At 36.9% G+C, this 144,179-nt stretch overlaps 8 protein-coding genes across 12 annotated transcripts in view; 4 read left to right on the forward strand and 4 right to left on the reverse strand.

The window, feature by feature from the left end:
• Positions 1-18,731: 18,731 nt before the first annotated feature.
• On the reverse strand, positions 18,732-30,467 carry LOC132132287 (docking protein 3-like). The gene is made up of 5 exons (XM_059544663.1): positions 30,257-30,467; positions 26,059-26,355; positions 25,820-25,934; positions 20,568-20,740; positions 18,732-19,789 (listed from the first exon to the last, which is right to left on the reverse strand). Exons 1-5 carry the CDS (start codon positions 30,314-30,316, stop codon positions 18,884-18,886), a joined length of 1,551 nt encoding a protein of 516 aa, XP_059400646.1. The 5' UTR covers positions 30,317-30,467; the 3' UTR covers positions 18,732-18,883.
• A 2,515-nt stretch (positions 30,468-32,982) lies between these two features.
• On the forward strand, positions 32,983-52,698 carry xpo7 (exportin 7). Of its 2 annotated transcripts, none has more exons than XM_059545333.1 (28): positions 32,983-33,135; positions 37,658-37,804; positions 37,944-38,037; positions 38,112-38,278; positions 39,386-39,451; positions 39,525-39,650; positions 39,774-39,939; positions 40,554-40,627; positions 40,755-40,874; positions 41,084-41,230; positions 41,388-41,560; positions 41,639-41,832; positions 41,919-42,024; positions 42,942-43,077; positions 46,655-46,728; positions 46,839-46,919; positions 47,076-47,139; positions 47,304-47,412; positions 47,504-47,610; positions 47,704-47,792; positions 48,401-48,508; positions 48,621-48,703; positions 48,838-49,052; positions 49,140-49,278; positions 49,430-49,590; positions 49,834-49,932; positions 50,185-50,312; positions 51,485-52,698. In XM_059545333.1, exons 1-28 carry the CDS (start codon positions 33,118-33,120, stop codon positions 51,576-51,578), a joined length of 3,285 nt encoding a protein of 1,094 aa, XP_059401316.1. In that variant the 5' UTR covers positions 32,983-33,117; the 3' UTR covers positions 51,579-52,698. The 2 variants fall into 2 exon arrangements, with proteins under 2 accessions (XP_059401316.1, XP_059401317.1); XM_059545334.1 differs by having other exon boundaries at positions 39,546-39,650.
• A 720-nt stretch (positions 52,699-53,418) lies between these two features.
• On the reverse strand, positions 53,419-55,336 carry LOC132132805 (protein PBDC1-like). The gene is made up of 6 exons (XM_059545335.1): positions 55,246-55,336; positions 54,758-54,823; positions 54,577-54,636; positions 54,362-54,502; positions 54,137-54,248; positions 53,419-54,034 (listed from the first exon to the last, which is right to left on the reverse strand). The coding sequence occupies exons 1-6, from the start codon at positions 55,273-55,275 to the stop codon at positions 53,922-53,924; spliced, it is 522 nt and encodes a 173-aa protein (XP_059401318.1). The 5' UTR covers positions 55,276-55,336; the 3' UTR covers positions 53,419-53,921.
• A 3,576-nt stretch (positions 55,337-58,912) lies between these two features.
• On the forward strand, positions 58,913-75,972 carry LOC132132623 (dematin-like). 2 transcript variants are annotated; one of them, XM_059545066.1, is made up of 16 exons: positions 58,913-59,117; positions 67,669-67,724; positions 68,076-68,138; positions 68,320-68,475; positions 68,772-68,816; positions 70,279-70,411; positions 70,489-70,533; positions 70,679-70,822; positions 71,137-71,246; positions 71,462-71,567; positions 72,038-72,102; positions 72,954-73,002; positions 73,207-73,214; positions 73,496-73,561; positions 73,872-73,952; positions 74,833-75,972. In XM_059545066.1, the coding sequence occupies exons 2-16, from the start codon at positions 67,716-67,718 to the stop codon at positions 74,944-74,946; spliced, it is 1,194 nt and encodes a 397-aa protein (XP_059401049.1). In that variant the 5' UTR covers positions 58,913-59,117; positions 67,669-67,715; the 3' UTR covers positions 74,947-75,972. The 2 variants fall into 2 exon arrangements, 1 of the variants encoding a protein (XP_059401049.1); XR_009429057.1 differs by lacking the exon at positions 58,913-59,117 and adding an exon at positions 63,411-63,711 and having other exon boundaries at positions 73,207-73,952; positions 74,833-74,901.
• Positions 75,973-80,215: 4,243 nt separating this feature from the next.
• LOC132132162 (5-hydroxytryptamine receptor 7-like) lies at positions 80,216-88,640 on the reverse strand. Its single transcript, XM_059544464.1, has 2 exons — positions 87,961-88,640; positions 80,216-80,999 (listed from the first exon to the last, which is right to left on the reverse strand). Exons 1-2 carry the CDS (start codon positions 88,419-88,421, stop codon positions 80,249-80,251), a joined length of 1,212 nt encoding a protein of 403 aa, XP_059400447.1. The 5' UTR covers positions 88,422-88,640; the 3' UTR covers positions 80,216-80,248.
• Positions 88,641-92,174: 3,534 nt separating this feature from the next.
• Positions 92,175-119,256, forward strand: ppp3ccb (protein phosphatase 3, catalytic subunit, gamma isozyme, b). 2 transcript variants are annotated; one of them, XM_059544457.1, is made up of 14 exons: positions 92,196-92,579; positions 98,310-98,507; positions 102,150-102,274; positions 105,052-105,163; positions 106,294-106,439; positions 109,933-110,072; positions 110,222-110,299; positions 110,412-110,506; positions 110,715-110,840; positions 111,022-111,099; positions 112,672-112,756; positions 113,104-113,201; positions 115,631-115,657; positions 116,820-119,254. In XM_059544457.1, the coding sequence occupies exons 1-14, from the start codon at positions 92,528-92,530 to the stop codon at positions 116,993-116,995; spliced, it is 1,536 nt and encodes a 511-aa protein (XP_059400440.1). In that variant the 5' UTR covers positions 92,196-92,527; the 3' UTR covers positions 116,996-119,254. The 2 variants fall into 2 exon arrangements, with proteins under 2 accessions (XP_059400441.1, XP_059400440.1); XM_059544458.1 differs by lacking the exon at positions 115,631-115,657 and having other exon boundaries at positions 92,175-92,579; positions 116,820-119,256.
• A 9,936-nt stretch (positions 119,257-129,192) lies between these two features.
• On the forward strand, positions 129,193-130,051 carry LOC132132273 (transcriptional and immune response regulator-like). The gene is made up of 2 exons (XM_059544647.1): positions 129,193-129,733; positions 129,821-130,051. Exon 1 carries the CDS (start codon positions 129,401-129,403, stop codon positions 129,701-129,703), a length of 303 nt encoding a protein of 100 aa, XP_059400630.1. The 5' UTR covers positions 129,193-129,400; the 3' UTR covers positions 129,704-129,733; positions 129,821-130,051.
• Positions 130,052-137,972: 7,921 nt separating this feature from the next.
• Positions 137,973-144,179, reverse strand: part of LOC132132284 (zinc finger matrin-type protein 4-like) — a 21,466-nt gene continuing 15,259 nt past the window's right edge. For both annotated transcript variants that reach the window (XM_059544660.1, XM_059544659.1), the window contains 2 exons: positions 140,839-140,935; positions 137,973-138,269 (listed from right to left, as the gene is read on the reverse strand). In XM_059544660.1, the coding sequence (XP_059400643.1) occupies positions 138,254-138,269; positions 140,839-140,935 (113 nt within the window). In that variant the 3' untranslated portion in view covers positions 137,973-138,253. The remainder of the gene's footprint in view (positions 138,270-140,838; positions 140,936-144,179) is intronic.

Here is a 144,179-nt window from a genome sequence, read left to right on the forward strand (position 1 = left end):
GAGTAATTCAGTTACTAACTCAGTTACGTTTTTGAACAAGTAGTGAGTAACTATAACTAATAACTTTTGTAAAGTAACGTTCCCAACAGTGCCAGTGTGTCACCGGCCTAAGGTTTTCAAAAGGCATCACGCGAGTGTGAACATCACTACAACTAGGAAAAAAACGATTGTAATTCAAGCGCATCTCCCGTCGGCATTTAAACAGACCTTTGCTCTTAATTCCGATCGGCCCAACGCAATAACGAAATCTGAGCAGGTCTAAAAACTGAAACTGTTGATGCTGCACTTTACACTTTGGAAAAGTTATATATATTTTTTTTTAAATATGAGCAGGCCTACAAGCTGGGATTGGTAATGCTGCACTGTAATCATAGTTATTTATTTATATTTTTCATTATATTATTTATTATATGATATTGGTTTGATACTGAGAGTATTTTATTTAGTGGAGAACTTTGCAGCAATATTTTATTATTCTTATTTTATTTTATATATATTTTATTAAAAAGTATTTTAAAAAAAAAGTGTAAACAAATTGTTAAAAAAGTTTATAGTAATAAACAACCTGCAGTTTAATGTTTGCATTTCTTTCGCTTACTGTACCGAAAATGAACCGAACCATGACTTTAAAACCGAGGTACGTACCGAACCGTGATTTTTGCGTACCGTTACACCCCTAATATATATATAAAGAGACTTACTCATGTTTATGATCTCTGCTGAATAAAGTGCTTCATTCTTTTTTTTCTGAGGAAATCCAAATCCTGAGGTCCAAATCTCATCTTTTTGGGGTGAATTATGTCTTATTCCTCTCATCGCGAAGCAAACAGTAAAATAAAAAGAACTTGAAGAACAGTTTCGCTGCGTTGTCCTCTGTTGTATGGGCGTATTCAAGGCGCGTGGTTCAGAGAAACATTAGAATGTGAATAGCACGCTCAGCGCGGGGGCGTGGTCGCATTAGAAGATAATGAAGGGAGAAATGGACATCACGTTGTATTCATATGGATTACTTTACCACAGAATATTTGTTTTTGGCAGCACTTTTTAGTTTAAAAGTAGACATGTGAAGCTTTCTATAGATAGATCTCTCATGTCTCTTCGTTGAGTATTCACTGAGTTACAGTTAATTTTAATGATGCGTTTGTAAATGAAGATCAGCGCAGACAAAGGCTGCAGACAGCACACCTTGTTTGTTATCTTTATTTTATAAATACACAAAGTTTTGTTGTTATTATGTCTGTATACAAAAAAAGGACCCGGCAGGACATCCATGAAATTCCTTGCAGTGCCGGGCCTGATGATCAAGAAGGCTCCCACAGAAACCTGTGATCTTGGCTGCCTGATGCCGGAAACAAGAAGCCGGAATAAGGGCTATCATACCGGCTGGACATAATGCAGACGAGTGTTTAGTAAACACTGTAAATGAGCACTGCAAAGAAAACTCATAGAGGATTAGCACACACATAATTTGATACATATAGAATAGAGAATAGAGATACATATATATAGAATGGGTTTTATACTCACCCACCCTGGTTCCTGCGCTGGAGTCCCACTCCCTTTTACGTAGTCCAGACCATCAGTAAGGTGGTTACTATGAACATAAAACCAACCAAAACATCATAGGTCCAGCATAGCAGACTGTTATGCATGAAGTTCCCAATTAACCTCAGTCAGGTGGAGAGCTGGTTTTTATAGGGGAATTAGGGAGGGGAGGATAAGGGCCGATGTAAAAACCCCCAAAGGGAATGAGTAGATACCTAAGTATCACTCTGATTTGGACGAGAATGCTGCCTCATCAGGATCACATCCCTTAGGTCTTGCCTACCACCCCGTGACTCACGATTCCTCTTACCCCTACCCGCAGGTGGGGGAGGAGCACGAGTCACGACACTAGCCTTCTGTGCCCGTCACTGATCCTCAGATCGAGACGGACCAGGACCCCTATATTGTTCGGGCTCAGACCTGGACCTTTGTTGAATGAAGGATTTGAAGGTAACTGAGCGGGCCTTCGCCTCCCTGAACTTCTCGACTACCATCTCAACGGAGGTACCGAAAAGTTCGGAAGGCGAAACGGGAGCATCGAGAAGAAAGACCCTTTCTTTGTTTCCTATGTCTGCCAGGTTCGCCCACAGATGTCTCTCCGTTACCCCCATGGCCGCCATTCATTTGGTTGATATACAGCTGGAGCAAAAAGTATTTGAACCTTTAGATTTATATCTATATTGATCACAAAAATAGATTTAATAAATGACACAGAAATAATGAAGCATTTTCAAGTCTTGAACAGACCATCCAAACATTCACAGTGCAGAGCAGAAAAAAGAATCATTTAAAGAAGATTATCAGGATATTTTTTCAGTCCATTTGTCCACAAATTGAAGTTCAGCAGAAGTTTTGGTGATGCAACTGGACAACAGCCCAAAGCACTGAAGTAAATAAACAACAAAATATCTTCAACAGAAGAAAATTTGCTTTCTGGAGTGTCCCAGTCAGAGTCTTGACCTCAATCTGATTGAGATGTTTTGGCACGACCTCAAGAGGGCAATTCACAGCATCAATCCCAAGAATTTGCAGTTTTATATCCAAATCCAACAGTTCACATCATGATAAATCAGCATCAGTCAACACTGTAGTGGCAGCACTGTGTTAAAACTATTTTGTCATTGTTTGTTGTCAGCCTGTGGAATAAGTCTTCAAATGAAGTACTAATTGTAAATGATCCTTTGGTTAACCTTTTATTTATTTTTAAGTCATTTTTTTAGAGGTTTAGATTAATTCTAAGATGTCTTGTTTTAAACAAGGACAGAATTCTATTTAGGCTGTGCTGTTTATCCCTAGCGCCCCGCTCCACAAGTCCCTGTCAGGAACGATTCAGCGGGTCATCAGTTTCGGGCCTGCCACTGTCATGTGGCCCTCAATGAAGTCGTCAGTTTGTCTCAGTGTCAGCTCTACCCTGGCCTGGCCACATGTGATAAAGCCTGCGCGGATCCTAGTCCTCACAAGTTGACACAGAACAGAGTTGACATGCCGTTCAGTAGCATCTCTGCAAAGCACATTAAGCAATTCACACTCCTCACCACCCATCCTCTAGATGTGCAGGTCAGATCATGACCAATCAAAGCATTAAATGCCTGTCTTCAAATGGACAAGAAAATATTTGAAGTGGAATGGAATGCTAACTCTGTATACATCAAAGCATTCTATGGAATTCTTTGAAAATGTAATGTACATGAATAATTTAATTTGTATCAGATCTACTCCTGAATATTTGAGACATCAAAGAATCCAGTTGCTTTTAAATTGAATGTACATCAAAGCATCCTATAGAATTATTTTATAAATTACATCAATTTGTTCTGTTTTATTGTTTTTGAATTCTAAATGCATCAAAGGATCCTATGAAATTCTTTTAATTGAGTATATTTTAATTGATGTATCTGCACGTTTACTCCACTATATTTGTTTGTGGTCATTACATGCTTGTTTTAATTTTATTTTTATCCATCAGCATGATTGGGTTGGGAGATAGTAATTGGTCTTGTGACGTTCTTCAAATCTATATTTGCTTAGAAAACTTTAACCGCCAACTGCTGTTAATCATGGCTGCTGGAAGCGCATTATTCAAGATATCCATTCAGTCGAGTTATTGGATTTCTGCTTACTAAATAATCTTTACATAGGCTAGCCTATCTACAGGAGCTGAAATTAGTTTAGTTTTTTTGACATTTTTGGTCAATTCTACATACATCAATGGATTCTATATGATTGTTTTTCAATTCTAAGTACACCAAAGAATCTTGTTAAATTGTTTTTAACCCTCTGAGGTCTAAAGGTATTTTTGGGGCCTGGAGAAGTTTTGTCATGCCCTGACATTTGTGCTTTTTTCAGTTGCTTATAAACATCTAAATGGCTAAAGTCTAATATCACTGTAATCAGCACAAATTGGGCTATAATAATTTTAGAGCAGCATGTATGTACATGATTGTGTTGTATGAGAAAACAATGTTTATGCGTGGTTAGTGAAAAACTAAAAATTTTAAATCTCTTGAATAATCATAAAACACATACAGAACGTTGGTTCCCGGGACTTTTGAGAACTTGTAGCCTAGAATTTTTCTTTCTAAATTATGTGAAAATCAACTTGTTTACTCACACACAGAAAACAATATATTGATTTAAATTTTCTAAGACACTTTTTGTGTAGAAAGGGTCTATGCGAGAGGGTGTGAACTATCAGCATTATATTGTGATTTACACCTGAGAAGACAAAGGTTTTCAGGTTTTCAGTGTTTTCAGTGTTGAGAAGACAGTGTTTTCTCTACTTCCTGTTGGCCTTCTGTATCAAATTGTAGCTCCGTGTAGCTGTTTTTATTTTATTTTTTCTCTAGAATCTTTATCTTACTATCACTCTCTGTTTTTTAAAGTGTTTTTCACAAGTTCATCAAACAACCGCAGTAAGAATATTTCATCAAGCACGGTGAGTAATGGCTTCTCCCGTCATTGTTACTTGCACCTCTTGCCACATGTACAGTTTATCTATCCCTGTCGCTGATGAGGGATTCACATGTGATAAATGCAGGGAAATAGTTAGGCTGACAGAGAAGATTTCAGAATTAGAGACACGGATCCAAACTTTAATTGAGGACAGTAAGAATGTTAGGGCTCTAGATACGGCTTTGGATGCGTCTAGCTCAGGGATTCCTGTACATTGTTCGGTTCCGGAAACAGAGCCCCAGCAGCAGGGCAACTGGGTGACAGTGAGGCAGCGTAGTCGTGGGTCAAAACACCGCTCTTCTGTTCCGATCAAAACATTAAACAGGTTCTCCTCACTCAGTGATGCACCCACTGAGAAACCTGATGAAAGTGCTCTAGTTATTGGTGATTCTATTGTACGGAACTTGAATATAGAGACACCAGCCACCATAGTCAAATGTTTACCGGGAGCCAGAGCGCCTGACATCTTGGCAAATTTAAAAGTGCTGGCTAATGCTAAACGTAAATACAGTAAGATTGTTATTCATGCCGGCGCTAATGATGTTCGACTTCGCCAGTCGGAGATCACTAAAAATAACATTAAAGAAGTGTGTGAACTTGCAAGCACGATGTCAGACACTGTAATATGCTCTGGTCCCATCCCTGCTTACCGTGGTGATGAGATGCATAGCAGATTGTCATCACTCAATGGCTGGATGTCTAAGTGGTGCCCACAGAATAACATAGGTTTCATAGACAATTGGACGAGCTTTTGGGGCAGACCTGACCTGTTTAAAAGAGATGGTCTTCATCCCTCCTGGGGTGGCGCCACTCTTCTCTCTAGAAATATGGCAAATAGTCTTAGTGTTTATACTTGACTAACTGGGGCCCAGGTCAGGAAGCAGACAGACTGGCTAAACCGACTGTCTGCTAGCTGCCTCCCGTCACAGAGGTCAGTTAATTCTCAGCACATAGAGACTTTTTCACCTAGATATCACACTATAGAGACTGTGTCTGTTCCCCGAACTAGAAAAAACAAAAAAACGTCCAAACCAAGTTAAGATTAACAATTTAATTGAGGTTCAACAAATAAAAAACAGAAGCAATATGGATAAACAAATAATAAAGCTTGGCTTATTGAATATCAGATCCCTTTCTACGAAAACACTTTTTGTAAATAATATGATCACTGATCATAATATAGATGTACTCTGTTTGACAGAAACCTGGCTAAAACCTGATGATTACATTATTTTAAATGAGTCCACCCCCCAAGATCACTGTTATAAACATGAGCCACGTCTAAAAGGCAAAGGTGGAGGTGTTGCTTCAATTTATAACAACGTTTTCAGGATTTCTCAGAGGACAGGCTACAAGTATAACTCGTTTGAAGTAATGGTGCTTCATATAACATTATCCAGAGAAACAAATGTTAATGATAAATCCCCTGTTATGTTTGTACTGGCTACTGTATACAGGCCACCAGGGCACCATACAGACTTTATTAAAGAGTTTGGTGATTTTACATCCGAGTTAGTTCTGGCTGCAGATAAAGTTTTAATAGTTGGTGATTTTAATATCCATGTTGATAATGAAAACGATGCATTGGGATCAGCATTTATAGACATTCTGAACTCTATTGGTGTTAGACAACACGTTTCAGGACCTACTCATTGTCGAAATCATACTCTAGATTTAATACTGTCACATGGAATTGATGTTGATGGTGTTGAAATTATTCAGTCAAGTGATGATATCTCAGATCATTATTTAGTTCTTTGCAAAATTCATATAGCCAAAATTGTAAATTCTACTTCTTGTTACAAGTATGGAAGAACCATCACTTCTAACACAAAAGACTGCTTTTTAAGTTATCTTCCTGATGTATCCAAATTCCTTAGCATATCCAAAACCTCAGAACAACTTGATGATGTAACAGAAACTATGGACTCTCTCTTTTCTAGCACTTTAAATAAAGTTGCTCCTTTACGCTTAAGGAAGGTTAAGGAAAACAGTTTGACACCACGGTATAATGAGCATACTCGCACCCTAAAGAGAGCAGCCCGAAAAATGGAGCGCAGCTGGAGGAAAACAAAACTAGAGGTATTTCGTATTGCTTGGCGGGAAAGTAACATATCCTACAGAAAAGCATTAAAAACTGCTAGATCAGATTACTTTTCTTCTCTTTTAGAAGAAAACAAACATAACCCCAGGTATTTATTCAATACAGTGGCTAAATTAACGAAAAATAAAGCCTCAACAAGTGTTGACATTTCCCAACACCACAGCAGTAATGACTTTATGAACTACTTTACTTCTAAAATCGATACTATTAGAGATAAAATTGCAACCATTCAGCCGTCAGCTACAGTATCACATCAGACAGTGCACTATAGACCCCGTGAGGAACAGTTCCACTCATTCTCTACTATAGGAGAGGAAGAATTGTATAAACTTGTTAAATCATCTAAACCAACAACATGTATGTTAGACCCTATACCATCTAAGCTCCTAAAAGAGGTGCTTCCAGAAGTCATAGATCCTCTTATGACTATTATTAATTCCTCATTGTCATTAGGATATGTCCCCAAAACCTTCAAACTGGCTGTTATTAAGCCTCTCATCAAAAAACCACAACTTGACCCCAAAGAACTAGTTAATTATAGACCAATCTCGAATCTCCCTTTTCTGTCCAAGATACTAGAAAAGGTGGTATCCACACAATTATATTCCTTCTTAGAGAAAAATGGTATATGTGAGGATTTCCAGTCAGGATTTAGACCGTATCATAGTACTGAGACTGCTCTCCTTAGAGTTACAAATGATCTGCTCTTATCATCTGATCGTGGGTGTATCTCTCTATTAGTTTTATTGGATCTTAGTTCTGTGTTTGACACAATTGACCACAACATTCTTTTGCATAGACTTGAACACTTTGTTGGCATCAGTGGAAGTGCATTAGCATGGTTTAAATCGTACTTATATGACCGCCATCAGTTCGTAGCAGTGAATGAAGATGTATCCTATCGATCACAAGTGCAGTATGGAGTACCTCAAGGCTCAGTACTAGGGTCGCTACTCTTCACGCTTTATATGTTACCCTTGGGAGATATCATCAGGAAACATGGTGTTAGCTTTCACTGTTATGCTGATGATACTCAGCTCTATATTTCTTCGCAGCCCGGTGAAACACACCAATTTCAAAAACTAATGGATTGCATAGTCGATATAAAAAACTGGATGACGAGTAATTTCTTACTGCTAAATTCTGAAAAAACAGAGTTGTTAATTATAGGACCTAAAAACTCAGCTTGTAATAACCTAGAACACTGTCTAAGACTTGATGGTTGCTCTGTCAATTCTTCGTCATCAGTTAGGAACCTAGGTGTGCTATTTGATCGCAATCTTTCCTTAGAAAGCCACATTTCTAGCATTTGTAAAACTCCATTCTTCCATCTCAACAATATATCTAAATTACGGCCTATGCTCTCAATGTCAAATGCAGAAATGTTAATCCATGCATTTATGACCTCAAGGTTAGATTATTGTAATGCTTTATTGGGTGGTTGTTCTGCACGCTTAGTAAACAAACTACAGCTATTCCAAAATGCAGCAGCAAGAGTTCTTACTAGAACCAGGAAGTATGACCATATTAGCCCGGTCCTGTCAACACTGCACTGGCTCCCTATCAAGCATCGCATAGATTTTAAAATATTGCTTATTACTTATAAAGCCCTGAATGGTTTAGCACCTCAGTATTTGAATGAGCTCCTTTTACATTATAATCCTCTACGTCCGCTACGTTCTCAAAACTCAAGCAATTTGATAATACCTAGAATATCCTTTTCCTATTTGGCGCCCAAACTCTGACACACTCTTGCAGTTTAAATCTAGATTAAAGACCCATCTCTTTAACCTGGCATACACATAACATACTAATATGCTTTTATTATCCAAATCCGTTAAAGGATTTTTAGGCTGCATTAATTAGGTAAACCGGAACCGGAAACACTTCCCATAACACCCTATGTACTTGCTACATCATTAGAAGAATGGCATCTACGCTAATATTTGTCTGTTTCTCTCTTGTTCCGAGGTCACCGTGGCCACCAGATCCAGTCTGTGTCCAGATCAGAGGGTCACTGCAGTCACCCGGATCCAGTACGTATCCAGACCAGATGCTGGATCAGCACCTAGAAAGGACCTCTACATCCCTGAAAGACAGTGGAGACCAGGACAACTAGAGCCCCAGATACAGATCCCCTGTAAAGACCTTGTCTCAGAGGAGCACCAGGACAAGACCACAAGAAACAGATGATTCTTCTGCACAATCTGACTTTGCTGCAGCCTGGAATTGAACTACTGGTTTCGTCTGGTCAGAGGAGAACTGGCCCCCCAACTGAGCCTGGTTTCTCCCAAGGTTTTTTTCTCCATTCTGTCACCGATGGAGTTTCGGTTCCTTGCCGCTGTCGCCTCTGGCTTGCTTAGTTGGGGACACTTCATCTACAGCGATATCGTTGACTTGATTGCAAATAAATGCACAGACACTATTTAACTGAACAGAGATGACATAACTGAATCCAATGATGAACTGCCTTTAACTATCATTTTTGCATTATTGACACTGTTTTCCTAATGAATGTTGTTCAGATGCTTTGACGCAATGTATTTTGTTTAAAGCGCTATATAAATAAAGGTGACTTTGACTTTGACTTTGACAAAGGCCCGCATAATGAGCTGCATAATGAGCCTTTCAGTCAGCTGTGACTGAGAGGGAAGAGTTACAAGAAAGAATATGAGGACAAAATAAATGTATATAATTTTATGTTTGTAGTTTATTTAGAATATATTTAATTATCCCACAAAATAATTTAATATTCACTTGCGAGTGCAGATAAACAGTTTATTGGAACAATCAAAGCTGACTTTCAAAGCTGATTTTTTTGCATCATTAGAAATCCTTTTAATAATCTGATTTTCAACAAAAAAATAAATAAATAACCTTTATTGTTATTATTATCATATGCATCAAAGGATACAATTGCTATTTTAATTATTCATACATCAAATGATCCTATAGAATTCTTTTTTTAATTCTACATCAAGTGATCCTATAGAATTATTTCTAAACTATTTCAACATCAAAGGATCCTATAGAACTATTTCTAAATCCAACACATATCAAAGGAACCTATAGCTGCTTTTAACTTGTGCATACATCAAAGGATCCTATGCAATTGTTTGTAAATTTTACATTCATCAAAAGATCATTTGGACCTCTTTTGAAATTATGCAACAATCGATCTTATATTACTCTCTCTAAATTGCACATATTTCAAATAACCCTATGCACATAACACTTTTCAAAGCATACAAATAATTTCAAATAATAATTAATAATTTCTAATTAATCAAAAGATTCTATGCAGTTGCTTTTGCATTCTGCAAATATCAAAGGATCCTTTGAAAATGTATCTACATATTTTCTTTACCTTTGTTATATTTCACTCTACCATCACTGAGTATAACATATTATGCTAACATATGCTACAGAGCAGCAAGTATGGGTGAAGGTTCTTTTCTGTTTCATGGGCCACCTGCTAAACTCAGCATCCATTGTCCCTTATGACCTCTCTTTAAATCACGTGGCTGCGGTTTTGTGTCCTCTCCCACTTACTGAAGGTTAAACTGTCAACATTCCTCTGGAGGTGTAAAGTTGGCAGAGTTATTTCAGACAGAGGGTGGAAGACAAGAAACATTAAGTTCAAACAACAGATTTTGTGGTGCTCTTACAGACACACATTCACCATTCGATTCACTTAACACAGCTCTGCGATAAACCCTTGGCTTTGTTGTCAAATGTACACAGTTTATCTGAAACGATCATTATCATCTGTAAATTTTTGTAGGCACATTCAAATGAAAAAAAGTGAAACAACCTAGAATGCATAAAACATGAATTTATTCACCAGACAATGTCATTCATTTTGAATTCTATGTGTTGATTCAACGCAATCATCTGTATCTTATGTCTATCCTGCAGTGAAAATCAATGCATGTCAGAAGAGAATATGTTATTTGGTTTATCTTCGATTTTCACACCTTTAAATATATTTCACACCTTAATTTGTAAACTAGCTCTAAGGAAATTGAAATCAGATTCCATCTAAGCAGCAAAGAAGAAGTTATGTATGTGAAGCAAGGCCTAGATCCAGTAGTTTAAATGTTGCTTGTAATAGTTTGATATTAAAGGGTGTTTGTTAAAGATGATGGGATTGGATTTCTGGAAATAAATGACTGCACACGATTTGTGCAGCTAACAGAGAAAATTTACCCACAGCATTAATGCTGAACACAGTTGCACAGTGCAGTTTTCCATGTTGCTGGTTTGTTTAGACTGCCAAATTATCAAGGATGCAGCAAACTACATCAATCTGGTATGCTTAACATTAAAAGGATAGTTCATATTATTAATATTATATTATTATTTATAAGCCTAATTTGCATTAAAAAAGTCACTTTGTCAAATAATGCCAATGACTGAATTTACAATAATATTTATCAATTACTCCCAATGAAGTATCCCACATTTAGTGCTGAAAATACTCCCAATGATGTAATTTTACCTGTTCAAACCTAAATAATATAAATAATAAATAATACCTAAATCTAAATAATATGCAGAGACATATAATATATATGCATGCTTTATTTCCACTCTGAATTAGATGTAAATGATAATCAAAAAAAAAAAATAACAGCTTCGGATCATACTAAAATCATGTATTGAAAAATATATACTTTAAATGTCAGTTGACCCTTAGCTAAAAGAAACCCACCCCCACCCCCAGTTGCTACATACGCTCTCATGTTTTAAGAAATTCCAACAATAAATTTCAAGCAGCACATGATCCAATCATGTCTTCCTCTTTACTACTTGTAGCATGAAATAAACAGGAATGAACATCAGAAGGTATCTGTTTCAACCATGGAAAACCGTAAATACACATTTTTCAATTCCACCTACATTAATCTAACTATCCTGTTTTTTGTTTTAAGTTCGTTGGCAGATTTGGCATTATGATTGGTTAGATCGCCTGTCAGTCAAACTCCATGTTAAGGGTCAATTACAACATTGGTTTTAAAAAGTAGTGAAAGCCATTTAATTTCATATATAAATTTGTCATTTTAAACAATCTTGAAAGAAAAAGTAGACATGAAATGAGTACATCACAATACGGAATTATAATAGTAAATAATATTGAGTGCACACCTCAAAAACAGCTATTAACTATTCACCCTTCTGTATGTGGACAGTTTTCTTGATTATTGGATTACTGATTAACAAAGTGATTTTGGCATTATGCATCAATGTAAATCTGAGATTAAGTCATGATTATTTAATTTGTAGTTCATTTGCATATCCGTTTAAGTAGTCCCATTCACTCTTACAGAGTAAATACATTGTGTGTGTGCACGTTTATGCTCTTGACTGTCCTCTAGTATGCTTCCACGAAACGATAAAAAACATCCATCATCTCTTGTCCCCCTGGTGTAAAGGAATAGGAGGAGGGTGAACACATAGGATAATCAGATTACCAACTACCCACAGGCTACAGCAGTGTAAGAACACTACCTGGACACCTTAGCACTTTCCCCCCCAAAACTTGAGCGAGGGAAGGAGGGTTACACATGCTTTTAGCAAGTGCTGTGAAAGCCTGTGTGGAGTCTCAGTGTGACATTCACATCCAGGGAAAGTGAGAGAAAAGGCTCATTAAACTTCCAGCTGGTTTTATCGGTGAGATCCCTCTGAAGCTGTCGGATGACAAGCATGGAAGAGCTCCTATAGATCTGACTTCTAATTATGACCACATCCGAGCAGGAACTAGGACATTTTTGGAAGACTTTAAAGGGATAAATCACCCAAACCCTGACCACTCTTTTGCATATAATGAAAATAAATCAAGCTGTCAAGCTCCAAAATGACAAAAAGCATAATAAAAGTGATTCATAGTACAGTGCCAACCACTGATATTGGCACCCTTGGTAAATATGAGCAAAGGTGGCTGAGAAAATACATCTGCATCGTATATCTTTTTGATGTTTCATTCAAATAATACACAAAATTCTAACCTATCACTGAAGTAAAACAATTGAAATAGGGGGGGAAACTCACATTATTAAATAAATGTTTTTCTCCAATTGTTGGCCACGATTATTGGCACCCCTAGAAATTCTTATGAGTAAAATAAAGTATATTCCCATTCATATTTACAATTTTTTTAGCACACCAAGGTAAATAGAAGCCTAATGGTTAGAGAGTCAGACTTGTAACCCGAAGGTTGTGGGTTCGAGTCTCAGGTCCAACAGAATTTGTTGGTGGTGGGAGTAAATGTAGGGCGCTCTCTTCCACCTTCAATACTACGATTGAGGTGAGACCCTGGAGCAAGACACTGAACCCCCAACTGCATAAATGGCTGCTCACTGCTCCGGGTGTGTGTTCACGGTGTGTGTATGAGTTCACTGCTGTGTGTGTGCACTTTGGATGGGTTAAATGCAGAGCTCAAATTCTGAGTATAGGTCACCATACTTGGTCACATGTCACTTTTTTTCATTTTCAAATTCCCTTAATAATCCATCACAAAGAGTAAAACCAAAGAATATAGTTCAGATGTGCAGAAAAGATTGTTGAGCTTCACAAAACAGAAAGTGGCTGTCAGAAAATAGCAAAAGCATTTCAAATCCTCATTTCCAACAGCAGGGCAATAATGAAGAAGTTCCAATCAACTGAAGATATTATTAATCTGCCTGGAAGAGGATGAGTGTTTATATCATCCTAATGCACTGTCAGGAGGAGAGTTTGAGTGGCCAAAGACTCTCCAATGATCACAGCTGGAGAATCACAGAGATTAGTTGAGTCTTGGGGTCAGATAGCCTAAAAACAGCCTCTACATCACCAAATGTTGTTCGGGTAGGTTTCAAGAAAAATCCTCTTCAAAAACTCCAGCATATTCATTTGTCAAACATGATTGGAACGTTGAACAGGACTGACTTCTATGGTCAGAAGAAACATAAAAAAGAGCTTTTTGTCAGCAAACCCATCAGATGCGTTAGGTGCAAACAGGGATAAAAAGAACCCTATGTCCACAGTTAAATATACTGCTGCTGCAAAAAGTAGCTCCTAGTGACAAAATTCTAAGAAGAAAAACCTTAGAAATGTGGGCGTTTACTCTTAAAATTAAAGAAAAAATCCTAGTAAAGACAAAAGTAATTCAGAAAGCATCTTAACCCTTAAAAGAGGTCTTAAGATCAAACTTCTTAGGAGCAAAGACGATGACTTTTAAGAGGCTTAAGAGTTTCTTTAGCAGAGGAGAAAATGGCAGAAAGACGAAGAGGCAGAAGAAATGTGTTGCAGACAATGGATGACATTGAGTTAATAAGACGCTATAGATTAGATCGTGGAGGGATCATGTTTGTGACTGATCTTATTAGAGACGTGCTAACATCTCCAACACAGCGCAGAAATGCCATAGCGCCAGAAATTAAAGTAATCACTACATTACAATATTTGGCAACTGGGAAAATGCAACAATGCAATAGTGATGATTTGGGTCTGTCACAACCTTCTGTAAGCAGAGTGATCACACAAACAATTACAGCACTTTCAGAACATCTTATTGTGTCGCAGTTCATTTCATTTCCACTGGACATTCCCACCTTGCAGGCTCAAAAAACTGCATTTATGAATATGGCAGGCTTATAGGTGCACACAAGCAGGGGGAATGAACCGTTAATAGTTTGTGCTATACGCTCCCATGTCTGCTTCTTGTCCCTTGCTGTGACACCCAGCCCCAAATTTTTTGTATGATACATTAAAACCAACATTCAAACCGCGCGTTAAATAGGACAGCAATCACTGCAATTGGAGTGGAACAATTTTTATCATTCTAAGCCAATCAAATACCTTAAAGGAAATTAAAAGCATGGTAAATAAAAAAAATGATTTATATACACACATATAATGTGTGTGTGTGTGTGTGTGTGTGTGTGTGTGTGTGTGTGTGTGTGTGTGTGTGTGTGTGTGTGTGTGTGTGTGTGTGTGAGAGAGAGAGAGAATGGTCGAATAGGAAAAATTACGCATGTAAATTCAAAGTGAGAATTAGAATAGACCCTATACTTAAAATCACTCTTTTTTTCCTTCTTGGACAACCAACCAATCACAGTCTTGAAAAGATTGTGTCATACATAGCAACGGGGTCAACCCCGCCTCCTCACTAAGATGAAAGTTTTTGTCTTTTCCTTACTCAGAGTTGCTCTCAGATCAGTCCCGAATCGCTCTTAAGCTAAGACTCCTACGTAAAAGTTTTTAAGCTAAATTAAGAGTTTTCTGAGAGGATTCTTAGAATCTTTATGAATACGGGCCCTGGGGCTTGTTCAGTTATTGGCATCATGGATCCTATCAAAAACCAACACATAAAAAAATCTAAACCTGACTGCCTCTGTTAGAAATTTTATAATAGGCCGTGGTTGGATCTTCCATCAGGACAATAATCCAAAGCAAACATCAAAATCAAAATCAATCAATCTATCTATCTATCTATCTATCTATCTATCTATCTATCTATCTATCCATCCATCCATCCATCCATCCATCTATCGATATTATTCTCAAGATTCAAGAGCTTTATTGTCATATGTCCTAGTACAATGAAATTCTTACTTTGTTTATGTTTCGTGAGAATGACAGGGTAGAAGGGGAACAACCATAACACTAGGACAATACAATACAACATAATATAGAATATGATGATGCTCCATCAGGTAAAGTGCAGAGTGCCATTGAACAGGCTGATTGTCCTGGTGATACAGGTGGAAGTGGCAGTGGGTTTTAACTATTTATCAGTCTAATGGCCTAGGGATATAAACTGTTCTGGAGTCTGGATCTTCTGGCCACAGTGCTTCAGTACTCTCTGTCTGTCTGTCTGATTGTGTCTGTCCATCCATCATAAGAGCAGTACATATGACTCATGCATTATATTCCAAGTCTTTTGAAGTCATATAGTAGTTTTGTGCAATAAATAGACTTAAGTTGAAATTCTTGTACTTAATTAGAAAAGTGGCTATGATTCATGCACTAATTGTTCTTTTGTGTCAAATCTCCACTTGTAGAATGATTTGTTGAAAATATTCTAAGGATATTCTTGTGTTCTACAAAGGAAAGAGGTTCACATGGTTTGAAAATGATGTGGGGGTGCGTAAATGAAAGAAATGTCTTTTTTGGGGGGTGAACTGCTCCTTTAAAGTGGAGATGAATGTTTAGTGTGAGAACACATGGTGAATTGTACTGACAGACGCTGAGGTTCGTAGGACATGCCACATTTGTCCCTAAATGGGGAGAGAGTATGAAGAGAGAGCAAAAAGCACACAGCACATGCTCTAGGAAATGGCAAGTAAAAAAAAGACACCAGATTCCCGGTATAGAGCTCATTATCAGGCAATCTTATGATTACAATGTATTTCATCACCTTGTGTTATAATAAGATATTTTAAGATGTGTATTCACATTCTTCTGTGTTTGAATATGACACAACAGCACTGAATGCAGATCATTTATGTGCCACTATAATCAATCCAAACTGCTGTTTAAAAACTTGGGGTGAAAAATGTGTTTGACAGAAGTCTCTTGTGCTCACAGAGGGTGCCTGTATTTAATCAAAACATTCTGTAAAACCGTAATATTGTGAAATATTATTACAACTTAAAATCACTGTTTGTTTTCCTGTTGAATATGTATTTAAAACATAATTTATTCCTGTGACGCAAAGCTGAATTTTCAGCATCATTGCTCCAGTTTTCAGGGTAACCCTTCAGAAATCATTCTAATATGTTTCTTATTATTATCAATGTTCAAAAAAAACAGCTGTGCTGTGTAATAATTTTGTGATTTATTTGAAAGAACTGTCTTTAATGTCACTCTTCAGCAGGTCAGATGAGTGTTAGGAGTGTTTGTCAGCAGGAGACCTTTGATGGCCTGATGGCTCAACCTCAGAGGTCAACTGCTGAAGCAAACAGAGTCACTGAACAACCTCTGGCCCGTGAACGCACTCCTCCTTAAAGATTGTGTGTCACATTTTCCAATTTCTCCTTTACACTTATGGTTTTGCCATTCATCTTATTGAGGTACTGGAATTCAGTAGTTTTAATCAAAGTACACAAAACAGTTCCATCATGAATCATGTAATCATTTACAGGCAGATTTAAATGATACATTATTCAAATTTTGGCTTTTCATTTGTGAGGATTTCACAGATGCAGAACAACCACACGTGATTTTATTTTATTTTTCCTACTGACCCAACCCTCTCAAGAAAAAATATAATATCAATCTTCGAGAAGATTAGTTCTCATTGCAATGTCTCTGAATGCAGAATCACATCAGAGCAACAGATCTCATGGGTTTCTCTGGAGACTCATATCAAATTGATCATTTCATATTTTACATCTGCAAAACAGTTTTCCGTATTCAGAAGGACTCTCACAAGCATCACAATCTGTCATTATGAGTTGGGAGAGAGAGATACACTGCCCCCTAGTGTCAGACCATCAAAGTGGACATTAAAAGGTGGGGTAAAAATTGCTCTTCATGATCATTTCTACATAAAAATTCAGGAATATGACACTCATCTAAAGTAATATTGCAGATTAGTTTATATTGCATGTGCAAGTAATCTTTGCTTAGTGGTCCATCTATCTATCTATCTATCTATCTATCTATCTATCTATCTATACTTTGTTCCAAATGAGCATGCAAATAAAATAAACATTCAGATTTTGTTTTTTCTTATAAAGTGTTTATTTGTTTTATTTCTCATATCTTTGTAGAAAACTGGTATCAGTCTCAGACAGGATTGTTAAATAGTTTGCAAAGTCTTCTTAGGTAAATGGAAATCTTACTTAGCGATTGATAACTGACAAAAGATTTGTGAGTGATTTACACCACAGAAGAACTCGGATAAAAGTTTCTGGCAAACAGATTAATTGTATTAAAAAGGCAAGTATAGAAAGTCACTGTTAAGCAGGAAACACACCTAACCAAAGCGCACAAACAGAACCCTTTACAGTGGGTGCAGGAATATGTGAAGTCTATTTTCAAATAGTTTAATTCTCTAACTAATGCATATAAGTACATATAAATGACCCCTATCAGAGAAGGTGATTGTTTCTGAATGACTTTAACTCTTATTTAATTACATTACTGGATAATTACATTAATGGATTATTACTACTTTTTACAATTCCTTTTATTGACCATCCGTTGATTAACTGAACGCACACTCTTTTTCTGTAGAGTATAAAATGAATTCAGTTAAGGTGGTTTCAGTTAAACCGCACCCTCGTTCTGCACAGAATTGGTCCGTTACAGCAGACATCCATCTTAGCGGAGAGAGTGACAGACAGCACTAGATGAATGGGGCGCTGTTACATCTTCATTCTCAGGCAGGTCGGGATCCCAATCAGCTTCAAGCCGCAGGTCCCTTCGCACAGTTAATTAAATCAGTCTGAAAGAGAAAGAGCCCCTCCAGTCCAAACCGCCACCAATGCGTGCACCACCAACTGTAATTATTACTGTTCCATTACAGTCAAGCAGATTTCATGAACATTTCTCCAGCTAGCAATCAAAGATTTCCTGGAAGAGGCGCTGGAGTGGAAAACACCATGCGTGAAATGGCAGGAGAGGTTTTGTTGTTTTCCATCAAGTTAAGGACATGGCGAATTCACTAAACCATGGGTGCTCAGCTGTTCCAGACCCAGGGACCCCCATCCAGACTCTTAGCCAACCAAAGGACACAGTGTATAAAAAGATCGATTTTCTCATTAAAACTTAATAATCATTTTCCTTAAGAATGTTAACTAGCTTTGCTACATTGTACAGTGCCTAAAAATCACTAGTTAGAAAGTATGAAATGAATTAATAGTCTAACTGCAAAAGAAGATCATATTATATCATATTATATGTATGTGTATATGTACCCACACAGAACTATATTTTATTGCACTGTATTATAAAATATAAATAATAATATAAAATTTATGTATAGTATATTAATATTTTAAAATAGTTCTAAACTTTATATTTTAATTGATAATTCTTTTGTAATTATTATTATAATTTAAATGTAAATTTGTTTAGTTATTATTTATTTATTTTATTACAGTGTAATACAGTACAGTGTGTGTCCAACTATCCGTATATATATATATATATATATATATATGTTTGTGTGTGTGTGTGTGTGTGTGTGTGTTAATGACAGACATTAGCGTATACAAATAAATGTTGCTTTTAACTGACACAATTATTAGTAATTTCCCCACTTGATTTTGACTGTGGAATGAACATGTTATGTTACATTCGCCGTCCCTTCAACCTGAAATTGTCATAAGTTGAGAACAAATCATCTGAACTTTGGGCAGGGTCGGAGGGGGCAGCCATGGCCTGTGTAGCACCCATGTCAGGGATGTAGAAGAAGTCATGCTCAGCTAGGTGCTCTGCCTCATCATAAGCTCTTTGATTAGCCTTGATGACCTCCTCCGGTTCTTCATACATGGCACCGACAATCCACTCAGCTCTGGCTTGGAAGTCCTCTGGATCTGCATAAATAGCTTCTGCACTGATGTCCTGTAACGTGTCATTAATTGCTAATTGCTGAATGGAATCACCCAAAAAGTCACTCAGATCTTCCTCAGCTGTCGTCTCTTCATGCGCACCCTCTTCCCAGTGGATCTCGAAATCAGACAACTGCGAAATGTCAGCATCCGTCTTGAAATAGTCTTGGAAAGACGCAGACTGCTTGAGAGCTGTTCTCAAGTTTTGCCAGTGCATTTTAGGGTCTGTAGGGGAAGTGGTTTTCAGCTGAGCCTTTGACACTGTGGCATAAACGGGTTCCTGATTCTCAGGGTCTGTGTCGATGTTCACCACTTGACTTTCACTTTGTGGCTCAATTGCATTCAGAGAAAAGCTCCTCCGAAAGGGGTTGAACATTTTTGATGAATGCTTAGGCGCTCTCTGCATTTTACCTTCAGGTAAAAATTCAGATGCTTGACTAGCGTACGGGTCATCTGTGGCCGTGGTTTCTTGCACTATACTTTGTTCTACATAGTCAGGGCTGATTGGTTTTGCTGAGGAGGGTTTGGGTAGATTCTGGATGGCTGCACTGACAACATTGAACAGTCTTTCAGCCTGATGGGTTGCAAACTCGAAATCCCCCTCGCCAGACTCACATCTGCGACCAGCCTCAAAGGAAAACGACAGCTAATGGAGAGAAAAGAGAAGGGGAAGTTCTGAAATCTATTTTCAGGGCAGAGATGTTTGTCCACAATCACTCAAGCAATAAAAAAGACAGGCTGTTTATTTCCCACGAGAAAAGGCATGCAAATGAAATTCAGTCTATTCAAAAGAGGAAACCTCACATGTGCTTCACTAACAAGTGGCGAAAGATGACATGAATACTTAACCTACAAAGAATTAAGGTCAAGATGAAGAAAAAGGACAAATCTTAACAGAATCTTTATTCAAGGTGGTTTTAGATGGTTTTGAAATTAGTTTTTCAATAAACATTTATTTGAATAAACTTATAATGTCATTTGGTGTAAAGTAATTTACAAACACAACCTAACCTATCCTTGTCATAAAAAGGCCAAATTATCTGATAGTTTAAGTGCTCAACAAAACTTATTTTTCTGTTATATATGAGATAAAACAGTAAAATTGTGACATGTTGTTATTACTTCAAATAACTGTTTCGTTTGAAAAAAAAAGAAAAGTAATTTATTCCTGTGATGGCAATCTGAATGATCAGCAGCCTTCACACTTCTTCATACGATCACGTATCACATGAACTTTCAGAAGTCATTCTAATATGATGACTATGCTGATTCATTTACAAAACATTATTTGAAATAGAAATCTTTTGTAACTTTGTTTGCATGTCTTTACATTTTGATCATTTTAATGCTCACTTGGTTATTAATTAATGTATTTTTGGATAAAAATATATATATATATTAGGACAAAAAAGGCCCCAGCTTACCATGTCTTGTCCAAACTTCCTTACATAACAGTATGGCCATTTGAATAGCACTTTCTTAGTTTTAACGTGCTTCAGGAACAAGCAGTCCGGCAGGGGAGTGAGGATATATTCCCCATACAGACTGCACCGAACAGCAGCCTCTGTGGCCACTGCCATTACCAGAAAATCTCGAACTGCAAGACAAAAAAAAAAGCACAAAATGAAATCAGAAAAAAGTGAACACCTTGTGCTGTGTGAACAATATATACGAGTTTGGAAAATCATAAAGGGTGAGTAAATTCCTTTAGGACAAGCTATTTCTTTAAATATTTGCATCCACTCCCACAATTTCAAATTCTGAACTTTCTGTAAGTGTGCAAGAACAATGTAGCTGAATCAAATTTTTATTTTATTTTTTCACTGAAACTTAGACTTGCATCTAAAGTCAGCAGGGAACACAACCTATTGCTTTTCCTCTGAAATAGCTTTGAAATTCAAAATTGGATGTCCACAGAAGCAGGAAGAAGCCAGAGAAGGCAGCCCTGTCTAAGTTTTGTTGTTCCTTCGGTTGATGTTCACGCCTGTCATTTTCTGAGCCTCTTCCTCCTCGCTCTACATCTTCCAGGATGAAACAAGCTCTCAGACTGCTGGCTTGTTGCCCTGTGAGGCCTCACCCACGACCGTGAATGTCAAATGTACTTGTTTTTCCTGTTCGCTCTCGTTTGCAGCGCTGCTCAGGGAGAACGTTGCACGCAGACATGTGCAGTTCTCATGCTGTCTGAAGATACAGAAGACACAAGTGTGAAGCACAACCCTGTTAACCTGGATGACTCACCAGACATATGCTGTAGTTAGTGTCGGACTTAAAGCTTCTGATTTACCTGGATGATGAATAAGATTCCTTTGATTTTGCACTTTTGTATGTCTCTTTCATTTGATATTTTAGTAACACTTCTCTGTTAAATTAAGATAAATTATCATTCACTTATAGCTGTGCTTAAGTATTCATATCTGTGCAAGCAATAATCTTCCTTTGAATAAATAATCATTCAGGTACTTATGCACATGAGTTTGCTTTTACCCATGTTATAATGCTATTGAATTATATGTAATGATTTGAGTTAGTAGGAGTTTTTTTTATGGAATACTCATGTTTTAAAACAGGTTTAAGCAAACATTATAAACACATATGCATGCAAAAAGATGGTATTTATGGCTTAAATGCATATGTGCATCACCACAAATTTGGAATTATGAACCAAAAGTAAGATGCAGTGAGAAAGCATGACAAACGCATTAGATGCATCATCTGTTTGATGCACCATTACTTTTATGCGTTCATTTATGGTTAATTGACTCCCGGTGCCCATCTTGATTTCAAGGGCGTCTGATGAGATCTAGAGAGTGTTAATCAGCCTCTAATTGTTGGGTCACTGATTAGAAAGAGTCTTAACGAACCCGGTTCATCAGCGCATTGCGCAGATCACAAGAGACGATACATTAATTAGCCATGAATTTTGTGCGCTAGCGTAATTGTGCATATGTTTATTTTTACAATTCCTAAGTCTCATCTGTTTACTAATTTCAAACAATGCATGATCAAAAACATTCTCTGTCACTAATTGGTTGTCTGTTTGTGTTCTTGGCTTTTAACCCACAGCCGTGTCAAATGCACAGTTAACCACAGCAGAACCAGCGGTATTAGTAGAGACCACCACAAGGCCTGTGTGAAGTTCACCTCAATGTCAAACTGCAGCCCCTGCATAAATAAGATTCAGGTACTGCACAGCAGATTCAGTAGATAAGTTGGGGGCTTCTCTGAAAGAAAAGGCACGATACATGCAATCCCAGCTGTGAGCTGCTGATTCTGTCTTGACTCTCCAACAGTAGATCAGAGCAAAAAAATACCACTTCCTTCCTATCTGGCCCATGGGTGTTCACACTGAGTATCTATCGGCTAAAAATAACTACAGGAACTACAATACTTGGGTTGCTGACCCAAAATCTATCTTTAAAAAAAAATCTGTCTTCCTGGTGTCAGTTTTGCTAAGTGAAGAATAGTGTACTACCATAGTCTTACTATTGCAGTGCAGTGTGCAGTATGAAAATGTGAACAGTATGCAGAGTTTCTGTATGCACAGAGCTCTCAGATAAACTACTACATCTGTCTAAATGTGTGGACAGAGAATTTCACTCCCTCATGGAGGCGATTTGAACGTTTAGTTTCCACCTGCTCCCAGTTTTTGACTTTGATGTTGAGCTTCCATCGCTTTGAATTGAAGAGACCGGCAGCTAGACTGCGAAGAACTAGATTGTGATTTTTTTCTATACAAAGATTTCTTAATTTGTACATTTAATATGAATAATAGCCATTTGGTGAAATGTACATTGGAGAAAATATATATAAGGGACATTAAGAGACAGTTCAAAGTATGGTGATGAACATAATCACTTCATGTTCTGCCAAGAATTAAAAGCTATTTGCTCAGTCCTTAACCATGGACACAACAAATAGAGATTATGTTCAGAAGTGTATACTACTCTTAATAATTTGGTTATATACAGTATATAAAGTATGCAAATGTTCTGTATGAAGAGAATATGATAAGGCTGTGTGTGGATACTGTAGTTCACAATTTAATGCATCTGACATTACACTGCATTTCCAGTGTAATAAAGATTATTTGAAGCAATCTTCTTTTGTTTTTAGGTGAAGTTTTCATTCAACATATCTTTCTTGACTCAAATTGATTTTTTTTTTTTGACACAAATTGGATCCTAAAAGTATATAGCATATTTCACACAAAAAAAAATTAAGCAGCAAAAACTGTTTTGTTGTGTGTGTGTGTGTGTGTGCATATATATATATATATATATATACTCCTTTTTTGGTTCTTGTTTGTCAATGGAGAAGTCAATATATAAAGAACTGTTGTCATTGCATGGCATTTAAGAAAATGAGGATGTGTCACCCCTCCTCCCCTCCTCAGATGAAAATAGAAACGTCTTGAAGTTCATGAAGTACTGATTTACTGTCAGACAAGTTTCATCTTCCACCCTTCCCCACTCTTTCACTTGCTCTCCTCTCCTTTATGTCATAATGTCTCTCTGCATGTGCTGCTCTAAAAACTTGCACAACGGAACCAACACAAAGCTCTTATGACAGTCTGTGAGCTTTCACCCAAAGTGATAAAGCGGAAGTTAGAGCTATATTTTGGCCAGCTGCTCTTTTGGCACAAAATGAAGTCAGATGTAAGACAGTCACCTCCAATTATGACATTTTGAACAACATCATTTAAAACTTATTAAAGCTATTTTTTTTTCTATGCAAATGTGAGTGGTGCTTGCCTGTGCTAAATTCACAGCCACTTTGTGGGTGGTTTCTAGGTCATTGTTCTTTTGTGTTTCACTAGCTGGTTGTTTTCTGATTCATGTGAAAATACTATTAATGCTGTTTTAATTCCCAAATATTTTCCAGGACCCTCTTTTAAAGCAATTCTATAAGATTTCTGTTCACAACTCCAGTGGCTTTTCATTCTTGTCTGGAATAAGTTGCACACTTAAACCTTAGTAGAGAATTTCACTCCCTCATGGAGGCGATTTGAACGTTTAGTTTCCACCTGCTCCCAGTTTTTGACTTTGATGTTGAGCTTCCATACAAAACATCCTACAGCATTTACAACCTAGTGACTTGAAACATTCTCACTCATCCAATCAAATCTATCAGGGGGTGGTTGCAATCCAATTATCCCTAACCTGCTGCAAGCCTGACCTCTAAGCATTTAAACTTACCAGCACACACTTAAACCTTAGTAGTAGTGCCCTGTTGTCAATAATGCAATGACCAATATATATCTTAAGCTAGATAAAAAAGAAGAAGTCAATAAGAAGTGGCCTCAGGTGAATCTGAGGACAGCTTGCATCCCTGTGCTTCATTTCATTTGTCGTCTCCCCTGAATGAGTTCTCTCTATACATACACCTGAAAATACTGCCCCCTCTTTCCTGTCCTTTAATGGAATCAAGGTTGGCCACCTGTGGCCCAAATGGGCAATTTGACTCAAGCCTGAGGTTTCGCTTGAAAAAGAGGCCTATTCGTCCTTGCAATAGGACGATCTAAAATAGCATTCCTACTCTCCTCTCTGTCCCTCCCATATCACTAATATTACCTGTTAGGGTGAGACGCATTAAAGCATTACCCGACATATAAAATATTAATCCAATTCAATTCAAGTTTATTTGTATAGCGGTATTTACGATACAAATCATTGCAATGCAACTTTACAGAAAAGTTTCTACAATATTTAGTAGTAGCTAATAAGTGGTCATCAGTTTATGTGCATATGACAGGAGTTTTCAGAAAAACATTATTAACAGCAATTCTACGTGATTCTATTCTATTCTATGTGATTGCATAGTAAGTAGCAATCACTGTATGTTTAGTTCTGTATGTGGTTTCAAATATTAGACTAAAAGGGTAATTGTGTTGTACTAAATTAATAACATAATAATCAATTATATAAGTATGCAAGTGTGTGTATGTGTATGTTTATATATATATATATATATATATATATATATATATATATATATATATATATATATATTCTGATTCATATATATACGTGTGTGTGTGTGTGTGTGTGTGTGTGTGTGTGTGTGTGTGTGTGTGTGTGTGATGGATATATATATATATATATATATATATATATATATATATATATATATATATATATATATATATATCTTTTGGCATAGATATTAAATATTAAATGTAACACATATTATATACTACACTTTTTTTATTATCTCTAAATGCATAAATTATAAAAATGTATTATGTGTATATATATATATATATATATATACTACACGTTTTTAATTATCTTTAAATACATAAAATCTTAAAAATAATAATAATACGTGGTGACCATTTATTAGTTTTAATTTAAATAAATAAATAAAGTGATATAAAAAAGATACATTCTGAAAGCAGCTCCAATATTAAAATAAAATAAAATAAAATGATAAGATAAAATATAGACTACCATTTCTGTATTATTATCTACCATTTATTGTTCTTTCTGCATGAAAGTGTTAAACAGATGTAATGACGAAAAAGCACGTTTACCCTTGGGTTTGCAGTTTTTTGGGGGTCTTAAGAATGCTTGTGCAACCCAATTCCCAATGGTAAACATAAATTAATTATAATTAACATAATTTTATAGTCATTTATAACTTATATTTAGGTTGTTGGCATTTTTTATTGCCTTACCATTCTCTGCTGTGTCATAAAGTGAGTTTTCCTGCATTTCTTTGGTGTGGGAACTGCTCACAGGGTCAGAATAGAGGCAGCTCTCTCTCTCTAATCTTTGTTCAGCCTCGGTGTCCTGAAAGGCATTAAGTGATTTTAAAGTGTGACATCTGTACCTGAACATGTCAATTATGTATTATGAGCAATTAGCAAAACGCTAATCATCATTATGCGCTGTGATTTGATGAGATTCAACCTACAGGGAACGCCTGCTCGCACAGACTCTCGATCCAGCCCTTCAGCTCTGAATGTTGGGCAGCGAACACGTAAAGTTTGTCTGAGGTCTCAAGATAAAAGGCGGCGCAGTCTTTGGGGCAGTCAGCCATCTCTCTTTCTGATATTTGGATGCATTCTCGCAGCCGGATCACCTGTTTGTAGTCAGGTTTGCGTTTGCTGGAGCCCTGTTTGAAGGAGGACTGTTTGTTCTCGTACAGCTCCAGCCGTGACACGCTGCGCCTGCCCTCCGCCACCAGCACGCACCACACCTTCCTCCATCTCTGAAGAACACACACACACATCATAGTCTGAAATATGCTCGCTTTGTGCTATTTGAATACATGTACTTTGAACATGTGATTCCATTGCATAGCAAATATCAAACAAACAGTGTTTATTAAAAAAAGAAAAAAAAGAAAAGAAACCTTAAAAGCACAAAGACACTTTCAAGAAAAACATAAAACATGTATTATTAAAATTTCATGATAAAACAATAGAGTACTGATCAAAAGTTAGTGATAGTCATACAGTGCTGGGTAGACTTTGGCTACCAATTGTGGTCCGTTACAAAAATTATAATTAGTAATATAATCTTGCTTACTCATTTTAAGTAATGTATTCTAACTACTTTTGGATCAATTTTAGTCAATAATAATGTCGATGTGATATATAGCTAACTTTGCTAAAATCACTTAAATGTAACATTAATGGCACTCAAATTTTGAATTTTGGGCTCAGCAAGACTTTAAAAAAATATTTTTTTATCATCTTTTAACATTCTATAGGCCAAATGATATAGATTAGATTAGATTAGATTAGATTAGATTAGATTAGATTAGATTAGATTAAACTTTATTGTCATTATGCAGAGTACAAGTACAAAGCTAATGAAATGCAGTTAGCATCTAACCAGAAGTGCAAGAATATAGTGTTTTATATACATAAAAGTGCAGAGTAAGTAAAGCTATACAGAATGTACAGTGGAGTTTCTATATATAATATTTAGCAGAGTATATACAGAATATAAATTTGAATGCAATGTAGAGATTGTATGTACATTATGAACAGAGCAATGAAAGATTATATATACATTATGAACAGCAGGAACGTGAGAACAGTGGTAAAAAATACAGTTGGATGAGTGTGCAAAAATATTGTTAAACAATGTATTCTATTCAAAATAACAGTAGTGCAATGATATTTTTATAGAAATAGTTTACTGTGCTTGTACAGAACTTTAGACAGTTTATAGTGTAGTAGCTTTAACCATGTGCAGTCTGTGCAAAATATGAATAGTGCAAATATATGTATGGAAAGTACTGTGACCAGTGCAGTAAGAGAGAGGTGTGGAGTTCAGAAGTGTAATATATAATATATAATACTGTATAATGTCATATTGTTAGTTGCTTTATTAGATTAGCCAATATTTTGATCTACATTAGACTATTATTTCAAAACCTGAAGCAAAAACAGAATGGTCTGACTTTAGCTTTGTGAAATTGGGCTACACAAAACATACCAAACAGCAGATGGGCTGAATGAAAATGTAAGTTCACTCTCTGTCAGCAGGTGGCGCTTAATGAACAGCATTGATTCATTGTTTCCTTGATCACGGTTGTAAACACAATGCATTATACCGAGGCAATATGAAACAAAAATGGCATTTCAACTTTTTCTTAAGACAGTCAGTTCCCCTCAGATACATTCATACTTTGCGTATTGTGAACAATGAGCATGCTCTGCCTGCTAATTATATGCAATATTTTTTCTTTTCAATTTAACGTGAAGGGGAAGAGCTAAGGTTGGCTACCACATTCACAACTGCTGCTTCTGTCTCTTTTTTTCTTGTGCTTCAGTGCTTCAGTAGAACAACAGTGAACTGTGGTCAGATGAGATCCTGCCAGGCCATATGTCAGTAAAAACAAATATTCCTGTCCTGTCAGCACGTAGCACATGCTCTTCCATTGCATGCACAAATGCAGTGGCGCGCGGTGTACCCTGTATAATTTCATATTAAAGCGCAAATGAATCTACGAGCATGCAATGTCATCAATTATGTCATGAAGTCAACCAAAAAGGTGATTAAACTATGCATGCATGTAAGTATTTGTTATGTTTATATGAGTCACATTATAGTCTCTGAAATGCATTGGTTTTCAAAACTGTCCTGGAGCAGCCCAACACACGGACTACAGTCCCTTATCAAACACACTCGATTCAACTTGTCAGCTCATTAGTAGAGACTTTAAGACCTGAAGTGGGTCAGAAAAGGTAAAAAGTTGTGAGAAAATGTGATGCGTATCAGATCCACGTCATGTTCAGCAGCAGCAACTCTTAAAGCAACCAAAATATCATCAAAGAGCAAAAGAAAATAAAGAGGAAATCAATACGTTTTGTAGCTTTAAGGATTCATTTAGAATTTAGTGTTTGATAACTTTAATTTCTGGTAATGTCTGTATTTTACTTGCGGAAGGCACAGGTGCCAATATATGATATTTATAGGGTTTATGTGAGAAATTGCTTTAGGTTCAGTTAAATTAGTCTAATAAATGTTGAAAATTAAAGCTCTCAATTATAATCTATGGTGGCCGAGATAGCTCAACGCGCTGCAATTTAAGAAAACACATGCAAATTGAAAAAACACCAGCAAATGAAGAAAACATCTTCATCAGTTTGACCACACAAGTGTTGCAAATCACCACAACACATGGATATAACGAAACGCACTGCAAATCATCACAACACATGCATATAGTGAAACGCGCTGCAAATCATCACAACACATGCATATACTGTTTTACATTTAATCATGTAATTATTCAGCTTATTCAAGCTAATAATATCCAAAAGATAAAGGAATCATGGTGATTTAAAAAAACACCATGAAAAAAAAAAAACTCACCTTTCAGTTCACCAACAACTCCACTGACCAGTAGCCACTGCACGATAAGTAAATCCCAGCCAGGTCCGACACTTTTTGAGGTTTCCTTGAAACATTTCCATTGTGGTCAGTGCTATTTGCTTTGCTTTTGTTAATTGCATGTGTTGTGAGGATTTGCAGCGAATTTCGTTATATGCATGTGTTGTGAGGATTTGCAGCGCATTTCGTTATATGCATGTGTTGTGAGGATTTGCAGCGTTTCTTAATATGCATGTGTTGTGAAGGATTTGCAGCGCGTTTCGTTATATGCATGTGTTGTGAAGGATTTGTAGCGCGTTTCGTTATATGCATGTGTTGTGAAGGATTTGTAGCGCGTTTCGTTATATGCATGTGTTGTGAGATTTTGCAGGGTGTTTCACTATATGCATGTGTTGTGATGATTTGCAGCGCGTTTTGTTATATGCATGTGTTGTGATGATTTGCAGCACGTTTCGTTATATGCATGTGTTGTAAGATTTTGCAGCGCGTTTCACTACATGCATGTGTTGTGATGATTTGCAGCGCGTTTCACTATATTCATGTGTTGTGATGATTTGCAGCGCATTTCGTTATGTGTTGTGAGGATTTGCAGCACTTGTGTTGTCAAACCGATGAAGATGGTTTTTTTTTATTTACTGGTGTTTTTTCCATTTGCATGTGTTTTCTTAAATTGCAGCGCGTTGAGCTATCTCGGCCACCGTACTAATCTAATGTTGAACGGCTATAGTTAATGGTTAAATATTAGAGAGCAAAAAACAGTTTCATACAGTGGTATCACTGAAACCCCCTTTAGTCATAAAACAAAGAAGCCATTAAACATAATATATATATATACTATCTTTTTTGTTGTTTCTACATTCATTTGAAAATTGAATGTGAAACTATTGCAATATAAAAAATAATATATGTTATAATACAATATCATTTCTCATTATTATCAATGTTGAAAAGGGTTGTTGTGCTAAATATTTTGTGTAAATAATAATACATATTTTTCAGCATTCTTTGATGAATATATATATTTATATACATATAAATTCATATAAAACATATAACACACAGAGAGAGAGAATGAATATATATATATATATATATATATATATATATATATATATATATATATATATATAATGATCTTTGTCTTTCCACTGATGCTGAAACCACAGCCATGAATGAGTGTGAAAATGCATTTATTTCTTCAGTTTAACTTTCAAAAATAATCACACTGCTTATAAAGCTCTCAGAAGGACATTGAGTCTCACCTTGCCGAAGCGTTGCTGATGAATATAAAGCATCCCTTTTCTCCTGATGTCTTCCTCCATGGTTCTTCAGCTGGCCTTTGTCTTGTTTTTCTCTCCTTCTCTCTCTCTCTCTAGGTTTCCTTGATTCCCGTTTGCTTTTAAACTGTTTGAATGACTATGAGAGGCATTGCTGACAATGGCGGACTGACCTTAGATACATTGTCAGTCTTACTTCCTGGCTAAGATGAAGTCTAAATCAGTCACTTGGAGAAGTCAGATGAGGGGGCGTGTGTCTGTAATGCGGTGGTATGGTTGATTTCCTACTCTATTCTTCCTGTTTGACACTATTTAGGGCTGAAGACTGTATATCTCCTGTAAATGTGTGAATACTTTAAACCTCCTACTAGTACCTCATTAGAATCAATCAGATGGTCATTGGAAAATGTCACTTTTACTCATATCTTACAACTTCTTAAATGGTATACAAAGTTGTGCATTGTTACAAATGTCAGTCCAAATTACTGTATATTAACATGATCTGCCGGACATTCAAATTTTCTAGGAATGGTAAGTGATCAGAAGTATTTGTGTACACCAAAATGTGCACTCTATGCTTTGTCACCTATAAAGCTGTGTGAAAATAACACTGAGGAAACTGGTCAGTGGATGTCAAATGAACATGCTAAGGTTTCTTATCTCAGGCCTGTGGTCTGATGGTGTATCTAGAGTGCCCCTCTGTGCCCAGTGGGGGCTACTACAGCACATTCACAAACATCACCTACAGATCCACATTATGAAGAGCAGCTGCTGCTAATGAAACATTATTGTTAAGAAACCCCTATTTCTTAGTCTTTCAATACAAAGTACAAAGAAATGTAAATTTTTAAGCCTCAAAACTAAATTGATATAGTGTAGTTGGAAAAGGGTCAAAAAGCCAGAGCTAAACACTGCAAATGTCATCTTTAGTTGTGTGACGTCCTGCTGTCATCTGGCCAATCAGCAGAAGCTGACTGAAAGTGTCCTGTGGTGTATTTTTCAGCCATTTTGATATGTGTATTGTTTTTATTAGTGTTTGTTTTTCAAATATTTCTGTATAGCTTTAGCTAATGTTTTTTTTTTTTTTTTCATTGTTAGTATTAATAGTTCATCTTAAACTTATGTATCTTATTTACATTTTTATCTATTTTTAATATTTACTACATAGGTTTATCTAAATTACTGGAAAATATTTTTTTTATTTAGTTTTAGCTTTAGTTAAAAATAACAGTTTTAAACAGTATTTTGGTAATTATTTTGTTATATGCATGTATACTGTATACTGGGAGAGTAAATGGAAAATGTTTCTTTTAAAATAATTAATTAATTTGTCATGCAGAAAAATTGTGAAATATAAAACTGAAATTAAATTCTGATACTTGCTATAAACTTTAACCTAAAATGTTGATGTTCATTAAAAAAAAACACACATTGAAGATGTCAGTTACTCAGTTGCAAAACTGTTCAGTTCAAAGCAATTCTAAGTCGCAATGTGATCAATTCAATACAATGACAGGGAATGAATGAATGAACTGAATGAAAAAGCATCTAATCCTGTTGCTGTCTCCACGCTATTTTTCACTTAAGTGAATACTTTGAATGAGCTGTTAGCTGGCACAGCTCAATCTGAGTGAAACTTTCAGGCGTAACAAACTGTGAATATCTTCTGGTTTGGTAGAGAGCCTGAAAGCTGTCAGTTTAGCCATCTTTAAACCGTTTAATCTAAAAAATTTCATTTTCAGGTCTACTGTTTGCTCAAAACGTGGTTAACGGGTAATAAATGGATCATAACTATCACAAACCATGGTGAGAAGTCACAGATGACAATTATGACTACATTCAATTTCATTCATTCATTTGTTTGTTTGTTTGTTTATGGTTAACAGGACCATCTGGTCATATTGGCTCATATTGAGCTTTTATTATGAAATCCATGTCACAACATTCCTTGGTCCCAACATTAAAGTCACATTGAAATCAAAATTAACAATTGTTATTTGATATGAAATTTGATATGAAATTATATTTCCCACAGACTTTGTATTGAAAAACCACATCATAAAAACCCTTTGGAAAATCTAGTCTTCTGGATTATTCATGCAGGTAATTATTTATTTAAACTCATTAAAAGTTATTACTTTATTAAATCTGTTATTCAGTTATTTGTCATATTTTTAAATCAGTTGCTAAATATACAGATGCATATACATTACAAGATAGAGAAGAAAAGATGATAAAGATTCAGATTGATTTGTGTGAAACAATACTTTATTATAGGCTACAGAAAATTATTATTATTAGTGTTGTTGTTGATAATCTTACTAAATCATCTAGTCATGTGATGCCAACACATCCCTGAAGGCTCTACTCGCTCAATGTAAATTAAAACTACAGAAAACTGTCTGTCTGGAGTCTTCATATCCTGAAAATGTATATAATAATAATAATAATAATAACAACAACAACAATGTATCTGTTTATAATGTTCTGATTAGTCTAATTACTGTGTGCATGTTTACAAAAGGTGTCAGAAAGCCCGCGGGAGCCTCTTTGAAAGTTTAATAGCCTTATTTCTCAACTTCACAATAAGAACTATCAATCACGCTTAGAGTCTTATCCACGTGACCTCCAAAATCTGAGCTCGCAGTTTCACTTTAAGAAGCATGTAAACAAAGGCTCTTTTCTGCGGCGGCAGTCTGTCGTGGTCGTAACGGGATTCACGAAGCCCCCAGCGAACACCTGGCTTTATCACGACGTGCGTCAATTGCGTAAATGTTCCCGTGATCGTGGGCATTCGCGCGCATGCTCATTGTCAGGGGGAGTGAGAGGAGCATGAATGGAGCAAAATGGCGGATCATGTGCAGGTAAGTAAATGATTTTGTTTTGTTTTTATTAAATTAATGAAATATGATCCACTGCAGTCTAATGATAGATCCCGAGGCTTGTTTCCGTGATGCGCGTGTGTTGGTTTTAAATGCATGCGTCTCGCAGCTGGAGAGGTTGACTCGCGTGCTTCACTGGATGCGATTATCAAGTGTTGACTTGTGGCCTGTCATCATGTTGATTTTAACTCTGTGATCCAGGCTAACATACAACTCTGCAGCATGGGTGAAAGTTGTTTTGAAGCAAAATGTAAGGTATTTTATATTAAGCAACAGAGATGGTAGATCCCGAGAGATAGTTTCTATTAAATCGCATGTAACTCTATAGCGACAGTGATGTTCTACATTGTAAACAAGGCAACATCCCTCATTCAGCCGCTTGCCATGCAATGCATACACCGGCCTTGTAAACACAAGCGATAGTAACCCGAGCTCAGCGAGGCTTTTTCCAAGAGAAAAGCCTCTCGATGAGCCCAAAGGCGTATTTGCACGCGGTTATCTGTCATTGTGTAATTGCTGGACACAAATGTGCCCGGTTCGCTGAGCTCTCTCGCTGTTAGCCTGTAGCTCGCGTGCTAACTCACGAGATTCTCCCGCGCACCGCCTCGTCAAATAGCCCGACTAGAAACTAGTTTTTCATCAAAGTTATAAAATCGCTATGCACATTAACATCTCCTGAGAATTTTAAATGGGTAACAGAGTTTAAAGACATATAAATATAAATATATATAAATTACTAACTATTTTTTTTAAGCAGCTGTAGAATAACTGGATGAAGTGAAGGCAGCGAGCCAGTGATGTCAGCACTTTTCACTGTTTTGTAATGCATGTCATATTTAATGTTTTATTTTCTTTATGGGTGTTTATTAGTCGAAATGTTGTTACATTTACTAAAATGCATTTCGTTTCACTGGTATTTAATAAGTCCTGATAACGATCTTTGGTAACTGAGGGGTTATTAAGGCCAACTTGGCAACCCAAGTCGTCTTGGGTGTAATAGACAGGTAACGTCCGCTCAGAAATCGAAATACATTTATATTTTTCTATCCCTTATTCTCTTTTGACTGGTTCCCGAACACATTCATAACTAAACAGTATTTTTGGACGTGACTGGAGCGTTAAACGTTAATGTTAGCGTGTTTTCAGACAGCCCCTGCTTGTCATCTGTCAACTTGTAAAAAGCTGCTACACATCACAAATGACAAGACCGGTCATATTCGAGGGAAAGGGTTAAGGAGGTTAAACACAGTGTTGAATAACTGCATATTCCCATTAAATGTACTCAGGTGGGGAACAGTGCTTGTGTTAACCTGACTCTTATGTGCTCAGGCAACAGTAAACATGATCTTTCCAGTGTTGTTGTCTCGCGTCCTGTTACTCTGTAGGTGATGAAGAAGCCTTTTCATATGCAGTAATAGATTATTAATTACCACCGGAGCAGCTTTGTGTCTTAAAATCTGTTTGAGTGTTGCCGATCACACCTTGGGTGGTGTACCATGCTTGTTTTAGACCTAAACCAACCAAAAAATGGTTCAGTGTGTGTTTGTTTACATAATTATCACAGAACATGTTGTTAGGTTAGTAGGTTGTTATGACTCGACAGTATTTCTTACGCGTTTAGCAGCTTTAAACTTTGTTTATTGTAAAATTGTAATTCAGAAGTGTTTAGGTACACTTAAATGTTTAATGCAGAATGCTTAAAGCATGTTAATATTTGGCGTCAAAATGTTGTAGGTAGGTACAAACTAGGGATGCACCGAAATGAAAATTCTTGGCCGAAACCGAAAACCGAAAAAGAGAAACCAAGGCCGAGAACCGAAACACCGAAAGAAATTATGCCAATTATTAGTACCATTGCATTTATTGCTATGACCGTGTACTAACTTTACTAAAATTAAGACATTGCAATTGCATAAATTAATATTAGAGTTTCAAAGATAATTACAATTACATAAATTATTAAAAAAAAACATAAAAATACATAATTACAAATTATGCAAATATTTATTAAGCACATTGCAACAATGCACAGTATTAAAATAAAATTCAAACTAAAAATTTATCCCACTCATGTGTATATTAAATAATAATGTACAGGCCTACTGGCCTGCAGAAAGGTTTTAAAATTAACTGTTCTCTCATAAAAAGTGCATTTAAGTGAAGTGCATTTGAATTTTTTCTCTGTAGGACTAGAAAGTGCATTACTTCTCCAGTAGGCAAGACTGTTATCACTTCTGGGGATGGGGACTTCAGACAGATAACCATCTAGCTGTTGTGCAGTTGAGCTTGTCATCTGCCTGACTTTTGAGAAATATTTGAGAGAGTGTATTTAAATAGGGCCAGGGCATAAATAAATATTTTTATCAAATTAAAGCAGAAATCTAGCAGAAAATCTACCAGAAAAATGGCTACAATCTGATATTATGTATGTGTGTGTATATATATATAAATAATGTCACATATATAGTAGCCTAAGAACAAAATAGCCAACGTATTATTATTATTTGAGGCACTTTCTTGCAGAATTCCACTGGACACATCAGACAACGAGGGTGCATGCGCCTCATCTGGTGCAGACACGAGTCTTTTTTTCTGCGCTCTGATCTCAGTCTCCTGCGCTTGGAGTTTCTCCGTCTCCACGCGGGTTCTCCGCATCCAGCACGGCCTGGATCATTTCTCGTGCGCGCTGCCTTATTTCCGCATCCAAGTAATGGTCTTTATAACGCGGATCAAGCACATTCGCGATGAAGTGCAGAGGATCCGAAAAGATCTCAGTGAGACGTGTGCTAACCGACTCTACTTTTCTTTGTTATCACTTCGTGGTCCGTCTTAATCTCTTTGTTAGGAGACGCTTTAGTGCTGCGAATAAAGGAATAAGAAGAGAGAGAATGTTCTCACTGGTGTGAAGTGAATGTCGTGGGGAGCTCGTGGTCTGCGCTATGCAGGTGCATGTGCAGGTTGCGGTTTCTGTTTGCGTCATCACAACATTTCGGCCGTGTTGTTTCGGTGATAAAAGTCTATCGGCCGAAAACCGAAAATGCCATTTTCGGCCGAAAATTTTCAGTGGCCGAATATTCGGTGCATCCCTAGTACAAACAGTTTGATGGTGGTTGTTGATGTTAGTTGATTTAGTAAAAACCAATACATGTGTTCATTTTGGGCTTTTTAAACTTGGAGGCGTCTTATCTTTCCTGTGCAGTTGCTTGGAAATACAGCTTGCATTTTATCTAGTTTTTTTTTCTTGTATGTTTAGGGGTCCTCCCTGTTCTTTTAAAGACTCTTGATTCAGTTATCAGCAGGTTGCATCAAGCATATACCGGTACCTACACTGACATAAGAAAACAGCTTAAAGTTGGTGGAACGCACAAGAAAGTTTAAACTGTTCGAGAATTAAAGTGTTGATTTAACAAGGGATTTAACATTTGAGTGCAAAAAAAATTGTTCTGAGTTCATTAGTTCAGTATTTGTTGGCATTATAAACTTGATGTTTTTCATTGAGGCTGTGCATTTGTTGCATCTGCTGTTTTTCTGCTGATGCTGGTTTTGTAGTTATGCTCCACAGGGAACAAAGAACTGTTTAGAGGCTTGTTGCTGCATATCACGGGTTAGCTCTTTCATTGCTCCTCTATGTATTACCGAAGTGTTTCGCTGACTTTTTTTCCAGTCACCACATAGTCTTTCATGCATTCATGAACCAGATACTCCCTCGGTGTCCTAGAACAATAACTTGTGGATGTTATGTCTGTGCATTAATTTGCTCAATGGAACATTAGTGTCTAGTTTTTCATAAAGCTGATGTTTGATGTTGTGATTGTACAAGAAGATACTAAAGCTCTCTATCTTAAGATTATAAGACTTAGGGTACAACTTTAGTTTGGACATGAATGATATTTCAAGTTGCGCAGTTTGTTGAGGAGTTGCGCTATTACAGTTTTAACAACTAGAAGAATTTAATGACACTAAAACTGTCATGTGGTGTAATCAAGTCAAATAAATAACAGATTTCCCTAAAACCTTGAACGCGTCTTTATCATTGTTTTTTTTATTTTGACGCTTATGATTTGGCATACAAAAGTTTAGTTAAAGCAGTTTTGCCAAAATTATATTTTCAAGAAATGATTAAAGATTGTCCAGCTACTTTTAACTTTAGTCAGCCTGACATTTTGTTATTTTTATTTGTTTTAATGTATCCCCTAAATAAGTACAGAAATAGATTTGAATGCATATACTAAAAACATACTGCTGTCTGTTTAGTCGTATTCAAGTTGTTGTATGAATGAATTTCATTTACGAATTTTTGATGAAAAAGATCCATGTGGATAAATGAACGTCATTGGCCACTTGAATACTAACACATCTCTGCAAGTAGACTTTGTAGGACTTAGTTTATAAAAATAGTTTAGATGAGTAAATTGTTTAGACATAGGAGTTTTATTGATTCCTCACTCAAATATGCTCTGAACGTCTTTTGCTAACACTTAACTCACGTGGGTCTCTTTTGCAGAGCCTAGCCCAGCTAGAGATCCTGTGCAAGCAGCTATATGAGACCACAGACACCACCACACGTCTACAGGCCGAGAAAGCTCTGGTGGAGTTCACCAACAGTCCCGACTGTCTGAGTAAATGCCAGTTGTTGCTGGAAAGCGGAAGTGTAAGAATTAAACTTTTTGAAAACTGTGAAGAAGAGGACATCTGAGTTTATCTGACAGCAGTTTTCTCAAAAATCCTAGTCCGTTAGTTTGAGTTAAGCAACTGTTTAACTTGACACTGTATTTGTAAAATCTTTACAGTCCTCGTACTCGCAGTTGTTGGCTGCAACATGTCTCTCCAAGTTGGTGTCTCGTACAAGCAATCCACTTCCTCTGGAGCAGCGTATTGACATTCGTGAGTTTATCAGGTCAGCCATGAGATCCATGCAAAGACAACATTTTAAAAGACTTGTCTCATTGGTTCCTCAGGAAATTATGTTCTCAACTATCTGGCGACCCGGCCGAAGCTTGCTGCCTTCGTGACACAAGCCCTGATCCAGCTCTATGCCAGAATCACCAAGCTTGGCTGGTTTGACTGCCAAAAGGAAGATTACATCTTCAGGAATGTCATTGTCGATGTGACGAGGTTCCTGCAGGTATGATCCATTTTATAGTATTATTAGAAAATATTATATTCTTCAGAGTAATACTACTTGGAAATATGTTCTTTTTTTGTTTCTTTTTTTTTTTTATCACATCTTTAAGACAAGTAGGAACACGTGAAAAGGACATTTTTGATGTTCATCTGAATTAAAATTAAAAATTTGTAGCACTTCGCATGCATTTACCTTGCATTAAAGGCAACAATTTACATAAGAATAGTTTTATAAACCATTTACACAGTGATGTATTGCTCATGTTTAATGAATAAGGACATATGTCCTGACAAAGTTCAAGGTGATTTTGATAATTGCATAAAAAATATAAAAAAAATGGACCACCTGTATTTCGTAGACCATCATTAATTGCTCTTTCCATATGAAAAATCCAAACGAACGTGGATAATTTAATATGGATGTGTTTTCTCAAAGTCTGTTAAAGTTGAAGTTCAATTATTTTATAAAAGCACTTTTAGATTATAAAACTCTATTAACTAGTTGTTTATAAGCATGCATATTACTAGCATATTGGATGTCTATTAATACTTATAAAGCGCATATTAATGCCTTATTCTACATGATCATATTTTAGATTTTGTTTGATATTTTTGATGCAATTATCAAAATCACGTTGAACTTTGTGAAAACATTTGCCCTCATTTATCATGACACGAGCAATAAATTTGTCAATGGCTTCTAAAACCATTCTTATATAATGCGTTTTATTAAATGCAAGGAAAACGCATCCATTTCCGCAGAAATGATTTATGAGCAAATTACACAAATGCAATATACAAAAACTCCTGTTTCACAAATGAGGACCTTTTAATGTAACTAGTCTAAAGAAGCATTTTGTGGTTAAAATTCAAACAGTTGCAGTTGGCATTTGTGTTTTCTCTTTAGTGTTTCATTTTTAGTTAAAAATGACAAGTTCATCACTGAAGCGGAGTTGTCTCATGTGAACTGTTTGTTACTCACACTCTCATACTCAGCATGATGGCATAAATGATGACACTGCATGTTTAAAGGCAACATTTTTGTTGAATTTGAGCAATGCTCCTGAAGTTATGCAGTTGTTTGTGTTTGAAACTTATTTACTTTCAGGATAGTGTTGAACACTGCATCATAGGAGTCACAATCCTTTCCCAGTTAACCAATGAGATTAACCAAGTAAGTTTCTACACTCACACTATGTCTTCCTTTAGTCTGAAAGTCACATGAAAGATAAATGACTTATTCCTAGATTCTTCTTTCGATTCTCCAGGCGGACTCAACACATCCACTTACAAAACATAGAAAGATTGCGTCATCTTTTCGAGATTCCTCTTTGTTTGACATCTTCACCCTCTCCTGCAACCTCCTCAAGCAGGTACGACTAAGAGACTACACAATATATACAATATACTGTCTATATATTCTCCTTCACAACCGCTAAACCAGCCTGCTTGGGATTTCTGTCAAGGGCTCAGTGGATTGTTCTGTATGTCTGCAGGCATCTGGGAAGAACTTGAATCTAAATGATGAGAGCCAGCATGGGCTCCTCATGCAGCTACTCAAACTGGCCCACAATTGCCTCAACTTCGATTTCATCGGTACATCCACCGATGAGTCCTCAGATGATCTGTGCACCGTCCAGATCCCCACCAGCTGGAGATCAGGTGATCGGAGGGTTTTTGGCAACATATGAAGCAACTGTGTTCCAGTCCTTGTTTAAAGATTTTGTAAAATTCTAAATGGAATATTTTTAATCTTCTGTAGAACTGCTTCTTTATTCAAGATTTCTTGATAAAAAGTTGTCTTTCTCTCTCTCTTTTCTGGTTGGCTATTGTGACTTTAGATTTTTTTTTTTTCTTCTATTATTCAGCAAGCTAGGACACATTAAATTGATCAAAAGTCCCAGTAAATAAATTTATAATGTTTAAAAAGATTTCCATTTCAAATAAATGCATTTGTTTTGAACTTTCTTCGTCAAAAGAAAAAAAGTATATAAAAGATGATTGTGGTTTCCACAAAAATATGAAACCGCACAGCATTGATGAGAATAAAATCAGCATATTAGAATGATTTCTGAAGAATCATGACACTGAAGACTGGAGTAATGTTGCTGGAAATTAAGCTTAATTAAAATAAAAAAGAGTTACTATAGAAAATAATTACTGGTTTAATTATTTTTGATAACATAAATGCTGCCTTGGTGCGCAAAAGCCCTTTCGAGCAGTTAACTAAATTATTCGCGTGGCATAATTTAGTGATTTTTTTTTCTCTTCTGCAGCCTTTTTGGATTCCTCAACCTTGCAGCTGTTTTTTGATTTGTATCATTCCATCCCTCCCTCGCTGTCCCCCTTGGTGAGTGTCAGACCGACAGCATGACATGAGTGTGAAGATAAACAAGCCTTTGCCTCGTAGATAATGTCAAGACTCTTCCAATAATAATGTGAACAGTTTAGTATTAAATGTGCTGTTTGTCTTTCAGGTTTTGTCTTGTCTAGTCCAAATAGCATCTGTCCGGAGGTCTCTCTTCAACAACGCAGAGCGAGCCAAGTTCCTCTCCATTTTAGTAGATGGTGTGAAGAGAATATTGGAGAACCCTCAAGTATGCCGTCTGTCCGGATATTACTTCTAAGAATAATTACTCTCATTGTATTGTTTAGATAATATTAACATAAAGTAAAAAAAATGCTGAATATTATATATGTAGCCTGAAATAGTGGCTTTAAAATGTCAAATCTATTTGTGAGTGTTATGTGGCTGATATGTTAACATGGCAATGCTCATGTTGTTGTTTTTATGTTTGATTTGCAGAGTTTGTCAGACCCAAACAACTACCATGAGTTCTGTCGACTGCTGGCTCGACTCAAGAGTAACTATCAGCTGGGAGAGCTGGTCAAAGTAGAGAACTACCCCGAGGTCATAAGACTGATTGCTAACTTCACCGTAACTAGTCTGCAGGTGAGTGAAAGACTTTGCGTGCTAAACATAAAGCTAATATATGATTTATACAGAAGTTGAACCAGTTTGACTGCAGTTTTTTTGTTCATTTGCTGATGATATTAAGTGAATGTGAGAAATTGGCATTTTAAAGACTGATAACTTTGGTGTGTCCCAGCACTGGGAGTTTGCGCCCAACAGTGTGCACTATCTGCTGAGCCTGTGGCAGCGGTTGGCAGCATCTGTCCCTTATGTGAAAGCCACGGAGCCCCACATGCTGGAGACCTACACCCCTGAGGTGACCAAGGCCTACATCACGTCCCGTCTAGAGTCCGTGCACATCATTCTGAGGTAACGTGAGCATTACTTGAACTCACGGTAATGTCCGATGTCTTAAATGTGTGAATATACAATATCCATTCTATGCAGGGATGGTCTTGAAGACCCCTTGGATGATGCTGGCTTGGTTCAACAGCAGCTGGACCAGCTGTCTACTATCGGCCGGTGTGAGTATGAGAAGACCTGTGCCCTGCTGGTCCAGCTCTTCGATCAGTCGGCCCAGTCGTACCAGGAGCTGCTGCAGTCCACCAACTCCAGCACAATGGACATCGCAGTGCAGGAGGGTGAGCTTAAAAAACCTAATATACAAATCAATATATTGCATTATGACTTAACATAACAATACTTCTGTTACGTGTGTGTTGTCCAGGTCGTTTGACGTGGCTAGTATACATCATTGGCGCAGTCATTGGAGGAAGAGTATCCTTCGCCAGCACGGATGAGCAGGATGCCATGGATGGGGAGCTTGTGTGTCGGTGAGAAATCGCCACTAAAGGCCTGTTCACACTAAGAAGAAACTAAAATTCAGTTAAACGATTTGTCTATTCTGACAGAATCAGATAGGCTAATTGAATTTGCTAAATTATTTTTTGACAGTAGGTAATGCTTACATAAAAGCAGAAATACCCCGGGACACAAAGCACTGCATAACGTTTTGTTTTTGACACCCTCTTGTCACAAGAATGAAGAAAGTTGAACAGTATTTACATATTTTCAAAAGACCATTGAGATATTTGTATTCACGGTGATGTTTATCAAACGGCACCAAATACAAAAGTACAGAGAAAGAGAGTCGGTTCCACATTTTTCCTTTACTCCCAAAATAGTCTGTTCATGAGTGCCACCAAGTTGTAGTTTTATGTAACAGCAGAGGCTCTGTGACCAAATGTCTTATTGGTTGGCTGTTTTTTGTTCTCAGTGCAGTTGAAAAAGATTAGAACATATGCGTGCGTGTGTGTGCGTGTGCGTGTGCGTGTGCGTGTGCGTGTGTGTGTGTGTGTGTGTGTGTGTAGATAGATAGATAGATAGATAGATAGATAGATAGATAGATAGATAGATAGATGTATATGAAAATTAAATTAAAATGTTTGTGTTGAATTTTGTGTTGTGTTGAAACAACAAAATATAACATTTTTAGAAGTTAATTTTTAAAAGCAAATAATTTAACACTGTTAAATATCATATTTAGCAAATTAAAAAAAAAAGGTTTTTCACGCTATACTGTACTAATTGTGAATTTTTTTTCTCCCACATATAGTATTTAAGAAAACATTTATGGACGTAGTTTTTTTACTTTTAATATATTTCTAGTTGTGAAACAAAAAAGTCTGGGGATCATGGGTTCTTGCTTCTCATTGTTTGTTTCTTTACTTTTTGTGCGTGTCATTTTCAGAGTTTTGCAGTTAATGAACCTCACAGACTCACGGCTGGCTCAAGCAGGAAATGAGAAGCTTGAGTTGGCCATGCTCAGTTTCTTTGAGCAGTTTCGCAAAATCTACATCGGTGACCAGGTGCAAAAATCATCAAAGGTAATTATAGTTATGTTGTAAGTCTGTGAGCGTGAACTTCAAGCTGTGGTTTTAGACAACAAATCTAAAACAAAAAATCAGCTAGCAGTTAATTAATTATTGATCTTTTGTAACATTCACAGGGGTTTTCCTATGAACGCTCCGAATGGATGAAATTTGTGAATGTGTTGTGTGTGGGCTTTAAAAAGTGGCAGTCGATTGAGCTTTTTTGCATGCTTAGTAGTAGGGCTGGACGATTAATCGAAAAGTAGAAATTTAGAACCTCTAACCGACGAAATTTTCCCATGTCGGTTATTTCGGTGATGATTCTACCAGTCAGTGGCATAAAAGCAAAACACGAAGGTGAACGCCGGTTCAACACATAGTGATGGCGCGCGAGCGGTGAGCCTTGAGTCTTCACTAAACTTTGTCAGTTGTATTTGTTTTATGGTTTGGACGTTCAAGCGATTAGACGGTCGGATGTGTATTATTATATCAGGCTACCATGTTCACGCAGCTGCATTGTGGCACGAAAACTCATAGCTGTGAAGATCGCGCGCATAGAGGAACGCAGTTGTCAGCGCTGTCCTTTGATTTATCACTAAAGTATCTTAGAATCTCAAAACTTATTATAGCATATTTTTCTACTTTTGAAGGAACTAGGCTATTTACAACCCCAAGCTTCATATAGAGACAGTATGACTAATTCACACATGCAATCACTCGTACTGGTACTGTTTACCTTTAATCTTCATTAATCTCTTACACCGAGCAACAATATGTAAGAAATGGTATGAACATAGATAAAATAACTGCTGATAGTGAGCTATGATCGTTCTTTCAATAGGAAAAAATATCCCAACTTTAATAGTCGATCTCAACCGTCTGGCTGGGGCCAGTCTAAAAAGACGCTCAGGACAGTTGACCGAATGCTGCTGCGTGTCGTCATGAAAGCATATCATTTTGACGTGTTATTAAGCCTTGCCACTTGCAAATGTAACCATTCAAAAAACTTTGAAGCATTCAAACACAAGATGCGGAAAAGCTGAACTGAGCAGCTGGTTACTCGCGCTGTGCTCGGTGCGCACGCGGAGAGAGAGCCGCGTCTCACAGACAACACTGAACCGACCTCTCCTTTGCAAAGTTCTCCTTTAAGTTCCTCCTGCACCTCAACGAACAAAAACAAATCGCAGTTTAAACAAACAGAAAAGGATGTGTAAGAGCCCACTTCAGCACCGTGGTGTTCTGGTGTTCAGGGCTCACGCAGAGAGAGGCGTCTCTAAACACTTGAACACCGAATTTGTCTGTTTTTGCTCTTGTACCGACAAATACATAATTATGTGAAAATACCCGTCTTGGATAGTATGTTCGGAAATGCTGTCAGTTATGTCTCAAGTTAAAGTAAACAGTTGAGAAAAAAATCGTATGTGTATTAGGGCTGTCAACGAATATTCTAAATTCGAATATGTATTCGAATAGTTAAAAAAAACAAATTTCGAAGGTGAAAATTAATATTCGCATAAAAAAAATGTGGAAAAAAAGGTCTGCGGTAGTAGAGGCGTGGTTGTCTGCTTTGCGAGTGGGTGCGCTAGCGCGCCTGAGGGTTCAGGGGCAGGTCACAGGAGTCGCACTGTCTGGCACAGCATCACTGCTGAAAGTTGATGCGTCTTCATGGAAGATGCCAGCAAGTGCAGAGCCCAACTCGACCACAGCAGAGAAAATGAGGTAAAATTGTTGACCCGCAAGATAAAGTTGTATCCAAGCTATTTAAGATACCATTCGACCACTAGCAACATGAGGTCACATCTCAAAAATGTTCACCCAAATGAGCATGGCATAATGTGTGGAACTCCAGCTAAACAGTCACGTCTTGACCCTTAACGTTACTTTGCATCGCTCGCCGCAAGCACTTTGTCTGCAACACGACAAGAGGCCATAACGGATAAATTAATTTCATTCATTTGTAAGGACATGAGACCGATCAGTGTCGTGGATGGGGCAGGCTTCGGGGAGTTCTGTCAAGCAATGGATCCGAGGTTTGATTATTTATCGTTTCATGTCAAGGAAAAGTTCCATGTTTACCACAGCACAGCTCGCTCGGAGCATTCAATGTCAGTTCTATATGCTGTAAAACTTCAATTAATATTAATAATATTTGTTTCAATCACTGAATGAAACCTGCTATATTTGGGACAACAGTCGCGACCTTAAATTGCTTGCACAAAAATTTGTTTGTTCATTTAAACCATTATGTGCAGAGAACGTGAGGGTGAGAGATCGTGAGGTCTGCAGTCTTGGCAATTAGTTGATTTCCTTGTTTTTGTGTAGGTAATACGTTGTCATATATGTTTAAACTTAAATAGACTATCTTTACAAGTAGTTATGTCTCTTTGTATTATTTTTGCCTGTTATTGATGTAATGCGCATCATTGACAACATGCGCAACCAGATGTTCAAATAGTTCGAATATTCATGTATTTTTTAGAGGGAATATTCGAACGTCAATTATAAGCAATTTTGACAGCCCTAATGTGTATTATATTAGATGCAACCATTGTCTCTTAAAGTGACTGCGCCTAATAGGGCTTGGGCGCCGCGTTGCATTCTGGGACGTGGCGGGCATGTTGATTAACAAATAAACAGAACGAACATACAAACTAAACACTTTCAAACAGGGCCCACTGGTACAACCTGAACCAGGGCCCTGCAAACCTTGTAAGTGAACTATGAGGGCAAAAAAAACTAAACAGAAACAAAATAATTGTTCATTATTCGTAATCGAGGTAAAGTGTTCAATTAATCGAGGTTTTGACTTTAGGCCATAATCGTCCAGCCCTACTTAGTAGACTTGTGGGTTTGATAGGGTTTTCTTTTTTTGGAGTGGGGGTTATGTTGGAGATGACCGTGTCCTGTCTCAACTAACCAAAAAGCTGAAGTTTTCTCTCCTGTTGCTCAGATTCCAAACTGTGAACAGAGAAGATAAGTGCACATAGAAAGACTAGCGATTCCTCTAAACCTGGCTTTAGTTCTGCTTTGACCTGTTGTCCTTTACCTTGGAATTTAACACCTTAAAATTCCCTCTCCTGTTAAAAAGTGTACCATTTGTGCAAAAACTATTGCAAAGTCTGATTTGGAGAATTGTCCCAAATGACACACTTAATTTGGACCATAGGGATATAGATTTCAGAGTACTGTTATCCAGCAGCCCATGCAGCAAAGTGTAGACTCAGAGGATCGTGCCATTTGGGACTGGACTATAATCAGAACTCGACAATAAGGATTATTTGCTTGCTTCCAAGATTTTATAGCCTTGTGGTTAGTGCGCCAACATATACAGCACAATTGAGCTCATGGCGACCCGAGTTTGATTCCCGTCTCGAGTTCCTATGCCGGTCCCACTATGTGTGTGTGTGTGTGTATATATCCCTGTGATTTGTCATATTTGCTTGCTTCTCGAGGCTTTATATATCAACCAGTTTTTTTTGTAGTTTAACATATAACATAGTTATAAAATAGATTGTTCAAGCTACAATGCAAAGCACCAGTTTGGGATGAATACAAGATGACAGTAAATAATATACTTTTGTTTGATCCCTAGTTATATCGAAGACTATCAGAGGTTCTTGGCTTGAATGATGAGACCATGGTACTCAGTGTTTTCATTGGGAAAATGTGAGTATATAATAAGTGATGGGTATAATTAACATAAAACCTAATTTTGACAAAAATAACAATTCCCAAAAAAAGCAATGTTTTTAATGTAGAGTTTTGTTTTAATGCAGAATCACCAACTTGAAGTACTGGGGACAGTGTGAACCAATCACATCTAAGACACTACAGCTCCTCAATGACCTCTCGATTGGATATCCTTACACGCATGTTGCTGGTTAAAATGTAAAAAAATATTAGCATTGTTACTGAGGATGATGGACTGTTATTTAATGTAAATGTATAAAATGGTCCGTGATGTTTTTGACAGTGAATATGTTCTTGTCTGTTTCCTTAACATTATTTCTCACATATAGCAGTGTAAGAAAACTTGTGAAGCTCACTGCTGTCCAGTTCATGCTAAACAACCACACAGTAAGTGACCAACCTGAGCCTTTCTCCTCCTTCACTCCACTTCAGCTCTATTTTTCCTTGAAGCACAATTAAGTTAATTATCTAGTTGTTGTTTTTTTACTGTTCTTTGTTTCTGGAGTTACTTTAACAAGCTGACAGTGTCTTGTTTTCCTTCGGTGTGACAGAGCGAGCACTTTTCTTTCCTGGGTGTGAACAATCAGGCCAACCTTAGTGACATGAGGTGCCGGACCACTTTCTACACAGCCTTAGGAAGACTTCTCATGGTAGATTTGGGTAAGGGTGTACCTGTAGAAGTATCTTTAGAGATAGCATAGAAGTGTCATGTAAAAAGGACATCTTTAGAGACATTCTGTATCTTTGACAGGTGAGGACGAGGACCAGTTTGAACAGTTCATGCTTCCTCTCACTGCTGCATTCGAGGCCATTGCTCAGATGTTCAGCACCAACACCTTCAATGAACAAGAAGCAAAAGTGAGATGTTATATTGTTTATCATACAACCTCAGTGTGGCATGAAACATTTGCAAAATGTTTTCTTATTTTTTGTGTATTTGTTTTTATTCAGAGGACTTTAGTAGGACTGGTGAGAGATCTGCGGGGAATTGCCTTTGCCTTTAATGCCAAGACCAGCTTTATGATGCTCTTTGATTGGATGTATCCTTAAATTTACATTTATTTGTTTGTTTATTTTATTGGTGTAATTTTTATTTATTTTATTTGTCTTTTGTGTAATTATTTGTTTGTTCCCTTTTTTGTTTAATGTTTTCATTTGTTTATTGAATTGTGTAATTATTTTTTTCTGTAATTGTTTTGTGTAAGTTATTAGTCTTTGTTTTCTTTTTTGTTTATTTGCATGTTTATTCAATTGTTTGTAATTACTTGTTTTATTTCTGTAATTATTTTGTTTGTTTTTTCACTTTATTGTTTTTATTTAGTTTGTTTTGTGTGTCTGTTCATTTATGTTGTGTAATTATTTATTGTGTTTGTTTGCATGTATTTTTATACATTTATGTTGTGTAATTATTTATTGTGTTTGTTTGCATGTATTTTTATACATTTATTTTGTGTAATTGTTTATTTGTTCACATTTTTGTGTTTGTTTGTTTGTGTATATATATTTATTTTATTGTTTTCATTAATTTATATTTATTTATAATAAGTTTATTTAAAAAATTAAGAAAATAAGTAAATGATATTAAACTAATCTCTTAGGTTAATTCAGATTGAATGCTCATTTTGATGTGCTCCTTAACAAATCTTAGTTACCCCTCTTACATGCCCATCTTACAGAGGGCAATAGAGCTCTGGTACCATGTACCTGCCTGCACCACACCGGTCCTCAAACTCATGGCTGAGCTCGTCCACAACAGGTAGGCAATATTACATCTCACGTGTCCTTTAGAGCTGAGTTTTAAAGGTTATGTATGTATGTTCTCTGGCTTATATTGTGCGTGTTTTTGTTTGTTTTTTTTTCACATGAAGGTCACAGAGATTACAGTTTGATGTGTCGTCACCGAATGGAATCCTGCTGTTCAGGGAAACCAGCAAGATGATTACAACATATGGTACAAACTCCCCTATAATAACCCAGTTTTGATGTTTCAGTGAACTATTCCCCCGGTATGGTGTAGCTGTATTAAATATTAAAAACTTCAATTGAATTATCATCATAATAGTAATGGCATTTATCCACTTAAAGGGAATCGGATCCTGACGCTGGGTGAGGTGCCAAAAGATCAGGTGTACGCGCTGAAACTGAAGGGAATCTCCATTTGTTTCTCCATGCTGAAAGCCGTATTAAGTGGCAACTATGTCAACTTCGGCGTCTTCCGTCTGTATGGAGATGACGCCTTGGACAATGCCCTGCAGACCTTTATTAAGCTGCTCTTGTCCATCCCTCACAGTGACCTGCTGGTAAAATCATCAGCTGTCAGCTTTAGGATTGTGTCTTTCAGCATTCAGATTGGTTGGTTTTTGATTGGTTTGTCCTTGTTCTTCCAGGACTATCCAAAGCTCAGTCAGTCTTACTACTCTCTTCTGGAGGTGCTAACCCAAGACCATATGAACTTCATCGCCAGCCTGGAACCTCATGTGGTCATGTACATCCTGTCCTCCATATCAGAGGGGCTCACAGCACTTGGTAAGGACCTTCTCATCATTGATTTTTGTGTATGTATAGCTTCCTTTTTTACACTCTTTAATCTCACAAACTCTCCTGCCGTTCCACTATGGACTCCTAGGTGCTTGTGATCCTTTAAACCAGAACTCTGTTTCTGTTTGTCTCCTTCCAGACACAATGGTATGCACTGGTTGCTGCTCAAGCTTGGACCACATAGTTACTTATCTATTCAAGCAGCTGTCACGCAGCACAAAGAAACGAGCGGCGCCCATGGCCCAGGAGAGCGACCGCTTCCTTCACATAATGCAGCAGCACCCCGAGATGATCCAGCAGGTGAGCTCAGGCTTCGAAAGACCTTAGATTTAAAAATACAAATAAATCATCAAATATACACTTGTTTTTAATAATTTAGTGTTTCATCATATTTAAAGCATAAGAGGAACAAAATAGGTAATTTTGACAGCCATTTATGTCCGTTATAAAATATATTTTCCTTGTATGTCTATCAAATACTTCTACATTTTGAAATGTATTGGAGATACTTGATCTGACATGATTTCTCACAATCTTATCCAGATGCTGTCCACAGTGTTGAATATCATCATTTTTGAAGATTGTAGAAATCAGTGGTCAATGTCCCGCCCACTGCTTGGCTTGATTCTACTCAATGAGAAGGTATGTGATAGATTTTTTTAATGATTTTTTTTAAAGTCTCTTACGCTCAAGGCTGCATTTGTTTGAATCAAAAATACTGTAAAATAGTGGAATACTCTTACAATTGAAAATATTTTTTCTATTTGAATATAGTTTAATATTTATCTGTGTGATGACAACACTGAATTTTCAGCATCAATCCTCCAGTCTTCAGTGTCACGGGATCCTTCAGAAATCATTCTGATACGCTGATTTGCTGCATTGTGTTTGTAGTATTTTGCAGATTTGAGGAACAGCATTGTGAACAGCCAACCACCAGAAAAGCAGCAAGCCATGCATTTATGCTTTGAAAATCTCATGGAGGGCATAGAGCGAAACTTGCTAACCAAAAACAGAGACAGGTAATTTGATTTACTTACACATTTTCGTCTTACTTTTTTAAATTATTATTATTAAATAATGCTGACACTTGAAACAGACAGTGGAGGAGGTTTAGATGTTCCAGGTTTAAAGGGTGTGGAAATTAATGTGTCTTTATCATAGCTGAAGGGAACAACAATATGACTGCAGTTGAACAAACAAGCGAACATGACACACAAGCATATTCAAGCAAAAGCCAGCATACATTAGTTCTGTGAAACAAAGCAAAACCAATGTTACTCACCAGTCGCAGGCCTTCCCTGCCCCTTGAGTTCTCTCCAGCGCTGGATAGTTGATCCGATATTTATACAGGTCCTGCTTCTTGCCTTATCGTAAGCTGCCTTTTATTCTGCAAGCGTTTTCCTCTTTTGTTATTTATCTGCCATCTCTATCTTTGTTGATCGCTCGGCTCGGTTAATTTCCGTCCTGTGCACTGAGCGCTCTCTCTTACACATCATGAGTAGACACGCCGCTTACTGCTGATTGGCTACAAGTGTGTTTTGGTACTCGGCCCGACTCGGTTTTCTAAAGCGTTTTTGTAAAAATACATACCCCACCTTTAATGTTTCTCTTTTAAAACAACGTAAAAACTTATTGCCGCACATGTGCACAGAGGTTGCGTAAGAAACCATTACAATCCGCAACCACTATCGCAAACAATACAAAAGACGCTTTAATTTAAGCAGAATACCTCAAAAGGAGATCGCTGAACTCCAGCTTACTTGTATGTCATGTACAAATCATCATACTGTTTGTTGTTGTTTTCCGATCATGGCGCCTCCACAGAGAGATTTCGTGTGAATGGTTGCCAGATTGCATAAAGCAAAAAGCTGGCCAGAGTAGTCTATCCATTTGACAGAAAAGCTCTGATTATGGGATTTGATCTCGATATCTGGCAACCGTAAACATGAACGCTCGCAGAGTCTTGTACAGTAGTCTGAAATGTTTTTGCTCCACTTTTTTTTTCAACAAAAATGAAAATGTTTTGCTAGTTTTTGTTCTTTAACTACTTTTTAGTCTCGTCTTTTTTCGTCAACGATATTGCATGTTCATTTAGTCTCAACTATCATTTCATGACCTTATTATTGTCTCAATTAACACTAGTCTTATATATATAGTATACATTCTCACTTGATTTAATTTTTTCCCACAGGTTTACACAGAATCTTTCAGTATTTAGAAGAGAAGTCAATGACTCCATGAAGAATTCCACATACGGGGTAAACAGCAACGATATGATGAGCTGACATTCCATAGAGCACCAGGCCCTGCCCACACTCCCACCTGCCCCTGGCCCGGCTGCCGGGGGATCACCGCTGTGCAAGCCTGCACCTCCCACTCCCCAGTCCCTAAACATACCCCATTACCTCTCTCCCTTTCACACCTCCTCCCTCCACCCCTTTATATATATAAATATATATACACATATAAATATATACATATTTTAAAGCCAGTTTCTAGAGGTCATTCTCCTTGACCATACTCTTGTCATTTGGGGCTCAAAGTCCAAAGAGAGAGAAGAGGGTATGGCTGGGGAATGGGTTTGGGGTGTGGGATGGCACCAGTGTGGACTCTAGAGTGGGCGGCACACCTGAACCACTCTTAGGGACAATGGGAAGTGGGCGTCCGTGTGAGTGTGTGTGTGTGTGTGTGTGTGTGAGCATGAGTGTGTTGGGAGAGCATGTCTGTGGGAGGACGGGTTAGGATGAGCTGGGATACATAGTGCTCTGCTTTTGCCTGCCTTGTATAGAAACACATAAGAAAAAAAAAAGTGTAAATTTTTTTTTCATAACATTTTCAACAATGTTTATAATGATTACGATTAAAGACAAATAATGTGTGATTGAAAATTTTTACAGTCTAGTAAGTTAGTGCAACTGCTGAAGTGTGGGCTTGTCTGTATGGAGAGAGTCGTTTATATCTGGGTGACGATGTGGGATTGAGGCGTGAGTGCTGGGATTGACAGCTGTCCGCAGAAGGGGCGTGATCAAATGTTGAATAGAATCACAAGTTGTACATTTTTTTTTTTTTTCCCCTTCGAATTGATTATGGAATGCAAACAGGAGCTCTGTAAATACACTAAACCTCTTGCGTTTAACGTCTTCAGAAGGAATACCGTTTCCCTCAAATCTTTGGCATGATGAAGTCCGTCTTGCGTCAACCTTTAGGTCACCTCGACATCCCCACCACCACCTCCGTCACCGAGGATGTTCTTAGATCTGCTCACTGCTGGCCTGGGAATGGTCCTAAAATGACCCCATTCCCATTTGAGAACGCACGTGTAACCTTTCCCCTTTTGTCTCTGAAGGGTTCGATCGTTTCGTCTGTGGATTTGATTAGATAAAAGTGACTTGGTTGTGGTGAAGTTGCTCTCTAAGCTTTCGTTCAACTGTTTTCCCTGCTTTTTAACCTCACAGGCTTCCAGTCTCTCGTGGCTTTATTGTTGATCTGGCGTTCTTCGGTAGTGGAGCCTATAGAATGTAGCAGTGTCCTTCAAATAAAAAAGACCCTGGTACTCAAGTCATCGTGACCGGATCACTTTCGACAGTTGTATCTAGCTTTAACCCTTTTTTTCTTTTCGTTGTCCCCCAGGATTCGTTTTATTTTGGATAACAGAATATGGTAGATTTAAACACAGAGGCCGAATGGAGTATATTAGCAACTTGTGCTACTCAACAGATGTTGCTGCTAACTGTTTGTGAAGAACTAGCTCATCTCTTAACCATGTCCAACACTCATGGATGTTCACTTTCTTTTCTTGGTTCCCAGATGTGAATGTGTTTTTCTTGACGACTGTGTGTTGGGTCCATTGAGTGATAAGCTAGCTGGTTGAATTGTTTGATTGTTTGTTTGGATGTCTGCTACATATAGTGTAAGCATTGTGACTGCAAAATAAACATCATTGGTTTGTACTAGTCTAGTATGTGCACATTTTGTGATCGCAAAATTAGATCAAACAGGCATAGTTTTTAAGTCAACAATTTGAATCTTTTTGTAATAAACATCTCTATTCTTATACTCAGCAGGGTTCCCAAAGTCATAGAAAACCTGGAATTTCCTGTAAATCAAAGTCATGGAAGTCTGTAGTGAGTGGAATCTGCTCAATGTTTTATTGGATGGAACAAACTCTTAGTAATTTAATGCCTGGGGATGCAGTTAACATTACAGCAAAAATGCCAATAATGTTCAAATTGAAAAAGTCAGTATTGGGATACATCGGGATGTTCTCAAGGGTGAACTTTGACTTGAGCCTCCGCATCCCATCAAAATCCTCCTCAAAAGCAGGTTCTGGAGGTATTTAAGTCATGGCAATCCTACTTACAATACAATCAATTCACACAGTACAGTAGCAGTTTTTCACAAGGAAAAATGTACTGTTATTTATTGCAAACAAAAGGTGCCAGACAGTGCAGGAAAATCAAAACTGAATTAAAAACCAACCAACAATTGCGTACAAATGAGAAAAGCAACTCTTTTACACACATTTACATATGGGGAAAAAATAAGTAAGACATTTATAACTGTTTCTCCACTTTTCTAAAGATCTCCTCTACACCAAGAAGGTCACTTGAAATATTAAGCTGTCATGATTAACTCTCATCTTTTTTCTGTTGTTTGGTTTTTGAACTGGCTTTGTGGACAAAGTCATTATATCCTTCTCTGTTTCTCGCAATCTCAATGGCGTAAAACTGGATCCTGGTTGCTGAAATAAAAACAGGAGAAAATCAGGCTTCTTGATCAGTTTCCTGTGAACTTTGAGATGTGTGTAAACCACTAAATGGAGTGCATGTGTGGCATGACATACCAAATATACTGTTCTCCTCCGTGTAGTCCTTCTGACAGTCTAGACGTAATAATGTACCATAGTTGAAGTCCTCTACAACTCCTTCAAACTGGTTACAAAAGGGCCTCCATTTCTGAAAGAAAGAAAAAACGGAGAGAGCTTGACGGACTCGCCATGAGTGAAAGCCTGTTTTTTATACAGTCTATGGTGAAAGCTAACATTAAACACCAGAGTGACGTCGCGCACCTCTTTAGCGTCCGCTGACTTCAGCAGCTCCGGCTCCAAAACTGCGATACTGAGGTCAGGAAACTCTTCCCGGAACTTACTATATATCTGCTCGTCGGATTTGGTTAGTTTTAGAAGTTTGGGGTCAACTGAGGAAATAAGCTGTAGAGGAATAAACCCGTCAGTGAAGCTGGATATTACAGTGGCAGAGTTGACTGTGACATTCATTTACTTACATTATAGTAAACTTCTGCGTGATTGTAGGCTTTCATAGCCCACAATACTTCCAACTGGGCCTGATAACAACAATAAAACATTGTTAATATTGTTTTAATATGATGATACATTTAAGAAAATCAGTTCAGTGCATGCAATTTCTTATTTATTTGCAAATATCAAAAAATTTACCCAACTCACATCATTTCCATACGCCTCTGCTGGAAGAGAGAGAGCATGCGCAGCTGCGGTGGCCCCCTCTACCCCCTGTTTATTAAAGACAGACATATTTATTGAGCATTAGTGTATTCATAAATGTAATACGTAAAACCTGGGACTTTAAAAACCAAAACTGCCACAAGAGACTAGAATTCACGTATTTATCAACACTGTCGAGTACCCTTGTCAGTCTACTAACGCACTACCTAGGTATTTTAAACCTAGGTGAATCTAAATATCAGTGATGGTTAAGGAAATGATTTCGTATTGCTGATGCGTTTCGTTATTTTTGTCACATGCCCATAACATGCTTCTTAGCATGCAGGCTAACTAAGAAAAACAGATGTATCATTCTGGGCTCTGAACGGTTATGACATTTACCTGAGAACAGCTGTTTAATAAAATACTATTTTTGCTTATCACGTTATTGTACAGTGCCTTGATAAGTTAAAATACCTCATTTTGCTTACCAGAGATGCAAGAACGTCCCCCGTGTCCATGCTGACGCCTCGTGACCCGGATGAGCTACGAACACGTCATGACCAGAGGTCATGTGACTTAAATGCGTTTGTTGTTTTCAGTCTGTTGTTTAGATCAGCTATTGAATTGATATGAAGAATATAAATTGAAACATGACCACCTCTGTTACATGTCTCGTTGGTTTTTGTGAAAGTATATTTTTCTCATCCAGTTAAATGTTTTATCTTATTTAGAGGTATTGATGGGGCTCTTCAAACGTATTATTAGAAACGTTAAGTGGAAAGGGTTTACTCTGTGGATGAATTTTAATCCTCATTACATGAACCTTTTCATATAAAAACTGGAATAAATACAAAACTAGAGCCAAACTGAAATGAAACAATAATAAATTGTAGTGAATAGATGAAATAAAGCACATATGAAGTCATGTATTTATGTACATTTCGAATTAAGGTGCATTAAAAGTCAATTAATCCTTAGTTAAAATAATTGTTTTTAAAATTAAAACGTGCAAAGTGAGCATTTAATCTATTAAATAAAACCACAGTGAGCAGGTTTTTGGATATGGGATTTATTTTAGTCAATTAAGTACCACATTTTAGCTATCATTTTGTTAGGGTGGTTACGCAATATGTTATTTTATCCTTGCTTCTAGAAAATCTTCAATCTTTCTGCTTTCTAACAGCTTCATTTGGCTGTAAACATTGAATTTTAGCATGGCTTTAAAGGGTTAGTTCACCGAAAAATGAAAATGATGTCATTAATGACTCATTCTCATGTCGTTCCAAACCCGTAAGATCTCCGTTCATCTTCGGAACACGGTTTAAGATATTTTAGATTTAGTCCGAGAGCTTTCTGTCCCTCCATTGAAAACGTACGGTATACTATCCATGTCCAGAAAGGTAAGAAAAACATCATCAAAGTAGTCCATGTGACATCAGAGGGTCGGTTAGCATTTTGTGAAGCATCGAAAATACATTTTGGTCCAAAAATAGCAAAAACTACGACTTTATTCAGCATTGTTTTCTCTTCCGTGTCTGTGTTAAGCAAATTCAAAACACTGCAGTTTAGTGATATCCGGTTCGCAAACGAATCATTCGATGTAACCGGATCTTTTTAAACCAGTTCAGCAAATTGAACTGAATTGTTTGAAACGGTTCGCGTCTCCAATAAGCATTAATCCACAAATGACTTAAGCTGTTAACTTTTTTTAATGTGGCTGACACTCTTTCTGAGTTCAGACAAACCAATATCCCGGAGTAATTAATGTACTCAAACAGTACACTGACTGAACTGCTGTGAAGAGAGAACTGAAGATGAACACCGAGCCAAGCCAGATAACGAACGAAAGATTGACTCGTTCTCGAGTCAGGAACCGTTTCTGTCGGACGCGTCTGATTCGAGAACCAAGGAGCTGATGATACTGCGCATGTGTGATTCAGCGTGAAGCAGACTGACACACAGAGTGTCTGAACCGAACTGATTCTTTTGGTGATTGATTCTGAACTGATTCTGTGCTAGTGTTATGAGCGCGGGTAAACCGAAGGCTTGAATGAAGTGCAATCATCGCCAATAACGCCATTACGTCGAGTGCAAAAGAACCAGTGAACCATTTTCTTCAACCAGTTTATTGAATCGAACTGTCCGAAAGAACCGGTTCATGGAAAAGAACCGAACTTCCCATCACTACTGGTGATCCGACAACCGATGCAACCGGTTCTTGACTCGAGTCAATCTTTCATTGATTTGTCTGTATGTGTATTCAGTGCCAGTGAGCAACGGACTTTTCATAATAATAAAAAACTGCGTTACTGTATCATTAAACTGCAGTGTTTTGAACTCGCTCACAACAGACCTGGAAAAGAAGACAATACTGAATAAAGTCGTAGTTTTTGCTGTCTTTGGACCAAAATGTATTTTCGATGCTTCAACAAATTCTAACTGACCCTCTGATGTCACATGGACTACTTTGATGATGTTTTTCTTATCTTTCTAACCATGGACAGTATACCGTACATACGTTTTCAATGGAGGGACAGAAAGCTCTCGGACTAAATCTAAAATATCTTAAACCGTGTTCCGAAGATAAACGGAGGTCTTACGGGTTTGGAACGATATGAGGGTGAGTCATTAATGACATAATTTACATTTTTGGGTGAACTATCCCTTTAAGCACTATGCTTAATTAAAGTTTCACTTTCACAGAGTTAAGCTGGTAAATGTGGTGTTTCCATGCCATGGGTGAATCCCAAGCAGCTTTTTTGCGCCCACAAAGGGCACGCCATTTCGCCATTTCTAGGGATGTTCCAAATGAAAGTGAACAACGAATTCAAGGGAACATATAATGGTCACGTCACAGAAGTGGTTTTTATTTTTGATCATCTTCGTTTAGGAGATCAAGTGATGTTTATGGCAAAGTTGGGGTTGATTTTGACTTCACATAGGCTACTAATGTAAATAGAATAAGCTAATTATTTAAATGTGTCTATTTTAATGAGACAAAATATTTTTCGTTAGTGAGAGAAATATGTTTAGTTTGAAAAAGTTTAATATTAAGTAAGACACAATTATACAATTGGCCTAGCTGGAAAAGAAAATAAGAAGAGGAAGAAATATTTATTTGCAACACTGATGGAGTGCTGAATGCTGCGAGCACGTGCAGTGTTGTCAAGGTAATATTTGGTCAGTCATTCCAGTCAAGGGAGTTCCAAAGTGCTAAAATGCTAAGTCGCTTCTGTTTTTTTGCCTACAAAGTGACGACATAGTTCCCCCTTTCTCCACCATCTAGTTGTAACTATCTGATTAAAGCATTCATGTGTACTATGTGTACTGTTGTTATTGTTGATTTATTTGTTTGTTTGTTTTTAAATGAGCTTTTTCAAATACCTTGACTTATTTCGATCAAGAAATTGTATCCTGGCTCTTTGTAATTAATAATCGCAGTAGAATCTAAGTTTAAGGTTTTGTATTATTTCCAGGGGTTAACGTTAGAGAAAGCTACTTTCAAAGTCTAAACATATACATAAACATAATAATCATAAACATAAATAATCACTGGTTTGTAAAGGCCAGGTGAGCATCAAATATAGCACATATCCTTATCAGATTAGAGAAAAGTAGCATTACATCACTTACTCACCAATGGACCCCTTTGCAGTGAATGAGTGCCGGCAGAATGAGAGTCTGATACAATCATCGCATAGATATTTTTTGTCTTCAAACCATTGCTTCCAGGTAAATAGTGCAGTGTAAATGACACCACGTCTGAATCAGGAGAGAAATATGTAGTTTACAAGTGAAAACAGTCCAATAACTGGGAAAATTATGGATTATGAACTCAATTTGGCCAGAGATGATAATTAAAATTACAAACTCTCAGCTTGTTGCTTCACAACACCAATTCATTGATGGACTGGAGTGGTGTGGATTGTTGTGATGTTTTTATCAGCTGTTTGGACCATTCTGACGGCACCCATTCACTGCAGATGATCCACTAGTGAATAAGTGATGTAATGCTAAATTTCTCCAAATCTGTTCATTGCTACATTCTGTACACTTATTTTATCTGACTGGTTGTCTTTTTACTGTAAAAAGCTTTAACCCATTTTTTTATTATTATTTTTTTGCCCCACTGTGGTTATGTCTCAAAAACTATATAGACCGCATATGGGATTATGAATGCGTTCCGAGTCAGCTGACGCGGTCTAGGTAGGCAGCTCACTAGTGCTTGAGACACGACCAATGTGTCCCAGGCATATGAACGCGTAATCCACGCAATGATTTTGAGTGTTTAAAAGAGACCTTTGAATTCCTGCATCTCCAGACGGAAAGGACAGAATAACCCGCTGTTTTACAGTCTCAGGTACGATTAGCCCACGCGACATTTTTATTTCTCATCACACAACTGATGCAGTGGAAATGTGCAGGCTATGTTACATTTATAGATGTGTATGGATTCGCGGTCGTCGTTTGCTGTTGTTTGATGTAGGCCACCTGACGTATTGATGGATGTATATGTTTATGTTTTGTCGTAATCGATCATAAGCATCAGTAGGCTACTGGTGGTGGTAGGCTACAGAGGCATCATCATACACTTGTCCTTCTACAGAAGTCTCGCGATCTCTAGTCTAGAGGACAATTATAGCTTTATTTGAAAATGTCAGATTAAAGGCCCGACCAGAATATAAAATGTGTCCTTAGGATACGTAACCTTAAACTAAATCTTAAGACCTTTAAAAAAAGAATGTGTTGTATAGCTATATAGGCCTTCCGTTATCTGCCCTCATTAGGCTAATCATGACTCGAGTCATAATTAACTATTTTTACGCAGTTTGAAATGTATTAGGCTATGATTCAATGACATTTCGCACATAAAAATATTTGTATGATTTATTAGCGAATTGCATTTTACTTGCGCCCTTCTAGTGGCCCGAAATAACACAGAGATAAAAACAGAGTAGGCTAAATAATAATAGAAAAAAAAAAATACGAAAACAGCAACAGTCTCATTGGTGGCACTTCAGACGCGCCCCGAACAGCTGCGCGTCCCCGCTGCTGCTCATAGACATATATCTATGGCTGCTGCTTCAGTGCTTTCCTGTTAAAAGCAACAGGAAACTGCTGCTTCCTTCAGTCATGCAGTTTTTTTCTTTGAAGAACACTTGTTTTGTATGATAAGGGCAAATAAATTAAATACACCATAATAATAAAAAAATGACAATAATAGTCATAATAGTAATAATAAAAAGAATAATTGCATTTACATTTAGTCATTTTGCAGACAATTGCGGGATACATAAAGCGAATTTTCTTAAAGAGGCAAACAGACGTTATAGTTGTATTATTATTATTATTATTATTATTATTATTATAGACTTTTAAAATATAAAAGTTACAAGTGTTTGACTAATACCAGAAGCTCATATTTGTAGAAATATTTATCAAAGGCTTGACTGCAGATGAAAAAAAAAAAAGATCACACTCTCTGAAGTGACAGCATTGATGATGGCAGTGAAAAGACTGTCTCATCATCACAATATACTGTGAGATGTCGCTGAGTTTATTTTGTTTTTCTCACGACAGTCGAGAGTGTGTAGTATGAAACATGAAGATGAGTACTGCATAATGAAACCTTGAAGCAGACTGAACATCTATTTCATATTATAAATCCAGTTAGACAGCAGATGACCTCACCGTCCTGCCTTTCACTTAGATTTGATTTACATGGAAGATCAATATTAAAGTAAAATTTATATTCTATTCTGACATTTTTATTAATTCCTTCCATATTCTTTTTTTATTCAGTTTTGCGTTTTAAGAAAGGACTATTCTATTATATTTTATTCTATTATATTGTATTCCATTCTTTCCTGCTTGCTCTTCTCCCTTCTACTCTATATTCATGTTCTATTTATTCCTGTAATATTTTATTATATTCTTTCATATTGTAGTCTACTCTGTTGTGTTGGGTTTTGTTTTGCAGTTCTTAGGACAGGAATATTCTACCATATTCAATTATTTAAGGTCATTTTGTCCATTTTCAGGACTATTCTATTCTCTACTGTCTGTTTCAGATCTATTTCCTTCTCTTCTTTTCTATCCTATTTTGCCATATTCTATATATTCTTGTCATATAACCAGTTTTCAGGACTATTTTATTCTTTTGTGTCTGGTTTAGATCTCTTCTTCTTTTCTATTTTATTCTGCCAAATTCTTTTCTTTCTACTCATGTTCGATTCCATTATATTTATCAGTTTTTAGGACAGGACCGATTTTTTTCTATTCTGTCATATTTTATTCTTTCCTGTCATATTATATTATATTGCATTGTCCATTTTTAGGACAGGATTATTCTATTCTATGTTATTCTATTCTGCCATATTCTGCCATATTCTATTTCACAATTTTTGGATAGGTCTATTCTTTTCTATTGTATTCTATTCTATTCAGTGTAGATCTGTCCCCTCATGCTCCATTTTATTGTATTTTGTCATAATTTACAAACCCGATTCCAAAAAAGTTGGGACACTGTACAAATTGTGAGTAAAAAAGGAATGGAATAATTTACAAATCTCATAAACTTATATTTTATTCACAATAGAATATAGATAACGTATAAAATGTTGAAAGTGAGACATTTTGAAATGTCATGCCAAATATTGGCTCATTTTGGATTTCATGAGAGCTACACATTCCAAAAATGTTGGGACAGGTAGCAATAAGAGGCCAGAAAAGTTAAATGTACATATAAGGAACAGCTGGAGGACCAATTTGCAACTTATTAGGTCAATTGGCAACATGATTGGGCATAAAAAGAGCCTCTCAGAGTGGCAGTGACTCTCAGAAGTCAAGATGGGCAGAGGATCACCAATTCCCCCAATGCTGCGGCGAAAAATAGTGGAGCAATATCAGAAAGGAGTTTCTCAGAGAAAAATTGCAAAGAGTTTGAACTTATCATCATCTACAGTGCATAATATCCTCCAAAGATTCTGAGAATCTGGAACAATCTCTGTGCGTAAGGGTCAAGGCCAGAAAAACATACTGGATGCCCATGATCTTCGGGCCCTTAGACGGCACTGCATCACATACAAGAATGCTACGATAATGGAAATCACAACATGGGCTCAGGAATACTTCCAGAAAACATTGTCGGTAAACACAATCCACCATGCCATTCACTGTTGCCAGCTAAAACAATATAGGTCAAAAAATAAGCCATATCTAAACATGATATGGAAGCGCAGGTGTTTTCTCTGGGCCGAGCCTCATTTAAAATGATTGGAAAAAAAGTGGAAAACAGTTCTCTGGTCAGACAAATCAAAATTTGAAGTTCTTTTTGGAAAACTGGGACGCCATGTCATCCGGACTAAAGAGGACAAGGACAACCCAAGTTGTTATCAGCGCTCAGTTCAGAAGCCTGCATCTCTGATGGTATGGGGTTGCATGAGTGCGTGTGGCATGGACAGCTTACACATCTGGAAAGGCACCATCAATGCTGAAAGGTATATCCAACTTCTAGAACAACATATGCTCCCATCCAGACGTCGACTCTTTCAGGGAAGACCTTTTCCAACATGACAATGCCAGACCACATACTGCATCAATTACAACATCATGGCTGCATAGAAGGAGGATCCGGGTACTGAAATGGCCAGCCTGCAGTCAAGATCTTTCACCCATAGAAAACATTTGTCACATCATAAAGAGGAAGATGCGACACAGAAGACCTAAGACAGCTGAGCAACTAGAAGCCTGTATTAGACAAGAATGGGACAACATTCCTATTCCTAAACTTGAGCAACTTGTCTCTTCAGTCCCCAGACGTTTGCAGACTGTTATAAAAAGAAGAGGAGATGCCACACAGTGGTAAAAATGGCCTTGTACCAACTTCTTTGAAATGTGTTGATGCCATGAAATTTAAAACCAACTTAGTTTTCCCTTAAAATGATAAATTTTCTCAGTTTAAACTTTTAATATATCATCTATGTTGTATTCTGAATAAAATATTGAAATTTGAAACTTCATTGCATCATTGCACATCATTGCATTCTGTTTTTATTCACAATTTGTACAGTGTCCCAACTTTTTTGGAATCGGGTTTGTATTATTTTCAGTCATATTTTATTCAGTTGTATTCTAGGACAGGACTAGAGTTGTAATAAGACCATTTCTGGCTACTGATGGCCTCCTCATGTCATTGGGATTGCTGTTAAGTGATTCTCTAAGAGTGGGAACTGAGAAGCATTGCAGGCTTAATCAATGGAACACTAATCTGATTGAACAAATCAGTCTCTCCGCTCTTCTGATCTTCTCAAGCTCAAACTAGGCAAGACAATCCAGATCTCTGCTAAACCCCGAGGCTGATGACCTGGATAGCACTACTAGCAGAATAAAGCTCAGACTGGAATAAAGAAACATGGCTGTCCGACCGCGTGCAGCACATCAGAAGTGATGGGGAGGAGTTAGGAAGAGCTTGTTTTCTAGGCTGCGATGTGCACATGGCCATTGTTCTATCATGAAAGATCTTCAAGAGGAGGGCTTCCTCCGGCTGTTTATGTCAAGCTCCCCAGCTCCTCAACCCTTCACATCACTCTCCCAGTGGAGCAGCAAAGCCCCACAGAGGTAATAGATCCTGTATCCATCAGCGGTGCTTGGAGAATTCTCTTCAGACGGAGCAGAGCGTTGCCCTGGTGATGCAACCGCCGAGTCTGATTGGGCGTTGGCTGCTCTTGGTCTGCTGAGATAAGTGCATTTCAGTTTGGGTGGAGAGAGAAGTGGGTGGGGTCTTCAAGGCAGCGTGTAGAGAGAGAGATGAAGAGGACTGGGGAGAACGAAAGTGGGATGACAGGAAGTCTGGATCTCTCAGCGTAGGTTTTCATCTTCATCACAGAACTGGGGCTGAGGTATTGTGGCTTGTTTTGCCTTCAAAGTGACGGTTTCCGTTCAAACTGATTGAGGTTGGTTCTGTGATCCCTTCCTTCATTTTAGTTTTGTTAGATTTTTTATGTTTTTGTGACGTTATGGATTCTTGGTGCTTGGTCCTGTGCAGTTTATGACGTAAATAAGTAATATAATTATTATTCACTTAATTTTATTTAGTTGTATCATGACATGAACTTATCACTGGCTTCTTCTGTTTACTACAGTAAACCAAACCAAACCCAATTATTATTTATATTCAGATTTAGATCTGGTTCTTTTCCATTTAAAAGGCGACTGATTTCACAGAAAATACGATTTTAACTCTCGAACATTGGTTAAAAAAACATACTTATGTGATTATGTTGTGCTAGGAAGTGTGTCGTGATGGTGCTAGAAGGTGGTCTTTTTGCCTCAATATAAAATATTTCTACAATTTTGAATGTCCAAACAAAAAAAACAATAATTTTCTCATCAGTGTTTTTGTCTTTTCTTTCACTAAAAATCCACCTAAAACGAGAGAAATTTACTTGAGAAGCAAAACTGTGTCCGTTATTTAGTTTTGAGGCACAAATACTGATTAAGAAAATGATTTATTTGCAGTGAATAAGAATCATATTTCCTGACTGCTTACTCATGCAAGCTAAAACTCCCTGTCTGATGGGAGATAAGGGCTTTCTCTGGATCTCATGGGTGCGCTGCCTTGCTTCCTTATTAACACACACTGTTTTCTCTAATGCCAGCAACAGGTCCATTAATACACACTATGCTGTCTTTAACAGAGTGAAGTTCATAGTAATAGTAGATCATAAGTTTCTATCTGGTTTCTCAGCATGTTTTGAGTAGCAGCATCACACCAGATTGTTAAAGTCTGATTGCAAAGGCAATTTAGTTAATAGTAATTGAATTGAAAAATGTAATAGGTGTTTGAACATTGAACATTCAACATTCAACATGAAATCTCTATATAGGAAACAAGATTAAATGAATGTATGTCATGTAATTATTTCAATGCTATATTGTCTTCTCAGTGTGTGAATGAACAGTAAATCAAACTTTATTTGAGCCTGTTGCTCAGGGCCTCTTCTTAGCCAGACTAAACTTGAATTACAGACAGTCGCTTGATGCACATGGGTCCCTTCATCTTAAATGACAGGCCATGTATTTTGTGCTCTGAGTGATCAGTCACGTCAGTAAGGATATGCCAGAGTGAACCTGACCTGAGCTGATTGCTAACCCTCCAAACCAGCAGAGACATCCAGCTATGGCTGAGGTCAGGTCAGGATGGGAAAGATGCAGGAAGGGAAACCAGTAGTGAAAGGTTTGGTGCTTCAATATATTTCTCTCACTGCCTTTTGTGTCTAAGCTTTGTTGAAAGGAAAACATAGGTTTTTTGTCTTTAGAATAGTCACACACAAAAGGAAGTTTTAATATGACAGTGTTTATGTTGTAAAATTAATAAAATCTTCCATTTCAGCTGTAATGGAGCTCTACAGAAGATCAAATATCTCAAATATTTGGATTTAATATTAAAATAACACTACACAGAAACTCATGGAGATCAACTTAAAAATGGCTTTACTTATAGTTGTCTCTGCATGTTAAACTGAGCTTTTTTTATCTTACTTTATAATTAGAAACTGTATTACAGTATTTGTGAAAATATTTTTATTTTTATTTAGTTTTTAGAAATTAGAATTTTAGTACAGTATTGAGAATTTGAGTGTAATTGTGTGTAATTGTCATGGAAATAGTGTAACAAATAATAATAAATAAATAAAAACTATCATACAATAGTTTTATTTATTTAATGCAAAATAGAATTTCTTTTTTTCTTCTTTTTTATTTGGTTTTAAGATGAAATATGGCCCCGACATTTCTTTTTGAGATTTATAGATTCAATGCTTTTCCCTTGACATTTTGCCTCTTTTCCCCTGAAGCAAGGCACAAAGCTGAACGAAAGCCTCTCACATTACCCCGAGTGAACTTCAGCCAGTCAAAAAGCTGTTTTTGCAAAAAGAGCATCCTTGGTGACTATTTTAAATGCAAAGAAAATGGATTCAAAGCGCCTTGAGGCTTGTACCCTGCTCAGAGTGTGCTACTTATGCTCTTGTCATAAAATATTTAAGGCTCATAATAATATGAAATTGAAATTAAAGCTAATTAGCACATTAACCATTGCCAACCCAAAACCGTTTGCAATGATTGTAACTCTCTGATGTTTTCTGATGCTTGAACCTGATAAAAGCTGTGGTCAATTCTCAAATCTCTGCTCATGGTGAAATTGGGAGAGCTGTTATGATGTCACTTCCCCTCCCCCACACTAACAGGATACTGTCCTTTCGAATAATGAATTCTCATTTCATAAAGACACGAGTCCACTGATCCTCTTAGTGGAGATCAGACGATTGGTGTAACTGCTCTCCTTCGTATTTATTCATACAGATAGCAGCTTTTAAAGTCAATTCTTTCAATACTTTAAACAAAAACATTCTATTGATTGAAATATGAATAGATACTACAATATTATATATAAATAATACTAAAATAACACTGCATAGGGTTGCAGTTCTTGGGGATCAATTTACAAATGGCTTTACTTATAGTTGTCTCTGCATATTAAACTGCGCTAGGAGAAAGGATTTTAACACAAAAATTACATGTGTCAACTTTAAAAGGAATTTTATGGAACATTTCTTCCATGAAACGGATGATATGCATCTCTGAATCCAGTGGGATAGAAGCTATGTGTGGAATAACCCGGTTATGTATGTATGGTGTGGTGAGCGCTGAATGTGTGTGATATCGCTGGGTGTGTTGAACACTCTCAGTGGGAAGCTAATTAAATGCATCGCCTCAGAATGAATTTGACTATAAAATGAACAAACTATAAAATATTTTCTATAAAAACGTTAATGTCCTGGCAGTGACAAATGGCTTGTTTTAAATTTTATTTAATTACATTAATGTTATACATTAAGATTTAGGCTACAATAAATATTTTAACTGCTAAGCACCTTATTGTTTAAAGTGTTTGTAAACCAAATGTTATTACACTTTTGTTCATATACCAGTAGGCCTACATTTAAATGAAAAAAAGTGCACAATACACTACTTTTAAATGCATTATTTGTTTTGTCCATAATGCAATTAATCACGATTAATATATATATTATATTTATAATATATATATATATATATTTTCTGAGGTAAGAGACTTTTTATTTTGTAACAAGATACCAAAATAACATCAAATATTGACCCAGACATTAAACCTGACAACATCTCGTCTGACTGCAGATACGGAATTGGGACAGCACTTTATCCTTAGGCACTCTTTCCTTAAACTGCATCTGACAGAAATGTCAATGTCAATGAAATGTCTTTCAAAAAAAATAAAATAAAAGTTTTGTATCAGAAAAACATTCCGAATTAAATTTTTTGTTGTTGTTTATGTTTCTTTAGCTGTACACTCCACTCAGAATGGTCTTGTGACCCACCATTTGAAATACTGAATTAGAAAAAAGTTCTTTTAAATTCTAATAATATTTCACGATATTACAATTTTACTGTATTTTTGGTTTAATAAATGTGAGAACTGAAAGAAGAGACTTTTTCAAAAACAAACAAAAAAGTCTTATTAATCTTATTCCCATATCAAAGGCTAGTATACTTAATAATAATAATAATAATAATACCTTTCTTAACATTCTAATAAATACAAATAAATGTAATTCAAAAGATACTCTCTGAAATAAATTCTAATGTCTGACACATTTTTGTTTCTCAAATCTTTTTTAATCATTAAAAAAAATACACTTTTACTGGAAAATTAGATTCAAATACTGTTTAACAAAATTAGTTTGCCTTAAAACCACTTTAGCATTTTCATTTAGCATGTCTGCATATCCCGCTAATAATTAATTATTTACAATACCCAACATTATTTATTTCTATTTGAATTAATGTTTGGCCTTTTGTGCTTTTTTTTGCAGATCTGTGCTGGAAGAACAAAGAATTGTTTTTATAATTAACTTCAGTCATGCAAAAGGTAATGTATGTGGATGCTACCATGCTTGGCAATATGTATAAATTAGTCCATTTAATCTTAAAGCCGATTTTTGGCAAAAAAAACAAAAAAAATCTCCTATAGCTTTTTCTCCTATATGGATACTAATCTCTATACTGTCTTGCAGTCAAAGTAAACCAGTTAAACATTTCTCAGATCTGCAGTGAGTTTTTTCACATAGTGAGAATGGAAAGGGGGCGTGGCTGAGTGACACACATCATCAGTTTGATTGATGAAATTATTTATAGACCTTATTTCTCATTAACAACTTGTCACTGGATAGGAGCAGTTAAAGATGACCTCTGACCTTTTTGCTCCGCTCTCCCGCCACAGGCAGGGACGGCCCCGTCCTCCCGGGGTCCAAGTGCTCCTGGGTCCCCAGCCACCTCTATTGTGGTAAGTAAAATTCACTTGAATACTTTCAGTTTCACAGATAACACATGCGTTCGTTCTGTTATCTGCCATGAAGCACATGCTCGATATCCCTGTTCCTAGGAACCCTGTGAGCCATTTCAGAGGACAAGAGTTTCTTTCACCCCAAACTAAACTCAGCCTCTTTCTTTCTACCTCTCCAAAGGCACGAATGGACAATCAGGTCATTGGATATAAAGACTTGGCCGCCATTCCCAAAGACAAAGCCATTCTTGAGGTGGAACGGCCAGATCTGATGGTGTACGAGCCACATTTCAATATCTCAGCCCTGGATCGTATAGGTCTTTCCAGAAGCAGAGAGGTCAGTAAAGAAATAGTGTCTCTTTAGACCCAGTCGTTGTTTCATTGTAGCATCGGAAAGCATTTTTACATCTTCCACTTAAAGTGGAATCGGTGTATGTGTTTTGATGAGCAGGAAGCTGAATATAATGGTGAGATGTAACTTTAAAAGTCAAACTTAAGTTTATTAGTCAAGCTTTGTTATGCATGGGAAATCATTAGTGTTTAAAAGTCAGACAAAGGCATTGAATGTCAGGCGTTGATGACGATGCATTGTGTGTGTGTTTGTGTTCTGTTTTCTCTCCTTGTCTCCTCCAGAGATCAATGTCCCCTCATTCTGTCTCGCCCCCTCCGTCCCCTGAGGTGAGACTTCACTCCTCTGTCGATCAGGACTTACACTAGTCACCGATCAACTACTTGCATTTATCTTCCTGCACACTTCCAATGTGATTGTTTTACTGAGCCCCTCAGTTAATGAAGGATGAAGCCACTGTAAATGACTTTCACTTTCAGTTTTGTATTTGAACTATGTTTGCCAAAGCAAATATGAAAACGGTGTCTTTAGTTATGTTTAATTCATGTTAATAATTGAATTTGTAATAGTTTAATACTTAACATTTATATTGTCTATTTCTCAGTCATCGGCCATAATATAAAAATAATTAGCATAATATTGTTATATTGTAGTATTCTGTTTTTTTAAGTATTGAATCAATACTATTAATCATTAACATTTAGTAATTATAAGATTTTAATTATAGTCTTTCTCCACTGATTATATGATTAATTTGTGTAGTTATTATTATTATTATTATTATTATTATTATTATTATTATTATTAATTATAATACTATAGTATTCAAATATTATTGTAATATTGAATATAAATTAATATTATTATAATTTAATTATTTAATTTTAATGCATTTAATTCACATTATTAAGTTGCTGTCATATAAATCAACTATTATTTAGCAAATCTCAAAGGGAATACCCACTTATTATCCATATTATTATATATTTTTATTATATATTGATTCTTAGTATTTAATTAAAAAATATATATATATACTGAATTGTAATGCAGGCCACTATCAGACATATCAGTATTATCAGCCAGAGGTTTAATAGCATTATTATTATTATTATTTTTATTCTAATTAATATAATTTTTTATTGTGGTATGTGTTTTTATATTGAATACAAATCTGATAAATCTACTATTAATTATTAGCACTATTAATATTTCAGTATTTCTACATTTGAATATTTTAAATGTAGTCTTTCTTGAATGATTCATATTATCAATTTGTATTAATTATAACACTTTTGATTTTAATAGTATATTGTAGAATTATAATGTTGTAACACTGAATATAGATCAATAATATTAATTATTACAGTTAAGAATTATTTAATTTAATATTAAAATATTCTATTTAATATTCTATTTTATTATTTTATATTTAATAATAATATATATATTTTTTATTATTATGTGGTAACACTTTATCCTTGTTACACGTTTCATGTACTTACTATTATAATAACAATTAATGATGCATAATTACATGCAAGTAACCCTTAGCCAAACCCAAGTCCTAACCCTAACCATATAGCAAGTACTGTACATGTAGTTAATTAATATTACTCATTACTTAAATGAATAATTACACTGAAACAAGGACACCTTAAATGTAACTGTTAACATGCTAAGTGCTTATGTCCACTCTTATGATCGGGATTGAAACATGAAGTTATGTTAACATAAACAAGTCCTTCAATGACTAGAATTCCAGAATGACGCAATTCCCCGTTTCTTCAGATATTTGCCTCAAAAGAGTCAAAGGAGTGGTCAGAGCAGGGCTCTCCAGGAGGCTCCAACATGGGCTCCACGGTGCAGCTCCGCAAAATCAGCCTCACCTCCAAAGGCCCCATGCAGCACTTCCACAGGCCGGGTACGATTTTATATCACAACGGCATTCTTCATAATAATTCAAATGTGTGTGTAACTGTACATGCATTTATGTTTCAGACAGTGGCACCAACATCTATAAGAAGCCACCCATTTACAAACATGGTACTTGTTCTTTTATCATTTATATTTTTTAGTTCGATCATATACAGATCACCACACTTTCAAATAAGAATATTGGTTTTCTGGGGTGTATGAAAAAAAGATGAACTGGTCCCATTATGCTGGTTTATCTTGTCTCTGTCCTCAGACGGACAGACGGGACTGTCTCATAGTAAACATGATGTGATCATTGAGTCCTCCAAGTTCCCAGCAGCCCAACCGCCGGATCCCAACCAACCTTCAAAGATAGAGACCGAGTACTGGCCATGTCCACCCTCTCTAGCCACTATGGGTAAATACTCCCCAGCTTCAGATTTCTCTAGCCCCTCCCACAATGACATTTTATTGGTCCAATCTCTCACTCCATATCTGTATATTAAAGGTGAAATCACCAGAAGTGTGTTATTAACTTCATGTTATCGTGGTACATGCAAGTATTTTTGTTTTGTTTTCCTAAAATGCTCAAGGAAAATCGTGTGAAAGTGAACCTTTGGACACTTTATTAGGCTGCAGTGTTTAAGGAAACATCAGCATGACAGTATATGAAATATTATTCATTGGTACTCACACATATACTATTTTACAACCCCTGTCGATTGCTCACAGAGATCGAGTGGCAGAAGAAGGCAGCCAAACAGGGAAAAGCAATCGAGGACGATGAGTTTGAGGACCTGACAGAAGATGCAAAGAGACTCCAGGAACAGGAACTTCACAAGGTGAAAAAAGCAGGACTCACTGCATCACATCAATACTGTTAGGATTAATATTTCTGGAGATTGCCTACAATAAATCAGATGCTGGGCTGGGAATATATTCTTTAAGGCTAGATGATTGAGTGTTTTTTTTTCAGGCCATTAAATTGAAGAGAGTGCTGGAAGCATACGCATGCACAACATGAGGCCAGCGCTTAATGGAGCTGTTTGTTTTTCAGATACAGTCCAACTTGGGCAAACTGATCCTGAAGGAGGAGATTGAGAAATCAGTGCACATTCGCAGAAAAACACGTTCCCTGCCAGATGGGACAAACATACATTTGGGTATGTCACGTCTGTTTTAGTCTTAGTGCACTTCAACATAAAATAAGTGCTCTAAGTTGCTTCACCTATTGAAATTTTAAAGATTTGAAGATTTTATATCTAAGTTTACATATAAATATTAATGTTTCTTTATTGGCAGTTATGGTTCCATGAAGGACCTTTAACATCCATGAAAACTTTTCATAGCAAAAAAAAAAAAAGCCCCTTCAGGTGTTTTGTTGTTTTTGTTTTCCTGTTTTCCAACAGAAAGGTTGGTTTGGGAAATCAATCCAAAACAAGAGTGTATACAAACTGCAGTTTGCCTTTATACATTACAATGAATTTGTATTGTGCATCTCATATCATTCCTACCAGCAAGTCACAGAAGACACCTAGTGTTCAAATGATGAGTTGTGTTTGTGTGAATAGAAAGTCTGTTGAGAAATGTCTATTTTGCCTATAATTAAATATTTAATCTGCATTCATTGCAGGATCATCAGCCAGTGCTACTAAATCTGCCTCTTTACCTCCTTGCAGTCGAACAGGTCTCACAAGGGTAAGAGAAAATCATCTACAAAGGCATAATATTATACATTTTAATCATAATTTGAGTTTGCATATAATGTTTATCTTTTTTACATTTAAATATAACATTCATAAATACTCAAAGATTGTTAATATTAAATATGAATACTTATAATAATAATTATTATTATATTTCATTATTTGTTAATAAAATATAGTCTTTATATATATATATATATATATATATATATATATATATATATATATATATATATATATATATATATATATATATATATATATATATATAATACTAATTATTATCAAATGTAATATTTAAAATGTCGTTTTTTTAATTAGTTGTAATAATTACATTACATTTTTCTTAACTGATTAATATTATAATATTTCAAAAGAAAATTAATAATAATATAAATTATTAACATTATTCATTGCAGTAATTAAAATGTACACTTTGTTTACTGATAAGCATAATTTTATTATTTGTAAAATTAAATATGATTATTAATTCATAATATTAATTATTAACATTATTAATTTTAATAATAAACAGAGCCTTTCTTTACTGATTACGATCTTTTTAACTTGAAATATTAAATAGTGGTGTTCCAGCGGATGATGATGGTGTTGGAAAAGGAGAACTAGTCTCTTGGCTTATATGGACATTTTTCTTTAGAAATCCTCGTTTTGTACTTCTAATTCGTGAGCGGTGTTTTGTTTTGCTCTCTCTTCTCCGCTTGCGTGTTTGTCACTTCTCACCGGAGCTTACGCTACGCCTTTTGGGTGAACTGTCTCTTTAAGACGTTCCTATAACTCTTTTGAGTCTCTAATGAGAGTAATCGTTTGTCTTCGTGCATTTAGCTCCAGTCTGCAGACTTCACCTCCACAGACAATGAAAAAGCAAAAACAGGTAGGGTCAAAAATGTTAATATACACAAGCAGGGTATTAAAATTCTCATTATTACATAACATTTTCTGCTTTAATTTAAATGATCTGCATAACAATTTGAGTGAGAATTTAAAATATGAGAAAATATTTGATTAAATGACTTCTAAAATTACTGTATTTTTCTAAATATTACCAATCATCTTTTTCTCTTTCTACGTTCCACAGGTGTACAGGTAAAATGGCTTTTGTTTATTGGACTTCGCAAGCATGGCTTTTTCTAATATGCCAGCAGCAGCAGCTAATAAGCTCTGACACAGAAACCACATCCTTTTCCTGCTACTAATGTATCTTTACCCTGAAATTAGCCTTCAGACTCATTTGATCTCCACACACTGTTTGCACACTTAACAATGAGTCGAATGAGGCTGATTCATTATTGTGGATGTAGTGAGTCTCATATTGATCTCCTTTGTCCCGGGGGGTATTTTTCGGGGCTGGGGTGGCGTCTTCATAGAATGGCGATACACAGAGTGGGAGAATGGACAGAGGAAGCTCTCTTCCTAGTATTCTGGAACAGAAGGTGAGGAAGATCTTACGAGACCCTCCAAAGTTTTCATGCTCTGCATCTCTCTTCTAACCCCATGCCATACATTCACTCGCTCGTATCCATGTTGCTTCTAAGCCTCGCATCCATTGAATGCAAAATTCAGTACGGCAGTGTCACTGGAGACGATATCAAAGTGAAAACTTTGGAGGTTGTATTTGTAGTAAACATTCTCCCTTGAGCAAGCTGTTAATATGTGACGGCCTGTTTACTGTGTCCAATCAAAAAGGCTGAGTATCGCATATTTAATACTAACAAAATGTTATGAAATCTCAATTCTCTTCAGATATATCCATATGAAATGCTGGTTGTGACCCACAGAGGGCGCAGTAAACTTCCTCCAGGTGTTGACAGGACCAGATTAGAGGTACATCACAAAAATAAAAAAAATATTATTTATTTTTTTATTTTTATTTTTTTGAAAGAAAGAAAATATTAAAATGTTTAACTAACCATTTTGAGTTCAAAATATTTAGCAATTATTATTAGCATGCTTATAATAGCATTAGCATTATTATTATTATTACATGTAATAATGTTTATTTATCTGTTTGTTTGTTTGCTTTGTATTTGTGATGGGGTGTTTGGAAGACATAATAATAATAATAATAATAACATTCAAAATTATTGGATATATTAATTGAATGTATAAACTAAACTTGCTTACTACCTTGCTTTATTTATTCATTCATTTAGTTCTGATTAGATGTTTGGGGAAAATAGTAAAAATTATTAAAACTATATATTAAAACATTTTCTGAAAATGCATAAATATTGAATACGTTTTCATATTTTTTGAATTTATAAAAACTATTTTTTTTTAAAGTTCATTATTATTATTATTTTTATTATTATTATTTCCAAACACTCCTACAACAAACAAATAAATAAGTATTTAAAAATGTTTTATAAATTGTAATATTTTCAAATAGTTTATTATTATTATTGTTTTTTCCAAACACTCCTATAACAAATAAATAAACAAGTATATATATATATATATATATATATATATATATATATATATATATATATATATATATATATATATATATATATATATATATATATATTAATAAATGTAAAGATTTTTAAATAGTTAATTATAATTAATATATTTTTCCAGACAGGAAGTGTAGTTGGGGATGTTTTCCCCCGTCCTCTATAAGATTTTGTCTTTGACCGCACATATAAACTGACTGATTGTTTGTCTTGTGTTTTTTTTATATTTATTTTTTTATAAAAAGCGGCATCTGTCTCCAGAGGAATTCCAGAGTTTATTCGGAATGTCCATCGCAGAATTTGATTGTCTGTCACTATGGAAACGGAACGAACTGAAGAAGAAAGTGTCCCTTTTCTAACATTTGGACATTTGGACTTGGACCCTGAACCCCTCGCCCTCCAGAGACGCCAGTAATATTCACTCGAATCTAACACGGATGCTATGCAGACATTTGAAGATGAGTAAGGAAGATGTTATTTCACTCACACATACAGCAGTCTCTGTGCATCTCTGGTGTACATAATAAAGACAGGATGACGGTTCTCGCATCCCTTAGTCGCTAAACATGTGAAAAATCGGATTATTAGTAACGGAATATCGATTTCATAAACTGCTCCAGCCGTTTCTTTACGCCTTAGGTCTATTTCAAATTCTTGAAGTGCCCAGAGATGTTTATAATAATATATATATTTACACAAAGTTATCGTAAACATCACCTTTTTTTATTGTCATCTCTATTACACTATAAACTTAATTTATTGTATCCCAAAAACATATGGCACTGTACATATATCATGTTATTTTTATTTATTCTAGGTGTTGATATGTTAAAGTTCAGTTTTAATAATCACTAAATGAACATTTCTAACATCTAGCAAAAATGAAATGTTCATCATCATTCATTAAAAAATGCATGGACACTAACTCCATCCATAACTATTTTATTCAGTTTTACAGATAAAAGCACTGCAATGTTTGACTTCTATTCGTGCTAATAGCAACAGTGTTATATTGTGGACTTATATGAAATATCTATAGCTCAGGCTTGCTGGTAAGCTCTGGCGGTTCTTCGGTTCTCGTACACTGTTGGTGCTTCTTACAGTAGGTTGTAATTACTGGACAACAATAGAAGTTTCACACAAAGCCACTTCATTTACTTGGATTTCAGGTGTCTTTTGTCGATGCATACTTGTGTTTTTACTGCCTTTAGTAGTTGGTCTCCATTGCGGTGTCTTTTAAAACGGCATAGGTGTTATCAAATCATGCATTGCACGCTTACAATGGAGACTGTCCAACGATTATGTGTCTGTTCATAGTTCTGTGTTTCATCACCGTTTTTAGTAACATGGTGTAATGTTGAAAAAATAAAAGCTTCATGTTAGAATTTGTGTCAAGGAAACATTTGTTAGGTCAGTTCACTGAAGAAAAAAAAAGATATGTTGCATTTGTATTATAATCTGCTAACTACACACATGCATTGTTTTTTTGTAATTGTTTTTTTTTAAATATGAGGTTTGTAAGACTTTTTAAATGCTCACCAAGGCTGCATTTATTTAATAAAAAATGCAGTAAAAATAGTAATATTGTGAAATAGTATTACAGTTTAAATTATTATTTTTTCTATAAGAATTTATGTGACCCTGAACCACAAAACCAGTCTTAAGTTGCTGGGGTATTATTATATTTTTGTGGAAACTGTGATGCTTTTTTTCAGGATCCTTTGATGAGTAAAAAAAGTTGAAAGGAACAGCATTAATTTGAAATAGGAATGTTTTGTAACATTATAAATGTCTTTACTGTAATTTTTTATCAATTCAAAGCATCCTTTCTGAATAAAAGTATTAATTAAAAATAAAATTAAAAGATTAAATTTAAAAAAAAAAAAAACTTTAAACGGTAGTGTACATTTACACAGTACATTGTAAATGTCAGCACTTACAATAATTTACCAATCTGGTCTTTTTAGCATTGTTAAGATAGTGCCCACTTTAAGAGAGAAAAATGCCAAGCATTCAGCGATTTTAATCAACAAATGAGGGCATTACAAATTTAAACCATTTAGTCCATTTATCTCGTTTTTAAAAAACCTAATTACCTTTCTATTTCGAGAATAACAGGCACTGGCAGGTTTAGAAAAAGTCTTTTACATTGTGATTGATTAGCAGTGTTCAGTCTGTCACTGGACACAAGGTGTCAGCAGTCACTAGGAACATAACTGAGAAGTGTCTAGTGACTCTCACACATTATATACAGAGATAGTTTTTAAACATATATAAGGCTAAATGAAGAGGGGGCAAAGCCTTAAATTATATTATGCTATTATATTCTATATATGCATGATAGAGCAAAAAAAAAATGACATTCTGTGCATTAAAGTTAGAGAAAGGTAAGGAAACGCACAGTGGATCAACAGGATGTTAAATGTCCAAATGTTGGAAATAGTTGACCATGCTTTTGAAAGTTTCCTCCTACTTACTAAACTCTCCTCTCTCCTGCACCACCTCAGAAAACGAGCTGTCCATAATGTGGAGCTGAATTGGATTTGCAGGAGCGTTGGTGTGGATCTCATTGTGTGATTAGAAAGGCAAAGCCTCAGGTGGCCCATCAGGTCATTAGACTTTGCTGCCATGCCTTTCACTTTCTGGAGGTCTAAATGGGCTTCTGGCTCTTTCACTCCCACAGTAGAATGACTGGAGACGGGTCACATGACAACCTATGAGTCAGATCAAGACAAAGGATCGCTGCAGGGAAGCCAAGTGCTCAGAAAAAACCACCACCTTCTGTGTAGCCGGTCCTGAGCCAGCCCAGTGCTCCATTGTGCTTATCTTCAACATGGCACACACGACTTAGAAATGAGGAAAGCATTTCATGTCTTTGCAGCATGTTAATGAGTGTGGGTTTTGGAAATGAATGACAATTAATGAAACCGTTACTGCGCGTATGGGTTGAGACGGCAATGCAATCTTTCCTTTGCAATGCAAAGATATGAGAAGTAAAGCCTAACATTTTCCATAATGCAGCATTAATTAACGTACCACTTACTACATACTGGGAATTTAAAATTTAATTAAATTTGCCAACAATAGACAAATAGACATGAAAAGTACATTTAAATTCAAATAAAATCAAATAATTAAAATCAAATAAATTCAAATAATGTGGCATAAACATACTGTGATCCTGTATGTTTATGCCATACTGTCCATACTAAATTAATTTAATTAAAATTAGCCTACAGTTGTCCAGTACACACAAAAATTAAAACATAATTAAATTTTTTAATAAAATTATAAAAATTAATTCAAATAAAACATAATACATTAATATAATGTGTCATATAATACATGCTATGAATTTTAAATTAAATTACATTTAATCAGCCTACAGTAGACACAAAAATGTAAATGTAATTAAAATAAAATAAAAGTGGCATTATTGTGTTACATTACATACTGTGATTTATATACAAGATTACAATAAATTAGACTACAGTAGTCAAGTAGACACAAAATGTCAATTTAATTTAAAATAAAAAATTTAATTAAATTAGCCTGCAGCAGTAAATTATACTCTTTTTTTTTTTTTAGTTTAAATAAAACTTTTGAATACACATTTAGAAAACCATTTTATACACGATACACACACACACACACACAAAAACTAAAATTGTCTGCTCGTTATTAGATGTGGCTAATATGTAAGCATGGCTTTGTGTCGTGTTTTGCACTGAAATTCATTCTTCTCACGTTTCACTTATTTGTTGAAAGACTTTGAAATAACATCATAATCTTATTTTTATTTTTTTTTTTTTTTTTTCCTTAACTTAATGATGATGCAAAAACAGGCAGCCTTATATCTTATCTGATAACATCAGTTGGTCGGCTTGATAGCTTTTGAATGACGCAAAGCTTTAATGCACGGAAAACCCCATGAATCCTGTCTAATGTTAAGTGAAGTTCAAGGTGTCTTTATGCCCCAGAAGGGGACTAGGGGGAAAAAAAGATTGTAGAAGCTGTCACCTTAATGGACCAATGCCGTGGGAAGGAGAAACCAGGGCAGATGGCAAACCCTCAAGAAGCTTTAATTCAGAACTTATATTTCAGTATACGAATGGAAGTATGCAGAAGGCCTTGAGTAGCACTCAAAAAAGTAATGTGATGATTCTGAGCAGCAGACTTGCACTATTTCCTTAGTGCTAATTGATGCATCTTGCAGCTTCATCACACCTCCACTAGATGTTTGTGTTCTCTGGTTCATCAGAGCTTCTGTGACACAGCTGTGACATTTCATCTGCATGCTCTGCACCACTGGAAAAACAGTGTTTCACTTGAATGCATTTTAAATTATTTGTAATTACTATATATAAAATCAGTATTTATTTTGCATTTCAGGATTTTTCAGCATTAGTCCAATTTAAAATGCTTTGACTTGAGAGGTGAAGTAAACACATTAGTTCAAATCATATTCATGACCTATATGGTAAACAAGACATTTGGGCTTCTAAGAGTATGCTAATGAAATGCATGTGCAATCGAATATTTATTAGGGTAATGTTTATTAAGAAAAATGAGTATTGAGACGGTTGGGTTTGTACATCATCTTCCAAAACAAACACTGAGTGCACAGCATGTACAATCAGAATACTGACACAAGCTCACTGACAATATGTTGACTATGAGGTTCAAATTATAAATTGAATATTCAGTACATCTTTGTCACAATTTATGTATATTCTTTTTTCAAAGGGCTTGAAACCCTTTGCGAATAGGTATATTTGGCAGTTCAGATTATATTACAGTAAACACACTAAAACACAGACAACAACGTATTTGTACATTGTAAATGTGTAGTTCTAAAACAAAGGGCAATGAAGAAGTGAAACAGGCCTAGTACTAATTTCATTTCCAAATGAAAAATGCCATGACACTTTTAAAGTGTTGATAAAGCAATACACTTTCATGCAGATTTACATAGTACCTGAAGCAAGGAATCACATTTCTGATGTATTGACAAATCCAAATGTGAGATAAAAATGCAATGCTGAAGTAACCTAGCTCACTTATTTTATCATGATTTGTGTTTCACTGGATGCACACCCAAGTGCTCTAAATCGCAAGTGCATCGCTCAGTGTACTGTAGGTGAGCTACCAAGCAGGTTTACTATGCTAGAACAGCCATGCACATAGAGCTGCTTCGGCTTCAAAAAGTATGTACAGTATGTAATTGTTATGAGGTCTTAATATAGCATTGTGCATGGAACCGTATGAAAATAAGTCTATATTAGTCTGCCCTATAATCACAATATGTGTGAAAAGCAATAAAAGTTATTGATATTTTACTGTCTTTTAATTTCAGGTGAAAATTGCAGTCAAACCTTTTGAATGTTTAGATTCAAATGTTTTGAATGTTTAGATGTCAGCCGCGCCACAAGGATGCGCTGTTTTCTTTCAAATCAAAGCAAAATACATAAAGAAATAGCGCATCCTTGTGGCGCGGCTGACACAGAAGAGCGTAGGCAGTTTGAGTGATGTGGAGAGATACAGAGGTGACAAAGGAATTGTTGAATAAAGTTATTTTTCTTTTTTTCGCTTACAAACAGTATTCTAGTCACAACAAGATATATTATGCACCATCCCACCATATAAACAGATTGTGAGCAGTCAGAGTTTTAGAGCCTCATGTACTCCCATAGCCGAGAGATGCAGATTAATGTTTCGATATCTGCAGCATAGCAGGTCTTTATAAGTCGAACGTAGGTCTCGGTTGAAGAAGGCATAGATGAAAGGGTTCATGAGCGAGTTGGTGTAGCCCAACCACAGCAGTACTCGCTCCAGCCAGACGGGGGCACAATTGCAGAGCAGGCCGCCAATGAACGGCCGTGCTGTGGTGAAAACGAAAAACGGCAACCAACAGAACGAAAAAACTCCCATGATCACCCCGAGGGTGGTGGCTGCCTTCTGCTCACGCCTGAAAATCGAGGCGCTCCGCCGGTCGCGGTTCAACAGGCAGGAGAGGGTAGACAACTCTTCAGTAGCTGCACCGTTCTTCATCCCGTGCATGCCGAGCCCTTCTACAGTGTCCAACGCTGGATCAGGACAGCCCTTCTGAATTGGGGGAAGTGAAGTGAAGTGGTGTTTGGCCCCACTTTTGCGGGCAGCATTGAAAATCTTGTAATACATAAAAAGCATGACCACCATTGGGATGTAGAAGGCCACAGCTGTGGAGTAGAGGGTGTAGCCCACATCTTGGCTGATCAGACACACTCCCAAAGTATTGATGTTTTGAGCCCAGCCGCAGAACGGCGGGAGAGTGATGGATGCCGATACCAACCAGACGCTGACTATCATCTTGGCCATCAGGTGTCCATTCTGTCTCGCTGGATAGGTCAAAGGCCGAGTTATTCCAAGGTATCTACGGAAAAAGAGGATAATGTGGTTAATGAGGTATCTTCAAATTACATGTTATAGCAGGAACTGCATTCCTCAAAATGACTGAACCCAAAGATCTTGCATCTACAGAACCCCATAATGTGCCAGATATGGCTCAAAATACCTCAAAAGCACCAGACCCGAGAAATCCCTTCTGACCTGAATTTCACCAACAACCTGAGTGGAAAAGACGCTGCGTTCACAGCATGTCAGATTATCCATTTTATCAAATGAAGCAGGGCCGGCTCTAGGTTATTTGGTGCCCAAGGCAGCTTTCATAATACGATACATACATTTAATTAACTTTTTTTTTTTTAATTCTGCAATTTTGCGCCCCGTCCAGCAGATGGCGCCCCAGGCGGTCGCCTGTGTCGCCTGTCGGCAAAGCCGGCCCTGTAATGAAGTGAAGATTTTTGAACAACACTCTTAAAAAGGAACCCAAAGGGAGATTTTGCAGTGACGCCACAGAAGAACCATTTTTGGTTACCCAAAGAAACATGGGCTAGTTGCTTATGTACGCCATTTTGGATTTCCGGTCTTGCGAGTGTGTGCTTTGATACTTTCGGCTGTGCTAAACGCCAGTGCAGAGAACCGGAGAAATACAAATATTACCTTCTATATATGTTTACAGGATTTATAATATCACTTCAAATGCAAATAATATCTACACTGCTATTATTACTATAAATGTTAACTGAGCCAGTGCATCTGAAACTTGCATATGTCTGGGTCCGGTGAATGAATTAAATACACTAATGTTCCCTACTGTTCACGAAATGAAAATTGAGCTCATGGTATGTACCCACAGATACATAATTTATTTTTACCTTACCAATTATGTAAATGTAAAAATTACTTATTTCTCGAAAATTTTTGTATTAAATTGATTATTATTTTTTTGTTTAATGAAATATTCACCTTGTGAGACATGGGCTGTGATTTATCTTCACATTTCTCAATTGTGCACATACATTAGTTTGTTTCATCATCATTTTCACAAAATATTTTATTATTTTACAAAGTTAACTTTGCATCAAACATTTTTAAATGAAAAAAATGGGCTGTAAATTAATACAACTAATACATGACTAATTTTAATATTTGTTTTATCTGAAGAATTCGTAACAAAATACATTCGCTGCTTAGACAAAATTATTTATGCTACAGATATTTTACAAAACAGATAAACATTGATTAAAAACACACATGTATGCAAACAGCGATATTTTACCGTATTTTTCGGACTATAAGTCGCACCTGAGTATAAGTCGCATCAGTCCAAAAATACGTCATGACGAGGAAAAAAACTTATATAAGTCGCACTGGACTATAGGTGTTTCTCAATGTCAAGGAAGGATCCTCGGAAGCCAGAATTTCGAGGATGCTACGTCATCGACATCCGTCGAAGGACTGTCCCAATGTCGAGGATCCTCGGAATTTCAACATTCGTTCGTTCGAAAAATTCGTTCGTTCGTTCGAAAAATATCCCATACACGGGAAAGGATGCATATGTGTATCCTTCGCGCTCTCAAATCACCCACAATCCTATACGCGCAGCTTTGCTGTCTTGTTCAAAAATTCAAAAATGTCAAACGTTAATGGAGTCGGAGCGTTAACGGTTTTTATTTACGTCACCAAACATTTGTTATAACTGTAGTAAATATAAGTAAAGTTTAACGTTTAAATGCAGTACAAATTACTACCATATTGATATTGTAAATTATACAAATACAAATACAAATGGTTAACTGAACCAGACCTGTCATTTAACAATTGTTAGCTTGGTTGCGTCATCGGCATTTCTTTTATAAATAATAAGTTAAGTTGTCCAAAGTAATTTAACGATACCATTCACAGCATTATTCAAACGGACCTTTTCACTGACGTAATGATGCAATTAAGTGTACTTGCTAGCCTGTTCCATTTACGTGTTCTCCGAATGCTAAAGAGGAGTCTAGCCTCTGAAGGAAGTGACTTGGAAGGACCAGTCCTGCCAAGGAAGTATCCTTGACATTGAGAAACGCCTTATAAGTCGCATTTATTCAGAACCAAGAGAAAACATTACCGTCTACAGCCGGCGAGAGGGCGATAAATAAGTCGCACCTGACTATAAGTCGCAGGACCAGCCAAACTATGAAAAAAAGTGCGACTTATAGTCCGGAAAATACGGTAATTAATGCAAACCTACCATAATAGCATTACGTTAAATTGTACACTGTTATAAACTTATCAAATAAAGTTAATAAAACATACATACCTTATCAGAAATATCTGTCTGTCTCGTTTGACAGTCAGAAATCTTATGATCTTATAGATAACAGTCAGAACAAAATCAGCTCTCCGAAAATGTAAAGTATTGGATATTTGAGTGGTTTGTGTTTGAATGAAGAAATCCCTGTGGACTGATTAACCTGATGCTGACGCTGATCCGCATAATCAACAGAAGAATAAAGCAATCTCCGCATTGTATCTTGATGAATTTCCACACAGAGGTACGCAATAATGTAGGGAGGATGTTTCTTCGTGTCTTTGATATACCAATATTCGCTGTTAAATTTGAAAAACATTAATTATATCCATCTAGCCAAGTTTCGTATGTAAGTTTCCCTTGTAGTAAATGTGGAGCGTCGCAAGACCAGAAGTAAGTATGCATACACTCGCGTCACTGAAGCTCATCGGTGCCATCTTGTGCACCTAGCCCATTGGGTGAACAGTTCCTAAAACAAACAATTTTACTTTACATGAAGGTAATAGCAACAATCTAATGACACCTTTTCCATTATAAATAACCTTTTGTGGAATGGAAAGTTTCCATGGATGCTAAAGGTTCTTAAAGGAACACTCCACTATCTTTGAAAAAAGAGTTAAATTAACTCCCCTAGAGTTAAACAGTAGAGTTTCACAGTTTTTGAATCCATTCAGCCAATCTCCGGGTCTGGCGGTAGCACTTTAGCTGTAGCTTAGCACAGATCATTCAATTTGATTAGACCGTTAGCATCTCGCTCAAAAATGACCAAAAAGTTTCGATATTTTTCCTATTTAAAACTTGACTCTTCTGTAGTTACTTTGTGTACTAAGATCGACAGAAAATGAAAAGTTGCAAATTTTTAGGCCGATATGTCAAGGAACTATACTCTCATTCCGGTGTAATAATCAAGGAACTTTGCTGCTGTACCATGGGTGCATCCCAACTCTTTCGTTTTCCGTCGCTCCTGGTACATGATGTAACTACAGAAGAGTTGAGTTTTAAATGTGAAAAATTTCAAAACTCTTTGGTCATTTTTGAGAGAGATGCTAACAGTCTTATCAGATTTAGTGATCTATGCTACGTGTGTTACTTACTCAAATAGTATACCATTTTGGAAGCTCCAGTGGATTCATTTACATATTAGAACCATATTTGATTGGTTGGTATTTGATCCACACACAGTCAGTTGTTAATTTCTTATTAATGTGCTCAATGTCAGTAGCAGCGAAAAAAAAAACTTTCTTTGGGCAAATTAAACTTGCATTGAGATGTTCAACGTGATGGCTTTGTCAAAAAGTTTCAGACAGCATTAGCGCATTCACTCTGCATGGCTTCATAAGCTTTAAAAAAAACTCTCATAATGTACCCCATTATGAATATGTAATGTTTGTATTAGCAGTCGTTCTTGCTGCATCTCTCTCTTCTCTGTCTTATGACGTAGTAATAGTGTTTATAGGAAACCTTGGGCAAGAAAGAAGGACCATAGCCTCTGTTACGAATGATCTATCTAATTTCATTGTCCACATCATTAGATACTGAAACAAGACAACAAGACTGAAATGCACTTCTAAAGGGTACATTCTGTAATTGGAGTTGTGGCTCGCTGGTTATTGCAATCCAACATGTTGAGCTTTGGTGCTCTTGTGGCTGATGTGATTTTATATCTGTGAACAATCACACTCTCCACAGCTTTCCCACAAAACACTCCATTCATCAACATCTGGTTTCCTCAAAAAGGTTCTATGGATCAAAATTCTAAATATAACAACGGTACATTGGCTTCTCTTTACCAACTAAAGCAGAAAGTCTCTATTCCCCTGACCTCCTCTAAAAATAAAAGCTTTCATTTCACGCATGAGAATCCCTCTGATCAAGGAAAGGCTTAGAGACACTTATTGGATCGGACACTTAAGGTAAGTAAAACCCTTCATACAGCTACATAGAAAAAACCAAATAAATCATTGGACCATAAAACCATTTCATAATTTATAATAGAGTTTATAAAATGCTCTATTTACCTTATTTATTTATTTTCTGACAATTAAAATATAACATGTTTTTGATATTGACTATTTCTCCAACTGAATTATATATTAGGAAAAAAAAATCTTATTTTTATTATTATTTACTTTTAAAAGAAGTTTGTTCAAAAAACCCTATATGCCCAGTAGGATTAGTGATGTTAGCAAGGCACACTCATTATTTGCTGATCTCTGAAAGCCTCTTCTTGGCACAATACATTGTGATATCAGCTGGGTGGACATCTTTTGATGTTGAGTACTGTCTACACTTCTGTTTGCTCTTTGTCCCCCGTCATGCTGGATGAAATACAGAACACTTGCACAAGCCTCTCAGAAAATAACTGGATTAAAACAGTACTCAGTTCATAAGTGGTATTGGAGAATGTAGTCTGAGGCAGCTGCTGGTTGAAGATCAATCAGTGGAAGTTAACGGAGTCAGAAACGATTCAAGAACCATAAGCAATGGAAAGCTAAAGGATTGTAAAGGAGCGTAAGGTCAGACACTGGCAGTTATAAAATACTTGAATAAAATACAATACAAAATACAATACATAAATCAAATGCAGCCCACTCAAGCACGGGGCCCCGTGCGACCACACCAGTTGCACCACGGAAGGCCATGCATGAGCAATACTTTTTAGTGCTTTTAGCTTAGCAACATGCTGACATCAAACTCTATTGATGTCAACTGCAAGACAAGGCTTCTGTGTATTGTATCTCATTTGTAGCATTCCAAATGAGATTGCATGGCAATTATAATGCTCCCTTAAAAAGCAGCTCCCATGTTGGTAACTCCTAGGTTTTATAATGCAGTTATTGTCACAGAAATATTGAAATACAGCAGTAGATGCAGGCTGCAAATATATCAGTTAATTAATTTAAGAGAATTGCAGTAGTCGAAAGCAAAGATAGAAACAAATGTTTTGTGGGAACATCATTAGAGAACTGTACTTTCAGTATCATCTACTGAATTTCAAACCCTTTTGGAGTGTTTTATTAAGAGATCTTATCTGTTCATAATGATAGATTACATAAATTTGTTCTATTTTTCCTTTCACATTTACAAAAGGGGGTATAGTTGTAAATAAAACACGTTTATATTTTTATAATTATTTGAAAAATCCACTTGCAATTTCTGAGTGAAAATTCTTTCAAATCCAACACTAATTTTTTTTTCCATTGCATTCAGACCCTCTGAAGAACATCTATGCTGCATACTCCCATACCTATTTTTTCAGTTCATATTGACATATTGAAAGTTGTTAGAGAAAAATAAAACTGTCTGTTTTATTGAAAAGAAAAGCCTTAGTGAAAAATAAAAAAATCTCCATTAGGTACACCTAAACCTAGGTTGGTTGGTATTTTGTCATTGTCTTCTAAATGAATTCCTAAAGTTGCCTTAAATTATGACTTCAAAGCTGAAGAGAAAACTTTTTATATAGCTGCAAATATAAAAAAAACAAAACAAATTTCTACAGCCAGCTTTAATCTGTGAATTATTAAAGGTCATTGGATAATTCTGTTTAAATCATGACAAGAAGAAGAAGAAGAAGAAAAAAAACAGCTACTAAAAATAAATAAATAAATAAATAAATAATGAACCATTAGTTGCTCAGCAGAGTGTTAAATAATAGATTATTAATGTGTAAAAAATTAAGGTAATATCCAATACCATTTGATATGACCGCTTTGAAATATTCTTTTATCATAAATGATGCTAATACAAAAAAAAAAGGTATAGGCAAATCTAACAGAGACACCATTAGCCGAGGTTATTCTACATACAGGCATCTAAGTTGCACCTTAAGTTGTTCTACTACGAATGCCAGAAACATAGGTTTAAGGCAGAGGATACATGTTGTTGTCGGGCAAGTGCTTATCACTGAGATTTGCGCAAGCACCTAAGTATTTAATCGAATTACCACGGCCAAGCAGGGTGTTTCAGCATCAGAACTCTCCTCCTGGGATTCCAGCTCAGAACTTTATCAAAGAGCACCATCAAAACTGCATACACACCAGGACGCAGCTTCAAAGTCCAGTTCATCCAGCCTCCAATGACATGGAAGCAATTGTTATGCTCATTTCTCTAGTGATTTTTATTCATTTATTTGTTTTTTAATTAAAAAAATATGATTAGATAATGCAATGCTTAACAGATTACAAGCTCATGTAATGTAATTTCAATTAAAAGGAGACATTTTGATATTTTAGTTATAGTTTTTGTTGATATTTTACAGGGTTTGGAGTCAAAAATATAATGAAACTCTTCTTTTCTCTAGATTTGTATGTAAAAAAAACATAAATATTATTTTGCAGTAGCTTTTGGATAAAGGCCAGTTTCAAGTAAAGATATAGATTTTAACAGTTATTTTATTATTATTATTATTATTATTATTATTATTTAGAATTTTAATTATTTTTTTATGAATATCAGGTTGGGGCAGGTTTTCTACATTTTTATAAAACATTATTTATTATATTCAAAACCGTAAATATTATTTTCAAACAATAAATGCTGGTTACAACCACACACGTGCGTGTGTATGTGTGTCTGTGTGATATAAAACTGGCTAATAACATTAATAAAATGTGTCATAAAACAGAAAAAAATATCACCAGCCTATGTGAATTCTACTTTCTCTTAAAATAATCAAACCCGGTTAATATGAACTTACCTATCCACACTGATCACACACAGTGTCATTATTGATGCTGTACAGCACATGACATCCATCTCAATAAAGATGTTGCAGAAAACCTCCCCAAACAGCCAGACGCCCGTCCGGTCAGTCACTATGACGAAGGGCATCACGGCCACTGCCACAGACAGATCAGCTATGGCCAGAGACACTAGAAGATAGTTTGACGGCTGTCTGAGTTTCTTCACGACACACACCGCGATCACAACCAGCGAGTTGCCCATCACAGTGACCGCGGTGATGGTGCTGAGCATCATCCCGATGATCACTGTCTTAGTCAAGTCCAGGTCCAGGGTCTGCTTTTCCCCACACGACTCATTACTTCTGGGCTCCGCGCTGGTTTTCACGGTGGGGGAGAACTCAGTCGTCCTATTGAAAAAAGCGATTTCGGTCTCGCTGGAACCCCAAACCAGTTCAACGCCATGTGTCGTGAACATCACTGTATCGATCTTCTGAGCGTCAATAGACCATCCGAGCGCCTGAAGTGGACAGTCAACGTCATGGTGTCTAAGATCAACTAAACACACGGCACCCGCTCACGAAGTCAACGGAGAGGCGAGCAACACACACAGAACTCTCTCTTAGTCTCGCTGAGGAATAGAAAAAAAGAAGAAAAGCCGAGCTATAAGTAGGTTTGGAGAGCCGCACTGTGAGTGAACCCTAAGAATAGGTTGTTTTGAGATTTTAATGTTTTCAGCCCACGACACTTAAACAGAATTTAATGTTTTAAGTATATGGGTATTGAGTTACTTAAGGATAACTTTATTAATGTAGACTGAGTCATTAAACAACATTATAAACGAATATTCCGGTTCTGGTTCCTGATTGGTCAATACAGTGTTCGAATCCTCTTAACAGCATTGATATTGCTGTACAATTAGGTTTTTGTTGTTGTTGCAAAGCAACATTCTTTTAGGTTTTCGAGCGGAATGATTCCACTTTAGCTATATATTATATTATATTATCTATATTGTTTAGTTATCATTAAAGCTATTATTTTAAATGGCATCAAAATAATAATAATAATAATTCAGCAGAAGCAGTAGTTTTGATGCATTCAGTAATGACCAATCCAATTCTAAAAATTACTCAAGGTAGCCTTATGAAACACTCTCACACCTTTCCCATACAGATTATCATAGGGTCTGCAGTGAGTTGTAAAGGGGGAGTTGAGAGGGGATATTCAGATATGTTTTGTAAGCAAACATCATTTTGCTCATATTTTATTGTTCATGAATAAAAATGATTTAAAAAAAAAATAAAAAAAAACATAGCTCCCTCTCTGTGCAGTAGAATGTCGCCCTCTGGTGATGAATCTTGGCTTCAAAAACTTTTCATTCCAGAGCTTTATTGTCATTAAACATACGAGGAATTTGCTCTGGTGACAGAAGCTCTCACAGCACAAGCAGATTACAGTGTCAAGACACCGACAGTAAAAACAGTAAAAACTGCAATCTTCTAAGGTCTGATTTGGTAACTTAGCTGAACCAGACAGTTGTTGAAGTGCAGAGGACTGATACAGTGACTGCAGAGTAGAATTGTATCAGTAGCTCCTGTGGCAAGATGGACTTCCGCAGCTGGCGAAGGAAGTATGCACAGCCTCTGCTGGGCCTTTATGACAATGGAGTCAATGTGGAACTCCCACTTCAGGTCTCGAGAGATGGTGGTGCCCAGGAACTTGAATGACTCCACTGTTGTTACATGGTGAGTGGAAGGAGTGCAGGGGTTTCCTCCTGAAGTCCACTATCATATCCAACATTTTGAGTGTGTTCAGCTCCGGGTTGCTACAACTGCACCAGACAACAAGCTTTTTAACCTCCAGTCATGTCCATCCTGGATGAGGCCGATAAGTGTGGTGTCGAACTTCAGGAGCTTGACAGAGGGGTCTTTAGAGGTACAGTCGTTGGTGCAGTGGGAGAAGAGCAGTGGGGAGGGAACACATCCCTGGGGGTCACCAGTGCTGATTGTACGGGAGCTGGATGAGAATTTTCCCAGCCTCACTGCTGCCTGTCTGTCAGGAAGCTAGTGATCCACTGACAGATGGAGGTGGGCACAGAGAGCTGAGTTAATTTGGACAGGAGGTTTGGGATGTTGAAGGCCAAGCTTAAGTCCACAAAAAAGATCCTCATATAAGTCCATGGTTTGTCCAGATTTTGTAGGATATAGTGCATTCCCATGTTGACTGTATCATCTACAGACCTGTTTGCTCAGTAAGCAATTGCAGGGGGTCCAGCAAGGGTCCAGTGATGACCTTCAGGTGGACCAGCTCCAGTCTTTCAAATGACTTCATGACCACAGACGTTAAAGCAAAAGGTCTGTAGTCCTTCAGTCCTGTGATTTTAGGTTTCTTTGGGATGGGGATGATGGTGGAGCATTTGAAGCAGGAAGGGCCTTTGCACAGCTCCGATCGCATTTCAGGGGGTCCCCCTCGGTCCGTTCACCGAGAGGCCTGATGCGACCATACCAGCTGCACCACCCTAAGGACGGCCCTCATTATAGGTTACAGATTTCAAGGTACCCATTCAAAATGTAATATGTATTGTAACTATTTCAATTACTTAATTAAAAGTAATGTAACTGATTACATGTGATTACTTTTTCTAAATTTCCAACGAATGTTTTCAACCATTAATCATTTTCTAGCTGTCAGACTTTCCAATTTTTTCTTCATTTGAATTAAGATTTTAATAATTAAGTTTTAAAGCAAAGCCACCACAAAATCATACTTTAGCACCTCTTTTTTACTTTGACATGGTTCCGATTTTTTATTTTTAAATTTCCAGCACTGGAATGCACTTTTTATCACTCGCCATGGTGGCAGCTCCCAGACGGGTTGTACTTAGCCTAAAGCTTTCAGCAGCAATGTGGATTGATGCAATTGGCAGACGTTGTGTGCTGCAAATTCAAACAAAAGAACCAATCAAATGCATCAGAATAGCAATGTTTACCCTGAAATGGCAGGAGGCACTGTGCATATAAAAAAAAAACAGGCAAATTGAATTTGTTATTCTACACACCCTAGCTTTTTGCAGAACATTATTTAGATATCAAGAAAATTATTTACATTGTCTCTGATTTAGTTTTGTATTGAAAAGAAAACAATAGGTCTGACCTAAAGCCTAAATGAGAATATATTTTCCATATTCAGGAAATTAGCCTATGGGGTGGTTGAATGTATGTCTGGATCCACTTATATGTCATGGTGTGTAAAAAATGTTTTTTTATTTTTAATCAGCTTTACCATACAACTTTCAAGTCAGCAATGAAACAATCAGACATTTCTCTAGTTGACCACTGGGTGGCAATGCTGGATTACTGTTTATTAAATCTCTCCTTTTCATAATTCTAACCTTCTCCTTGTGTTTTCTATTAATGTAGGCTTCTGTCTTGATATATAAAAAATATTCACGTCATCAATTGCATAGCGATGCATATCACTGACGTCAGATAGCGTTAGATGTGTGCCAAAAACTACACTACCCAGAAACATATGTGCTAAAAAGAAGCTGCCATGTTGTAGGAAATCCGTCTGCACTGTGGATTAGAGTTTAATCCGCAAGAAGTGAGTCTGGGCGACTCATTGGATCAAATAAGAAAACAGAAAGACTAAGCATCGAGACACGAAAATTGATCGTTACACTAAAATCGAACCAGAATACATATTAATTATATACAAGCCACTGTGGCCGCTAGACAAAAACAGGCAACATCTCGTACAAAGCCTTTTATTGTCGCTCTGCTCACTCTCCCCCCGCCTTCCCTCCGTCACAGAGAGGAAGTCTTGAGTGATTTTTGAACTCGGTTCTTTTGAACAGTTCGTTTTAAAGAACCAGTTAATAAAACCAAATTAGTGATTCCTTTACTTTATTACGGAATTGCGTCACCTGCGTGGCATATAGCATGCTCTAAAATTGCTCCATTTGTTGGCACATATCGCAGAGTACTACGATTTTTATATTACTACGAGTCTTAATGAAAAGTTGTTAATGTGTTTAACATTAATTAACACATTTCCAGTTAATTTAATTAGCCATAATTATTACCTTACATTATTTAGATCAACTCACATATCAGGTCTTGGCTTACTATGATAGGACACGTCGGAAAGAGGTTCGTGAATTGTTGACTCGAGAACCGATTCGGTCTTTTTCGTCAACGACAGGTTTTATGAACTGGTTCAAACGATTCCCTGAAAAGATTCGACTCAAGTGAACGATTCGTTTACGAGTCGGACATCGCTACTCCCTCACAGAGAAATTGACAGCAGCTGGGTCGCCTGTGTGAGCAAACCCGAAGGACAGACACGGCAGAAAATAAAACTCTGCCGTTACAGTGGGCTCCCCCTTCCCCTTTCCCCCACCGTTTGAGCGTACATATCAACGAACCGACCCGGACGAGCGCTCTGACTCCGTTTCCCCGCTCAGGACTTTTCTTCCTCGCGAACTGAAACGTCAGTAGCTTAGCCGAGCTAGCGGGCTAACGCGACTAGCTGGGTTCAGCTACAAGGAGGAATTACAATTATTCCACCGAGAGACACTGAAGAATGTCGGGGAAGGAGCAGAATAAACAATCCACCACCGAACGGCTCGTCAAAGGTACGTTTTCTATGTGAAACCGTACGATTTTATCCAGTTCGCCTGGTTGTGTGTTAACGTTAGCTAACCCGCGCTGGAAGCTGACTAGTGACATTCAGTTTATGTGTGATTATAAATATAAGTAGTGTTGACTGACTTTAGGATAGCTTAAAAAGTATAATGACACTCATGTTAGTGGCTTATTTGACAGGTTGACTCAGGCTGCATGGGGATGAATTGGCATGTATTAAATGAGATCAATGAAGTTTTAAGCTCTAGTGTGCAAACATTACGTAGAAGCAAAGCTCTCATTAGTGAATTAGATCATTATAGGGATATAAGTGGGGATGCATGATCCTCAAAGTGGTCTGAATATGAAAAGCCCTGGGGATTCATGAAACTGAAACTGTTAAAACGGTCAGGTATTTGATTTTGCATTACAGGTGTTTTTTGTAATATATATATATATATATATATATATATATATATATATATATATATATATATAATGTATATATATATATAATGTATATGCGTGTGTGTGTATATGTGTGTGTGTGTGTGTGTGTGTATATATATATATATATATATATATATATATATATATATATATATATATATATATATATATATATATATATATATAGTCTTGCAGTAAAATATACTCCTATAGTAATAAATGTGTACACACACACACACACACGCATATACATTATATATATATATATATATATATATATATATATATATATATATGAGACATATAATGGTGAATTTCATAGTTATTTTAAATTTTGCATTAATATTTTATAATAGAAAATGTATGCATTTTTCTGTGTGTGTGTTAATTTAGTCGATTAACTTTAGAAGATTAAGTCCATAGGTTTACATTTATCATCAGTGCACAGCAGTGACTCTAATAACATCATTCACATCAACTGTAGTACATCTGTTTTTTTTCACCCTTTTGCTTCCATCCTTCTTTATGGTTTAGGGAACAATCAATTGAGAACTGCCACTTCAGCTTTGCTCTTTTGTCTGAGGTAGAACTAAACTAACTGAAGTTATCAATGTGATCCCAATCAACCTCATACTTATAATCCTACTTTAGACACAAAAATAGGATTGACCCTTAATAGGTGATGCATTTAAGCATCAACTTATCAAGGGCTCGTGGGAGTTTCTCATGTCAAAGAGGTGAGACGCAGTACTACAACTAATTGGACCATTAGGTCTGCTGCTTCATGGGTATAGAGGCACCCGGGGAACTTTGACTTGTTTTGGATTAAAATTAGTGTGTCCGCTGACATATATAGTGTTCTTTCCTCTCAGTCCCTTATGTGCTGCTGTCAGCTCGCTGTGTTTTGGCTGATCGGGCTTAATTAGACAGTCCCTGTAATGAGCTGAAAGCACTGGGCTCTTTAGTAGTTGTCTAGTTCTGGATCCATAATGATTTGCATCTCCATTTTCAAGTCAGACCATTCAGCGATCCTAAATCGCTACAGAAAAAAAAACCTCCTCATTAAAATGAGCCGAACTCTCTTTCTGTCTAGAATCCCTGTTTTTATTTTTTCCCGCAGGAACAGGAGCATTTCAGCTCCAAATTGGTTCCAGGTTTCACTGAATGCCTCTTTTCAGTTTAAGCACTCCAACACCTGGATTTTACACCACACGTATGTGCAATCGCAGGCTGTCTGAAAAAATGTTTTTTTGTGGGATTTGTTTTGTAAGCCACAATGGACAGTCATCCCCGTTGAGCGAGGTTTGAACTGGAGAATTATAGTCCATCAAATCACCTTTATTTATAATAGCGCTTTCTACAAAAGAGATTGTTCAAAGCAGCTTCGCAGTATTAAACGGAAGTATCAGAATCAGTGATGCCAACTTCACCACATAAGAGGCAATTATACAGAGAATCAGGACAGTGGAGAGGGAATATTGTCTGATGCAAGTGGTAATTGTAGATTGTTAGCACCTTGAAAGCGCTACTACCCAGTGACCAATCAGAGTCGTGCGCCAGTAGTCCTCTACCACCCCTGTGATAATTCTGTCTTCGCATATTTCCTGGCTGATGAAAGACTCAAGTGTTAATATATATATATATATATATATATATATATATATATATATATATATATATACGCTTGTTTAGAGCATGTCAGCCTCTTGTTTTGTCCAGAAAGCATTTTGTTTGAAGATAAACTGACTATAGCTTGTGTTTAAAAGGACTATTAGCTCTGCGAGAATGAACTCGTGTGATTGAAGTGCTGAGTGGGAGTTGAGGTTCTCACCAAGGCCGCTTCTTGATAAGTCCTCCCACAGTTAAAGCACGGAGCGTGGGGAATCAAGGATTGCAGCAGCACTTTTCTACTATGCACTCGCTCATCAGCCGAACCAAGCTTGGAACAATGCGACGGAGGCGGAGGAAAGATGAGGTTAAGGGCCTTTAAAAGCTTTGATTAGTTGTTAGACATTGCCACGCAACTCTTTTCTCACTTTCCCCTGCTGATAATGGCAGACAGTCTGGCGGTTTTGTGTTGTGCATTTAAAGGTGGGTTAACAGTCAGTTGAAAGCTTGAAAGGTTAGCATGAAAGAGCAATTCAAGCTGGGTTGCTATCAGTGGCATTTCTTTTTTTTTCTTTTTTTTGGGAAGGGGTAACATCAACATCACCCTGAATGCCCACCCTGAAATCATATCACCGTCAAATGCACATCGTCTAGAAATAAGTGAGTTATGCAGCTGATGCTATAAAGTTTTGTACCCCTGTCAGGCTGCATCTGAATTTGAGGTTTTGACTTTTTGGCTTATTTACTGATAAGAAACTAGAGCTGTCAGGGTCAGCGTCACCCTGCTTGTGTAATTATTCTGTCCTCATGCATGTTTAACAGACCTTGAGCCCCATCTCTCACCCTTTCACCATGGCTTTGCATTCTAGGATCGCTCTTACCAGCCAAAATCATCCTTGCTGAGAACCCCAAAGTCCATGTGACAAATAAAATGTTCTCTTAACACCCCCCACCCCCCCATAAAAAAGAAAAAAGGAAAACAGTTAATGCGATAAAACCACAGATCAGGCCAAACACAGGAAGTTACGCCTTTTCTAGCTTCCTTATTAATATACATGCGGTCTGGTCCAGAAGTCTCTTAAAGGGATAGTTCAACCAAAAAGTTACTCGACAACTTCTGCAGAAAAAGATATTTTGAAAAATATTTCAGCTGTTTTGTCCATACAATAAATGTCAGTGGGGTCCAGAACCACCAAATCGGACCCCATTGACTCCTACTGTATGGAAATGCTCTTTTGCATTTCACAGTAAGTCTTATGGATTTTAAAATGACATGTGGGCTAGTAAATGATGATTTAAATTTTTAAATAAACTATCCTTGTAAGAATACAAAAATCAACTTGGTTTTGTTTCAGATGTATCTTTGAGGGCATTTAGACTTTTAATGGCTGGACAGCTATGCAGTGAGCAAGTGGGTGTATTTTTATTCTCGTAAACCGATCTCCTTTTAACTGGGCCTTCATTGGGTTGGGTTTTGACATCATCGAGGGTTGTGTACACCACGAGTGTAGTACAGTCGCCTCACTGCTGGGTAAATACGTATTTTTTGGCACTTTGATAGTAAAATCCCACTCCTGCCCTGAGGGGCCTCATTTTTACATGCAAATGTGCCACACTGAGAGGTTACACATTTTCTCTGCCATCGCCGCAGAAGGGTGAACTCAACCCTCCAGCCAGATAATAGCCCTGTTACAGCTTTAGTTAAAATAGGCAAATGAGCAGGTGTCCTTCCTTTATTCTGTCAGGTATGAAAGATTCGTCGTCTTTCTCTTCCTCATACTGGCATACAACAAGAACAACACCCTCTGATGGTTTCTGCCTGAACAGACCCCAAAATCATCCAAAAGCTGTTGATTTTGTAAACCCAAACTGATTCTTTGCTCCTAATTCCACTATTAGAGTCCCTGGAAGGTTCCTAGTCATTCGAGCTTAAAGAATTGTGGTCTATCATGCCTGTGGCCCCAGCACTGAAAGCCATGGCCGTTGTCCAGACCCAAATTCTTCTGGAGAGCGAGCCGTGCCAACCTGGCCTGTGACCCTGGCGGAGAGGATTTCATATCGATGCCAGCAGCTGGCCTTCTACCCCACCCTGACTTCAGGATGTAACTTCCTAACCCCTCTTAAACTGGTTTAAATGTAGTGGAATTCCTGCAACTGAAAATAGCTCGAGGCTCAGGGGGTTGCAGAGCGATTCTAGCAGGCATTTGGTTGCATGGTGTCCACCTCAGCGATCACTGTGTCTGAACGTTAAAACCCAGCCCCCAGGTTGTTGAGGGTTTATTTAAGCTGTCTTCTCCATGACGGCCAGGGCTTCGTGTATTCTTAACAAGCTCTGTGCGTGTTGGTTGGGGGAAGGGATGGGACCAGCTGTGGCCATGTGTGTTCTGATAACCCACATAGCTTTGTGGGAGAGTCCCAATTCCTGACCAATAACGGCAACTGTTATTACCATGCATATGTTTCGCTTTTAGTTACTGGCAATAAGCTTTGACATTGCATTTTTCAGGCAGCCTCGTAACTAGCGAACTGTATGTTTTCAGTTGTCGTCATGAATTGTGTAATAACTTGTCATCTTGCAACCATTAAGTTTCACACATCAATTTAATTTGCCTGTATTCAGGCAAAGACGTTAACGTAAACCGGCCGACTTCATTCGTCAACTCATTCACACCTGTCAAGAAAGGTTCAGAAAGTCATGAACTCACAGTAGACTGAGTTTAAGGTTAGGGTTTGCACCGACATTGTTTAGGGGAAAACATTTTAAGAATTTATTCGATTTAATTTAAGCTTTGTGGTGCTTAGTATTAAAGATTAGCACAGTCATCACTCACTGTTTGTGCTATGGACAAAAGTGACATGATATGACTTCAAATTGTGTGGCTTTTCGTATGATTTATGGCTGTTGGACAATAGAACAGATGAAAATGGTCATGGTGACCTACAAAAATAAAAAAGGGCTAAAAAGAGACTTGGGAGTGGGTTCTTTTTAGCAAGCATTTAGCAACTGTTCAGAACACCTTAGCAACTGTAGCATGCCATGGCAGCCACCTAAAACACTCTAGTTTCATTTCAGAGATTTTTGCACTGGCAAGCACGAAGAATGTTCTAAACTCATATTTTTCTAACAGATAATTTAATAATTGAGCCGGTTTCAGGTTCTATAAATGTTATCTAGTTTCACAAACAAGCTTTGAGTTACTTTTGATGGAAGCCTGAGAGTGGCATGATAAGAACCTCTTGGGCTGAGATTTTTATTTTGAGTAACACCGTAACAAATTTTTCTGCCTTTTGGTTCTGCACTTTTAGCACACACCATCTGTCTTTGAAATTGTGGAGGAGCTGCGCTTCCTTAACTTGGGGACACCTCGGTCAACAGATGCTGTGATAGACTCTGAGACCACACCACACTTATATCGATTGCATAGTCGTCGCTGAAAACATGCTGCTTTAAATTTAGATATTTGTTGCGATGCTCTATCGGGTAGTTCCAAATCAATATGTGGTCTGAATTGCTCTGGCACAAAGCTTTAATCCATTTGTACTGTCAAAATGGCTTACAAGCCTGTATAATATCGTCTTGGATGTACATATTATTTCTCTAATGTAATAAAATGTCTGCCTGCAGGATTCCCTGTGACTAACAAGACTAAAACTTTAGTCCTCCTTTCTCGTCTTTCCCACAGCAGTGCCATACCCTCCCACGACGCGGCTCACCTTGAAAGAGCTGTACGAGGATGGCAAGCCCAAGGTGGAGCTTTTGAAGAGCCACCTGGTGAAAGAGGGCCGCCTGGAGGAAGACGCAGCACTATGCATCATCAACGACGGTGCCAACATCCTTCGCAATGAGAAATGCATGCTGGAAGTTGAGGCCCCCATCACAGGTAGGCTGTTGCACACTTGATGACTCGCTGTGTTACACTATAGACCTGCCGTGATTCACAACCAGCTTCTACATCCAGGATGTGGTTCTCACAAGGATCTTTGCTACACCTAATGCCGAAGGATAACAGAAAAACACGATGCCCAATGGCGATGGTACTCGCCACACATGCTTTCTCATAAACAGGAGTTAGTTTGTTAGTTTACAGCGATTTAGTTCCTCTCATGGAGAACGTTATCTAAGACCTATAAAAGTACCCTCTAGGTTTTGTGGTTATTTGATCGGGCATCTCTGATATCATACTTAATCTTTGGTTTTAGTACTGACCTTGACACAGTCCTTAAGTCAGCGAGAAGTGTGTGGTTCTTTTCATATGAAGCTCAGTGCTTCCCACAGGTATGAAATATACCTGCAGTGGATTACCTATGGCAAACAAATGGTCTACTACATGTGACAAATAACAAATAATGTGTCATTTTTTAAAATATTTTAATTTACTGAAATTAATTGTAATTACATAGGCTACTGTTACAATTACTTACAATCTAATATTATGCATTATTATATTCATGGTAAATTATGCAAAATTACAGCATTTAAATGGAGTCTCTCTCATTGAATGGGACACAGATTTTACTAGTACAATCTATATATTGAAAAATGTCAAATATTGTTCTTAGTCTTTTCTTCCTGTGGGGAAGCATTCCAGCCAATGAAATGGAAATTAAATTTAATACAATTAATTGTGTAACCAAAATATCAATAATGCCCAGAAAAAAAGAAGAAAAAAAAATTTATTATAAACAATCCTCCATTAAAAAAAATAAAATAAAAACACTGGGACTTTTATATTGAAATGTTTCTACAGTCGTGGCCAAAAGTTTTGAGAATTACATAAATATTCGTTTTCAAAAAGTTTGCTGCTAAACTGCTTTTAAATCTTTGTTTCAGTTGTTTCTGTGATGTACTGAAATATACAATTACATGACATTTATGCAAAGAGTCAGTATTTGCAGTGTTGGCCCTTCTTTTTCAGGACCTCTGCAATTCGACTGGGCATGCTCTCAATCAACATCTGGGCCAAATCCTGACTGATAGCAACCCATTCTTTCATAATCACTTTTTGGAGTTTGTCAGAATTAGTGGGTTTTTGTTTGTCCACCCGCCTCTTGAGGATTGACCACAAGTTCTCAATGGGATTAAGATCTGGGGAGTTTCCAGGCCATGGAACCAAAATTTTAACATTCTGGTCCCCGAGCCACTTAGTTATCACTTTTGCCTTATGGCACGGTGCTCCATCGTGCTGGAAAATGCATTGCTCTTCACCAAACTGTTGGATTGTTGGAAGAAGTTGCTGTTGGAGGGTGTTTTGGTACCATTCTTTATTCATGGCTGTGTTTTTGGGCAGAATTGTGAGTGAGCCCACTCCCTTGGATGAGAAGCAACCCCACACATGAATGGTGTCAGGATGCTTTACTGTTGGCATGACACAGGACTGATGATCGCGCTTACCTTTTCTCCGGACAAGCCTTTTTCCAGATGCCCCAAACAATCGGAAAGGGGCTTCATCGGAGAATATGACTTTGCCCCAGTCCTCAGCAGTCCATTCACTATACTTTCTGCAGAAGATCAATCTGTCCCTGATGTTTTTTTTGGAGAGAAGTGGCTTCTTTGCTGCCCTTCTTGACACCAGGCCATCTTCCAAAGGTCTTCGCCTCACTGTGCGTGCAGATGCGCTCACACCTGCCTGCTGCCATTCCTGAGCAAGCTCTGCACTGGTGGCACTCCGATCCCGCAGCTGAATCCTCTTTAGGAGACGATCCTGGCGCTTGCTGGACTTTCTTGGACGCCCTGAAGCCTTCTTTACAAGAACCTCTTTCCTTGAAGTTCTTGATGATCCTATAAATTGTTGATTTAGGTGCAATCTTAGTAGCCACAATATCCTTGCCTGGGAAGCCATTTTTATGCAACGCAATGATGGCTGCACGCGTTTCTTTGCAGATCACCATGGTTAACAATGGAAGAACAATGATTTCAAGCATCACCCTCCTTTTAACATGTCAAGTCTGCCATTCTAACCCAATCAGCCTGACATAATGATCTCCAGCCTTGTGCTCGTAAACATTCTCACCTGAGTTTACAAGACGATTACTGAAATGATCTCAGCAGGTCCTTTAATGACAGCAATGAAATGCAGTGGAAAGGTTTTTTTGGGGATTAAGTTAATTTTTATGGCAAAGAAGGACTATGCAATTCATCTGATCACTCTTCATAACATTCTGGAGTATATGCAAATTGCTATTATAAAAACCTAAGCAGCAACTTTTCCAATTTCCAATATTTATGTAATTCTCAAAACTTTTGGCCACGACTGTACTATTGCGGTCTAATCCTTCAGATGAGAGAGAAAATATGCATTCTTACAACAGTCTAAAACGTTATATAAAGTTCATGAAGTAGACATTGTCATAGTTCATCAACTCAAGTTCATAAGCAATAGCTTGGCATAAATGTGTGCTATTCATTGATTGAAAATCACTTTGAAGCAGTCTGATGCGTTGTTGCACGAGACTGTTGAAAGCACAACAGCTCCGCCTTACATTTTACAGTTCGTGCACATCTATTTTTATTAGCGACTGACGCGCACGCACTGTCGAGCCTTGTCTTTGTCTGTGTAATATCCGCTGTGTCTCTGCAGTGCAGCGAACGTGGGGACGTCAGCGGGAATAAAAAAGTTCTCATGCACATAGTACGAGCAGTTATGAAACAAAACGAGGGAGAGGGGAAATTTTCCTCTTGTCGATCGATCGCAGATGGTTTCATTATTTTGGCCGGATAAAAATAATAAAAGCAAAAATGTTTCTCCATTCAGTATATACTTGGGCGGCCGTTAATATACCTGGGCAGCCCACCCAAGTAAAGTCTATGTGAGGGAAGCACTGGAGCTAGTCTTCCACAGCAAACCCTAATGTGATAGCTCCGTAAAGGTCAGAGAAACGGTTGTATCCTAGACTCTCTCACACACGCCCCCACACTTTAATTCCCCAGTGGAGGCCACAGGAAACCCCCAGCACTCACCATACATTCGGGCAAACACACAAACAGGTGTGTGGATATAAATGGGCATGTCTATCTACATCTTTCCTCCCGCAACCCCCCTTTGCACTCACTCATGTTTTTCATAACACACACTGTGCATGATAATTGGCTTGCAAGAGAAAACCGAAGAAACTGTGGCATGAATAATTGAGATGGTGTTTCTGCCTACAACCTTTTACCTTGTGGAGGTTTAAGCGGAAATGGGGTTGGTTTGGCCACATCCTGTTTGTGGCAACCACTATTGATCTGTTCACTCAGCCGATTTGAGTGGGCCTAGTATTTGTGCACTTCCGTTTTGGTGGTTTTAATATTTGTGCGTCCCCTGTTGCTCAAATCCTAAGATTTCTGCACCCATTCTTTGCCTCCATCTTAAGCTCATAAAATATATCCTTGACCTTCTTGTGTGTACACAATGTCTGATATTTCTTTTTTTTCCGCAGCATTCTCTGTTTTTTTGTGTGTTTTTTTGGCCACAATGACGTCACATTGTTTTTGTCGCTTCATCTTCAAGTGGTTTTCTTAATGTGTTTGTCTCCACCTACAGTGTGCGGAGATGTCCATGGGCAGTTTTTTGACCTGATGAAGCTCTTCGAGGTGGGGGGTTCCCCGCACAATACACGCTATCTATTTTTGGGAGACTATGTGGACCGAGGCTATTTCAGTATTGAGGTGAGTGTAATTGTAATGTTCACATTTACAAGTTATGTAAAATGGGGTTAAGTGGTAAACAACTGTTGCTTTCTTTAATGCCTAAACAAATATAATGAAAGGAATACTATAGATTCAATGCATATTAAGCTCTCTGTACTTCATTACATAATAAGATCAGCAGTATCAGTAGCTTGCTGTTGATTAACATAGAAAATAATGTCAGCTTTCTCCTCAGTTCACAAAAACCTTGTGTACAGTAATGCACTTACAATAGATGTCTATGGAGCAAAACATTGTACATGGGAAAAACATCAAGATATGCACAATTGTATTTGATTTTTATTAACTAGTGGGAAAAAACGTATTTTCATGACAGCATGCCATAGTGATGCACTGAAATTTTGCCACTTGAGATGTTCACATTTAATACAACTTGGCCCTCAGAGGATGCCATGTGGCTGTGCCATTTAAACAGCCTCTCTTGAACCAGCATGCATTGTGATGATGTCTGTAACGTGACCTTTGTCTGTAACACTGTATCGTCACTGTGAAGCAGCCACAATGATGAAGCAGATGGCATTAAAGGATTATTGATCCCGCCATCCTGCAGGCAAGAGAATGCGCTTCTCAACATCCAAGCTCTGTGTAAATTGCTAAAGAAAACTTCTAGTCCGGTTTATCAGCTGGCGTCTTTTATATCGTTGGCCTTGATGTCTGTTGTCACTCTGAATGGGCTAGCAAGCGCAAGTCCTCAAAAAGCTTCCACCCCTGCGCCGCGCTTCAGTTGCAAAGATCAGGGACGGGAGAAATGTCATGGTTAAAAGGAGCGGCGTTAGAGAGCGGACACACCGCTGCTCGATACCATCAAACACAGCTGATGGTCCGGGGCCACTGGCCACCTGAGACGCATAGAAAGAAAGCATATGTGTTTCACAACAAAGTCCACGCTTAGTTTCTACTCCCTCCCTGGACATCACAGACCACAAAGGACTGAACTTCAGTCATCCGCCGCACCACCTGCTAATGCCCTCTGACTGGGACGCTGCAGTCATCAAACACTTACATAGGTTACAGCACCAGACTTTGCCCCACCCTGACACCCAGAGCTGTGTGGAGAATGCTTCATTTTCAGTGTTTCTCTCAGTGCAGGGCTTGATGAAATGGCCACGGCTGCTGGGCCTCTTTAAAGATAGCTCTAACCTAAACGCAGGCTATCCTTCCTGAGAGGATGGAAAATGAATTGTGTATTCTGAAGATTAACACAGAAATCCTGTCCACTGTTACGCAGTGGTGCACTGTGGATTATCTAACCATGTGCGACCTGTAAAGCCTCGAGGGTGTTTATTGGGATAGTGGAGATGAGCTAATGGAGCACGCAGAGTGACTGACGGGTTAAGATTTGAAGCGAATATTAATTAAAGCAACTTTAACTTTAGGCACTTTAGTTACAGCTTCAGAGCTAGGGGTTGAGAGATGATATCAGAAGTGGATGTGAAAAGATTGAAATCATAGTCTTGCTTAGCACAGCAAAGTGTTTTCTGTCTGCTCAGATGTGTTTGTGGTTCATCATGTTTGGATTGTACATCAGCTTTAGTTTCTGAAGTTCTTATCTGCCTCTGGTAGGCTAAGGTTCTGTTCGCAGTGGGATGCTAGCTTTACTAAAAAAGCTACACTACCGTCTAAAGGTTTGGGGTCAGTAAGATTTGTAATGTTTTTAAGAGTCTCTTATGCTCAGACAGCATTTATTTGACCAAAAAAATGTTGTGAAATGTTATAAACATTTAAAATAACTATTGTTTTAATATATATATACAGGGATGAGATTTTTCCTTATACGGATTTCCATATTTTCTGCCCTCTGAGGGATGACCCATGTGATTGGCATAAATCACATGGGGGGGGTTTGTTACTGCATGATGATTGAAATCGGGAAAATGGCCTTAAGCTATTTCCTGAATAAACTGCTAAAATAAACGTGGACCGAATGATCCTGAGAGCGCTGTACGAGCTCGCAGCGCCATCTGCAGGACAGTACAAATCACTCAACGATTAGAAGCGTCAAACACGAGCACATTCATATTTTTGTGGAAACAATGACAGTGAGTGAAGACGTTTAAAATGATTTATATTTTATAAATGCATTAACATTTAATCAATTTATTTGATAAATGCAAATAAATGCTGTTCGTTAAACTTTATATTTTTCAAAAAAATCCTGAAAAATAAATTATATTACATTGCTCATAGTGTGCTTTTTTTTAGATCCACCTCAGTGGCAGATGAAATCAGTCTTTAAATCTTCCATGCATAAAGAAAAACTGCATATCGTATATTCTAGTGTGCTGTTATGATGCAATGATTTTCATTTTTCAGCGATCTATTCCTTTAATAAAATATCAGAGTAATGGAGGTATAATCCTCTTAAACACTGAACCTGCTGTGTCGTGGCCTTCCAGCATATTAGTTTGAGCTGAATCAGAGCACTAATGATTGTGTTCAGCAATATTGTGTTTGTTTAGGTTTGACTGAACAGATTTTTTTCATAGCCACATGGAAATTAGTCTCTTTAACACATGGTCCATAATGATGTTTAAGGCTGGGTAACTGCAGCTACCTTTTACAATGTGAAATGCATTGTGATGCATATGTTATAATTTAGTACACTGTCATTCATCACGTTTTCATAGTTGAATCAAGGGCACTAAATGAACAATATGAATACACACATACACAAAGACCGAAGTGCTATTTGTTTTCTTGTTTTTGTTACATGCTCTTTCTGTTTACATCTGCAGTGTGTGCTCTATCTGTGGGCCTTGAAGATTAACCATCCGACCACCCTCTTCCTCCTCAGAGGCAACCACGAGTGTCGGCATCTCACAGAGTACTTCACCTTTAAACAAGAATGTAAGCTCTGCTCTTTAGAAACTCGGAATGTGTGCATAAACGTTATCAAGAGAATCAAATTAGATTTAGCCACATTCTATCATTCAAGTCTGCCATGCCAATTTTTTTTCCCTATTACCATTGTGGCATCCCGAGAGAGAGAGAGATCATGTCATGGGAGTATTGGATGACGGGCCGCAGGCACAGAGCTCAATCACGTCCCTCAGCACTCGTCAGGGCTCTTCACTCCCCAGATTTACATCAGCCCAGTCATGATAAATTCTGACAGCTAACTGAAACCCTCATATCGAATGGCTGCATGCTTTCCACCAGCTGCTGATCATCAACAGACCCACACAGAATCTGTACAAAATTGTGACACCCATCATTCATGCAGTTATATAAATTCCTCGTCGACTTATGCGTATATGAAATATTTTGGCTAATATAACTGTGCTTCCAGCTGTTACTAAGTAATTTAGTTTTCTCAGCCCTCATTGTTGCAATGTAACATTTTACTATGATTAAATATATATATATATATATATATATATATATATATATATATATATATATATATATATATGCAGTCCAAGTAACTTAGTTCAACAATGAACAAATGGATCTGAGGTTCGAGGCTGGCTGCTTCGATGTCCAGCTATAATCAAAGATCCTTTGATAACGATGTGCTACTTCTCCTCTTGCTAGCTTATTGCAGTGTAGTTCTTTGCTCATCACGAGGCAGCCTGTTTCTTATCTGTCAGTGCTGCTGTTTACAATATGCTGCACGGCTGGCCTGTTCTAAAATGTCAGGATTTAATGGAAGTATTGTTTAACATGTAACCTGTCTCTGGCCTCAGCCTCCTTTAATCAGCCTCCCGCCATGCTGGTTTCCTCAGTTCATCCCAATTAGCATGCGGGTCTGCTGCAACATCACCGAACAAGGCATGCAAACATCCTCTTCCTCCTCCATCTATTCCTCCAGCCTCAGAAAGTTGGCAAGCCTCGGTCTGCCCTCACCCACCCAGCATTACTGCTACAGTATATGTCATATGGACATTGTTACAGCCTTGGCTTGAAAAGCTCATTCACTCTGCTTGTGCCTGTTTGCAAATACAATGGTGTTTTTTATTGTGGTTCTCTCATCACAGGCAAGATTAAGTACTCAGAGCGCGTGTATGATGCCTGCATGGATGCCTTTGACTGCCTTCCCCTAGCCGCTCTGCTCAACCAGCAGTTCCTGTGCGTTCACGGAGGCCTGTCCCCCGAGATCACCTGCCTCGATGACATCCGGAAAGTAAGTAAAGTCTTGTGCTGTTGCATTTTGTGTGCGACATTCATGGCAGGACAATATTGGAAGGTGTTGAATTTGTTTCGCTATTGTAATGACTTTTTTAAAAGGGATAAATTTAGACCTGCAACTTCTCAGAGGGAGTTGTACCACTAAGTCACAACAAGATGTCAACATGCTGAAAACCTCTCTGAGAATTTACATCTTTAAACTGATCTCCTTTTAAATCACTGGTGTTAATATTATTAATAATTATAATAATAAAAGAGCTATTTTAAGTGTAATAAATTATATAGTTAATAAATATGATTTATATTAATGGCAATAAAAACAAGACACTTTTTAGTTATGTTTAAAACAGTTTATTATATAATTACAACAAAATATGTGGTCCGCATGGTTGCCTTCTTTTGAGTCAACCATTTAATTATATTTATTTACTTATTGTTATTATAATATATATATATATATATATAATTAATAGCAATAATAATAATATTTAAATGTAATTATGAAATGGTTACATTATTTTTTTACAATATTGCTATGTACTATACTAATTTCACTATAATAATTATTATTATATAAAATGTAGAATAATCATGCTAAACTAAAATTTATCTATTTGTAATTATTATTAAAAAAAGAATTGTATAAATGTAAGATGTAATTATTTGGGGATATTACTAGTTAGTTTAGCTTAGTATTATTTATATAGCTATTTAGAAAAACAGTCACTGACCATTGTGCTGTACAAAAATTGTAAAACCAAAATAAAAAAACACCAATCAAAACAACAAAACAGCATACAAAAACAAAGCTCAGTCTCCCTTTCTTTTTAATTGTGACCTGGGAACCTTCAGCAGTTTCTGATTTGATTACCTTAAACATCTAGCATATATGTTAACAGTCACAATTTCAGATAAATAAGAATGTCCCAGTGCATTTAAGACTTAAAAATCTTTAGTGGTAACCAATGCAGAGAGTAAGACGGGGGTAAAGTGCTCATATTTATTTGTGCCAGTAAGAAGTCTAGCAGCTGCATTTTGGACTATTTGGATTGACCTATATAGATTGAATTGCAGTAGTCTAGAGAAAATATAAATACATGTATTACTCTCTCGAACTCAGCATGGGTTAAAAAGTTTTTAACTTTGGCCAGTATTCTCATCTGAAGAAAAAAAAACCTGATTTGATCTGCATTTAACTACTTATTTAATAACAGTCAAAGACAAAAAACTGACAGTTTTTGCCCAACACTTGATTTAAGCTGCTAGAGACAGCTAAAGGTCCAAACACAATTAAGTCTTACTCTCGTTTAAGTTTAAGAAATCTTTGGACATCCTGGTCTTCATTTCTGACAAACAGGCAATTAAAGAATACAGTCCAGCATTGTCATTATGCTTGATGGGCACACATATTTGAGTGTTGTCTGCATAAAAATGTTTCCTAAAAATTGAATTTTATAAAATTATATTCCATTTATAAAGAAAACAAAATGAGGGCAAGAATAGATCCTTGGGGAACCCCACAGGTCATACGTGCTCTGGAGGATAGACATCCATTTATATAAACCGAAAAGTTATATTGTTCAAATAGGATTTGAACCAGTTAAGTGCATGACCTTTAATACCCACGCAGTGATCAAGATGAGAAATAAGAATATCACAATTGACCATATCAAAGGTCTCACTCAAATACAACAGCAGAAGTGTTGTATAGGTCCCAGAATCAACTGATGATAAAATATAATTTGACACACTTAAAGAGCTGATTCTGTACTGTGATGTTCCCTTCCAGACAGAAAAGATTCAAAGACCCCATTCGACTCGAAAAAAAAATGTAATAATTGAACAGAAACTACCTTCTCAATGATTTTAGAAATAAAAGGTAAATTAGAAATTGGCCTAAAATTCAAGAGAACTGTCACATCAAGGTTAGATGTTTTTTTTTTTTTTTTTTTTCAACAGTAGCATTCTTTAAATATTCTGGAACAAATCCTACAGAAAGACTCTTATTCATTATTGATAGGATACAGGGCCCAATGACATCAGAAACCTAAATAAGTAGCTAGGCAAGCTGGAATAATGTCAGTACAGATGTGGTTAGTTTTAAAGGAACACTCCACTATTTTTGAAAATTGAGTATACAGTTGAGTATTACCATTTCTGAATCCATTCAGCTGATCTACGGTTCTGGCGGTAGCACTTTAGTTGTAGCTTAGCATAGGTCATTGAATCTGATAAGACTGTTAGCATCTTGCTCAAAAGTGACCAAAGAGTTCTGATATTTTTTTATATTTAAAACTTGACTCTTCTGTAGTTACATCGTTTACAACTCTGCTTTTGCTGCTGCAACTACACAAACTAGCTGGGGACCATTTTCAGGCCCTGCGTAATATCACTGCGCCTGCTGCATCCACGGTACGACAGCAAAGTTCCTTGATTATTACGCTGGAATGAGAGTATAGTTCCTAGCCATATCAGCCTAGAAAATCATAACTTTTCATTTTCCATCGGTCTTCGTACATGTTGTAGTCTCAGCCTCAGATGTCACGCCCACAGACCGTTGGCTGAACGTCTGATGCATATGGCACACAAAAGTGGAAACACTTTAGGAGTGTCGAAGTCGTCATCGGGTTGGTTGAATTCTACAGGATTTCCGTGAGACGCGTGTCGCGTTCTTTAACGTTCTGCCTAGAAACAAAGATACAATGAGGCCAAACCCCCCCACGAAAGAAGAAAGCCTATAGTGTTTACAACTGTGACAACGAATGCTTATCAATATCAACTAAACACTGTATTTTCAAATGTATGTGAAATATTTAAAGTTCACGGCACAGAATCTTTAAAATGTTTCCAAGAGTTTTACACACAGTCTGTTATTGTGGCGACATTTCCACGCCTCGAAACATGACGATGACGAAACAAACTGTGATTTGTTGACTGAATGGATTCAAAAACGGTAAAACTCAACCGTTTAACTTAAGGGGAGTTGGAAATTAGTCTATTTTCAAAAATAGTGGAGTGTTCCTTTAACTTCGTTACCAGTTCATGAAGAGTCCATCGAGCTAGTTTCAAATTCATTGAAAGGTCAAGTACAAACTAGAAAAGAGGAGGTATCATAGTAAAATATAATAATAAAAATATAGTAATAGTTTAACATGTCTTTTTAAAAAGTATTAGAGATGTGTAAGCACATTTGGTTACAACGCTTTTAAAGTCTATTTGTTTTCAGACCATAAAATGATTGTATTTAGTTATTTCCTTATTAATATGTGCTTGGATAAGATGATGGTTTGCTCAGTGCTTTCAGTAATCACTTAATGTCATTTAAAAATCTTTCACTGGTTTGAACTTTTTAAGCAGATGCGAACAGATTGAATTTGTTTTGTTGCTGTGACCGATAAGATGGTGCTGGCTGGAGAACAGAAATGCATTTTTTTCTTTTTTTTTTCTTATATAGTTCTAATTGTTTGTTTTGCACTGTTGTGTTACAGTTAGACAGGTTTAAAGAGCCGCCAGCTTTAGGGCCGATGTGCGACCTGCTGTGGTCTGACCCTGGCGAGGACTACGGCAGTGAAAAGAGCTCGGAGCACTTTTGTCACAACAGTGTGAGAGGATGTTCCTATTTCTACAGGTACTCCAGCTGACGGTCTGCCCACATGCACATTTGTTTGATAGCTGCCTACTCAGTCCCTGTTCAGTCACACCTCTCAATGTTAGTCATGCCGTTTTGACTGATGGACTGCTGGAATCGCTAATTACTCCTCTCTCCGTCTCTAACAGTTACCCTGCAGTATGTGACTTTCTGATGAATAACAACTTGTTGTCAGTTATAAGAGCACATGAAGCCCAAGATGCAGGGTGAGTACACTGCACACCACACTCATAAACCAGACTGCTCTGAAATGAATGTAAATAGCTCTTTTATATTAACTCTTACTGACAATTTCCCCAATTTCACTGACCCGCTTAGGTATCGAATGTACAGAAAAAGTCAGACGACAGGCTTCCCCTCTTTAATCACAATCTTCTCTGCACCAAACTACTTAGATGTGTATAACAATAAAGGTAAGAGCTCTCAAGACAGTTTTGAGCCAGTGCCATTGTGCTGAGCTGTTTAATTTTTGTCATTATGCAATTTATGCAAATATCATAATACATATAATAGAAAATCATGAAGTCAGGATATACATATTAATTTTTTTTGTTCAGATTCGATTACTCTCAAAATCAGAACAGGCTTTTTGACTTTTTTTTTTTTTTTTAACCCTTCAAGCTGCTGTGTTGAAATACGAGAACAACGTCATGAACATCCGGCAGTTCAATTGCTCTCCTCACCCGTACTGGCTGCCCAACTTCATGGACGTGTTCACGTGGTCACTGCCCTTCGTCGGGGAGAAAGGTAAAGAGCAAATGGGAATGGAATAATCTTCATTAACTGTACATAATGACCATATTATTATGCCGAACACTATGAAGCATGTAATGGATACAGTTTTAAAACATAAGCATGTAATTAATAGTAGAAGTATGGTTTTTCAAAAAGCGTATGTTAAAGTTGGTCTTCTCTCTTGTGCTCTCAGTAACCGAGATGCTAGTCAACGTGTTAAACATCTGCTCTGATGATGAGCTCATGTCAGAGGGAGATGATACATGTGAAGGTAAGAACACAAAAAGCTGTTTTTCTGAACTTCTTGAGCTTCCTCTTATGGATGGGTCTTTGTTTGGAGGTTTTGCTGCATTGTAGCATTTTTTTTTAACCCCCATATAAATTCAGTTAAGTTGAGCCCTACTGTGGTCTGATGTTGGGGGTATTCGCAGAAAGATACACTACCGTTCAAAATTTTGGGGTCTGTAAGATGTTTTGAAATAAGTCTCTTATGTTCACCAAGGTTGTTTATTTGGAGAAAAATGTAAATACATTCAGTAATATTGTGAAATTATTCAATAACTGTTAATCTATTTGAATCATTCTAATATGATGATTTGCTGCTCAATAAATGTTTCTTATTATTAATGTCAAAAACAATTTTGCTGGTTTTATGAAAACCATGATGCGTTATTTTTCCGGATTTTTTGTTGAATAGAAAAGATCAAAAGAGCAGCATTTATTATGATCAATTTAAAGCATTCTTTCTGAATATCTATTCAATTTTGAATGGTAGTGTATTTCACAAAAAAATAAATTGCAATGTAGTGTTTTTTTTTTTTTTTTTTACTTCGTATTCAGGAACTTTTACTTATTAAAATGTACAATATTGTGCTTCGTTAACCTCATCACTTAAATGTCTCCTTTCTTTTGTCTCCTCAATATGGATTTCAACTCTGTTAAATATAAACAAGCATGCCCCTCTACTCATCAAATAATAGTTCTCTGATTAGTGTGTATTAGTCCTCAGCGAATTACCCAGTATTTCTATTTAGGACACAATATTCTTGTGTGCAATTTGCTTTTAATACAAACTCGGCATTAATTGTGTGATTCAAATGGGCTTCCTGCAGTATTGTTCAATCTGTTTTATGGATATATATAACACTTCAGAGAAATGATGTGCATAAACAGTACTTGTGTTATACTTGATTCAAATTACGTTCTTTTTGTTATCATTTGTCAGTGAATTAAATGTATTGCCTTCTAGCCAAACATGCATTGCCCTTAGCAGCTTACCTGAGCTGAGACAACCTGTATTTCCATTCAGTCACTTCAGTAATTTAAAAAGAATTACTGTTCTTAACGCAAGAGCCGTGAAGTACAGTGAAGCCTCTTCTGCTGTAATGAAACCAGATGAACCCGTTCTGAACGCCTCCACCCCACTTCTGAGGAGCTGTCAGGAAGGAATAGTGTCCCATTTACTGTTCTTGATGCCCGTTTGATTTGTCCTTTTCTGAATTATGCATAATTTTAACTTGGCCTGACACACTTCCTCTCTGTGTCTGTGAGCCTTGAAGTTTTGAAACGGGGTTTATTTATTCCTTATGGGAGTTCAGGATGAAATGGCTCATTTGATCTGGAGTATGTATGACTCTTGCCATCAGATAGGACTAGTGTGTGGATAATAGTGTTGATTTTTTTTCTTTTATTCTGGATAAAAGTAGTTCATAATATGTACAAGGTTTCAAGTTGACAGAAATACAGCAAAATGATTCCCACCAATAAAACTAGACCCTAACAATCCCCTTACTCTTGTTTTTCTTTTGCTGTGTCCCTCATAATTTGTGCATGTTTGTGGCAGGTGGCACCCCGGCAGTCCGCAAGGAGGTGATCCGAAATAAGATTCGTGCCATTGGCAAGATGGCCAGAGTTTTCTCTGTTCTTAGGTGAGTATACACACACACAACATACAAATCCCTCTAGCCAAGGATTTCTCTCTCACACACACACACTCTGTTCTGCACTTCAGAGATGTGCACCTATTCTGTAAAAGCATAGGCAACAGTACTTGATGCAAGTAGTATCAGAAGACAATAAAAGAGAGGTTTAAACAATTTAAATAAAACATTTAAGGTAGATAGATCTATCCATCTATCTATCTCATTCATGTAGTGCTTTTAATGTATACATATGTATATTATATATTTATTTTGAAGAATATAAGGTCAATAAGTCTCTTAAAATATCAGATAATTTGACCTTTCTGATTTTGTATGTGTGGGTGTGTTTTCAGAGAGGAGAACGAGAGTGTGTTGCAGTTAAAGGGCTTGACCCCCACTGGGACGTTGCCTCTGGGTGTGCTGTCAGGTGGCAGACAGACCCTACAGAGCGGTAAGTATCGCTCCCAGCTTCACTGAGCTGTGTCTGCGGTAGTGAGGGGGCTGATACCTGCTCTCCACGACCCCCTGCCACTGTTACCTTCTCTCTCTCTCTCTCTCTCTCTCTCTCTCTCTCTCTCTCTCTCTCTCTCTCTCTCTCTCTCTCTTGCGCGCTCTCTCTCTCTCTCGCTCTGTTTCTATCCCGCCTCGTCCCACAGCTCTGCCTCTCTCACGGTGCAGCACACCCATCATCGACTCGATTGAAAGTGTTATTGTTTAAAGAGGGGAGAGATTTTACAAGGGTTTGATAATGAAGGGGATTTCAGTCAACACGCTTCAGATTTCCTGAAAAGCACCACTGAGATCATCGCAAGTGCCAAGGAGCTGCTGTGGGTGATGCTTTCACAGTGAGAGGGGCTCCTGTGAGCTTATGACGCAATATGACCTAATTTAACCAGAGCCTTGGGTATAATATGCCTCTTCTCCCTGCCTTCACTGTAAAAACTCATCAGCCTGCTGCATCCTGTTGCCCTCATACTAACAACCACATTAACATGGTCAGGTTTGTTTTTGATGAAAGTTGGTGAATTTAAATTCAGTATGATTCAGAATACACATACTAGGGGTTGGGGATTTGAACAGATCTCTAACCCTAAAGGTACAGTCACATTAGTGCAACTTCAGCAATAAAAGGCCCATGTTCTGTTGTCAGAAGTGTAGCAATGTTTGAAGTACTGCACAGAAGTCACTTTTAAACCAAGCAGCTTTCTGTTGATCTGCTTGGGGAACGTTTTTTTCCCATCTCACATGAAATTTCTAATCTTGTGGATTCCTATTTAAAAATTAAAACTGGATTCCGCCTGCGAAATTTCTCCAAGCAACATTAAATGTGACTGCACCTTAGTTTTGGTGTCTCTAACAATGTTTGTTGAAAAAACTGAGATGCATTGTGTTAAAAAGAAAGATACATCAAAACTGTGCTTTTATTTTTAGTGTTCAGATTTAAGGTTTTCAAGTCAGATCTATAGTATCCTACAGACTTTAGGGTTGACTTTTTTGACTTGAGCCAAGGCAAAGCCAGCCAGACGGTTTTTGCATTTGCAAAATACTTTTTTATTTGTAAGGAACAATATAAAGAGGGCAGAAAATTATGGGCTTTAACTCTTGTTGCTCATATGGGCACAATAGCCAAATGTTTCTGAGTATTAAACTCCTAGGCCACTCCTAGACCACTGTTCTGACAAAACCACTAAATGTGTATGGGCTTGGTTTTTTAAAGCATGCTCTGGGCGCTCTGGATCCCTGTTTGAAAACCCCTACAAATGAGAACTCCAAAACGGTTTGAGTTTGGCTAGGGTTTCACAAAAATGATTTAAAATATTCCAAATATTGCATTATACCATTAAAAAAAAATGTACACTGTTTTTCATACATTTATTGTTTAAATCTTTAATGCAGTTCAAAGGTTTGTGGTGAATTTTACATTGTTTCAAACAAAAAATCTTTCAAATATATGATATTCTTTTGAGCTTTGTATTCAAAGAATCCTGAAAAAAATATGGTAATTACAGAAATATACAGTTTTTTCTTGAGCAGCAAATAAGCATTTTAGAAAAATTTCTGATAGATCGTGTGACACTGAAGACTGAGTAATGATTAAGAGTAATGGTGGTGTAAATTCAGCTTTACATCACAGGAATAAATTACATTTTAAAATATATTCATTTAGGTTGTGAAAATATTTAGCAATTTTACTGTTTACTATCTTGAGCAAAAGAGACTTTAAAAAATATTAGTGGGAACTGCACTTCCAAGTAAATGTTAATACTTGGAGATCTGTGGCATTAAACGTTTTTGGAAAGCCCAGCTCTATAGGTCATATGTCAAGGCACAATGAACTACAACATGGTCTAATGATTGTAATGTGTTGGTGTTGCACTGGGGGAGGGGATGTAAATAAAAGGATTCTTCAGTAGCTGAAAATAGAAATAAAGTGACACATCGCTTAAAGCGGTTTTGCCTCTCATCTTCCTGTGAAGGCCACAAATAAACTGCCATCATGCATTCACAGTTCATTGCTTGGCGTTTTTGACAGAAAAACCCTCTCCTTTTTTGGCTATTGTATACCTTCAACTTTATAAATAGACTAGATCCATGTCGAGAGTAGTTCAGAAAGCCTTGCATCTCAGATTTAAAAGCCCAGTTTCTCAAAAACAAACCTGGCCAGGAAAAAACAAGTCTTGAAATCTGTTTATGTTCTGGATGAAGCAGTTGAACTAACCTCTCAGTTTTCTTCCTGTCTGGCATGTGAAGCATTCGGGCTGGTGTTGGGAGGGGAAGATGAATAATTGGTTTGAATGGACTTGTGATTGCATTGATAACTTGACTCACTTTCTTTCCCCGTTCGTTTTGGGCATGGCACTACTACTCATGCTTACACAGCCACCGTAGAAGCAGAGGAAGCACGAGGTATGCAAGACATCTGTGAAACCTTCTCAGTGTTGTCTGTCTGTCACCCTGCCCCTTGGAATAACTGTCTGTCCTTCCTGTGCATCTCGTCTCTTTTGTAGTCGCTCGAAGTCCTTTAATATTTTGTGTGTGTGTACTGTATGTAGTTCACCTGCTTGTTACATTTAAACTAGCAGTTTTGTTTGATTTGCACGTTGAGAGATTTGTTTCTTTGTTCAGTTTGCATTAAAAAGTGCAAAGTGTGTGATTTCTGCACCACTAAACGGATAAAAATTCAACCCCTGCAATAGTATTCGCAAAACATTTACAATATGGGGGGGGGGGGGGGGGGTTACAATGAGAAAAAGTTTTGGTCTCCATTGACTTCCATTATATGGACAAAAATAGTTCTTCAAAATAACTTTTGTGTTCCACATGAGAAAGCAAGTTGTACAGGTCTGAAACGACAGGAGTGTGTGAATAACAAAATTATTTTCATTTTTGGGTTAACAATTTCTTGTAACACTTGATAAACTGGTAGATTCGGCTGTTGAGAAAGGGCTGTTTCACAAAGTCTCAAGCGCACAGCTGTTTAAAGAAGGGAAGCCAGAGGCTGGGGTGTGAGCAGACCACAGCATGAGACTGAATCTTTGTTTTTATCAGTTTCACTTCCTGACCAAAAAGCACACAAATAAACTGAGATCTAGGCCTGTTTTTGCCTTTAATATCAGGCTTGACGTGGGTAAATCAGCGTTACTGGTTAATATTATCTAAACTAGTCAAAGCTTTACTGTACTCCTTCAGCTTCTCTTTTTCTCGTCGCAGCTGGTTGATTGGCTGACTGGTAAATTTAGCTTTATTTCAGCAACCTTTTTGACTGCTCTTTGGGGAAGAACAGCCTTCTGTAGTCATGCTACATTTAGTAACTGCTGGAAAAGTTAAATTTTGGGATATAGGGCTGCTTGATTTGGGGGAAAAATTTATTGCTTTTTTATTTATTAATTAAGCTCCAACTTTTCTGTGCTTTGATTTAGATATCAATGTGACTGTATAATAAAAAGTATAATAAAAAGCTGCACGAGGATACCAATAACACCTAAATAAAACCAACCTAACTTTGTCATTGCTGTATGTCACTTTATAACCATTAGCGTGAACTAATGTTCTGCTTTCATACTTCCAGCCATCCAAGGCTTCAACCCTCAACACAAGATCCAAAGCTTCGAGGAAGCACGCGGACTGGACCGGATAAACGAGCGAATGCCTCCGCGCAAGGACAGCATGCAGCCAGACGGCACTGCCAACTCCATCAACGCAGCCAATTCCCCCGACAAGAATGGCACCAACGCACAGGCGTAGTAACCCAGCAGCTACCTAGCGCTCTCCCTCATCCTTTCCTTACTGTCTCACTCTTATTTCTTGTCTGTCTCTCCCTCTGTTTTCCTCTTATTTTCTCTCTTTTTGGTGAGGTGATGCCCCCTACATGCAAAACTCTCCAGGACCGTTTTGGGGAGATTCGCACAATACCATGAAGAGGACGTAGTGAAAAACAAACCATGGTTCTTATTTATTTACTGATCTAGATGATAAGAAATGTAAGATCTGTAATGGTGGGAAAATTGAGATGAATGAATATGTGCATGATGAATATTACAAGTGTATATAAAATACAGAATATATATATAGACATAGCATTGGGGTGGTGTAAGGTCATCTTAGATTCAGTAGTTAAAAAAAAAAAAACAATTTTGTAAATTTACGTTTATAAATTAGACTTCTTTCTGACATTTTGTTTCATTTTTTTTTTTAAACATCCAAGTCTTGCTCTGCAGAATTTCTTTATCATTGTTTGTGCGCTTGGCAAAATATTTCTTGACCCAGCATAATTATATAGAATGCTTATTTGTGAATAATACCCAAAGCGAGTATGATGATTGTTGATGCAAAACAAAAAAAAAAAAAACATTTTGGTATTGAAACAATATGTGGAAAAATACCTTCATAATGCCAATTATAGCTAAGATGAGTGCATTAATTACAAGTGTTGACACATGTATATGTACATGTACATTTTCAAGTGTTCCCTCAACCAAATGTCATGTTTACTTTTGTTTCATTCGTTTTCTTTTTCCTGTTCTTAACTCAAACTACGCCAATTTGTAATCGGAAAGGTGAAAAATCAAAAACTATCCCTGACGTTTCGCAAGATGGTGGGAGAAGCGTTTGTCTGCATTTTTTTTTGTTTACTTTTTCCATCAATTTTGTAGTCAGTCAAACTTGTACATGCCTCTACAGTAATTTTGCACACTTTTAGACCTTTCAACGTTTTGCAAATACCACAGTGGTTTTATTTAATTTATGCTGACTTTTTTTTTTTTTTTGCTATCCTGCTTCAGCAGTCAAATGAATTCTATGATGTGTGCGTTAAATGTGATTGGATGAGGTGGACGTTAAACATCTCAGAAAATGTGCGTGCATGCATGCCTTACATCTTGCGTCTCATCTCTGCTAAAGTAACGCATATGAAATTTGTGAAACCAAATGTTTTTCTATTGCCTTTATTTTCCATTTCTACGAAACCGTTGTAGCCCACAAGTTGAACATGTTAGAATTCAATTCATGTAAATAATTTACCTAATAGTTTGCATCAGCAAACTTGTTATAAGTATCTTCAGCGCTAGTATTTCTATAGCTGAGCTGTGCGCTCTTCTAGATGCCTGTTATTCTCTAGAGTGGATCATTTTCCACGCATATGGTTGGCTGAAGCCTCATCTTTGCATTTTCCTGAAGCAAGGCAATGTTAGTTTTTGATAGCTTTTACTGTAGTGTGCGTTTTGAGAATTAAGGACATGATTTGCAAGAACTGTTTACCAAATGGTCTTTTCAAACCTTTTGTTTTCTGTACCATTATTGTTGCATAATAATCTGGCGACTGGAGATTTTCGCCGCGCAAAGACTCCAACTTCCTGTGCGTTACACATTTGAGGTCATGTGCCATGCTAATAACTATAGCAAGAGTTCTGTGTGCATGCATTGAGACTGTTGCTCACACATGTATTTTCCAATCTTTTTTTTTTTTTTTTTACGCTGCAAGCAGTTCAGGGTCTGTATTTCTTGCGCAATACTTTTCATGGTGCACATCTTAAAACAAGACTTGGCGAGGGTAAACCTGCATGTTATCATTATTGTATTTAAAAGTAACTCTCATCCAAAGACAATTCAGTGTTTTAATGTAATATATGGCTTTATTATTAACAAAAGAAAAAAAACAACTGCTGATTTTATATGATCGCTGCCTCTTCGTTTGCTTGAGAAGAGGTGAGCGCTCAATCAGCGATGTAGTCATGTAGACACTCAGCAAAGAAAAAAAACGCCTTGGTTAAGTTAAAGGGATAGTTAACCAAAAAATGAAAATTTGATGTTTATCTGCTTATCCCCAGGGCATCCAAGATGTAGGCGACTTTGTTTCTTCAGTATAATACAAACGGATATTTTTAACTTAAACCTTTGCAGTCTATCTGTCTTATAATGGAGGTAAATGGGAATCACGGCTAAAACATACAATAAAAAAAAAAAACCTATGCAAATAAAACCAAATTAAACCCTGCGGTTTGTGGCAATACATTGATGTGTAAAGAGACAAAATGATTGGTCTGTGTAAAAAAACGGAACAATTATGTTTTTTTTACTTCTGATTTACGTAATTCCTGAACCGTTAGAACTCTCCTGAGCACGTCCTCCTGTGTGTGTTCTCAAGCAGCCGTGCGAGGCGTCGTTGCCGTCTTGCTTTATGGTGTATCGCAGACTTCAAAGTACATTACCGCCACCTTTCTCTCAAATGGACCATTGACACTCCTAACTGAAATTGTAGATAGTATCAATGGTCCACTTGAGAGATATAGGTGGTGGTAATGCACTTATAAGTATGCGATCTGCTGTAAAGCAAGACGACGCCTCACAAGTCTGCTTTCTACCCGAGTTCTGACAGTTTGGACATTGCATGAATAAGAGGTGAAAAAAACGATATAAATACGGTTCGGTTTCTTGCATAGACCAATTGTTTTGTGTCTTTACACATCAATGTATCATCAAGAGCTGCAGGGTTTAATTTGGTTTTGTTTGTGTTTTTTTTATTTTATTTTATTTTTTTATTGTATGTTTTAGCCGTGATTCCCATCTACCTTCATTATAAGACTGATAGACTGCAACGGTGAGTTAAAAAGTCTTAGTTTGTGTTCTACTGAAGAAACAGTCACCTACATCTTGGATGCCCTGGGGGTAAGCAGATAAACATCCAATTAAAATTTTTGTGTGAACGATCCCTTTAACGCTTTATTCTTTGGGATATAAACACACCTGAGAGAGGCCTACAACCTTTAACAGGTACCAAAAGATGACAAGAAGATCATCACGACCACCTTTTCGTGTCCTCTTTTTAAGTGTTTGTCTTTTCAAGTCTTTGTTTTATGTAATGAGCCTCTGCAAACTATTGTTTTGTTTAGTTTCCTTCATGTTTAATTTAAAAGGGGATATCTGGTGTGAGAGAGTCAGAGGTTTCAGGTGGGAGGGTGGGTTTTGTTTGATATCGGAGAGGAATTGGGGCGTTTGGACCACTGACCCCATTTTAGGAGGGCTTCTGTTACAAATTCCAAACATATCTTACAGAAAATGTTTGACATTCTCCATAAAAGAAAGAAATACTAAAGTAAATATTAAAAAAAATGTTGGGGAAAAAACCGGTGTCCTTTCTTTATTTGTCTGTTTTGAAATGTGTTTTTGTAAATTGGACTGTTTCCAGGTTCTTCACCCATTATATTGCATCTGCTTTTACCGTTCAAGCTGCTGATCGATGGCAGACTCGTGTTTTGAGAGACCGGCTTTGTTGTTTTCTCTTCTTTATCCATGTCTGTGCTCGTCAAGGTTTCCTGTGACTACGGCATTCACATTTGGAACATTCTGTGCTTGAAGGATAGCTAGTGTATTGTTGCCTGTCTGAACACGGCCCACATATACACATGCAGGCCGGGTGAGGCCGAGATTTAATGATATCTCTGCTTGAGATGAAGAAAGCACAGCAAGACAGTGTTAAAGAACTATTCAAAATAAAATATTTGATGAAAAAGAAACTTTAACTTACATTTGAAATGTTGTCTAAGCATCTAATTGAAATTAAATATATATGCATGGTTAAACCTTATTTACTTTATTTTAATCTGATTAAATATGGTATGTTCATGTTGTTTACGTCCTTAACAAGAGGTCATAATCTAAAAAAAAGTTAAGTTTTCAAGCCCGAAGGTCTTGTTGAATGGCAGTTTAAACTAGTTTTTTTTTCAACTTCACACATAGCCTACTCATGTGAAGGATGGAGCCGAATACAAAATAAAATCACACTTCTGTTTTATTGAAAGGCTTTGAACTGGAGCACGCCCTCAAAAAAACATTTGTTGCACTACGCAATATTTCACAAGTGCCTGTTCAATAACCAACCTGAAAAAGGCTGAATGTCAGTTTCTTATTAGCTGTCAGCACATCATGTGGAACATGTAGTGAAAGCCAAACCACTCGCCTCATTTTAAAAATAGATCTGTTACCTGGACTGCTAGTTATTCCTTTTAACCACTCAACACAGATATAATTGCAATTATACACAAGTGTTTAATTAGTATTTTAAACACGATGAGTTCTTTTCATGTGAGGGTGAAAGATAATTAAAAATAATGTGTAATTTAAATGTACTTTAGACCCCATGAAGTCATTTTTACTGGAATGCTAAATTATTATTAGCTTATTTTTTATTTATTTGCTGATGCAGCAGTCCTGTCAAAGGTTTTCCAGTTACTTCTACTCTCTCTGGAGGATATATTATGTATGGATCATGACTTTAATTGGAAATTAGATACGCTTCTAAATATAAAGGTTCTCTGTTGGTATCTGTGAGAACCTTTAACATCTATGGAAGCTTTGTAAGGATTTTTACACTGTTCCAAAAGGGAACCGTGAGGTGTTGCAGGGTCACAGTGGTGGCTTTACAGTGCAGTTAACATCGATTTGTGTAGGTGGATCAATTAATTCAGGCTCGTTGCTGGTCAGGATTGTTCTCTTTTGTTTCTGTGAATTGCTTCACAAGCTCATTTTTTCTAATCTCCTGAAACACCTTGTCGCTGTAGACATGCTGTTGTCCGAACCACAAACTGGCTTATTTAACGTAAGCCAGTCTCATCCATTATGCTCAATGAGAAATGAGATTATCTAATCCAATAGATGAAATACAGTCACCATGTCGAGGATTTAATCTGAGGGATCATTTATCTGTACCTGTAATAATGCTTTTGTAATCTGATGGCAGCGGATGCTTTTAAAAATCTCTTCTATTCTTGCCAGTCCATCAAAAATGCTGTGCTGCTCAAGAAACATCTTATATCATCAGTTGAAACCTTATTTTTGTGAAACCTGTGATGAATAGACTGTTCAAAAGAACACCATTTATTTGAAATTAAATTTTTTGTAACATTATAAATATCTTTACAATAACTTTTTAGTAATTTATTACATCCTAGCTGAATGAAAGGATTAATTTCTTTGGTAACACTTTAAGGACCATTTCTCACCATTAACTAGCATCTTATTAGCATGCATATTACTAGCATATTGGTTGGTTATTATATATATATATATATATATATATATATATATAGCTTGACCCTGTTGGAGCTTTTTTTTTATAAAATAAAATGAGATCATCGTTTTTTGTGCAGATTGTGTGGTATCCTTGACTTAAAACATCCTGATCTGAGCATTTCATATGTGCAAAAGAGAATAACGTGTAAACGGCTCCACCTGCTGTCTCACTTTTGGACATTTTAAAACTGCTGATTGTACAAATGGAGCTCTCTCCTTCATCACACATATGAGTTGTAAGCCTATACATACTTTAACTGAGAACCAGTATTTGCTGATGAGGAAACTATGCTTGAACCGTATCGTTAAAGGAATGTTTGTTCACTTTGGCTTTAACTTGTTAAAGATGTTTTAAAAAGGCTATTTAAATAGTATCTACTTGGCATTGTGTTTAACTGTATAGTTAAATCTAATCAAACCGCAATATCTTAAAGAGATGGTTCACCCAAATATAGAACTACTACAGTTACAAGGGATTAATTCTGACCTGATAAAGTAACCTTGATCAGCATACAAACCCTGTTTATTCCTCTTGCTTTGTGTTCCTCTCACATTCAGGTCATTAGTAGGAATCCATGGCACAGCAACTGAAAACATCCAACCAAAGGTGTTCTTTATTTCATTGTTTGGGAACTGTTGTTAAAGGTTCAAATTGTTTATTGTGTACGGGTTCAAATTTATTTGTCCACATTCAAAGCAGAAACGCTGCACATGCAACACAAAAAAAATCTCAATGTAGACATATTTTGTGTTTTCAATTCAATTGAAATTTATTTGTATAGGGTGTTTTCCTAATACACATTTTCAAAGCAGCTTTACAGAAAATGAATGCATTTGCATTACAGTTTAGAGCGATCTGTCATCAGAAGTGAATGTGTCCAAGTAATGTTCATTTCATAAATGAACAGTTCAAGGTGATAGAATCATAGAGTTAGCTAACATGAATTAACTTCAGGCAGAAGCTCGTTAAAGTGATTATTACAAGAGTAATCATAATGATTACAATATAGATCAAATTTGGCAGCTTCAGGTTGGCGTCATCTGGGGTACTCGGAAGGGATCTCTTCAAAGGTTTTGGGACATCTGAAGTCTTTCTGTGAGGCTGGATCCATGCTGGAGCTGGTGAAATCTCTAGGTACCTCAGGATTGGCAGGGGAGTAGTGGCATTTGGAGGGCACAATCGTGGTCCGGGGACACCTAGATCAGACCGAAAGGGCACTTTAGTATCACTGATTAATAGTGCAGGGGCTCGAGCCCTGTTGCACGCCACTGCTCATGTCGTATTGACTGACTTTTTTCCACAGTTGAGGGTTGTAGTTTCGTAGCAGGGTGCCATGGCACAGTAACTGAGGAACAGGAGTGCTGTGGGAGCTTGTCATGCTATACGCAGCTCTACTCATGAGTTGAAAGCACCTCGGCCAGTGTGGGAATTGGCAACATAGCCTAATCCTAAAAAGGTCACAACCATGCTTACTACTTGCGGCATAGCAGGTTCTTCTACATCTTTAAAGGGATAGTTCACCCATAAATGAAAATTTTAAGTTTATCTACTTACCCCCAGGACTTCCAAGATGTAGGTGACTTTGTTTCTTCAGTAGAACACAAACGAAGATTTTGAGCTCAAACCGTTGCAGTCTGTCAGTTTTATAATGGAGGTGAATGGGAATCACAGCTAAAATATACAATAAAACTAAAAATAGAGGATGCGCTAAGGAGAGTTTGAACAGTTTGCGCATTGCTTGAATCAGAAAAAAAAAATTAAAAATGATATACTGTTCCGTTTCTTGCACAGACCGATCGTTTTGTGTCTTTACACTTCAATGTATCGTCACGAGCCACAGGGTTTCATTTGTTTTTTTTTTTTGTTTTTTTTTAATTGTATGTGGACCCACTTTATATTAAGTGGCCTTAACTACTATGTACTTACATTTTAATTAATAATTTAGTACAATGTACTTATTGTGTACATGTTTTTACATTGTACTTATATTTTTTTTAAAACTACATGTAATTACATCTGTATTTAATTTCTGTAATTACATTTATAATTACACTGTTGACCCATACTTTACACCTTAACCCACCCTTAAACTTACCCATACCTCCAACCCTCTCCTTAACCTTACCCCTATCCCACCCCAATAGCAGCAAAAGTGTTTTACAATACAATATGAACACAATAAGTACATTGTACTTATTTTTTTATGTAAGTACATAGTAGTTAAGGCCACCGAATATAAAGTGGGACCTTGTATGTTTTAGCTGTGATTCCCATCCACCTTCATTATAAGACTGATAGACTGCAACGATTTGAGCTAAAAACCTTCGTAGGCGTTCTACTGAAGAAACAAAGTCTCCTACATCTTGGATGCACTGGGGGTAAGTAGATAAACATCACATTTCATTTATGGGTGAACTATCCCTTTAAGACGTCAGTTTTAAAATTATTCTAATAAACATATTAAAGACATTTTCTAAACGTTTATTTGACATCTGATAGGAAACGTCCTATGTATTGCAGACACTAAAAAAAACACAAAAAAAACGTCTGGTAGATGTAAATGCAGACGTCAAATACCCTTATGATGTAAGTTTTCTATCATGGATAATTCCTACATTGTTTAACTTTCAAAATCAATATATGACTAACTGTTTCGACGCTTCAGTCGATTTTTCTTCATCTTTCTTTTACGGTTAGAAACTGGTGGATCAACTTCAAGTAGTCTGTAAGTCAACTGTGACTTTCTTTTCAGCCTCGAGAGAGCGCTGTTCTCAAGTCACTAACTGTGTACACTTTGCCGAAGCGGGATAAAGTGTCCAAAAACGGTCCAAGTGAAGAAGATACGAAAAGAAATATATCCACAAAACAAAAAAATTGTCTAAAAGACTATAATATTGAAAAGACATTAGCGGATGATATTTCTGTGGAACTACTGCGTGGCAGGAATTGCTATTTTTCCAGGGCACGTAAAGGAAGTAGACATTGCGTCGGTACAGCAGACTCACTGTTAGTTTGGCCTACTGTTGTCATGACTTCATAACAGTGCCCTCCTGTTGATGGTTGTCAGCCACATTATAAGCAGTGAATAACTGGGACTGTATTTTACATTAGAATTCTAATTAACAATAGTCTGTAGTAATTACTGTAGCCTATAATGTGCAACAGGAAGTCCGTGTGACGGGATCCTTCCTTCTATTGAATGAACAGTGCGATGTTTAATGTTGTTTTTCTTCGAATAAAAATCATTGGGAGGATTCTCACAGTTATCCAGTGCCAGATGTTACACTACTGTCCCAGCACTGGAGCCCTATGGGTGCTATACTGACCTTAGAAGGCCTTCCTAGAGTCTAGGCAATGTTCCCAACTGTTCCCCCTGATGTGAAGTGACATTCAGTGAAGTGACATTCAGCCAAGTACGGTGACCCATACTCAGAATTTGTGCTCTGCATTTAACCCATCCGAAGTGCACACACACAGAGCAGTGAACACACACACACACACACACTGTGAGCACACACCCGGAGCAGTGGGCAGCCATTTATGCTGCGGCGCCCGGGGAGCAGTTGGGGGTTCGATGCCTTGCTCAAGGGCACCTAAGTCGTGGTATTGAAGGTCGAGAGAGCACTGTACATGCACTCCCCCCACCCACAATTCCTGCCGGCCCGGGACTCGAACTCACAACCTTTCAATTGGGAGTCCGACTCTCTAACCATTAGGCCACGACTTCCCCAATGATGATTGCTCCACACAACTTTAATAAAAATAGCTTCATGTGATCTGTTTCCTCAAAAAAGTTGAGCATCAGAATAAAAACACATTTAACAGTGAAATACATATTTATAGTAGACCTTTCCCTTTCCCACCATACTGTATGGAAAGGACTAGAGTAACTTGTGGGAACTTCATATAAACACTAATTACAGAATATAATTGTTTCTCAAATGCTTTTTAAAAGGATAGGCGTATATATATATATATATATATATATATATATATATGTTTGTAATCTGTAATAATCTTGTGCATTGAATCATTTTTGTTGTTAATGTAACTGGTACCAAACAAAAGCCTACAAAGAATATTTTTATTTCATTTTCAGCTGTGGTTGTTAAATTTTGTATAATTTAACTTAATAAAAATACAACAATATATTTTTTTCTATGTCTTTTTAAATCATATTGATTTCATACTTTACAGTTATAAAATATTTTTACAATATTTTGCAGTACAGTTAATTAAAAAGTGTGATTCTTTATTGTTAAATTATAATCGTTTCTTCAAATATAGTAGCATTTTTCACTTAGTCAACCAAATAATAGGTTTTTATTGTAACATTTTACATTGTTTATTGTGCTACATTTATTAACATTTTTCGATTGTACAAATGGAATGAATAAAGAATATTCTTCTCATGGCACATGTACAATGCATGCACCGTCATGCGGAAAGAACAATCAGTGCTTATTTCTGAACATTATCTCAGAAAATGAGAGAGTTGCATGTTGTTCTTCATTCCCAAACCAGCATCCCTGATGAGCTCCATAGCAGTTTGCCAATGAAACAGCTCGTTTACTACGTAATGTCCTTCAGGACAAAGACAAGTGATGAAATATTTAAAGTTACTGCTGAAATTTTAAATAGCACTGGTCATTTTCATGACATGTGAAGATGAACATCTTGCAGGTACTTCCCAGGTGACATAAAACATTTATAAATGCTAAACTTGTAGACATGAAATAATCTGAGCTAAGCAATTTAGTGATCTCACCCTGTGTGTCACCCTCATCATCAATAAAACAGATGATATACACAAACTCATACTCGTACTTTACAATTCTTGTAAAGCAAGAAAACTCCAAAACTTAGGGTTGCAGTCAATATTCTATAACCTAATATAATCACGTCAATAATGATGATTTTGATAACACTCCTTTAAGTAGACTTACAATTAAAATGTTTGATTACAACCCGAATTCCGGAAAAGTTGGGACGTTTTTTACATTTTAATAAAATGAAAACTAAAAGACTTTCAAATCACATGAGCCAATATTTTATTCACCATAGAACATAGATAACATAGCAAATGTTTAAACTGAGAAAGTTTACAATTTTATGCACAAAATGAGCTCATTTCAATTTTGATTTCTGCTACAGGTCTCAAAATAGTTGGGACGGGGCATGTTTACCATGGTGTAGCATCTCCTTTTCTTTTCAAAACAGTTTGAAGACGTCTGGGCATTGAGGCTATGAGTTGCTGGAGTTTTGCTGTTGGAATTTGGTCCCATTCTTGCCTTATATAGATTTCCAGATGCTGAAGAGTTCGTGGTCGTCTTTGACGTATTTTTCGTTTAATGATGCGCCAAATGTTCTCTATAGGTGAAAGATCTTGACTGCAGGCAGGCCAGGTTAGCACACGGACTCTTCTACGACGAAGCCATGCTGTTGTTATAGCTGCAGTATGTGGTTTTGCATTGTCCTGCTGAAATAAACAAGGCCTTCCCTGAAATAGACGTTGTTTGAAGGGAAGCATATGTTGCTCTAAAACCTTTATATACCTTTCAGCATTCACAGAGCCTTCCAAAACATGCAAGCTGCCCATACCGTATGCACTTATGCACCCCCATACCATCAGAGATGCTGGCTTTTGAACTGAACGCTGATAACATGCTGGAAGGTCTCCCTCCTCTTTAGCCCGGAGGACACGGCGTCCGTGATTTCCAACAAGAATGTCAAATTTGGACTCGTCTGACCATAAAACACTATACCACTTTGAAATAGTCCATTTTAAATGAGCCTTGGCCCACAGGACACGAGGGCGCTTCTGGACCATGTTCACATATGGCTTCCTTTTTGCATGATAGAGCTTTAGTTGGCATCTGCTGATGGCACGGCGGATTGTGTTTACCGACAGTGGTTTCTGAAAGTATTCCTGGGCTCATTTAGTAATGTCATTGACACAATCATGCCGATGAGTGATGCAGTGTCGTCTGAGAGCCCGAAGACCACGGGCATCCAATAAAGGTCTCCGGCCTTGTCCCTTACGCACAGAGATTTCTCCAGTTTCTCTGAATCTTTTGATGATGTTATGCACTGTAGATGATGAGATTTGCAAAGCCTTTGCAATTTGACGTTGAGGAACATTGTTTTTAAAGTTTTCCAAAAATATTTTACGCAGTCTTTCACAGATTGGAGAGCCTCTGCCCATCTTTACTTCTGAGAGACTCTGCTTCTCTAAGACAAAGCTTTTATAGCTAATCATGTTACAGACCTGATATCAATTAACTTAATTAATCACTAGATGTTCTCTCAGCTGAATCTTTTCAAAACTGCTTGCTTTTTTAGCCATTTGTTGCCCCCGTGCCAACTTTTTTGAGACCTGTAGCAGGCATTAAATTTTAAATGAGCTAATTAAGTGGATAAAAGTGTAAAATTTCTCAGTTTAAACATTTGCTACGTTATCTATGTTCTATTGTGAATAAAATATTGGCTCATGTGATTTGAAATTCCTTTAGTTTTCATTTTATTAAAATTTAAAAAACGTCCCAACTTTTCCGGAATTCGGGTTGTAAAATGGGGGGGGGGGGGGTAATATTAAGCTATAAAAATTTACAAAGTTTTAAAAGAAAATGTCAGAAACTCTTTTAATACTTAGGGCTATAGCCCTATATATATCATCTCTTGCACATAAATGACTGCACGATGTAATTGATGCCACTTTATAAATCTTCCCGGTGCGGAAGTGATTTGTCATCTATCGTGGAGCGTTAGAGTAGGCTACTGTTATGAGGCAACTTCTTCAAAATTCTGATAGACAAAGCTGGACTCAAAAGAGGTCGCTTATGGTGAGCCACTCACTTCTTAATGAATTCTTCGGTAGTTCATCTTTGCGTCAGAGCAGTCCCCACAGCGCGTCCTGCTGAGCGCAGCGGCGAATGGGCGGTCACTAGCCGTCCGTATGACGTCAGCTCAGAAGGGAATTCAGTCCTCTATAAAAACCGGCTGTTCTCAATGCTGGAGTTACTGAGAGCACAGCCGCTGCTATCAAACACAGGACGTCTCGAAAACGGTCTATTTCAACCGCCATGTCTTCATACGCGTCTTCAGACTCTCGTCGCGTCAGTCCCGCCGTGAACGGCGTCAAATTCGACACGGCTCACCGCAAGAAAGCCTCGCCGAACATCTTCGAGAACGTCAACCAGGACGTCCTGGTGAAACTCTTCGAGAAAGCCGGAGACCTGAAGGCGGCGGAGAGAGCCAGGAGCATCCTCGCGCTGCACCAGGATCCCGAGGGCGTCTCCAGAGCGCTCATGGCTCTTCAGCGGGACAAGAAAGACACGTGTCTGCTCATCACCGGACTGACGCGCCAGGCGCTCAAGTTTCGTTGAGGGAAGGTTTCGTTGGGAAGCTGTGCAGAGGTGTGCACAGAGAAAGAAATGATCACTTATGCTGGAGGCTGGTGTTCCTCAAGGCTTTGTGCTGAACTTGTGATGGTTTCCTTCCAGAGTCATGTTGGTGTGCTGTGAGAACACAGAGAGAGGAGACTGAACTGATCCAGTTCAAAAGTTGAGCTTGAAGACACCTGAGTATTGCTGCTTCTTAACACCTTGGAGAACACTTGAAATATGGACTGATGCCAAAGGGTGAAATTTGCTTATGAAGAGGTTCGGGTTCTATTGTCTGAATTGCCATGTTACGGTCTGCTAAAAAAAATTAAAAAAAAAAAAAACTAATAAAAACAATTAAATAATTTATCTCATGATTCTTCCTTTTTCTTAAAATGTGTTTCCCTTGCCAGTCAGTCAATGAGTCAACACTGTCAAATAACAAAATATGGGAAATATTAATATTAATAAACCTTGAATGAATGTCTGCAGGGTTGTTTCGAAACAGATTTCAGCTCCATCTGTTAAATTCAGAGTTGACAAAACAGTATTTTGTATAGGCATATGCTTTAAATGCTTGTGCATGTGCTTTTATGGTGTTGTTAATGTACTAACTTAAAATGAAGAAAATGATGAAAAAAAATATATAATTCAGTGATAGAAAATATAATCATAAAGGAAATATAAAAAATATGAATTAGGCTATATAAGGGGGCGCTTTCGGGGCTTAAGCTACTGATGGTAGCCTTTGTCACTTTGGTCCCAGCTCTCTGCGGGTCATTCACTAGGTCCCCGTGTGGTTCTGAGATTTTTGCTCACCGTTCCTTTGGTCATTTTGACCCCACGGGGTGAGATATTGTGTGGAGCCTCTTAAAGAACTTGTTACAGGTCTGTGAGAGCCAGAAATCTTGCTTGTTTGTAGGTGACCAAATACTTATTTTACACCATAATTTGCAAATAAATTCATAAAAAATCCTACAATGTGATTTTCTGGATTTTATTTCTCATTTTGTCTCTCATAGTTGAAGTGGACCTATGATGAAAATTACAGGCCTCTCTCATCTTTTTAAGTGGGAGAACTTGCACAATTGGTGGCTGACTAAATTTTTTTTTTGCTCCACTGTATGTCAGAGTTTGTAAAATCGTAGTAAATTTGTGTCGTGTGTGGCTGCCTCCATGCGATTTTCGGATAAACCTTCATAATCGCACCACGTACGCTTGCCTTTAGTCAATTAACATGCATTATAAATGTACTTTATTTTTATATTTTTTAAAAATGCCCGAAGTGGCTTGAAGAACACAGATAAACCATATAATGCTGCAATCGTATGCTTATTATATTGGTGTTTCATCAAGTAAAAGTCTCTATCTGTATTTAATTCAGTCACAGCCATAGCTGGATGTGTAGCATAAGGGATTTATAAAACTTTGTCCATATAAGGGATTTCCTGGAGCATCATGGGTTCTATTACTTCAGTGAGTCTCACTTGTGGAGTTAATGCACGAGGACGCCCACCAGATACCAGTTAAATAAAACAGACACAATAAGTGTGTATACTCCTTATTTGGGTAAAAATAGGAAAGATTATACTTTTCTCGAAAAGAAAGATACTCTCTAGCACCGACCAGTGTTGCCAACTGCTTTCAATTGAAAGTTGATGAAATCATAAATGTGAGTTCACTGATCCATATACATATAAATATAGATCAGTAGGAGAGCGATTGGGAGGGATGAGGAAGTGACAAAATCACTAAATTGGCAACATTGTCACATTGACTACAACATCATTTATGTGAACACACAGTGTGTGTGTGTGTGTGTGTGTTCACTGCTCTGTGTGTGTGCACTTTGGATGGGTTAAATGCAGAGCACGAATTCTGCGTATGGGTCACCATTCTCTGCTGAATGTCACATCACTTTCACTCACTTATAATTTCATTGGTCCTCTTGTTTTTGTATATTTTCATAATTTATTTGTATGACAGCATGGCCAAAAATTATGATCACACAATTTGACGTTTCATTGCATTATCACAAATAAAACAGCTGACTCTTTTTTTTTTTATTATTATTGGGGTGAAGATGTCAGAAATCACTTTTGTCCACTACTATATAGCAGTTCATTGACTTTCCAACTAACCGCTAAACCATGCTCCAAAAAAAGCCACTTTTATGAGGATTTATTGAGGACTTTGTTGGAGCCATTGTTGGAACTCACGTTCACATCGTGGCTCCAACTGTAAACGAGGAGACATACCAATAGAAAATAAAGCATCAGTAATAATTAGTGATCATTGCTGCTTTATAAAAGTCTCCCACTCTTAGAAAAGTCCTACTTTTTACTAAGAATTTTTCGACACTTAAGTAAAGCTTAAGACTATTCTTAAGAGTGTTTCTGAGAAGTTTTATATGGGCCCAGATCGTGATCTTGATTCAAACTGAATTGTACAACAGTGATGACAGCAAAGACGGCAGTATATACTGTAACAAGTTCAATCACATATCATTATTTCTGTCTTAAAAACATTACAATAATTAGAGTACTGGGATAAAAGATAATAGTTTGTATATAAACACTGATTTCTTAAGCATTTCAGCAAAATGTTAAATAGGCTATGTGTAGTTGCATTTTTAATTATTATTTATAATTAATTGCCGCTGAAATTTCACTAATGTGACTTTTTTACTATACATGTGATTTCAGGGTCATGTGATGTCATCATTTTAATAAAATAGAGAAACTTAAATGAAATAATCTCTCTGACTTCAAGTGTTCTGTATATCTTAAGGCCAGTTCACACCAAGAACAACTAAACAGTGTCCACACCAACAGACCATAACTCTCTGTTCAGCTCTGTCCTCTGTCCCTTTAAGAAGCTTGGAGTCTGACTGGATGTCAATGTTTTTATCGTTCATCGTTCATGAAATGATATCTTTAGCTGTGGTGGGGACCATAGTAAACTATGATGTGATGCTAGAAATCTTTTCAGCCAATCATTCACCATAAATCAGTCCCAGCAGATGTCACAGAACTAACCGTGTCTGTTCTCTGAGATAAGACTGTTTCCTGATGTTGACAGTCAGCTGTTATCCATCAGCAACAGTCAGTTTCTTCTCGTTTAATCCAGTCTTCACATGCTTTTAAAGTTAGATATCAGTATGGATCATATGACAATGTTTTCACAAAGTATACATATGGAAAGTTTTAATCCAGTTTCAAGAAGACTGTAGGTAGTGATCGTGTGGCCCGTCTCACATGCTTTATTTTATGAAACAAAAGCAAAACAGTTTAACCAAAATACGTTTAAGTACCAAAACCATTGTTTACCACTGGACTGAATCTATAATCAAGTTAAAAACTCAGATTTTCTTTGTCTCTAGGGGTATTATTACTAAAATGGGTGTTCATTTATTGTCAAACCGAGGATCACATTACCTTGAATCTAACTGTCTACCCTCATTTAGTCTGACTCAAAATACTCTCCAATTACGTTTTGTGTTTACAGACCCAACCACATTAAAGTGTTTTGAGGCGAAGAAAGCTGACTTTTCAGATTTATGTATAGTCTCAAAAATATCTCAAAGGTGGCACCAGCGGAATGTGTGTCAGTCTTCTGTAGTAAATGTATATATTTAATAATAATTACATATTAAATATATAACATGTATTTAATAACAGTAACAACTTTTATTATTATATTGTTGTTTTGCTGGGTATTTTTCTTCTTGTTGCATTAATTCGACATGAGGAAGGGGAACTTAAAGTTAAACTAAGGGTGGTCATACTTCATCATTTTTATAGTCACCGTGACCCTTCCAATGAGTCAAGATGAAACACGAGGACACAAACACCCCCGCAGCTCTCTGGACAATCCTGTTCATTTAAAGTAACTATATGTCATGGTTTATTGCATTTTCATTAGACTGGCATAATCAGATTAAGTAATGAATTTACAACTGAAAGGAGTGTGTATGAAGATGAATAATCTCTGGCTGTCTTGAATGCCTCTCAGGGCTAAATTCTTCCTTGGAAATTAAATGTAATCCCACGGTCAGCTCAACATCTGTTAGACGGAAAAATGACCCAAAGATAGACTTTGTAGGAATACTATTCATACTTTTGGTCCTGTCTGAATTACTGAGTTCTGCAGAAAATTCCAATTGTTAGTTCTTGTCTCCATTTGGGGGATGCTTGTCTTGGTCTGGGTCCTGGGTGAATGTTCCAAGAAGATCGGGGCGCTTCTGAAGATCTGAGCCTTTAGTGTGGAGAGCTTTAACTTTTAGCTGGAGTGCTGTCCTCTTGAGGTTATTCTGTGCCATTTTTATATTCTTCTGTATACAAGAATGTTTTTCATCTATTATAATAGACAAATGATATAAAATACATTTTCAATATTTTTGAAAATGTAAAGTGATGCAGACTTTGAAGTTGAGCACCATATTTCAAAAAGGTCAAAATCACAATAAATATTCTAGAGAGAATATAAGATTGGTCCTGTTTTATAGTCAGAAGACCTCTTGGTTTTATGTTGTAGGTAAAAATTGCTTTCCAGTGTTTTCTTATAGTCTGATATAATGTACATACTTTTCAAGCTGAGGTTGAACCATGTTAATACACTATATCTGGTTTGATATATTAGACTCACTTTAGTTTGTAAATGATTAGTTTAGTACAGTCAAGTAAAATAGATCTGACTGGTTCATTCAGCAGGGTTGACTCTATATCAAGATCATTTTGTGCTTTCTGTGCAAAAGTATGCGGATGACTCCACCTTCTGGACAGTAAAGGATTTCCACCTTTCGTATTTTCATTGTGTTTTTCTTTTTTTCCCCCCTTTTTTAATGTACCAAAACCACTTTTTTTCAATTAGAACTGTCTGTCCGTCCATTGAATTGTAATTCTTTCAAATATCGCTGAAATCAAAAGGATAGTTCACTAAAAATGAAAATTCTGTCAAACATCCAGTACTGGGTGTTTACCGTGTTCAGCTTTCCAAAGAACCCAGCGTTACACGAACAGTAGATGCAGTCAGGGGCGTCATGCATTCGTGATTTTTGAGGGGGCACATTTGGGGGGGGGGGGGGGGTCGGGAGTATAAATCATTCTACGAAAGCACTGTATAACTGATATAGGCTTATTTTTTTATTATTTTTTTTTTCCTTTTTATTCAAAACAATTCCAAACATGCTTAATATATCAGGAAATATCTCGTTTCTCAAATATGTGTAGGTAAACGCGTTTTGCACCTTTATAGATTGTTATTTGATCAATATATGGAAATGTAGTGTAATCTATTAACTACACATAAAAACCTGACTTTTTACTTAAGTGCCATATCATGCCATAAAATATTTTTAATACGACTGAATTTGCATTTAATGTAAATTTTAATAACAATATTGTAAGATACTTATTTTAACACTTTCATTTTACAGAGAGTAAAGAACATTTAAATTATCAAAAAACATTTTCATTCAGTCTAGCCAGAGTTCAGGCACTCTCAAAAACTCCCATTAAAATCACTGAAGCACTTTACATTATGAAACGAATATCTTACTTACATTCGTACGCACATATGCACTTTTTGTTGTTTCTGATGAGAGAATTCGCTAAATAATTCAGTCAGCGAGCAAGTGAACAAAACACCGCGTTTCAGTGATGACTCTTCTGGACGTCTCTCATTGGCCATTGCATCCATAAGCGCAACAGAATCGTTTCTGATTGGTTATCATGAAGCGTTGTACAAACGCGTCTGTCTCTGGCTCTGCGCCAGCCAGCGAATGCAGATTTGAATTTAGCAGCTGATGCTGTGCACTGAACGATCTAATCACACCGCTGTGATTGTATCAAATATATAAAAAATATTATTCTGCAATTTTCTTTTTTCGTTTGGAAGCTGCATTTAAAATCCACTTGGCTCAGAAATCTGAGGGGGCACGTGCCCCCTCACTTTGAATGGGCACGACGCCTCTGGATGCAGTTTGTTTTTCCAGAGCAGCGACGGAGTGTATCAAGTGCGTTTGTGTGTTCTGGTCATTTCAGTGACAAATGTTTTATAAACAAGGCCCAAGTCGACGCTGGATTTGCACATCGTTTGCTATTAAAACATGGAGCGGTCCAAGTCATAAAAGACCCCATTCATGTAAGAACAAATGCATCAGATTTCTGTCTTTTGTTGGAAATCAGCACATAAGTGAATATATGTTAATGGAAACAACACGAAACATCAGTATTATAGCTCTGCTCACGGCATGCCTCCAGGAGCTCAGCTTTTTCTGGAAAGAATCAGAAAGCTGTATTTTTCTTTTATAAATATGATAAAACAATAGACTTTTTGGATACTTACTACTCTATAGGTTCTCAAGATTAACATGAGATTAAGTGAAAGTGTGTCTGTTATGTACCCTTTAAGATATTTTAGATTTAGTCCGAGAGCTTCCTGTCCCTCCATTGAAAATGTATGTACGTTATACTGTCCATGTCCAGAAAAGTAATAAAAATATCATCAAAGTAGTCCATGTGACATCAGAGAGTCAGTTAGATTTTTTTGAAGCATCTAAAATACATTTTGGTCCAAAAATAACAAAAACTATGACTTTATTCAGTATTGTCTTCTCTTCCGGGTCTGTTGTAAGCATGTTCACAACACAACAGTGTATGATATCCGGTTCACGAACGAATCATTCGATGTAACCGGATCTTTTTGAAACAGTTCACCAAATCGAACTGAATCGTTTTAAACGGTTCGCGTCTCCAATAAGCATTAATCCACAAATGACTTAAGCTGTTAACTTTTTTTTAATGTGGCTGACACTCCCTCTGAGTTCAAACAAACCAATATCACGGAGTAATTCATTTACTCAAACAGTACACTGACTGAACTGCTGTGAAGAGAGAACTGAAGATGAACACCGAGCCAAGCCAGATAACGAACAAAACATTGACTCGTTCACAACTCAAGAACCGGTTGCATCGGAGCCAGTGAATACCACAGCCCTCAAACCCCAACATATGGAAGAATTTTACCCTCAAAAACTCCAGGAATGACTGAAAACAAACATGTTTACAAGCGTGCCCTCGAATCTCTTTAATGAATGACACTAGATGACTATCACAACCAATTTAGTGGCTTGTTTTTACCAGTGAAATATGCAATGGTCAAATTGAAGGAGGCAGTCAGTTCATCTCAAGAAATAAAAGTCAGATGGACTTGCAAAGACAGCTAGAACATCAAAGGACATGGGTGCTTTGTTTTTATCTGGAAGATATAGTGGAATATTTGGTGTATTGTGTTATACTGTACATGTTGGTCTTACTGTCAGCGTGAGGAAATCCATTAAGCACTGATACTTCTACCTTCAGAAAATGTGGTCCACAAATTCTATTTCTATGTTGGCTACAGGACATCTTAATTAAACCGCGGTGTTTAAACTGGCTTATTTTGTGAACTGAAGCTGTATTTAAATATTACACCACCATAATTCCATGTTTTAAGATTGCAGTAACTGTCTGACTTTCTCAAAGCATGATGAAACCTGCTAAAATTGAGATTTCGAGAAACTTTTTCAGTACATCAGGGAACAGTCATCAGAAACCCCTTCCGGGCCCTTCAGAGATCCAGCCACTGTCTGTTGGGAATCACTTGCAATCCCTTTCATTTCTAAAGACGGTCTAACATTGTTCCTTTTATCTTTAAAGCCCTATGAGTCCTCTTACAATGCACATCATTCCAGCAGAATGAAAACCACTGTAAGAAAAAGGCCTTTGGGACACACTGAGATGTGATTTATGGGGATGGCTTTGTGTTCTGTTGTTTGCTTCTCATTCCAGTAAAACAACAGTGGCACTTGCTAAATAAGTGTGAGTATATCCTATGTGTCAGAATTGTTTTATGTCATTTATAAGAGACAAAACAATATTGTAATTATAAATAATGCTATCATCTTAGCTTCATTTAAAAAGTCATAATTATGGGGATAATTAGATTATTTCAGCTTTTTTAAATGTAAACACAAAGCTTATGTGAACAAATGGAAATCAGTGTTCAGTCGTTTGTGAAAAGCACTAAACTGACCCCAATTTCAGCAAAGTACAGCGTGATAGCAGACTATACATTTTTTTAATCACAGGAATGCTTCCTTCACCCTCTCCTTGTAATACCTGTCATACCCATGTCATTATACAGAGTTGTGTCCTGATATGTCACAAAAACAATAGCACACACACACACACACACACACACACAAATTAAAATAAAATTAAAATATGAATACAATCATAATATTTTTAATCACACCACATTAAAATAGGAAAGCCATAATTGTTGACATGCCTTAAATATATACATTAAAGTGTTCAGGATGTAATCTTTTTTTTTTTTTCGTTTATGTACAAATTTAGCTAAATGCACTGGTCCATAATCCATCATCACAGTCCAGGTCTCTGTCTGCACTGGTAGTGTCCATATCACTGTCAGGGCACAATGACTTCCACGGACCGATCCTCAAATAGTTTCAGGAGTAGAGATGAAATAGAGGAGCTCCATCAAACTTCATTTGTTCTTCAAGCTGAGAGGGAAAGCAAGCAAAACAAAAGTACCATTTCAGTGTAAAATAAAGTGCTAATTTACCATTGATCAATGCATCAATCAAATACAGGGAGTACTCTTTAGTAATATATTTTTACCTTACACTTCAGTTATTCAGTTTTTGTGTTTTAGTGCATTAAGGAAGGACCACACTCACAATGTGACATTCTGACTAGTATGTAAGTTAGTTCAAATTACTTGTGCATTTGTGCCATTTTGCGAAGATATATGTTGTGGATATATCTGATTCATCTATATATGTTTAGCTGAGATAATTAACCCGCTACATTTTTTTCTATGCACCAGTTTTTTTCCTCCCGTATTATCTGCTTATGTTTAGTGCCGGAGCTTCATGCTTGCTTTATTATTTGTTTTTCGTTTTCATAAGACTCACATTGAACAAACTGTTTGTTGTTGTTGTTTTTTCTTCTTTTTTTTCAACAGTGAGTTTTATGTGCATTTTAATTGAAGCAAATCCAAAAACACTTCATCAATGATCATTTTCATGAATAATTCCATTAACACAGATTGGAAGTGTGTGTGATGAGTGACCCGAACAGAACTCCAGCAGTGACACTCATCGCTCTTTTATTGATCCATCATTGACTTTCCAATTCCAGTGTTTGTCACAAAACTGGCAGCAGATGCTCAATTGAGCCAGATCAAGAAGATCCGGACACCGGCATCCAGACAGACTTGTAACTCTTTGCTCTCTGTCAAATGTGTTTTTGAGGTTAATGAAGCGGGGACTGGGAACTGGGAACTGGAACAACACAAAAAGCATGAAATGTAGGTGGCTGATGACCAAGTCCCCTGCTCTGTTTGGCAGTGTTGGTGGAGGTGAGGAGTTCAAAGGGAGTGTCTAAGTACCCATGACTAAACAGGCGTACTAAACTTTCATTTCATGCCCTGAGTGCTCACTTTCCCAGCCCTACTCAAACATAATATGTAACATCGATGGTGACTTAACTGACAGTGCTACGCTTTATTTGTTAATAAAATATTGTAACAGTTAGACATTAAAGGTGATTTGTTTGTGAACAAATCTTATAAGGGAATAGCGTTTTGTGAAGGACCATTGTTTGGACCTTCTGAATGATCCTCGGTTTTGAATGTGAATGAGACACAAAATGAAAATGAGTAAACTATTTTTTGAACTGGGATCAGCTGACAGACTGAATTAGGCATTTCAGTTGGGCAATCAAAACAAGGTATAGGAAGAAACATCAATGTGTGATATCACCAATGGATCCTCTGTAGTGAATGGGTGCCGTCAGAATGAGAGTGCAAAAGGCTGATTAAAACATCAGAATAAAGTCAACAATAATCAACATTGTCTTTGTTTCCTATAAACACACATTTTTTCTTCACAAGATGGACTCACAATCTAAAATACGAGTCCTCAATCTATAATGTTGCTTCCTCCAGTGAAAAAGTCATTTCGCCTGAATTGGGAGAGAAATATGCACGGATTAAGCAGCATTTACAAGCAAAACAGTCCAAAACAATTATGTAAGTGGATTTTTATGTGAAAGCACAACACGGGATGGATGTTTTCACTGTGATTATGAATGATTAACAACTTGATGGATTTGCTTCTTATTAACACACAGCTTTTCATTTCACATGAAGGAATGAAGTTGTGTGGATTAATTATGGATTACTGTGATGTTTTATCAGCTCTCATTCTGACGGCACCCATTCACTGCAGAGGATCCCTTAGTAAGCAAGTGATGTAATGCAAAATTTCTCTAAATCTGTTCCCATTAAGAAACAAACATATCTAGATTTTGGATGGCCTGAGGGTAAATATTCAGCATTTTTTTTATTTTTTGGAGGTGAACTATTCCTTTAAAACATCATCTCCGGTAATGTCTCAGCCTCAGGGTCCTCTGTGTTGAGGGTCGTCCTTGTGTGTGCTCATTGCAGCCTCTTCTTGTGCATGCTTATGAACAGATCTCATGATGAGAGGGTGGAATAATCCACTGCGTGCAACTCTGTGACAGCTTGGACACGCCTGGCGGTTCCCATCATGCTTCTCACGTACCTTCTCCTTCATCCCTGCCTAATTAACATTCCATGCAGCCCAACACATTATGCTGTGACCTTGCCTGCTCCGCTGAAGCCTCTGCATGGAAACTGTGGCGTGTACGGTACCGTGAGGACATGCTCCAGTCAGGCAGAATATTGATTCGGGGCAGATATCGATCGCATATACAACACTCCATTAACTTCACTCACATGAACACAATGCAAGTTAACACCTCGAGCCTGCTGTTATGAGTGCTGCTTTTGAACAGTTTTGTTCAGTGGACCTTTCTGAATTGTTACTCCAGTATGTAGCTACCAGTGAGTGTCTTATTGAGTATTACGAGTGGTTACATTTCTGATTGACTTGCTTGGTGAATGATTCAATGAATCTTATTATGCTTTGTTAAAATTAGCGTTTTGTTTAGAAATTTACTTTCTCCCACATTACCATTATGTGATTCGCTGCTGGTTTACCTTTGATTCTGGTCTCAGAATGAAATGCAGTGGCTGATACTCACTTGTTCTGGTGTTTGGAGCCCTGCAGATGTGCGTGGTATTGTGCCACGGAGTTGAGAGTAACACTGCAGACCTCACATGTGTGACTCCGCTTCAGGCCTAAGAGCAGACATAAATAAAAACACATCTATTAGACTAGAATCTTATGAGTGTAAATATAATGAGCATTTGACCGTCTCTTCACAGTACATGAATTACATGGATACATTAGCATATAGCGTGAGCACAGCACATTGCTAATCTTTCTCAAGCAAAAAAAAACAATAAAAAACAATGGTGACCTAAAATCATTATTATTATTATTAGTAAAGAAAAATAAAGGGCTACTACATAAAATAAAAATAAAAAAAATATATATATATATATATGCATAAATATGTAGTATATCAGTATTTGTTGTGCTGCGTTATAGATACAGTATATATATATATATATATATATATATATATATATATATATATATATATATATATATATATATATATATATATATATAAAATCATAATATCTTTACATAATATATTGCAGTAATTAGAATCACCACTGAGACTAAAGAGTATTACAAAAAAATAATTATATTAAAACATAATTGTTATTAAATTTACATTTGTGTACATTTTATTTAACTTTTTGGTAACACTTTAAAATAAGGTTCCATTAGTTAATGATGTATTTACTAACACAAACAAACAATCAACAATACATTTATTATAGTATTTATTAATCTTTGTTAATGTTAGTTAATGAAAATACAATTGTTCACTGTTAATTCATGTTAATTCACAGTGCATTAACTAATGTTAACAAGCACAACTTTAGATTTTTAATAATGCATTAGTAAATGCTGAAATTAACATGATTAATAAATTCTGTAGTATTGTTTATGCTTAGTAAAAGTAGTTAACTAATGTTAAGTAATGAATATTGTTGTAAAATTACCAATGTTTTGTGTAAAATGAAAATATGTACAAAGCAATGAAAATCACCACTGAAAAGATGAATTACAAAAATGCTAATAAATAGGAATTATTTTATTATATTAATATACATATTAAAAAATTTGTATAATTTTTTTGTCTAAAATGATCCTTAAAGTGTGTACATACTAATGAGAATAACCATTGAGACTACTGAGAATTACCTATATATATATATATATATATATATATGTGTGTGTGTGTGTGTGTGTGTGTGTGTGTATATATATATAGGTGTAATTTTATTTATGCTTTTCTTTATGCTTCAAAAAATGAAGTAATAATAAAATATAAAATATTTTCTTTAGGTTTTTGGAGTAAATTATGACTTGGACTAGTTTTTGTGTCTTTCACTCATATATAACACCCTGAAATGCAATCCTTCCTGCTCCAGTAAACAAATTATGCATGAAACCAAAAATATATATGCCAAAGAAACACAAGCTTATGTCCACTTATGACTCATATATTCAAAGAGCATGTCTATTCATGCATCCATCTAACACTTGATGTGATTTACTACGGGGAGATGGGTGGTGTTAAATGACCCTTACATATGCCACAAATCAAGCACCGCCTCTGTTTAAACAAGGAGAATCCTTTGTTATTCCAGTATCTGAGCAATCAGGCCAGATGATGAATGGAGGCTCATCTAGAAGCCTCATCAATAACATTTACCACAGATCTATATTCAATCAAAGCTCTAGATTACATTGGCTTCATCTTTGCAACCACAGCACCGCAGCTTTTCTTTGGAATTGTGCAAATTCAATGATTAAAAGCACATAACAGAAGGGGCCGTGAAACGCGCTGATAAGTCGTATCCTCCCACAGCTCTGTCTTCCTACACCACATCTGTTCTCCACCTCTAACTAGGACACACCAGTAAATGATAAGCTTGTGTGAAGCTTGGAAAATCAGTGTCTGACTTCCTGTGAGGTGGGAAGTCTGATGAAAATGCTATAGAATGGGATTTGACTACTGCTGAACATTGATTGGGAGTGCCACTGTAAGTGCCACTAACTTTTATTTAACGATAGACCAGCGTTAACACAGACAGTTGCTAATAAGCAGAAATAGCATGTCAAATACTATTCTATGTTCATAGTCATAGAAGACTAATATTATTATCTCACAGGCACACCACAAAAATAGAGTGTATTCCATCCAGAGAGTGCTTGTACTATTATTGGCGAGTGAGTACTGGGAAACCTTAATGAAAACTGCAGCAATGAGTCATATTTATGAGTCACAAGCATGAATTGAGGGACAGGACACTTTTCAGTCTAAATGCATTTGTCCAAACAGCAGCTGGTCCACACTTCTCTCCATGCGTTGAACCACACCAACGAGGTGTCTTTGTTGTCTGCAACCTCCACCATTGTCGGTTTGTTTGGTGAGCAAAGATCTTGCGCTCGGGGAGGTTCTTTGTTGCACCATTAATTACCTATTGATAACTGCCTTGAACGAAAGCTCTTTAGCTAGCTGCTGAATAATGCAAAACTTTAATGAAATGCCTGCTTGCGAAAAGACTTCGAGACCATTAAAATGCCTCTACTGAGGCCTGTAAAACTGAGGATGGTCAATGCTAAAATTATATCTGTGCTTAAATGCTGGCATTTATTTGTTATTCATGGCCATTACCACAAACTGATGAAAACAAACATTGTCACAAATGAATGTACTGTTTTAAAGGGACAGTTCACCAAAAAAAAAAACACTGTCATTATTTGCTCACCCTCATGTCGTTTCAAACCAGTAAAAGTTTCAATGCAGAACACAAAAAGTCACCCTTGTAAAAAATAGTCTCTTGTGAAATATAAGCTTTTAAGCTCTTTTAAGCTTAGAATGGTCACTGAGACTGAGAATGACAGAACCATGCTTAATAAAAAAAAAAAAACAAAAAAAAAAACAAATAGGTGTAATTTTCTTTATGCAAAATAAATGTTGTGTTAAAATTGTTTTTAAATTTTTTGATAAAATATGACCTGGACTTCTTTTCATTACATTTGTTCATATTTAATGCCCTGAAATGCCGGCGTTCATGCTCCAGTCAACAAGTCATAAGGGTCAATTTTTTGAGATACTTTGAAATATTTCAAATATAAGGAATGTGTTGAAGGTAAAATGTCCATTAGCAACACACGAGGTCTATGGAATGGTATGAAGTGTATTACTGGATATGGGACTAGTAATCCCAGTTTATGTAAATTGGGTATACTGTACAGGCTAACGATGCTAATACTTTTTTTGCCAGGTTTGATGAATGCGATTTCTCTTCTGTACATGAAAATGTCCTCTCTATTCTAAGGTAGAGCAGTTCTGAGGACTGTAGTTCAGCTATTAATCTTAACACTGAAGAGGTT

This window comes from Carassius carassius, chromosome 49 (genome assembly GCF_963082965.1).
Source record: "Carassius carassius chromosome 49, fCarCar2.1, whole genome shotgun sequence".
Taxonomy (NCBI): domain Eukaryota; kingdom Metazoa; phylum Chordata; class Actinopteri; order Cypriniformes; family Cyprinidae; genus Carassius; species Carassius carassius.

Excerpts from the sequence above, each read along its gene's own strand:
- LOC132132287 (XM_059544663.1), bottom strand. The coding sequence starts at position 30,316 with ATGGAGGAAGACATCAGGAGAAAAGGGATGCTTTATATTCATCAGCAA. Across the intron at positions 25,935-26,058 it reads TGTGCGAGCAGGCGTTCCCT|GACACCGAGGCTGAACAAAG; the intron begins GTAGGTTGAATC and ends AATGCCTTTCAG. Across the intron at positions 19,790-20,567 it reads GGAAGTTTGGACAAGACATG|CTGTCGTTTTCCTTTGAGGC; the intron begins GTAAGCTGGGGC and ends TCTCTCCATTAG.
- xpo7 (XM_059545333.1), top strand. Across the intron at positions 39,940-40,553 it reads CCCCACCAGCTGGAGATCAG|CCTTTTTGGATTCCTCAACC; the intron begins GTGATCGGAGGG and ends TCTCTTCTGCAG. Across the intron at positions 41,561-41,638 it reads TCCGTGCACATCATTCTGAG|GGATGGTCTTGAAGACCCCT; the intron begins GTAACGTGAGCA and ends CATTCTATGCAG.
- LOC132132805 (XM_059545335.1), bottom strand. The coding sequence starts at position 55,275 with ATGGACACGGGGGACGTTCTTGCATCTCTG. Across the intron at positions 54,249-54,361 it reads AGTCAGCGGACGCTAAAGAG|AAATGGAGGCCCTTTTGTAA; the intron begins GTGCGCGACGTC and ends TCTTTCTTTCAG. Across the intron at positions 54,035-54,136 it reads GGAGGAGAACAGTATATTTG|CAACCAGGATCCAGTTTTAC; the intron begins GTATGTCATGCC and ends TTTTTATTTCAG.
- LOC132132623 (XM_059545066.1), top strand. Across the intron at positions 68,139-68,319 it reads CCCCAGCCACCTCTATTGTG|GCACGAATGGACAATCAGGT; the intron begins GTAAGTAAAATT and ends ACCTCTCCAAAG. Across the intron at positions 70,823-71,136 it reads ACCCTCTCTAGCCACTATGG|AGATCGAGTGGCAGAAGAAG; the intron begins GTAAATACTCCC and ends GATTGCTCACAG.
- LOC132132162 (XM_059544464.1), bottom strand. The coding sequence starts at position 88,421 with ATGTTCACGACACATGGCGTTGAACTGGTTTGGGGTTCCAGCGAGACC. Across the intron at positions 81,000-87,960 it reads TGTGTGATCAGTGTGGATAG|ATACCTTGGAATAACTCGGC; the intron begins GTAAGTTCATAT and ends CTTTTTCCGTAG.
- ppp3ccb (XM_059544457.1), top strand. The coding sequence starts at position 92,528 with ATGTCGGGGAAGGAGCAGAATAAACAATCCACCACCGAACGGCTCGTC. Across the intron at positions 106,440-109,932 it reads GCCTCGATGACATCCGGAAA|TTAGACAGGTTTAAAGAGCC; the intron begins GTAAGTAAAGTC and ends GTTGTGTTACAG. Across the intron at positions 110,507-110,714 it reads AGATGTGTATAACAATAAAG|CTGCTGTGTTGAAATACGAG; the intron begins GTAAGAGCTCTC and ends TAACCCTTCAAG.
- LOC132132273 (XM_059544647.1), top strand. The coding sequence starts at position 129,401 with ATGTCTTCATACGCGTCTTCAGACTCTCGTCGCGTCAGTCCCGCCGTG.